This window comes from Macrotis lagotis, chromosome 1 (genome assembly GCF_037893015.1).
Source record: "Macrotis lagotis isolate mMagLag1 chromosome 1, bilby.v1.9.chrom.fasta, whole genome shotgun sequence".
In the NCBI taxonomy this organism is placed as follows: Eukaryota; Metazoa; Chordata; class Mammalia; order Peramelemorphia; family Peramelidae; genus Macrotis; species Macrotis lagotis.
Genome location: NC_133658.1, coordinates 785,654,579 through 785,798,757, shown reverse-complemented (window position 1 = coordinate 785,798,757; position 144,179 = coordinate 785,654,579). Strand labels below are relative to the sequence as shown.

Below are 144,179 nucleotides of genomic sequence, written 5' to 3'. Positions count from 1 at the left end.
CCCCCATTTTACAGTTGAGCAAAGCAAGGCAAATGGCAGTTTAGTGACTTGTCTAGGATCACACAGCTAGTAAGATAGACATTGAACACCTCTTCACCTGATGAACATTGCTATCAGATCTATTATAATTGTGACACAGGGGCAGCTAGGTGGCACAGTGTGTAGAAGATGGGAATGGGAGTTCAAATCTAGTCTTGGGCACTTAACTAGCTGTGTGATCTTGGGCAAGTCACTTAAACCTGATTGCCTCCCATCCGGGGTTATCTCCAGTCTTCCTGATCCATATCTGGCCAGTGGACCCAGATGGCTCCAGAGGAGCAAGTGAGACTGGTGACTTATCACAGTACCCCCTCACTCAAATCCAATTCATGAGCTTGTCATGATCACCTCTGAAGCCATGGTCTGCTTTGAAAATGAAGGACAGACATCATCATCATCATCATCATCATCATCATTATTTTTATTATTGTGACTCATAACTGTTAAAAGAGTTGCTAATTGATAGAGATTGATAGAGACTAGCAAATCCTTTTTGTGGATTGGAAAAAGATGTGAGTCTATCTACAAACTTGACTTAAAGTTATTACTAATTCCAACCAGCTTCTAATAGTGGAATTTTGAGGACTAGTCAAAGTTAAGGAAGCTAAAGTTTAGGAAAGAGAATGATTTGAAAACCTCATGGACTTTGTCTACTACTAAATATACCTGGCACAAGTGAGGTGCAAGCATTTTTCTGGCATTCCAAATTTCTTTGCCAATTTTGTCTTTCTACAAGAGGAAGAAGTTTGCTCTCTTTTGGACTACTAAGGTGGCACAGTGGATAGCAATGCCCGACCTAGACTCAGAAAACTTCCTGATTTCAAATGTGGCCTTAGTCACTAACTGTTGGACCCTGAACAAGTCACTTAACCCTGTTTACCTTAGTTTTCTCAACTATAAAATGAGCAGGAGAAGTAAATGACAAACCACTCCAGTATACTTTTCATCAGTATGACTCCATTCTGTTGACATGCATACTGAGCACAAGACTAAGATGTCATCAGCACTGCTTGACAAGTTAACTGTGTTTTCAAGGGTTACAGCAAGCACACTGACAAATGCAAACATTTCTTGCCTCGTGGTGTCTCAGTCCAACACCACTATGTAATGCTGACTTTCCAAATTTTTCAGTCTGGTGCTGCTTTGGTTTCATAATTTGAGGTTCTGGTGAAAATTCGGTTTATATTCTGTTGAAACATTCAGAATGGTTCCTACCATTTACTTATTAGTACTCAAGAAGCTTTTAAAAATTTAAATGAATACATGAATTTTTCTCATTGTGCAGGGAAAAAAACAGCTAGTAATGTAATTTAAATTGATCTTATATACTACAAGACTATAAAGTTCTGATGTAATTTAGATTGATCTTATATATTAAAAGACTATAAGCTACATGAAGGTAGGGTGATAGAGCTAAACTTGCACCTCTCCTATGACCTAGCAAAGTGTTCTGTACAAAGTAGCATTGAGATTCAGAACTGGATCCACTGTTATATTATGAGCATTTGTTTAGAATTTTACATGTTGCTAGAAGCTGACTAGTTATTTCTAATTTTTCCTTCTGCTGCCATCTTAAATCATGAGTAGACTAGGTAGGGGTTCCTTTCTTCCATTTCATCTGTTTCCTTGAAATGAAGTTTTTGAAAAATTATAGGTGTGTCCCTTAAGGATATTCACATTCTTTTTTTCTTCCAGGAAAGGTTCAGAGAGGATTCTCTGGGCCTGGGTCACTCATATAACTATTGGTAGTTTTCTCAGATACTTGGAATGTCATGAAGCTAGAGGAAAATATTTTATTAATCAAACCTATTCAGGGCCCATGGAACTGTCCTAATTGTCTTAGAGATGGAAATAAGCCTTTTCTGTATGGCATCAGTGGTTATGCTATTTCTAATTCCAGTTTGTGATGGAGCCTTATGAAGGTTTCAAAGTTCATTCTTTATTATCACCCTGTGAAGTAGCCAGTACAAATTATACAGGAAAGAGACATGTACAAGTTCACACTAAGCAAATGAAATGGATTCAAATTCAAGTCTTCTAGTTCCAAGTTCATTGTTCTTTTCATATAGGCACAATGTTTCAAGTTTTTTCTCAAAACAGGTATTTTTAGAGCATCATCTGGTTTTCCAGTATAAGATTATTAGTGATTTCAGTAATATACATCTCATTATGTGATTCTCTTTAAGTTTTATTTCTTAATTGGTGTCATTCCCCAAAGTTACATTTACGTTTTCTGGATACCTTGAAATTGCCTTCTCTCTCACCCCACTCCAACCTTCAATTTTCATTTTTATTTTAAAGTAATTTTTCTTTAGGGGAGAAATTGTTGATAATTCAGTTAACTATATTTGTTGCCCCAAAGTAAGAGTCTTGATTTTCACTAAGATTGTGAAGTCAAGAACAACTGACAGGAAGAAATATTGAATCACCTAAGAATGGATCTATTAAGGGACTAAGGGAATTGACAATTGTCACATCCATCAGTTAAAATGTCACAGGTGACAGCCACAGAGGAGCAGCTGGTCTTTCTCTGTAATGCAGTCTAATGTTCTATACCCAGAATCAGTAGAACATTCACTTTAAATTATTTTAGGATAGTGGGGATGACTTTGCCTTTATAATATATAATACTCTGTTGTTTGCAATTAAGAGAGGGCTATTGTAATGACAGCCATGATCCTGGCCTCCTCAGATCTCTAGCTGGCAGAGCTAACCAAGAAGCCTAAAGCCAAGAAGGGTTCATGATCATGGCTTAGGAATGTTGAATGGCCGATTCTAGCTTAGAATCTGTTACCTGCTTTTTTTTTGCTTTGATATTTCAGAATTCTCCCTTTCTGGAGAGAGAAATGACCTGAGATATATCAAATTGGAATAAATAGGTGCTAGGGTGAGGATTAGTCATTGGAATCAATAATATTCTAGACTTAAAAAATCTTATTTTTTTAAAGTCCTTTTGACTTAAAATAAAGGGACATTGGGGTGATTAGGGCTGACAGTATTGTTTTCTGAGAGGTATTTGATTTTTATAGAGTCAATAGCTAGGCTGGAATGATGACAGTATTTGAAGACATTGGCTTGGGGATGTGTGTGTGTGTTTTTATTCATCTGATTGGATGTTCCCATGCTTTGAAAGAGCTGTGTTTCACAATTGTGAATATTCCCATCACCTATGCAAGTAACAGTTCTACATCTCAGCTTTTTTTCCATATTTCCTTCTGTGATAACCACAGAGATTCTATTCAACATTTCAGACATTTCTTTTGTTCTTTTATTTTCTCAGAGCACTACTCAGTGCATTCATCTGTTTTTCCTCATTCCTCATTCTGCATGGCTGGTCCACCTCATTTTCCATCTGCTTAAGGATTATAATAAGAATTGACACCCTTACAAATGGTTTTGGCACCACTATAATTCTATTTTTGGTTGTTGTAAGATAGAATTATACTACATTGTGTTAAGTAGGCTCTCACTAGAGCCCCAAAATAATACTACCTAGGTTGGGGATAGTAGTAGAACACACAAAATCTTTCTCCATGCCCTCTGTTACAACTCATTTCCCTAAGGAATGGCATTAACTGCCAAGATCATTTGTCTTTAGCAATATTCCATTTCCCTTAGTGTACCTTTAGGAACTCAGATCAACCTCAGCTACGTGTCTGTGAGGCATGTTAACATCAATATTGAAGAAAGTGCCTGCATGGTTAGAGATTTCCAGTGTTGGGTTTTGCTTGACACCATCACAATACTGTTGACATTTTCTTGTTACTGTTTTTTTTTTCTTCTTTCCTAACTTTGCTGCTCAATTTCTCTGTCTTTGTGCAGGTCACTGGAATCTGATCTCTGGCGAGCCTTAGGATAGAGACTTTCTAATGATCAAATGTTTTGAATATTTGGTTTCTATAAGTGGAACCCTTTACAGCTAAAACAATATGGATGAGTCCAGGCTCACAAGCAAGGTTCTCACTGATGCTCTCTCTGCACTTTCTTGTCTGCTGATTTTCCCCCTTCTTGGTCTGCTATGCTTCCCTTGGTCATCTTTGATTGTGTTTTCCTGGATAGACTTTAGGAAGGTGAGCTGTGACTTCTGAACCCTACGTCACACCCAGCAGACTCAATCCAGCATTCCTTTGTTGATAACTGACTTCGTCCCCTTCTCAAAATGGTGCATGAGGTCACCTTGCTATTGTCAGTCTTTCAAGTTCTGCATGACCAACTTGTGGGGAAGAAAATAGTCTGTCTTCCAAAGATCTTTCAGGTTTTGAAGAAAATGTACATAGTTTGTATTTAGGTCTGGATCAGAAGAAGGCAATTGTGTGCAGTTCTGTATGCCTACATGCTTCTGTGTTCTCCTTAATACACTGTGGCCACATTCCCTTTTCTGCAGGCTGTTTGTATATGTGTAAATAAATAGGACAATAAATATATTCTGACATTATAACTGAGTTCTATTTTCATTTGACCGTACCTCAGCATCACATGGCAGGGATGATACAGTTTATTTATGTCAGTTAACATTTGGTGCTTATTTATCTTATCAAGTATTTTTTAAAGTTAGCATAGAGGGCAGCTGGGTTCTGCAGTAGATAGAGCACCAGGAAGACCTGAGTTCATATGCAGCTTCAGACCCTTAATAATTGCCTAACTGTGTGACCTTGAGCAAGTCATTTAACCCAATTGCCTTAAATAAATTTAAAAAAAATTTAATGTTAGCATAGAGGAACTGATTATGTTATCATTTAAAAATTATTTAGAAAAATTGTTTTTACATGTAACTGGGGGGAAAATAAAATGCTAAATGAAAAAAGATTTTCAAAAGTTATTTAGTAACTTGCTTTGTATTTTAGTATTTATTAACTTGCTCATGCTTTGTATTGCTTTCTCACCAAAGGTTAGTTGTTTCCAACATCAATATTGTGATACTGTTTGTATAAATAAAGTATTTATACAAAATAGGAAATTCATGGTTAAAAGGAGGACAGTATCAATCTAAAAGAAGATAGGACATCATGTTGCATAAATAATAGTAGCTAGGTGGTACAGTACAGGGAGCACTGGACCTGGAGTCAGGAAAATTGAGTTCAGACCTAGCCTCAGAAACTTGCTAGGTGTATGTACCTGTGCAACTCATTTATATGCTGTAAACCTCAGTTTCCCCATCTATAAAATGGAGATATTAGTTGCACCTACTTCAGCATTGTTGTAAGGATAAAATGAGGTAACATTTGTTGCAATATGTTGCAAATCTTAAAAGGTTTTAATTCAAAGTACTATGGTACTTTAAAGTTTTATAAAATGATTTCTTTATACCATCGTGTATTGATAGTATAAATAATGCCATTGATATTTTTATATACTTGAAATAATTTTTAAATATGAAAGGAATCAGAATGAGAGGTTAGAAGGAAGTTAAAGGGGCAACTAGGTGGCACAGTGGATAAAGCACTGGCCCTGGAGTCAGGAGTACCTGGGTTCAAATCTGGTCTCAGACACTTAATAATTACCTAGCTGTGTGGCCTTGGACAAGCCACTTAACTTCATTTGACTTGCAAAAACCTAAAAAAAAATAGAAGGAAGTTAAAATCATCCCTTATGCTTTCTAGGAGATAAATCTTCAAATTATTCAGTAAAGATGATCATTTACTCTGTTCTTGGGGATATCATCTCTTATGTTGATTTGGCTTTTGACCTCAGGTTCTTCAAAGATTTTTGAATGGGGTGTTCTAGAAGAATTTGTAACATGTGCCTGCTGCAGTGCGATCATAGATTTTAAAGCAAGATGAGAACCTCAAGTATAATGTAGTCTTACCTCTTCCTCATCTTGAAGATAAGAAATAAGGATACTAAGACCCAGAGAGTTTACATGATTTCCCCAAGGTGAAACAGATTTTATCTAAGCAAAACTGTTAGATCATGGTTACTTTATTCCTTAACTAGATACATGGGGGAGGGGGAGGAGAAAGGACATCATTCCACAGGGTGCAGTGGATAGAGCACTGGTCTTGGATTCAGGAGGATGAGAGTTCCAATGTGGCCTCAGACACTTGCCACTTACTAGCTGGTGGACCTTGAGCAAGTCACTTAATTCTGATTGCCTCATATCCAGGGTCATCTCCAGTTGTCCTGACTCACATTTGGCCACTGGATCCAGATGCTCTGGAGGAGAAAATGAGACTGGTGATCTAGCACAGTGCCCCCTCACTCAAATCCAATTCACAAGTTTGTCATGGCATCACCTTCTTGATGTCAGTTTTCTTCGAAAATGAAGGACAAAAACATTGATTGCTTCCAAGAAGGTCAAATTGGGAAAAAACTCTGAACTGGCTCCACCAATAAGTTAGCTGTGTAACCATAGGCAAAGCATTAAATTTTCCTTCTTACCTAATTCAATAGCATTCAAGCACTGTGCTAAGTGCTGGGGCTATAATGACAAAATGAAAAATAGTTCCTGAATCTGTAAAATAAGGGGATTAGAAGATATCTTAAGTTCCTTTCCAGATCTATACCCCATTTGCAGCAATGATAGATAGCTCTAAAGATAGGATTGGGAGGTAGCATTTGGAGATTCTCAAATACACAAACAGGTCTGCCAGCTCAACTGGTATGCCTGCCCAAGTTTTCTCATAAGTCCTCAGTCCATTGAATACTGGAGTCCTTCCTAGCCTAAGGCTGCCAGGATACCAGTAGACCACATGAGGACAGGTGATGCTAGTCATTGAGCAATGAGTATTCTGTGCATTTTCCATTTGAGTTTTTGATAGCTCAGTTATAACAAAGACAATGGGGGATCTGAACTTGAGGACCATATCATCAAGGATCTCCCTGGGGCTTTTAGGGGGAGAAAGGGAAGAATAGGCTGGTTGTGATGCCACCTTTTCTCTTATGGAAGAGAAATTAGACTTGTGTGGCAGGAGGGGTGAAGTAGCAGTGTGGAAAATGTAATCTTGATATAAAAAAATTCAATAATTGGAGATATTCCTAAGGTGGAAGAAGCTGTTTTAGCACTAATTGGTTCTTTCTGCCTGGAAGATCTGAAGCAAAAGCTGAATGATCTTTTATTGGATACATTAAAATGGAGATTCTTTGGGGAAATAACATTGATGACCACTAAGAGATTCCTTATTACTCTGAAAGTCTAGTTCTGTGTAGGATGGAGTTTGATTTACAATGGAAAATTTTAATACAGATATATACACATATATAAATAGTATACTTTTAGACATTCATAAAAAACTTTTTTCAAAGAATGATAATTCAAAGCCAACAGCATCGAATCCCTTAGTAGACTCACTATTCATTTTTGTCATTTCTATTTTATTTTTTTAAGATTATTTTTTATTTACACATTACTAAAATATTCTTAAGAGTAAACATAATATCCCCCTCCTCCACAAAAATATAAAACTTCATAAGAAATTAAGGAAAAGAAAGAGGACAAAAATGTGTTTCAGTCTGTTCTGATGCCATCAGTTTTGCCTCAGGTGGATCACATTCTTTATCTTAAGTCCACCATAGAAGTTATCTCCATATTTTTCCATAGTTGCTGTTGCTGATTATAATTCCCTCCATCCATTCCTCCCCACTATCATCTATTATATTTTCTCTCTCCTTTCACTCTATCCCTCTTCAAAAATGTGCTGTGGGGCAGCCGAATAGCACAGTGGACAGAGCACTGGCCCTGGGGCCAAGAGGCCCCGAGCCCACATACCACCCCTGAGACCCAGTGACCATCCAGCCCCATGGCCCTGGACAGGCCACCCAATCCCAGTATCTTGCAAAAAGTGAAAAAGAAAACATGTCATATCTGACTATGCTCTCCTATGATCTACCCTATCACCCACATCCCCTCCCCTTCCCCCATCCCCCTTCTCGCCTTTTCCCTCTAGATATCTATACTCTATTGAGTGTGTATACCGTTTCCTCTCTGAATCATTTCTGATGAGAATGAAGGTTCCCGCATTCCCCCTCGCCTTCCCTACTTCCTTACCATTGCAAAAGCTACATGAAATTTATTTTATATGAAATCTTAGCCTATTCTACTTCTCCTTTCTCTTACTCCCAGTACATTTCCCTTTCACCCATTGACTCCATTTTTATAATATATTATACCTTCAAATTCAGCTATTTCTTGTGCTTCAACAAAAGCTCCTTCTACCTGATCTATTAAATGAGAAGGTTCATATGAACATTATCAGTATCATCTTTCCATGCAGGAATACATACAGTCCATCATCATTAAGTACTTCGTAATTTACCTTTCTTGTCCATCCTGTCTATGCTTCCCCTGAGTCCTGTACTTGAAGGTCAAACTTTCTGTTCAGCTCTAGTCATTTGAAATTCCCCTGTTTCACTGAAAGTCCATCTTTTCCCCTGGAAGAGGATGTTCAGTTTTGCTGGGTAGTTGATTCTTGGTTGCATTCCAAGCTTTTGCTTTCCAGAATATTATATTTCAAGCCCTACGAGCCCTTAATGTAGTTGCTGCTAAGTCCTGTGTTATCCTGACTGCAGTTCCATGAATTAGGGCCTTCTGGCTTCTTGTAATTTCTCTTTGACTTGGGAGTTCTAGAACTTGGCTATAATATTTCTGGGGGTTGTTTTTTTTTTGGACCTCTTTCCGGGGGAGATTGGTGGATTCTCTCAATTTCTGTTTTACCCTTTGCTTCTAGGCAATTTTCCTGTAGGAATTCTTTAAAAATGAGGTCAAGCTCTTTTCCTGATCATGACTTTCAGGAAGCCCAATAATTTTTAAATTATCTTTCCTGAATCTGTTTTCCAGATCAGTTGTTTTTTCAGTGAGATATTTCACATTTTCTTCTAATTTTTCATTCTTTTGATGTTGAACTATTGTGTCTTGATTTCTCACAAAGTCATCAGCTTCCTTTAGCTCCATTCTATTCTATCTCCATTCTGAAGGATTTGTTTTCCTCGGAGAGTTTTCTTATCTCCTTTTCCATCTGACCAATTCAGCTTTTTAAAGCATTCTTCTCAATAACTTTTCAAACTGTTTTATCTAATTGACCTAAGCTGGTTTTTAACATGTTATTTTCTTCAGCATTTTTTTTGATCCCCTTGACTAAGCTGCTGACTTTATTTTCATGTTTTTCCTGCATCTCTCCCATTTCTTTTCTCAATCTTTCTTCTTTCTCCCTTACTTGATTTTCAAAACCTTTTTTTTTTTTAGCTCTGTCATAGCCTGAGCCCAACTTCCATATTTCTTGGAGTCTTTAGATGCAGAAGCTTGGATTTTCTCATCTTCAGATTGAGTATTTTGGTCCTCTGTGGGACCAAAGTAATTGTCTATGGTCAGGTTCCTTTTTTTCCTGTTACTCATTTCCCCAGCCTGTTCCTGAGCTTTTGAGTATTATTGGGACACCCCCACAAGGACTTGTGTGTGAGGCTCTGACTACTCTCCTGGTTTGTGAATGGCCACAAGCTCACCCCTCTGCCAAGGGGCTGTGGGGAGGGGTTCCCTGCTCTATGGGGGGTCCTAGACTGCGACCAGCATCTGAATGTGGTCAGAGACCCAGAGTCCTGTTCTAGGGACAGAGGACAGACCTCCGCAGTCTCCCTCCACTCCTACCTTTGGTGGGCTGAGCACTTAGGGCACAGCTGCCCAGAAGCTCCTGCCAGGCAATTCCAGTGAGCCTGCTTCTGTTTCCTGGATCTGGGCTGCTGGTCAGTGCCACTGCTGTGCTGAGGTCGCTCTGACAGACATCTCCCTGCTGATCTTCTAAGTTGTGCTTGGTGCTTCCTGGAAACTCCCAGGGACCCTGGGGCTTTTCCCAGGAGGCTGAAGTTCCCTTGCTTTGGTGTGGCCCTCTCTCCAACCCTGTGAAACAGAGTTTTTCTGCTATTTTCCAGGTTACCTTGGGCTAGAGAATTGCCTGTCTGGATCTTTCTGTGGGTTCTGTCTCGAAAATTTAGTTAGTCATAATTTTAAGGTTTTTGAAATATTTTGGAGAGAGAACCTAATAGAGGCTCTTCTTCTGCCGCAATCTTGGCTCCCCCCCCCCCATCATTTCTATTTTCATTTAAAATGTTCTTTTATTTTGAATTTGACAAACAGGAACATTGCCAAATACAAAAAACAACTATGAACTTCTTTTTCATAGTTTGAAGTATATTAAATTAAACATGGTAGTAACAAAACTATCCTATTTAACCTTCTTTACACTAAACATTAGTGATAGGCAAAAGACAATCCCAACCTATAGGAAGAAGATAACAGTAGATATATACAAATAAGATGTTTATAGGATAATTGGAGATAATCAACAGAGAAAAAGTCCTATCACTAAAGGGGGGGCGGGGTTCAAGAAAGCTTTAGGATTTACTTGAGACCTGAAGGAATCAAGAGGGTGGAGATGAGGAGTAAGGACATTCCAGGATTGAGGGTGGCTAATGCAGATGTCAAAAAATCAGAAGATGATGTTTGTCTCATTCTGGACTTTCAACTCTTATATGTCTTTTTCATTGCTACTTTTATTCTCTCTCTCTCTCTCTCTCTCTCTCTCTCTCTCTCTCTCTCTCTCCCCTAATTTCTGTCCTCTCTTATTACAAATAAGTGCTATCATTTTATTTCACACCTGCTGGATTTCCCCCTCAGGTTCTCATCAGCTTAGAGTAAAGACCATTTTTTTCTTTTAATCATTTAACAGGGAAATTTGTTCTCCAAATCAAAACTCACTCTATTGAGCAAACCACCTGTGTCTTGAAGTGTTAGTGGTGTGGCTATTCATGGATATCCTTGGGAGGTCGAGGTGCTCCAAAGTAGTTGAGGAGACTCTCAGAGATCAAATTTAGATTTAGTGGCCAAAGTTAACAATACTTACCAGTCATTGTTAGATTGTTTTTTTGCTACCTCATGATTACGCAAATAGAGACTGCCCACCATTGTTTGCCTTATCAGTCTGAAGACTGAAGCAATATTGATCGGCAAGGTCACATAGATATTTATAGTTTTAAACATCAATTTAATAGCATTAGATTATGAAAACTAGTATGGAAACTCCCTTCACTGATGCAGTTTGGCAATTCATTTGTAATAGTTTCCTGGACTTGCCCATGCTCACATAGCTAATAAATATTGGAGTCAAGACTTGAACTGAGAACTCTGACTGACTCCACAGCTAGTCATTTCCTTATGCTATACAACTTCTCATAAGGGAAGATTACAGGAAATATTCCCATTTTATGGATGAGGAAACTGACTTTGGAAGAGGTTATTATTCAATATCAGTAGTCACACATCAGTATTTTAAAGATCTGTGACTTTTTTCATTTTTGTCATTGCAATTGCTTCCAACACTAATTCAACCTAATTTGTGCTTTAGTCAAACTGCTGTAGCCGAAAACAGTCTTCATTTGATTATGAATCTCCCTGAATTTTGCTTAACTGCTAATCAGAAAAGACATATCACCTGCACTTGAGACTTTTCTGGTTTGTAGAAAGGTTTTTCATTCTGCTTTGCAGATATGTGGTCAAATAGCTAGGCAATATTAGAGGCAGAATTTGAACCTGGGTGCTTTCTGAATCCCATGTCAGCACTCCTTCCTCATCATGCTGTCTCTATATATCCCATAGGTTTGGTGCCAAAGGGTAGCTAAAAGGAAGTAGATAATCAGCTGCAGTACCCAGAAGTTCCCAGAAGACAAAAATCCAATAGAGAAAAATCCATGGCCACAAATGACACTCAAAGTTTAGGCAACAATCAAGAATTTGAGGAACTAATACAAAGAATCAAATTTGACGTCACACATATCGTTGATACTTGATGAGAAGATACTCTTGACTGGAATATCACTCTGGATGAATATACCTTATTCAAAAGAAACAGGCTAAATAAAAGGAGTGTGGAAATGGGGTAGTATTTTATTTTATTTTTTTAGGATTTTGCAAGGCAAATGGGGTTAAGTGGCTTGCCCAAGGCCACACAGCTAGGGCAATTATTAAGTGTCTGAGACCAGATTTGAACTCCTGACTCCAGGGGCTGGTGCTCTATCCACTGTGACACCTAGCCGCTCCTGGGGTAGTATTTTATAATAAGCTATATTCCTACATATCCTATGGGAAATCTAGGAACCAGAAGCATTCAGTTTCTCCAATTGAATTCAAGTGTTAAATTCATTGTTGGACAAATAATTCACACAAAAGTACCAAAATTAGGTGAATGCTTTTAGATAGCCTTTGATTTGTACTATTCTTGGTAGCCTTGTCTGCTATTCTGCTATTGTCATTGGAGGATTGAAGACTAATTTTCTATTTTAATTTTTTTTTAATCATGGGCTGCCATGGATTAGAATTCATTACTCAGGAAGTAAAGGTGGAATTTAATGGAGCTGAGGAGTTGAATTGAGAGATCAGCTGTTAGCAGTCATTAATGGGAGTATATTCGATCCCTCAGAAAGACAGAGCAAAGGAGAATGTTAAAGGAGAGATCATGAGGCTACAACAAAAACCAATAAGATAGATGAGAGGGTTACCTCAAAGGTGTTAGGTTAAGGACAAGAATTTAATGGACTGCCAACTATAGAAGGGATGAGGATCAGTTAAATATCTGGAAACTTCTCAAACTCTTACATCCTTATGTGTGAGCAAGTAATGGGGATCAGGGAATAAACCAGATGAATGATCAAACTCAAAGTAGATACTGATGGTTTGATATCAGTTTGGCACAGATGGCACGCTTATCAAATCTGTGGATCATATTAATTAAAAGTGGGGGTTAATTATGCCCAAAGGGCAACAAAATGAGCATACTCTTTGATCCAGCAATACCACTACTGGGTCTATACCCTGAAGAAATGATGAAAAAGGGTAAAAACATCACTTGTACAAAAATATTCATAGCAGCCCTGTTTGTGGTGGCAAAGAATTGGAAATCAAGTAAATGTTCTTCAGTTGGTGAATGGCTTAACAAATTGTGATATATGTATGTCATGGAACACTAATTGTTCTGTTAGAAACCAGGAAGGATGGGAATTCAGGGAAGCCTAGAAGGATTTGCATGAACTGATGCTGAGTGAGATGAGCAGAACCAGAAAAACACTGTACACCCTAACAGCAACATGGGGGCGATGATCAACCTTGATGGACATGCTCATAACATCAGGGCAACAATCAGGGACAATTTGGGGCTCTCTGCAATGGAGAATACCATCTGTATATCCAGTTAAAGAACCGTGGAGTTTGAACAAAGTTCAAAGACTGTTCCCTTTAATTTAGGGAAAAAAAAACATATCTTATTGTCTGATCTTGTTAGCTCTTATACTTCTTGTCTCTTCCTTAAGGATATGATTTCTCTCTCATCATACTCAATTTGGATCAATGTACAACATGGAAACAATGTAAAGACTGACAAATTGCTTTCTGTGGGGGTGGGGTGGGGGGAGGGAAGTGAGATTGAGGGAAAATTGTAAAACTCAAAATCTTTAATAAGAAAAAAAGTGGGGGTTAATGCTGAATGGTGAAACTGATAGCAGTTTGTCTAAAGAATGAAGGAAAAAAAGAGATGAGTTCTTATTAAAGTGGCTAACTGGAGAAAATACTGGTTGAAAAGTTAAATGGCCTAGGGCAGTTTGTGGACTGGAGAGCACAAATTTCAAAGGGCATTGTGGATGTGGATTAGATGACTTTGTTAGGAATGTGTCTAAAGAGGAGGAGGAGGACTACTTAGAATAGTGGCAGGAGTTTGGAAGGAGGCAGCTAGGTGGCTCAGTGGATAGAGCTCTGGGCCCAGAGTCAAGAAAACTAGAGTTTAATCTTGTTTGAAACATTTACTGCGTGTGACAAATATCTGTGTGCCTCAGTTTACTCATGATGGTGATAAGAATAACAACTACTCCTGGGGGTTTTTGTGGGGATCAGATGGGATGATTGTAAAGTATTTAAGGCAATCCAATGCCTATAAATGCTTGCTATTGATATTTGTAGAATAATCATATAGCTTATTAAGAAAGTGGAGGGATTGGAAGACCAGACCCTGAAAAGAGGTATAGACTAATATGGCATGCTCCATAGACAGGAATTAATCATTAAAGGTCTTGAAGAACTGATCCTTCCTAGGATGACAGCTGTGTGACCTTGGGCAAGTCACTTAACCCTGATTGCCTGGCATTCAGGGCCTTCTCCAGTCATCCTGATTCATATCTGGCCACTGGACCCAGATGGCTCTGGAAGAGAAAATGAAGCTGATATCTTAGCACAGCACCCCCCTCACTCAAATCCAGTTCATGTGCTTGGCATGGTATCACCTCCCCGATGTCTTGGTCTTCTTTGAGAATGAAGGACAAAACATTAGGAGGTGAGATAGTAAGTAGTCAATGTTGACACCTAAGCTGTTGACCTAGGTAACTGGGAGGATGTTGGTATCTTCCACAATGATGGGAGAGTAAGGAAGAAGGGACAGTTTGGGAGGAAGAAAATGAATTTGGCTATGGACATTCTGACTTTAAGATAATCAGAGGTTTCCAAATCAGGAAAGAGGTTAGTTAGACCTGGATTAAAAAAAAAAAACAACCTGAGAATCATTAGCACTGAGATAATAATTAAATCCATGGAACTGCAGAGATCGCCAATAAAAGACTATAGAGGAGAGGACAAGGTCTGTGTAGATACCCATAGTTAGCAGGCATTTCCTAATTAAAAGTCCAGCAAAGGAGAAAGGAGTGGTCAGAAGAACCAAGAAAGATCAGTGCCCAAAAACCTAGAGAAAAGAGAGTGGGTTTTTTTTTTGTTTTTTTTTTTTTAGGTTTTTTGCAAGGCAAATAGGGTTAAGGCTCGCCCAAGGCAGCTAGGTAATTATTAAGTGTCTGAAGACAATTTTGAACCCAGGTATTCCTGACCCCAGGGCCAGTGCCCTATCCACTGTGCCACCTAGCTGCCCCGAGAAAAGAGAATGTTAAAAAGAAGAGGGTGATCAAGTAAAAGTTGGAGTGATCAAGAAGAATGAGGATGAAAAAGAGATCCTTGGTAACTTTGAAGAAAGTCATTTCAGATGAAGATGAGGTCAGAAGCCAGACTGCAGGGCATTCAGAAGAAAGTGAAAAGAAAGGAACTTAAACACACTTTCCCATGGAACTTCTAATTAATCTTGGACTGGGAAAATGTATCACTCAGTCTTTCTGTGGATTCTGGCCCTCTAAATTTTGCCTAGAGTCATAATTTTGGCTTTTGGAGTTGGCGGGGGGGGGGGGGGGGGGGGGGGTGTGCTGCCTTCATACTGCTGTCTTGGCTCTGCCCGAAGAAAGGAAGTTAACACACATTTCACAGAAGGCCTTCTCAAGGAATTTAGGAAGGAAGAGATATGGGATGTTAGCTATTGGATGTCCAGATATCTAAAAAAGGTATACTCTTTGTAACAGAATCCCTTCCCCCAAAATACAAATGGTATTACAGCCTCGGTCCCATAGCCCACTCATTAGTCACAGATTGAGTCTGAATTTGTAGATTTTTCAAATCGGCTTCCCTCAAAATTTAAATTATGTTTTTAAAAATCAAAATTAGACAACAAGAAAAGTCTGGATTTTAAATGTCAAAAGTTGTAAGGTTGGAGAGACTCTTTGAAGGTTGATCAAAGTGTAACCCATAGGTAGAGAGCCAGGATAGCAGAGTAAAAGCTGGGATTCATCTGAGCTATCCCAAATTTTCCTTCAAACAACTTTAAAATAATACCTCAAAGCAATTCTGAAGTGGCAGAATCAACAAAAGAAGATGAAATAATTTTTCAGCCCATGTCAACTTAGATGAACAGAGAAGATCTGGAGCACAGTTCAGCACAGGCCACACCAGCAGTTTCCCAGAAGCCTATCATCATTCCTTGGGGGTGACTGAATGGGCATTGGTGCCTTCCAGAGCTCTGAACTGATAGAAGATAGGGGGGTTGCAAGGTTTGGTACTGGGTTGCAGGAGTTGCACTGTTCATCTGAAGTTTTTGTCCCAGGGAGCACTAACATACTGTAGTATATGACTGGAGGGGGAACAGGAGCTCTGATTACAGTTCCTGGACAGAAGAGAGTACTTGTGGTTTCTCACAGGCCAGAGCAAAGGCTAATTAGAGTAGTGACTATACCTCATCTTAGATCATACCACACTGGAAGAATTAAAAACTTACAGATGCTCAAAAGTTCTGAAAACAACAGCATGAAATTTGAGGTTTGGAAATAGTAACCTCTACACCGGAGAAGCAAGAGCCCAATTTAAATATAAAATTAAATGTCAGGGAAAGTAAACAAGCAAACAAAAAAAAATTGATCCCAGAAAGTTACTATGATAACAAGGAAGATCAAAACAAAATCAGAAGACAATGTCAAAATATCTATATACAAAGCCTCAAAAAATGTGAATTATCTTACCAAAAAAGAATTCCTAGAAGAGCTCAAAAACAATCTTAAAAAAAATCAAAAGAGGTAGAAGAAAAGTTGAGGAAATGAATGACTGATACAAGAAAATTATTTTAAGGCTCAATATTGCTAAAGGAGGTTTAAAAAATAATGAATTTAACATCTTAAAATACTGAATAGGTCAAACTAAAAGAAGTACAAAAATGCATTGAAGGGGCAGCTAGGTGGCACAGTGGATAGAGTACCGGCCCTGGAGTCCAGAGTACCTGAGTTCAAATCCAGCCTCACCTAGCTGTGTGGCCTTGGGCAAGCCACTTAACCCCATTGCCTTGCCAAAAAAATGCATTGAAGAAAATAACTTTAAAAAAATAGAATTGACCAAATGGAAAAAAGACATGCAAAAATTCACTGAAGAGAAGTCCTTAAAAAGTGGAATTGTCAAATGAAAAAGGAGTTACAAAATCTCCTGAAGAAAATAATTCCTTAAAAATTGGAATTGGGCAAATGGAAGCCATTATCTGCATGATAGTCATCAAGAAACAATGAAACTAAATAAAAATAGTAATAGAAGAAAAATATGAAATATCACATTGGATAAACAACAGATCTGGATCAAGGAGAGATAATTTAAGAATTATTGAACTACTGGAAAGTTATGATTAAAAAAACCAGGCATCATATTTCAGAAAATTATCAAGAAAATGTCCTCATATCCCAGAACCAGAGAGCAAGATAGAAATGGAAACAATTCATTGAACACCTTCTAAAAGAGATACTAAAATAAAATAAAAACTCCCAATAATACTATATCAAAATCCAGAGCTCCTGGGTCAAGGAGAAAATATTGCAAGGAGTAAGAAAGGAATAATTTAAAAATCCTGGAATCACAGTAAAGGTAACACAAAATTTAACAGCTTCTACATTATAGGACTGGAGGGCATGGAATATGATATTCCAGAGTTAAACAATGGAGTTAAGATTACAATCAAGAATCAACTATCAAGGATCTTATTAGAAGGACTTTTAGGAGGTGGAGCCCAGATGACTGCAGGAAAACTAGGAAACTTCTGGAGCTTTTGCCTAACCAACTTTAAATGAAGTCTCAAAACAGATCTTAAAGCTATAGAACTCCTGCCCCAAATGAGTAAAATAAGTCCTCAACAAGATATCCTAGAGGAGTAAAGGTATGTATCATGTGGGTAAAAGGGGAAGTGTAGGTGGGAGAGATGAAAAGCTAGAGGGAAACTTAGTCACAGCACAGCTCAGACTCAGCAAACCAGCAGAAGACAAAGTTAGAACATCAGGGACACTGGTGTAACTGGTGGTGGAACTGGGGTTAGGCTACCATAATGCAGGGAACAAGTGGGAAAACCAGGGCTACCCTAAAGAAGGAAACTCATCAATACAAAGGCAATGCTATAAGCAAGTAGAAAGTAAGGGACCAGATCCCAGCTCCAGTACAAAAAGCTTGGTAATATATTCTTTGTGCCCCAAGGGTAGAGCTCAACTATCAAAATGTGCAAAAACCCCCATCCCAACAATGATACATAACTTCTATTCTGTTAGGAATGATAAAAATGATATCTCAGAAGAGGGAAAGCAGTGACAAAATGCCCACATGTGAAGCTTCAAAGGAGTTCATGAATTAACTTGAAGTCCAAAAAGACTTCTTAGAAGAGTTAAAAAAAGGATTTTTAAAACCAAAGAAGAGAAGAAAAATGGAAAAAATGAGAGCCATGCAGGAGAATTATGAAAAATTGACTAAAGAATCAACTCCTTTAAAAGTAAAAATGGCGAACTGGAAAAGGAAAACTACTGCTCTAAAAGTTAAAATGACCAACTGGAAAAAAGAATGTAAAGCATCAAAAAGTAAGATTAACTAATTAGAAAAGGAAAACAACTCTTCAAAAAAGTAAAACCAATTGGAAGAAGAAACAAAAAAGCTAACTGAAGACAATAAAACTAAAAATTAGAATAGGACAAATGGAAACTAATGAATCTATGAGACCCCAAGACTCCATCAAACAAAACCAAAAGACTGATAAAATAGAAGAAAATGTGAAACTAGCTCTTAGAATAATAGACAAATCTGGAAAATAGATCCAGGAGAGATAGTCTATGAATTATTGGTCTATCTGAAAGTCATGATCAGAAAATGAACATGGATAATATCATGCAAAAAGTCATTATGGAAAAGTGCCTTAATAGAATAGAATAAAAAAACAAAAAAGGCCTTGAAAGTATTTACTGATCACCTCCAGAAAGAGATTTCAGAATTAACACTTTAAAAAAATAATGTAGCCAAATTTTAGAATTCTTAGCTAAAGGAGAAAATACTGCAAGCAGCCAAAACGAAGCAATTTAAATACCTAGAAACCACAGGAAGGATTATGCAGGACTTACTTAGCAGCTTCATCATTAAAGGATTGGAGGGCTGGAATAAGTTATTCTGAAAGACAAAGGAGCTTGAATTACAACTAAGAGCCAATTACCTGTAAATTGCAGTACATATTTTCAAGGGAAAAGATGAACTTTCAGTGAAATAGAGTAACTTCAGCTTATCTATTAAAAAAAACAACTGAACAGAAAATTTGATTTTCAAATACAAGATTAAAGAAGTGTGATAGATGTATGTATGCATGCATACATACATACATACACATATATTACATCTTAAAAGGTACAATAGACAGTGAAGTATCAATATCAAACATATATATATATATATATATATATATATGTATATATATGGATGTATATATATCCCTAAATGGGAACAATGCTTGTAACTCATGAGAATAGCACTTCTCTTAGAGAGGGGGTATTGGTCTAGATTCCAGATTGATGTGATGATACTTTAGCTCATAAGGATTGAGTGATTTTGCTTTACATGGTACTTTAGTTCACAAGGATTGTATTTCTATTGGAACAATTAGAGGGAGTTACTTAGAGTGGGTATTAAAAATATATTGAAGTGATTTTGTTTTACATGATACTTTAACTCATGAGGGTTGTATTTCTATAGAGGGTACTTAGAGGGTGTAGTATAAATTGATTATAATTTGATGACGTTTATGATGTTTGAGAAGTGTATTTCTAATGAAACAGTTGAGGGGAGAGTATTTGTATAGTGAGTGACATATGAAGTAAGGTAATGATACTCATAAATCAATCAACTCCTGAGAATTATACTTCTGTCAGGGCAGATAAAAGAAATATATCTGGAAGAAAGTATGGGTATAAGAGATTTAAAACAAGTCATGAATAGAAGAATTATACTAGAGAAATCAAGGCATCAGAAGATAACACTACATGAAGAGGCACAAGCAACATTATAGTTATTATAGTAACACCTATAGTATTATATAAAAACAGGAGAATATGAGGATTGAGTAAATATTACTCTCAAGAGATTTGACCCAAAGAAGGAACAACATACATTCCCCAAAAATTTATCCTACCCTATAGTGAAGTAGGTGGCAGAAGGATAAAGAAAAGGAGAAGAAGGAATTGATAAAAGGGAGGACAAAAGTAAAAAGAAAGGTAAAGGTAAAGGTAAAGTAAAAAATAAAAAGAAAAGTAAAGGGGGAAAGGAAGAAGGAAAGGCTGATAGAAAGAAGGGCTGCTTGAAAGATGGCAGTCAGAAGCAAAACAGTGATGATAAGGAATAAGGGGAAAGGAAAGAGAAAATGGGGGAATATAGCATGGAGGGAAATAAGTTAGTAATCATAACTGTAAATGTAAATGGGATGAACTCTCCTGTAAAATGGAAGTTGAGAACAGAGCAGATTAAAAAATCAGAACCCTACAATATGTTATTAACAAGAAACCCATTTGAAGGAGTGACTAGGTGGCACAGTGGATAGAGAACCAGCCCTGGAGTCAGGAGTACCTGAGTTCAAATCTGGTCTCAGACACTTAATAATTGCCTAGCTGTGTGGCCTTGGGCAAGCCACTTAACCCCATGTGCCTTGCAAAAAACCTAAAAAAAAGACATTTGAAGCAGAGAGATATACACAAGGTAAAGGTAAAAAGCTGGAGCAGAATATATTATACTTTATATTATATTATATAATATACTGAAGTTAAAAAAAAAGCAGGGGTAGCAATCCTGATCTCAGACAAAGCAAAAGCAAAAATAGATCTCATTTAAAGGGATAAAGAAGAAAATTACATCTTAAAAGGTACCATAGACAATGAAGTAGTATCAGTATTAAACATAGATGCACCAAGTGGTAAAGCATCCAGATTCTTTGAGGAGATACTAAATAAATTTCAGGGAGACATAGCAACAAAACTATCCCTGATCTCTCTAAGTTTTAACTAAATCTATCCATAAAATAACCAAGAAGGCAGTTAAGAAGGTAAATAGAGAAAACTTAGATATGATAGACTTCTGGAGAAAACTGAATGGGGATAGAAATATATTTTTTTCTCTGCAGTACAAAAAATTGACCATGTACTGCAACATAAAAACACACTATGAAATACAAAAAGGCAGAAATATTAAATGCCTTCTTTTCAGATCATGATGCGATAAAAATTACATGTAATTAAGGGTCATGGAAATATTAAACTAAAAATTGGAAACTAACCTAATTTTAAAGAATGAGTGGATCAAACAACAAATCATAGGAAAATCAATTTCATTCAAGGCAAGGGCAACAATGAGATATCATACTAAAACCTGGATGTAGCCAAAGCATTTCTTAGGGAAAATTTTACAGCCCTAAATGCTTATGTGAATTAAATAAAGAAAGAGGAGATCAATGAATTGGACATTAAATTTAAAAAGCTAGAAAAAGAGCAAATTAAAAATTAATTAAAAGCCAAATTAGGAATTATGAAAATCAAAGGAGAAATTAATGAAATTGAAAATAAGAAAATTCTTGAACTAATAAAACTGAGTTGTTTTAAGGAAAAAAATAAAATAGAGAAATTGTTTAGTATGATTTAAAAAAGAAGAAAACAAAATTACCAGCATTAAAAATGAAAAGGGTGAACTCAACACCAATGAGGAATAAATTAAAGCAATAATCCAGAGCTATGTTTTCCTAATTGTATACAAACAAATCTGTCTATAAGTGAAATGGATGAATATTTACAAAGATTAACAGAAGAGGAAATAAAATACTTAATTCCATTTCAGGAAAAGAAATTGAAGAAAGCATCTATAAACTTCCTAAGGAAAATACCTTCAGGGCCATAATGGATTTATAAGTGAATTCAACCAAAAATTTAAGAACAATTAATTCCAAATCTAAATAAACTATTTTAAAAAATAGGTGAAGTAGATGTTCTGTTGAATTCCTTCTATGACACCAATATGGTCCTGATACCTAAACTAGGAAGAGCCAAAGCACAAAAATTTTCCCCAAGCAACTTTGAATGAAGCCTCTGAACAGATTCTAAAGTAACAGAACTCACCAAAAAACAGCAAAACAGATTTTTAGGAAGATATCTTGAAGGAACTTAGGGAAAAAGGTCTGTCAGGTGGGTAAGAGGGGAGTGTATCTCAGTGTAAGTAGTAGAGCTGTGAAGCCAGTGAGAAACTTTTGGTCTCAGAGCAGCTCTGCCCACTCTGAGATTCCCAACCCCAGCTTAGAGAGCAAGGTTTTGAGCCCTGGGAAGCTGGTGAGGCATTGGGCTACCTTAGCATGAGGAGCAAACCAGTAATACTGAAAACATTAGAGCAGAAAGACAGGGACCAGAACCCTGACCCCCAGGAAAAAAGCTTGAGACTATATATCCAAAACACAGGAACAGAGATCAACTGACAAAAATGAACAAAAAAGCCAAAGTTTTATCCATTAACAACTACTATTCTGATGGAGTAATTAAAAACACCATCTCAGGAGATAAAAGAAGCCACACAGTGCCCATATGTAAAGCCTCTAAGGGATTGATGAACTGGTTTTAATTTCAAAAAGACCTCTTGGAAGAGCTCAAAAAGTATTTTAAAAATGAGAGGAAGAAGAAAAAGGATGGAAAAATGAGAGTAATGCAAGAGAATAATTAATAATTACATGAAGAAAACAATTTAAAAAGTAAAATTGACCAGCTGGAAAATAAAATCAACTGGAAAAGGAATCAAAAAAAGCAAACTGAAGAAAATAAAACCTTAAAAATTATAATTGGACAAAGGGAAATGAATGACTGTAAGACACTAAGACTCCATTAAACAAAACCAAAATAGAAAAAAATAGAAGAAAATGTAAAGTACTTTTTTTTAGGGTTTTGCTAGGCAATGGGGTTAAGTGGCTTGCCCAAGGCCACACAGCTAGGTAATTATTAAGTGTCTGAGACCAGATTTGAACCCAGGTACTCATGACTCCAGGGCCGATGCTTTATCCACTGTGCCACCTAGCTGCCCACATAAAGTACTTTATTACAAAAAATGACTGACCAGGAAAATAGATCCAGGAGAGGAAGCCATGATCAGAAAAAAAGCCTGGACAATATCATGCAAGAAATGGAAAATTTCTCTAATATCCTAGGACAAGAAGATAAAGTTGTTCTTGAAAGAATTCATCAATCACCCCCAGAAAGAGATCCCAAAATAAAAACTCCAAGGAATATTTTGGCCAAATTTCAGAATTCTTAATTAAAGAAGAAAACACTACAAAAAGAAGCAATTAATCTACCAGGGAATTACAATCAGGATTACAGCTGCAAAAGCCCTCAAAAGCTTGGGAAGTGTGTCTTCCACCCTGGAAACAGAGCTCCACCCTAAGAAAGAATTAAAATCAAATTATAGGCTGGGAAAATGAGCAAGCAACAGAAGAAAAAGAATCTGACCACAGACAATTACTTTGGTTCCATGGAAGATCCAAACACACACTCAGAAGATGACAAGGTCAAAGCTTCTGTATCCAAAGCCTCCAAGAAAAATATGATTTGGTCTCAGGCTATGTAGAAGAGCTCAAAAAATATTTTGACAATCAAATAAGAGAGGTAGAGGGAAAATTCAGAAAAGAAATGAGAGTGATGTAGGAAAATCATGAAAACTAAGTAAGTTGGTGGAAATAAAAAATGCTGAGAAGAAAAGAAGAAAAGAACATTTTTAAAACCAGTTTAGGTCAAATGGAAAAAGCTGTCCAAAAAAGGTCATTGAGGAGAAGAATGCCTTAAAAAGCAGAATTGGCAAGATGGAAAAGCTCTCTGAAGAAAATAATTCCTTCAAATGTAGAATGGAGCTAAGGGAAGCTGATGACTTTATGAGAAATCAAGACAATAAAACAATCAAAAGAATGAAAAACTAGAAGAAAATGTGAACTTCTATTGAAAGACAACTCATCTGGAGAACAGATCCTGAAGAGATAATTTAAAAATCATTGGGCTACCTGAAAGTCATGACCAGGAAAAGAACCTAGCCTTCATTTTTCAAGAAATAATCCAGGAAAATTGCCCTGATTTCCCTGAAGCAGAGGGTTAAATAGAAATTTAGAGTCCACCAATCACCTCCTGAAATAGATCCCAAAATAAATACTCCCAGAAATATTATAGCCAAATTCCAGAACTTCCTAGACATGGAGAAAATATTGCAAGCAGCCAGAAAGAAGCAATTCAAATATTGTGGAGCTACAGTCAGGCTAACACATGATTTAACAGCATCTACATTAAAGGATTTTATGGCTTGGAATATTATATTCCAGAAGGCAAAAGAGCTTGGATTACAACCAAGAATCAACTCCCCAGAGAAATTGAAAATAGGAAAAGACATTCAATGAAATAGGGGACTTTGAAACTTTCCTGTTGAAATGACCAGAGCTGAACATTTGATTTGCAAGTACAGGACTCAGGTGAAGCATAGAGAGGGAGGACAGAAAGGGCAAATTCTGAGGCATTTAATGATGTTGAACTGTTTGTATTCCTGCATGGGAAGATGATACTGGTAACTCCTATGAAACTACTCATTTATTAGGGCAGTTAAAAGAAGTATATATAGCCAAGGTACAAGAGAGTTGAATATGAAAGTAAGTTAACAGGTTAGAAAGGAATGTACTGGGAGAAAGGGAAAGGAGAGGTAGAATAGGCTAAGATATTTTATGTAAAAGAGGCAAGAAAAAAGATTTTGCATTGGAGAGGAAGGGGGGAAGTTGAGGGAGAATGAGTGAACCTTCATTATCATCATAAATGACCCAAAGAAGAAAAAAACATACACACTCAATAGTATACAGAAATCTGTCTTACCCTGGAGGAAAATAGGAGAGGAAAGGGTTTGGGAGAAAGGGGATGGGGGAGGGGAGGGGAGGAGGGTGTAGGTGATAATAGAGAGGGAAAATCATGGGAGAGGGTAGGCAGGAAAAACACTTGAGGGACAGGTTGGAAGGACAGAGAGAATAGAATAAATGGGGAAGGGGAGGAATAGGATGTAGGGAAATAGAGATAGCAATAGCAACTGTGAGAAAAATATTGAAGTAACTTCTCTGGTGGATTTATGATAAAGAATGCTATTCATACCAAAGACAGAGCTGATGCTATCTGAATACAGACTGAAACACACTTTTTCCCCTCTCTCACTTTATTTTTCTTGAGGTTTCTGTATCTTTGTGGGGGGAGGGGGATTATGTTTACTTTTAAATGATTGTAGTATTTTGTGTGTGTGTGTGTGTGTGTGTGTGTGTGTGTGTGTGTGTGAGAGAGAGAGAGAGAGAGAGAGAGAGAGAGAGAGAGAGAGAGAAATGAAAGAAAGAAAAGGTAAGTGGAAATGGGGAAATGTAAGCTAACTCTGTAGAACTGTTTTTCTCTAAGGAATATATTTAGGCAGAGGGCATGGGTGTAAACTGATTGTGATGTGATCATACTTTTTGTGTTGTATTCCCACTGGGGTCAGTAGAAGGGAGGATACATGAAAAGGGCGTTTGGTATAAATTTATTGTGATATCAAACTCTTAGCTCTTGAGGATTGTATTTATATTGGGACAGTTGGAGAGACTGTTCTTGAAAAGGTGTGAGTTTAAATTGGTGATGTAAGGATGCTTTTGGCTCTTGATATATGTGCTTATATCAGGACAATTGAAAGGAGTATACTTTGACAGAGGGTATGGGTTCAAGACAGGTATAAAGGCATGACAAAAAAAGATTATACTATGGGAAGAAGGCATTAGAAGATGAATAATGCCACATGATGAGGCACAAAGGACCTATTTTAGTAAATAGAAGGGAGGGTGAGAGCACTGAGTAAATCTTTCAATAAATTTAGCTCAAAGAGGGATTAACATATTCCAAAATGGGTTTAGAAATCTATCATACCCTACAAGGAATTAGGGGAGGAAGGGGAAAGAAAGGAGAAGATGAAGCTGATAAAAGAGAAGGGATAAATAAAAGTAAAGGTAAAGTAAAAGTAAAAAAAGGCAAAGTAAAAGGAGAAAGGGAAAAGAAAAGGGAATAGGGCTGGTAGAAGGGAGAGCAGATTTTGAGAGGCAGTAATTAGAAGCAAAACATTGGTGAGAAAATATGGGAAAAGTAAAGAGAAAAGTATAAAGAGAGGAAAGATGGTATGAAAGGAAATATAAAATAAATAATCTTAACTGTGAATGTGAATGGGATGAACCCTCTCATAAAGCAGAAGTTTATATCAGAATGGATTAACAGTCAGAATCCTACAATATGTTGTTTACAAACACATTTGAAGTAGATACACATAGGGTAAAGGTAAAATGCTAGAGTAGAATATATTATAATTCAGATGAAGTAAAAAATAGCAGGGGTTAGTAATTCTTATCTTAGACAAAGCAAAAGCAAAAAGATATCTAATTAAAATGGATAAGGAAAGAGAAAGACATTGAAAATCTCAGGCTAACTAATAGATGTATTTGTGAAATTTTTTGTGAAATACTCCTTATAATGCCCATCAATTGGGAAATGGCTCAACAAGCTATGGTATATGAATATGAAAGAGCACCGCTCTGTAAGAAATCATGAGTAGCCTGATGCTCAAAGGGCAACAAAAATGTGCATACCCTTTGATCCAGCAATACCACTACTGGGTACTGAAGAAATGATGAAAAAAGGGTAAAAATATCAGTTGTACAAAAATATTCATAGCAGCCCTGTTTGTGGTGGCAAAGAATTGGAAATCAAGTGAATGTCCTTCAGGAATTCAGGGAAACCTGGAAGTATTTGCATGAACTGATGCTGAGTGAGATGAGCAGAATCAGAAAAACACTATACATCCTAACAACAACATGGGGATGATGATCAACCCTGATGGACATGCTCATTTCATCAGGGCAACAATCAGGGACAATTTGGGGCTGTCTGCAATGGAGAATACCATCTATATCCAGATAAAGAACCGTGGAGTTTGAACAAAGTTCAAGGACTATTCCCTTTAATTTAGAAAAAAAACTAATATCTTATTGTCTAATATTATCTCTTATACTTTATGTTTCTTCCTTAAGGATATGATTTCTCTCTCATCACACTCAATTTGGATCAATGTACAACATGGAAACAATGTAAAGACTGACAAATTGCTTTCTGTGGGGGGGGGGGGGAAGTAAGATTGGGGGAAAAATTGTAAAACTCAAAACAATCTTTACTAAAAAAAAAATCATGAGTGGCCTGACTTCAGAAAAGCCTGGAAAGACTTGCATGAACTGATGCTGATTGAAGTGAGCAGAACCAGGAGAACTGTGTAGATATTAGCAGCAATATTACGAGATGATCAAACAAGATGGAAGCACCTTCTCTCAGCAGATCAGTGATCAAGAAAAAATTCTGAGAGATATTTTAAGGAAAATACCATCCACATCCAAAGAAGAAACTATGGATTCTGAATGTAGACTAAAACATACTATGTTGTTCACTTTTAACTTCTTTCATGTTTTTTTCTTTCTTTCTCATGATTTTTCTTAGTTCTTATTCTTCTTTTACAACATGAGTAATATGGAAATATGTTAAAAACAATTGTAAATGTACAACCTATATCAAATTGTTTGCTGCCATAGGGAGGGAAGAGAGAGGGGAGGGTGGTAGAAAATGTGGAATTCCAATGCTTGCAAAAGGATGAATGTTGGAAACTATCTTTGCATGTAATTGGAAAATAAATGAATTAAAAAGAGAAAAATATCGAGATTGATGCAGAATTTTATCAATGTAACTGTGCAAAGACTGGATATTCAGCTAGCATCACTTTTGATACTAAGCCGTTCTATGGAGGTAAACTGCACCAGGTTACAGCTGAAGTAAAACATAATACTTCTAATACTGTGGTAAGCAGAGTGCAAGGGGAATGGAATAGCGTCCTTGAGTTCACTTACAGCAATGGAGAGACAAAATATGTGGACTTGACTAAATTATCTGTGACCAAAAGAAGAGTCCGGCCCTTGGGAAAGCAGGGTCCTTTTGAATCCAGACGACTGTGCAAAAATGTCACAGAGTCACTGAGGAATTCCGAAATTGATAAGGCAATGGGACATAAACGAGCCCTAGGAGAGCATCAGAGGAGTGAAGAAAGACATCGTGTTGAGACAGGCACACCATGGCAAACCAAATACTTTATTAAAGAGGGAGAAGGCTGGGTTTATTATGGCCCACTTTGGGAAAAAATCCCAGTGACACAGCCTACTGAGTGACACAAGCTAGGTAAGACTTTACAGGATTTGGTTTCTTCTGCTTGCTTTACCCCTCTGTCAGGATGGAATCACTGCAATGAATGTCTTGTTTTATGATGGCACAGTTTAAAAAGGACACACACATCTACCACTTTAATACTACCAAATACTACCAAAAATCCAAGGTATTGAAGAACAGTAGTGGACCTTTTCACCACCTTCTTTCATATAATGCAAACAATGCCATCTACAAGCTTTCACATGAATTATTAGATGATTTATTTTTATCTGGTTCCTGCTACTAAGGCTAATCAATTTTCAGATCACTTGACTTTGCAAGTAGCAGCCAGACCCAATGGCATGGGCACAGTGTCTCTTGACCCAGGAAACAGCCTCTTTTAAGGTCTATACTTTGCTTTCTGTCAGGGACTGGCTATTCTTTGCACAAATAAGCAAAAACAGGAGCTAAAATTTCATGGCTTGGCTTCAAAATAGAAATTCATAAAAAAAAAGACCTCGACTGAAGTGGATTCAGTCACTGGACCCTGGAATCAGTGTTAGAAACCAGCCAGACTTCTCTTCTGCAGTAAAGACTGTGCCTGTGTCTGAGAAAAGTATCAATCTCTGTTGGAACTCCCTTTTTAAAAAAATTTATAAATTGATTAGAATTATAACCTTGAAGAATTTTTTCTCCTCTGAACCATTTTAATATACTTGAAAACAAAATTGACTTGAATGGAAAAAAGTCCTTCAGAATGCTTTTCAGCAAATTTTAATAAATAATCATATGTGAAAGACTGTTTTTAACAAATGTACTTGTCAGTGTGGTAAGGTTTGGGGACTTCCTTGAACTAAGACAGTGAAAGGAATAGCATACATTAAAAAATGTATTAACCTTAAAAAAAGATTGATGCAGAATTTTAAATAAAATTTTAGCAAAGAGATTATTATCACTAAGATCATATGCCATGAACATATAGAATTTATACCAGATTTCAGAGATAGTTCAATATTAGGAAAACAATCAACATAATTGACCATATTGATAACAAAATTAATAGAAATCACATGATTATCTCAAGAGATGCTGAAAAAAAGCCTTCGACAAAATAGCATCCATTTCTATTAAAAACATTAGAGCAGAGGAATAAGGGAGTTTTCCTTAAAATGATAAGCAGTATTAATCTAAAACCATCAGCAAGCATTATATATAATGGGGATAAACTAGCAGCATTTCCAGTAGGATCAGGGAGTGAAAAAAAGGATACAAATTATCATCTCTATTATTCAATGTTGAATTAGAAGTGTTAACTTTAGCAATAAGAAAAGAAAAAGAAATTGAAGGAATTAGAATAAGCAATGAGGAAACAAAACTTTTACTTTTTGTAGATGATTTGGTATACTTAGAGAACCTAGCCAATTAACTAAAATACTACTTGAAATAATTAACAACTTTAGCAAAGTAGCAGGATATAAAATAAATATCAACATTTCTATATGTGACCAATAAAGCCCAAGAGCAAGAGATAGAAAAAAGAAATTCAATTTAAAGTAACTAAAGACAACATAAAATATTTGGTGATCTGCCTCCCAGAAAACTCAGAAACTATATGAACACAATTCCAAATCACTTCACAAATAAAGTCAGATAGACGTTAATATAATAAAAATAACAATTCTATGCAAATTAAATTATTTTTATTCAGTGCCTAACCAATCAAACTACCAAAAAGACTATTTACAGAGCTAGAAAAAATAGTAACAAAATTCATCTGGAGCAACAAAATATCAAGGGAATTAATGAAAAAAATGCAAAGGAAGGTAGCCTGGTTATACCAGATCTAAACCTATATTATAAAGCAACTGCCATCAAAACTGTCTGGTATTGGCTAAGAGATAGAGAAGTGGATCAGTGGATTAGATTAGGTACAAAAGAAACAGCAGTAAATGACTATACTACTCTATTGTTTAATCCAAAGACACTAGCTTCTGGGATAAGAACTCACTATTTCACCAAAACTGCGAGGGAAAACTGGAAAATAGTATGGCAAAACCTGGCATAGGCATGCATCTTAGACCCTATACCAAGATAAGGTTGAAATGGGGACAGGATTTAGACATAATAGGTAATACTGTAGACCAATTAGGAGAACATGGAATATTCTGTCTGTTGGATCTATGGGGAATAGAAAGGTTTGTGACCAAACAAGAGATAAAGAACATTATAAATTACAAAATAGATGATTTTGACTATATTAAATTTAAAAAGTTTTATCACAAATAAAATCAATGCAGTCAAGATTAGAAAGAATGCAGAAAACTGGGAAACAATTTTCACAGCTAGTGCTTCTGATAAAAGACTCATGTCTAATACATACACACACACACACACACACACACACACATAAGAGAGAGAGAGACATGACTCAAACTTAGGAGATTACAAGTCTCCAATTGATAAATGGTCAAAGTATATGAACAGGCAGGTTTCAAATGAATAAATTAAAATTACTTAAAGTCATATGAAAAAATACTCCAAATCATTATTAATTAGAGAAATGCAAATTTTAAAAAATCCTGAGGTACTACCTCACATCTATCAGATTGGGTAAGATGACAAAAAAAAGGAAAAGGATGATTGTTGGAGAGAATGTGGGAAATTAATGCACTGTGGTGGAGTTGTGAATTAATCTAACCATTGTAGAGAGAACTATGCCCAAAGAGTAACAAAAACTGATCATACCCTTCGACTCAGTAAAACCAATACTAGGCCTATATCCAAAAGAAATCATAAAAAAACAGGGAAAGTATTACATGTTCAAAATATTTATGGCAGTTCTTTTTGTAGTGGCAAAGAATTGGAAATTGATGGGATGCCCAGCAAGTGAGGAATGACTGAACATGTTATGGTATATAAATGTTATGGAGTCCTATTCTATAAGAAATCATGAATGGTTGAACTTTGGAGAAGTTTGGAAGAAATTACATGACTTGGTGCTGAGTGAAGTGAGCAGAACCAAGAGAACATTGTATTAACAACAATGTGAGAAGATCAACTATGATGGATGCAGTTCTCAGCAATTCAGTGATGAAGGACAATCCTGAGAGACCAGACCTGTTATGGAAAATGCCATCCACATCCAAAGGAAAAAACTGGTTTCTGAATGTAGAACAAAGCATATTGTGTTCACTTTTAAAAAACTTCTTTTATGTTTATTCTTTCTTTCTCATGATTTTACCCCCTTAGTTTTAATTCCATTTTCAAAACAAGACTAATATTGGAAATATGTTAAACATTATTGTATATATACAACAACTCTTACCAGATTATTTACTGCCATGGGGAGGAGGAAGGAAAGGTAGAGTGGTAGAAAAATCCTGGAACTCAAAAACTTGCAAATTTATGAATGCTGAAAACTACCTTTGCATGTAATTTGAAAAATAAAATAATATAAAAACAAAAAGAAGAGGAAAACAGTGACAAAATGCCTACATGTGAAGTCTCAAAAGGATTTATAAATTGTTCCCAAATCCAAAAAAGATGTCTTGAAAGAGCTCAAAAAAAGGATTTTCAAACAAATAAGAAGAAAAATGGGAAAGGATGAGAAAAGAAATGAGAGTCTTGTAGGGGGATTATGAATAATTGCCTGAAGAAATCAACTCCTTAAAAAATAAATATGGTCAAATAGAAAAGGAATATAACTCATCAAAAAGTGAAATTAACCAACAGGATGGACAGCTAGGTGGCACAGTGGATAAAGCACTGGCCCTGGAGTCAGGAGTACCTGGGTTCAAATCTAGTCTCAGACACTTAATAATTACCTAGCTGTGTGGCCTTGGGCAAGCCACTTAACCCCATTTGCCTTGCAAAAAAACCCCTAAAAAAATAGCCAACTGGAAAAAGAAAGACAAAAACTAACTGAAGAAAATTACACCCTAAAAATTAGAATTGGACAAATGGAAACTAATGATTATGGGACACTAAGACTCCATCAAAAAATCAAAAGGCTTAAAAATAGAAGAAAATGTAAAGTACCCTTAAGAAAAATGACTAATCCAGAAAATAGATTCAGGAGTATTATTGCTCTACCTAAAAGCCACAATAAGAAAGACACCCTGGTCAATATCATGCAGAAATTATCATGGAAAATTGCCCCAGTATCCTAGAAGCAGAAGAAGCTAAAAACAGTACTTGTAAGGCTACATTGATAATTCCCAGAAAGAGACCCCAAAATAAAAACTCCAAGGAATATTGTAGTTAAATTTCAGAATTCCTAGTAAAGGAGAAAATACAAGAAGCAATTTAAATACCAGTGAGACACAGTCAGGATTATACAGGATTTATCAGCTTCCACCTTAAAGGATCAGAGAGCTTGGAATATGTTATTCTGGAGGTCTAAGGAGTTTGGATTACAACCAAGAATCAATTATTCTATAAAATTCAGCATATTATTTCAAGGAAAAGATGAATTTTTCAACAAACTAGTGGACTTTCAAACTTAACTGATAAAAATGATTGAACAGAAAATAGTCAAATACAAGACTCAAGATTGTAAAAAGATAAACAGAAAGGGGAAGCATATTAGTCTTTGAGATTGAATTGTCTACATCCCTACATGGGAAGACAATACTTGTAACTCTTGAGAATTGTATTTAGGACAGTTGAAAGGAGCATACTAGGATAGAGGGTGTGAGTAGAAACTGATTGTGATGTGATCAAATATTTAACTCTTGAGGTTTCTATTTCTATTGGTACAGTTACAGGGAGGGTACTTGGAAAGAGGTGTGGAATATAAATTGATTATAATTTTGATGAACCTTGTGGGACTTGAGATTGTATTTCTTTTGTTTTGGTTTTTGCAAGGCAATGGAGGTTAAGTGACTTGCCCAAAGTCACACAGCTAAGTAATTATTAAGAGTCTGAGGCTGGATTTGAATTCAGGTCCTCCTGACTCCAGGGCTGGTGCTCTATTCACTACACTGCCTATTCTAATGGGATAGTTGGGGGGAGAGTACTTGAACAAAAGGTTTTATATGAAGTGATTATGATGTGACCAATCTTATATATCAGTCAATCAACTGTTAAGAACTGTAGTTCTATCAGGACAGATAAAAGGAGTATATTTTGACAAAGGATGTGGATACAAGATAGATATAAAACAAAACATAAAAAAAGAGAATATATTTTGAGAGTTGGTTGTAAAATGTGTTTCTCATATATTTTTCACATTTGTTCTATCATAATTATCAGATTGTTTCTACTCTCCAAGAGTTTATAGCATCTTTTTTTTTAACCTCCTCCCTAACAGGTTTGAAAGGCAATTAGTGACTGCTCAAGCTGGATGTGATTTGAGCAAGATCCTTCCTTGGGTGTAAGATGGAATTGGGATCTTTGAGGGAATTGACCAACTCTTTTCAGGTTGCAAGGCACATTCATATCTGAATATTTTAAAACATTATATCTTATTTCCATGATATAGAAGAATTAATATGGCTCCTTAACAGGCTTCTCTTCCTATGAGTCATTTACGAATAGAAAATCTGACTTCAGCTGGCTCTTTTTATGTTTTCTTACTCTGAATTTTCAAAATGGAGGCACAGCAACCAGGCATGGGACTCTCAGTATATGGCTCTGGTCAAGAAAGAAGATTCCAGGTTGTTGCCATCATCTTTCCTTTTATATCTACATTTGCAATTTAGGTGAGGGTGGGGAGAGCTTTTACCTGTGGAAAGAACATTTCCCCCAACAATACTCCCCTCACAGTCCTAGCTTCTTGCTTATTTTGATTTTTGAAATGATGGCTTTTTTCTGCCATTGGCTCAAGGCTTCATCATAGTTTAAGCCCATAGGAAAAATGAACTGACACTAAACCATGCCATCCCACAAATCAGCAATTGGAGCAGGTTGTATGTGGTCTGAGAGACTATGTCATTTATGGAGCATCTGAAGTGTAAGAGGCCACTTTGTAAGGAAACTAACTCTTGAAGCATTTTTTTTATCATTTTATAGTGATTAGGCTTCTATTTGATGGCTATATGGTCAGAAAGATTTAATACTACTAAAATTGCTCCAGTTTTATCTAGTTAAGTGCAGACCACTGGGGGGATCCTAGAGGCAAATATTTCTGGACGGAATCCTATAAAATAAAAATCTAATTACTGACCATAGGCTAATCTAAGCAAAGAGAGAGAGCCATATTAGGGAGGTTGAGGGAATTTCTTAAGCTAAGTTGAAGGGTGCAAGAAAACTAGTCCAGTGATTTGCCTTCAAGGTTGATTATATTTACAAATGTACCAGGAAAATTCAGGGAATATAAGTCAACAAATTAGAACTTGCCTCTGTTCTTCTTGTCTGAAGAGCCAGAGTGAGACTGGCTCTCTCTTTGATCTTCCTGAAATTTCACTGGGCCCTTATAAGAGGCTATTGCCCAACATATGTAAACTATTTTTCTTAGCAACATAGTCAAAGCTTGTGGCTACATATATTTCTTACACTATATTCCATCAACTCTGTGAGAGTAAATTTATAATATATGAGTTATCACCTGGCTATTAATTTAGGATGTTCCTATCAGGCAAAATGTTAAATTGAATTGAGTTAAACATCAAGATCCTAAGAGCTCCTTTGGTTCCTTCTTAGAACCTGCACCAATTTAGAATATTTACTACCAATGCCTTGCACAGCCTCAGGCTGCAAATGAATGAGCACACAGGGAATCCTTGCCTTTCCTGATAATCAGGAAGTGATGTTGGGACTGATGAAGGCATGAGACAGAGCTGGCATTTCCTGGACTGTGTTTCTTACCCACCTTTCCCAATTATGTCCTTTGGTCAGGGCAACACCTACCTTTAAGACATCTTCATTAAACATGTGATATAATAGAGTTGTACTGTTTGATGAAATATGATTTTGCTCTGCTTTGCTTGTGTCTGAATTCATACAGGTTTGATACCAGTTTGTCCTTGCCTTATTAAATAATTTGATAAATACGACAAGTCTATGAAACCTTGTTGGAGTTTATGGAATATAACTGTTGAGCTACTAAATTTTTTGTTCCCATCTCTCTTGTCCCTCTGCTGAAGGCAGCTGGTGGCATAGTTGGGTCTAGGGTCAGGAACATCTGACACCAGACACTTGTTAGCTGCATGAACCTGTCATTGTACAGGGATAATAATAGGACCTATCTCCTAGGGTTATTGTGAGGATCAAATGAGATAATTTTTTAAGCACTTATTGGTACCTCTCACATAATAAATATTTATTCCCTCTCTCCTTTTTTCCTTAAAGCTTTTCAAATACACATGTGAAACCATATACAAAAGAGGGAGTTTGAAAAGTCTCAGATTTTTGAGACAAGATAAAATCACCATCTGCTCAGAGAGAGATCCTTTATTCCACAGAACTGACTCCAGGTCAATAGTGAGGGTGGTAAGATGGTGGTGGGGGTAAACTGGTGACTCTGTACATATTCCTTTTTAATACTAACTCATTTTAGGGAAGACAGAAAGTTGATGAGCAATCAGTGAGTGGGAACCTTTGATCCTATTCTTTTACACTTCTGGTGGCTCTTGAAGTTTAATTCCCCCAGGGCAACTGAGGGTGTTTTGTGTTGTGTGTGTGTGTGTGTGTGTGTGTGTGTGTGTGTATACAATATACATACATATTTGGTGATCTAATTAAACGTTTCCATTTTTAATCTCATGTTGAATTTGTGCAAATAAGGAAGCATTATGAATATAAATAACAACTGCTTTCAACACAGTAGGGTTGTTGCATCAGGAGCATTAGGAAGAGCTAAAAAACTCTTCAAAATCAGAAAAGGTCCCAGAGGAAGACACTGGCAATGACTACAGATGGATGAAAATTGTCTTGTTGTCTTTCACTCCCTAGGGTCACATAGAATGTTTCTTAAATTTCTCTCTGGAACAGGGTTGACAGCCAAATGTAAGATATGAAATATATAAAATATAAAATACAAAAAATATGAAAAGGACTAGTAGAAGGGGAAATAGGCAATACCCTGCAACATGTTCAAACCACAACTCATTTTCTCCCCCAAATCCCCTATCTAAGCTTTCCAGGGCACTATCATCCTCCAAGTTACACAAGCTCACCTCTCTATCATCTTCCACTCATTTCTCATTCATTTTCACATACCTAGTGTCTTGTCAAGTCTTGTTTCTCTTGTCACAAAATCTCTTCAAGGGTCCTCTTCTTTCGATTCATATATACCTGCCATCTTAGTGGAAGCCCTCATCACCTTATGCCTAGACTATTTTAATAGCCTCCTGGTTGGGATCCGTACCTTGTTTCCCTCATTTCCAGTTCGTCTTCTGAACTGTTCCAAAGAGATCTTCCTAGAGCTCAAGTATGGTCATGTCACACATTCCTCCCTCCCCTCCCCATACTGTTATTGTTGTTCAGTAATACCTGATTCATGATCCTATTTGGATATAAGAACAAAGTAAAAATAATCCCCTTGTGATACATTCTGTCAGGGGTAACTTGTACATATTACACAAACTAAATCCAAACTAATTTTCACAGGGTGGGGAGGGGGGAGTAGGGCTATTAGCAAAGATCTCACATAGGAGGCCATTGTCAATTCACCGTTGGAGAAAATATTTAAGAGTGGATGAATCAAGCAATGTGCTTTTGGATAAAAGTTTCCATGCTCATACTGATGATATTGATCTGCTTTCAAGTGATCAAATATTAATTGTGGACAAGACATTATTCACTCTAGATTATCTATTACTCTGGCCTATTCCCCCTCCCCCCCTTAATCTAATTTGTCAGACTCTGTGGAACTTTGTAATAGGTACTGCAAAGTTCAACAGAATCTCAAAGCTGAAAAGGATCTGAAAAAATTTTTATCATTCAATATACAATTTTCCCCTTTATAATTTATACATAAATGAAATCCATGAACTCATGTTCACCCTTCCATTGGTGATTTTATTTTATCCAATCCATGCTTATTATTGGTATTCTCTCAAAGTTTTTCCACAAAGATTCCCCCTTCCTACCCCTGCTCCAGAGTATTTAAGGAGCTGGTAGCCCTCCTTTAGGTTTTATTATAGTTCACACATAACAATATGGTACTTGATCTGCCCACCTATTTTCCCTTTCTCCTTTTCAAATGATAGAATTGTCTCTTCTGATCAAAATTACCCTATCATCTTTTACTTCTGATATATGTCAATCTCCTTAACATATCATAAGTTTCTTCATTGTCTTTTTGGTCATATGCAACTTTAGAGATTATGTAGTGTCACAAATTACAATCTTTTGGTATCCCAGAGCACTGGTAGTAAAGTTTGTGAGATCAGGAGCAACATGAACTCTAGTAGGAACAATACCTCATTTCCCAAATGAAATCTAATACTCCATTATCCTTGTCAATAATGGGTGTAGCTCACAGTCCATGTGCAACTAAATAACCGGGTTTGGACAAAATGTATTTTGCATCCAAGTTCTTCCTAGGGTTCCTAGATTTTGAAGCTGGAAAGGAATTCTGATCACCTAGCCCAGGTGCACCAAACCCACTGCCCCTATTTTGGCTTCCTTGAATAATTTCAGCTACCACTTCTTTACTTTATGAATAATTACAGTTCACTGGGGCGGCTAGGTGGCGCAGTGGATAAAGCACAGGCCCTGGAATCAGGAGTACCTGGGTTCAAATTCGGTCTCAGACACTTAATAATTACCTAACTGTGAGGCCTTGGGCAAGCCACTTAACCCTGTTTGCCTTGCAAAAAAAACCCCCAAAAAACCCCCAATAATGACAGTTCATAATTTACAAACAGAACCTGCAAATCAGTGCAAGTATGCTCACTTTACAAATGATTAAATGGACTCCCAGAAAAATTTAAGTAGATAGCCTAGTCACAAAACTAGTTAAAAAAACCCCCAAACATTATGACCTACTTGGTCTGGATTCTTCTATTCTACTATTTACTACAGTATCTTGGCAGGATGTGTTAAGTCTATTAAGCCTCTCTAGGGCTCCTTTTTCACAACTGTTTAAAAAAAGGACAGAGGAGGTTGAGTTGGTTTCTAAGGTCTTTTGTATTTTAAATCCTAGAATCTTAAGCAGCAAAGCCAGATCTTCTGCTTCCAAAGTGTAATACTCTTTACACTACTGTAATTAATATGCTTATTAAATCCAAATGTTACCTGTAATTCCTTCAGACTGCTCTTAGATGAGTACTCAAACTTCTGTCCTCTTCCACATGCTTGCTCTTTATGTTATCATTTCCCATTTCTCGTCTTCTATCCAACTTAAATATCTTGATTGCCCCTAAGTGATGTTTGTCCTTCATTTTTGAGTTTTTGCAAGGCAATAGGCTTAAGTGGCTTGCCCCAAGGCCTCACAGCTAGGTAATTATTAAGTGTCTGAGGCTGGATTTGAACTCAGGTCCTCCTGACTCCAGGGCCAGTACTTTATTCACTGCACCACCTGTCCTTCATTTTTGAAGACCATGACATTGGGGAGATGATGTCATGACAAGCATGTGAATTGAATTTGAGTGAGGGGGTGCTGCATTAAAGTCATCAGACCTAGGCATCTGGGTCTAGTGGCCATTTTTGAATCAGGATGACTGGAGACAGTCCAGTCAGGGTTAAGTGCCTTGCCTAAGGTCACACAGCTAGTCAGAGCCAAGAGCCTGAAGCTGGATTCAAACTGTAGTCCTCTGAATCCAAGACGAGTGCTCTAGCCACTATTTCTCATTTGATCAAAGCTTCCCAAAACCATCCTCATCCTAATTACCCTGGACTGAACAGCTGCCATATGTCTATGGTGGCTTAAAGTATCATGTCAAGAATAGGATCTTTTGTGTAACCAAAGAGGGACATTACATTTCTATTAGTTCTATTATTAAGGAATAGAACTTCTGCCAGGGAACCAGCAAAAAAAAAAGTACTCTAAAATACTGGGAAAAGAAATACCTTTATAATTATTTTAAAAATATAGTTGGGAAAAATGGGCACAAAGAATGAAAGAGGAAAGGACCAAAAAAACCAGATAATGAGATGAGAAATTATGAACATACATTTGTGGAGATATGGAAGGTCTAAACAAACTGACAGAAAGGTAAATAAGATGAACTAGGAAAGTAATATATACAATGGTTATAACAATGTAAATGGAAAGAACAATAAATTATTTGAAACTGAATGTTGCACAACTCTAATGCCAAGACTTGGCCCTAAAAAAATGATATGAGAACATAACTCCCCTGTTTCTTGGAAGGGCTAAAGGTAGAACACTGCATGTTATTTCAGATTTTTTTCAATAGGCTGTTAAGTTTTTGTGCAACTTTTTTTTTATTAGAAATGTCCTGGTGGGAAGAGTTGGGGTGAGTTGTACAATGGGAAATTTGTTTATTTTCAAAAATTACCACTACCACCTCAAACAAAACAAAACCCAGTAATAAAGATTATGAAAAAGGAAAAGCATATTTAGAAAGATATCAGAGATGGTAGAGGATTGTAGGTTTGGATGAGAAACATTTCTAAAAACAATCTTCATTTCCATCTCAGAATGGAGCTACATTACCTAACTCATTAATTTTTAATTTAGGATCAACATTAATTTTTTTTATTACTTCCAAGTTCAATGAAGGTATAAAGGAAAAAGGGTAACATCCCTTTCTTTCAAGAACCTTACATTCTAATGGGAAGCAATATACTTGTCATATATGAATATATGAAATATAGAGAGAAGGTAATCTTAGAGAGGAATGCACTAGCAACTAAGAGTGGAGGTAGGGTGAGAACAGGTTGGAAAAAGCCTCCTTTGAAAGGTACAATTTTAAGTGATTCTTGAAGAAAAACAAAAACCAGGTTGAATTGAGGGAGAACTTCCTAGAGATGTTGGACATTACATTGTAATGGATTACAAAAATAAGTCTAGAAAAGGGATGTGTTTGGTGGGGGCAGGCCATTAAGAGGACTTCTTTCAAATGCTTTATTTGAGATGCCCACATTCGGTTTACAATATCCATTTGGCACTTTGTAATATGGGTGATGATGTTGTCTGTCCTTCGTTTTGGGGGACCATGACAGCAGGGAGGTGCTGTCATGACAAGCACGTGAATTGGATTGGGTGGGGTTGTGCTAAATCACCAGCCTCACTTTCTTCTCCAGAGTCATCTGGGTCCAGTGGCCAGATATGAAGCAGGACATCTGGAGCTAGTCCTGGATATGAAGCAGTCAGGAATAAGTGACTTGCCTAAGGTTACACAGTTAGTGTCAAGTATCTGAGGCTAGATTTGAAACTGGGTTCTCCTAACTCCAGGGTCAGTGCTCTATCCATATGAGACTGCAGTTCACCAGGGCTGGACTTTGTATATTTATATAAGAAAGAACATTATATTACTTATGAAGGTCATGCTAAGGAGAATGTACCTTTTTTTCGATTTTGAACTTTTAGAATCTTGAACCTTTACTTAAAAATGTTTTCTTTAGGGGGTGGAGCCAAGATGGCGACAAGAAGGAATCTAATTTTAGGCACTCTCTGATAAAACTTATAAACTAAGGACTCTAACTAAACTTTCGAGAGACAGAACCCACAAAGGGACCCAGTGAGGCAGTTCTCCTACTCAAGGTAACCTGGAAAAGAGCAGAAAGGCTCTGCTCCCCGGGGTCGGAGGGGTGGCCTGCCAGAAATAACTTCAGCCTCCCGGAGGCAGCCCCAGGGTGCTGGGAGCCCCAGCTCACAGCAGTGGGGGAGTCTCTGGAGCTACACCCCGGGGGAGCACCAGGCACAAAGTGGGGGAACAGCAGGGGACCTCTGCCAGAGCCAGCACCTGGAGTGCAGCCCTCAGGGCACACAGCCAGCAGCATGGTCTTTCCGCAGCCCAGACCTGGAAACAAGCAGGTGGAGCTGGTAAGCAGGAGCCCCCAGGGCACGAGCCCATTGAGCTGAGGGAAGGGAGTGAAGAGGGAGAGGCTGCTCTATCCTCTGCCCCGGAACAGGACTCTGGGGCTCTGACCACATTCAGATCCTGATCGCAGTCTAGGCCCCCCATAGAACAGCAGGCCCCCCCCACCTCAGCCCCATGGCAGAGGGGGGGCACATATGGTCATTCACAGACCAGGAGGGAGGACAGAACCTCACACACTGAGACCCTTGTGGGAGTGTCCCAAAATCTCAGGAAGCACCCCAAATCCAGGCCCAGGCTGGGAAAATGAGCAAGCAGAGAAATAAGAGGAACACTATTGAGAAATATTTTGCAAATGAGCCCAAGAAGGATCAAAATACTCAGTCTGAAGATGAGGAAACACAAGCTCCTGCATCTAAAGACTCGGAAGAAAAACAGAAATTGGGCTCAGGCTATGACAGAGCTCAAAAAAGACTTTGAAAATCAAATGAGGGAGTTGGAAGAAAAACTGGGAAAAGAAATGAGAGAGATGCAGGAAAAACATGAAAATGGAAGTCAGCAGCTTAGTCAAGGAAATCCAAAAAAATGCTGAAGAAAATAGCATGCTAAAAACCAGCTTAGGTCAAATGGATAAAACAGTTCAAAAAGTTATTGAGAAGAATGCTTTAAAAAGCACAATTGGCCAGATGGAAAAAGAGATAAGAAAACTCTCTGAGGAGAATAAATCCTTTAGACAAAGAATAGAATTCAGGGAGATGAATTTAACAGAAATCAGGAATCAATACTTCAAAACCAAAAGAATGAAAAATTAGAAGAAAACGTGAATTATCTCTTTGAAAAAAACAACTGATATGGAAAACAGATTTAGGAAAGATTACTTAAAAATTATTGGAATACCTGAAAGTTATGGATCAGGAAAAGAGCCTTGACATCATTTTCAAAGAATTACTACAGGAAAATTGCCCTGATATTCTAGAAGCAGAGGGCAAGATAGAAATGGAGAGAATCCACCGATCCCCCCGAGAAAGATCCCCCCCAAAAAACCCTAGGAATATTATAGCCAAGTTCCAGAACTCCCAAGTCAAAGAGAAAAATATTACAAGCAGCCAGAAGGACAGTTGAAATACCATGGAGCTGCAGTCAGGATCACACAGGACTTAGCAGCAACTACATTCGAAGCTCGTAGGGCTTGGAATACAATATACCGGAAGGCAAAAGAGCTTAGAATGCAGCCAAGAATGAACTACCCAGCAAGGCTAAATGTCCTCTTCCAGGGAAAAAGATGGACTTTCAATGAACCAGGGGAATTTCAAATGTTCCTTTTGGAATGGCCAGAGCTGAACAGAAGGTTTGATCTTCAGATACAGGACTCAGGTGAAGCATAGAGTGGAGAAGGTGAAAATACGAGGGACTTAATGATGATGAACTGCATGTATTCCTGCATAGAAAAATGACAATGATAATACACATATGAACCTTCTCAGTTAATAGAGCAGGTAGAGGGAGCTTTTATAGTTGAAGCACAGGAGAAGGCTGAATTTGAAGATAAAATATGGTGTAAAAATGGAGTCAATAGAAAAAAAGGAAATGTAATGGGGAGAAAGAAAAAGGAGAGGGGGAATAGGCCAAGATATTTCATATATTAAGATTTTTCTTTATTACAATGAACTATTGCAATTATATGGAAGTGGGGAGGCAAGGGGGGATGAGGGAACCTTTGCTCTCATCAGAGGTGGCTAGGAGAGGAAACAGCATGTATACTCAATGGGGTATAGACATCTGGAGTAAGAAGGAGAGAAGGGGGACAGGGGGAAGGGGGGATGTGAGTGATGGAGGAGAGAATGGACCATGGGGGGACAGTGGTCAGATATAATACATTTTCTTTTTTTACTTCTTGCAAGGGCTGGGATTGGAAGGCCTGTCCAGGACCATAGGGCCAGGTGGATGCTAGGCCTAAGGGGTGGTATGGGGGTTCAGGGCCTCTTGGCCCCAGGACCAGGGATCTGTCTGCTGTGCCACTCAGCTACCCTACAGCAGAGTCAGAGTGAAAGGAGAGAGAAAATATAGTACATGGTAGTGGAGAAATAAGAAAGGAGGGAGTTGTGATCAGCAATGGCAACGTTGGAAAAATATGGAAGTAACTTTTGCGATGGACTTACCATAAAGAATGTGATCCTCCCATGACAGAGTTGTTGGTGTTGGAAGAAAGACTGAAGCACATTTTTTATTATCATTTGGGGGAGGGTGCAGGGCAAATGGGGCTGGGTGGCCTGCCTGGGGCCACATAGCAGGGTGATTATTGGTTGTCTGAGGCCGGATTTGGACCCAGGTGCTCTTGGCTCAAGGGCCAGTGCTCTGTTTGCCACCCAGCCACCCCTACTATTATTACTTTTATTTTATTTTGGGTCTTTTTTTCCCCTTCTTTTTGGTTATTTCAGGGCAGTGGGCATCGGGTGGCTTGCATGTCACGTGACTGGGTGATTGTTGGTTCTATGGGGCTGGATGTGGGCTTGGGTGCTCCTGGCTCCAGGGCTGGTGCTTCGTCCATTGCGCCACATGGCCATACCTACAATCGTTATTATTTCTTTTCATTTTAATTTTTTTCTCTCCCCTTTACTTTATTGCTCAGGCAAGTCTATATTTATGGGGGGAGGGGGTATTTCATTTACTCTTAAACAAGAATATTTTATTAATGTAAAATAATTGCACAAAATGAGAATAAAAAATTAAATAAAAAATGTTCTTTAAAAAAAACACATATATTTCAAACTTTTAACAAAATGTCAGGACTTGTATTCTATTCTCCTTTCTTCATTTCTTACCCAATGTATGTCATTCCTCAATACAGCTTATTTTAAAAAGAAAAAATAAATATGAATGGTAGTTAGGGGTCCACTTAGTGACTTATCTCAATTTCTTTCCCATCTAAGCTGTCAATCCATTGAAGGCAGGGGCCCATATCTGCTCTGTACTTTTATTGTTTTTTTTTTATTTTTTGGTTTTTTTTTTGTTTTTGCAAGGCAATGGGGTTAAGTGACTTGCCCAAAGTCACTCAGCTAGATAATTATTAAGTGTCTAAGGCTGGATTTGAACTCCAGAGCACTGTGCCACTGAGTTGCCCACAGTATTTTATATTGACATGACATGGTGTCAACAAAGTTATCCCCAAAAAGTGTTGAAATGATACTTAAATGAAAACATTTAAGTAACAAACTGTCTAGATCAGAAACAATTGAAAATATAACAAGGTATGCATTAACTAACAAGTCATGAAAACTTGAAAATTCCATCTAGTGAAACTCTAGAAATTCCTTCTAGTCACCTAGAAAAGTTTATTCCACCGGAATCATAAAGGATATTTAAAAAGTAGCTATATGAAACCTGCTATCTCTACCTTCTCCAGGTACTTAAAAGTTCAGTGCTGTGTATAAGGTCCCTAAACAGAAATACAAGAAAATCCATTGCCTGAATGACAATCTTTGAAATACCTTCAAAAAATAAATGGAAGTGTTGTGTTGCAAACTATGTACTTGTCTAGGTATCTCAAAATTTAATTAATTTGCATTATAATCATGATATCCTAATAATAAACCATTTCCTTTTTGGAAGGAGTTTATATTAATTATATGGGAGGCAAAGTTACCATACACAACTGTAGATTTCTTTATTAAAAATAAATTGTTACGGGCAAGCCACTTAACCCCATTTGCCTTGCAAAAAAAAACCTAAAAAAAATTGTTAGACATCTGTTTTCTAAGGATGTTTTTGTATTTTGTTTTTCCTCTCCTTGCATTTGGAAATTTAAGCACAGTCAGGAGACACCCAGGTAGGATATGCATAGTTAGTGATATCACTAGATTATCAATCTAAATCACAATCTGTGATTTATTTTTGTGAATGAGCTCAAGCCTAATCTACTCTTTTTTACTGGGTATGCAAAAAGTTCAGATTGCTTCATATTTATATAGCATTTTATTGTTTATAAAAGCATGGAATTAACCCCTCATTCTAACCTGACAGATTAATAAGAGAAAAAAGGAAGTACTTTGACAGATTTTCATTCAATTATGTGAGGGATTTTAACTAGATCTAAAGTTGGGACTAAAAAAAATCAATTCCCACATTTATTTTTTATGAATGAGAAAACTGAGTTTCAGGTGGATAAAGTGATTTGTTTAGTGATATAAAGTAAGACCAAAACAAGATTTTTATCTCAGGCTATGAGGTTCTAAAACCTGTCCTTTTATTATCATGTAGTATCATCTATGTCAATCACAGACACTTTAAAATCCCTAAAATCATAAAAAGGGAATAAGAGCATGTGGTACAATGTTTGCTATCTACAAGAGGTATAGGAAACTTTTTTTTAAAGGAAGGCTACAAGAACCATAGTTCAGTTTTTACGTTCTAATATAAAGCAAAGAATTAGGTTATGCAGTGGTAGTAGGTTAAAGAAAGACCTGGTGATATCATTCTAAAGACAAAGTATTTTAAAGTGTTTAGGTCAAACATTAGAAAAGAATTCTTCGTGTGAATGGGGAGGAAGGGAAATATTCCTAGGGACAGCAGCTAAAAAAAGATAAATTTCTTGTTTTACTTGAGAAGGAATGGCAGTAGCTCAGGAGCTTAATACAGATTTTATTTGTGGCTTTTCCTTTACCTGCTCACTCCTACTCTTACTCCTAGAACACTTGTGAAAAGTTTTTCTACCTTAATATAATCAAGTTGATGGCTTTCTCCTCTATAGATATGAATTAAAGACAAATACTTAAATACAATCATTGCCTTATATTTCAGAATTCTAATGGAAGATATTCACAATCTAAGGATATGCCAAGATCTCAATAGAATAACAGCAGCTTATTTGAAGGAAATGCTAATAGGTAGGATGATGGCCCAAATCAGAAGAAGTGGGTAAAAAAAAAATACAGACTACCAGATGACCAGTCTTGGAGTAGCATGAAGGTTGATGACTTTCAGAAATTGTGAATTCTAACCTAAATCAGTCCTAAGTGTCAAAGGGTTAAATATTGCTTTCTATTTCTGCAACTGAAGGTCTGCTCAGATAATCTTCAAATACCATTTATTCCATGTTTATTTTGAGCAGGGTACTTCTCTCAAATTTATTTATTGCTACAACCAGACAAATCTTAAAAGGATCATAACCTGGTTCAACATCCCTTACATTTCATATGGCATATCCTACATAGATGGGAACTCATGTTGAAGTTCATCAAATCTGATGAGACTCAAAACATTGGACAAAACTTTCAACAGATTGGAAAAGAAACAATTTTGTCCTATCTTCTGATATGGCTGGTTCTTAATATGCCTCACTTGTGGTAACAATGACTGTAAGAAACAGTCCATTAAGTGAATACAATCCTCTAAAAGGAAACTTTTTAACATCACAAATTATACAAAGTTGAGGCTTGCTATATGCTGATTTTATAAAGAATAACTTCATTAAGTACTTTTATAAAAATGGACAATTTTTTTTTTTAGGTTTTTGCAAGGCAAATGCGGTTAAGTGGATTGCCCAAGGCCACATGGCTAGGTAATTATTAAGTGTCTGAGACCAGATTTGAACCCAGGTACTCCTGACTCCAGGGCTGATGCTTTATCCACTGCGCCACCTAGCTGCCCCTAAATGGACAATTTTTTAAAAGGAAAAAAATAAATCAACAATAAGGAAAATGTATGTTTTTTTAATTTTTTTTTTTGTCAATGTCAGAATCACATACATGTTTGGTAAAGATTTTCATTAAATCTAAATACTGCTTTTTGGAGATATCCCATCACAGAAAGAGCACAGAACATCTTAAATAAAATAATTAATAACACCAGTTTTATCAGGCAGTTTATCTCAATACCTTCAACTCACTTTTCCATTTAGAGAAATCTGAATGAAAACTTAATTTCTATCTGTAAGCACACAATTATGTCTAGGAAAGGGAAAGAAAGAGAAAGAAGGAATAAAATGAAATTAACCTGAAACATTTCATTTTATACCTTCTGCAGGCATTTGTTAATGGTGTTTTGCCATTTGGTGGTTGACATATAATTTGTACATTTTAAAGACTTGAGTTAAATCCAAAACAGACACTGTAAAAATAAACAAAAACCACTCTCCCAAGAGATACAACCTGCTTTATGAAGGATGGCACAGGTTTAACTGAACAACATTTTGTTATTCATTTGAAATACTGGGACAGAATATGAGAAAATTTGGTACACTGTCTTAGGAAGTAAAAACTTTAAAAATCATGTTTACCTAAATGAAAATATATAGATTTTCTGATCCCAAACAATGAGGTGTTTAGGGAAAAAAAGTCTTTTACACTTTAAACAAGCAAGAACATTGGTTTATAACAAGTAGCAAACATTAAGAGTAACAGACATATTGGAGGAAAAGTGATCATTGTACAAATAATCAACAGCAATGCTTAAAGGCTAAAGTTCTGTACCAGAACACACTTGTAACTATTAACTTAGGCGATTTTAATATTTGTATGAAAATAATGTCACATAGTGTAGTACAATTTATAAAGCACTGTGAATAAGAATATTTTCTAATATATGTCTAGTGCTAATGTACTCAAAATTACTCATGACCATATTGGAGCACCACTCACCACAAGCACAGTCTCTATTAAAGACCTAGACTGAGACAAGTCTAGGTATACTTTGTTTCCTAGGAAAAAATATACATGTAACCAATACACTCATATTTTAGCCACAGTTATACTAGTCACAATTTTCACATCTTAAAAGATCTAACATGTGCAATTTCAACAATGGATTTGTTTTCCTCAAAAATGTTTTTTAAAGATCTGTTTATGCAAAGCACAAAACAGGACATGAGTGTGACTTATTAACATAGTCCCCACAATAATAGTGATAATAATAATAATAATAATACTATACAAAAACAAACAATAAATGTTTTGTTAAAGCTGGATTTTGAGTCCATATGGCCTATTAAAAAATCAAAGGAGGAAAAAAAAGCTACTCCCACTCATCATTATTAAAGCTAGCATGCTTATCAAGCTGTCTTAACCAAAATATTTTTTAGTCTTTTTTAGGAAATCTCTACACAGAGCACTTTTAAGTGGTGAAACTTCTGCTAGTTAAAAACACACACACACACACACACACACACGCACTAAAAACAAGCTTGAAATCTATATGATAATTTAGTATGACCAGCTGAAGAAAGCAAATCAATTGAGATGATTTAAACTGCATTAAAATCTTCTTGTTGAAATTAAAGTCATCATCTGTAATAGGTTTGAGTACTTTGTAGTGGCACTGGAAATATTATAATTATTTCTTATTAACAACACATCCAGAGTTCTACCTAAACTGCTTATTATTTGTTTCCTATTTGATGCAGAATTTGGTATTTTCACCAATATCTTCCTTTTTTCCATATATTATTTCTTCCAATTTATGCACTGGCACTTGCCTTGAAGAATTAATTAAAAATGACATTCTCTGTTGGCTTTGTCTGGTATATAAATACTCTATTGTGGCTCATTTCATTCAGAAATTCTCATAGGGTCAGATCTCAAGGCAACAAAATGGAATGACTAGAAAAATACATTTACTTGTATTTAACATTTTTTATCTTGGAGAGGGAAACTGACCAGAAATTATGATAAAGCATTATAAAATGATGAAAGTCAAATGCGCATTAGAAAAAACTTCACAAAATAGCCTTGTATGTTTTCCTCCATTCAGGAAAACTGTCGGAAGTCTTAAAAAAAAAAGCAATAACTATCACAAAACTCTGAGGTGTGTTTGTTAGTTTAGAGACATATATATATATATATTTATTACTGTATATGTACATATAGATACACACAAGCCATGTTAAATATTTTTTATAATTGATAAAATTTTAAGCATTCTTTGTTTTAAAATTACAATTTCTGCTAAAATTATCAAAATAATTCTCTAAAAATACTGGGAACAAAATCAGAAGTGTTGTTCTCCTTTCAACTGTGGCCACAAATCTCATCATCAAGCTTGGTCACCTGAAGCCACATAGCTCAATCAGAGCGAATTTTGGCAATCAATAGTAAATTTTCCCTCTTTTAATTTTAGAATATATATATATCTCTTTATATATATTATCTGTACTCACACTTCTTTTAGTTATATTATAATTTTTCATTAATGAATTTACATAAAACACACAGCTCGAGATCCTACAAGTACTGAACATTTTGTACAGGTGCGTCTCTTCTTCAAATGTTTGAGATCTACAATGAACTCCATCAGGATTTCGAGATCATAAAAATGATACTGCACACAGCATACACTAAAAATAAGAAAACACTCAGGAGCCAATCTATGTGGTCTGGGCACTTCATCCATACTAAAACAAAAACTATGAACTAGCACATCATTGCACAATATAGTCAATTCTCAATTATTCAGGGGATGACTAACCAGTATAGACTTCTCCTTTCCCCTCATGGTTAACATTCCAGAAATCATAGTTAATAAAGTTTGAAACTGCACAAGGTATTTCTGGGAAGCCCTAGTTATGACAGGGAAAGTGAGAGAATGTGAAATATCTCACAACACTTCAGTTTGCTACTAATTAATTCACTTGAAAATTTGGTGGGGGAAATCTTTGAGTTAGGTGTGAATTTTATTTATTCATGAACTACCCCCACCTCCCATTTTAGATAATTAAGAACTGATAATAACTAAATATTGCCAAATAACCCTTGTTCTTACACCCTGCAAAGTAACTCTGATGCTTCAATACAAAAGGAATGCTCTACTTGACAGGAGAATACTGCAACTTATCCACAATCAGTTATTCTTGAAGAATTCAGCACAGGTAGTCCAGATCTGTTCATTTCAGGACATTGTTGAAGGCTATACTACTGCTTTCTTATAGTTTCAACCATGAGGCCAAACTAAAGTAGCCATTAATTTGCAATCAATCTGTTAAAACATCAGAAAACCACAATGAAAATGTGATTGATATATGTCTATATCTTTCACCTCATATGATATTCAAAGCAATCTGGGAAAGTTTGGCAGACAGACAGATAATTAAAATAAAGAATAAAGGAAACAGAAAACAAAATTACTGCTACACTAAACTAACCATGCCTACATTATAAGGCAGTACTTAAAAAGTGTGGTTCCATTAAAAAAAAAAAAGAAGCATACAACTAAGCTCAATGCCATCTACATCCATAACCCTGTTACTGGCACTGAATCGGCCTCTATATTAAAACATGTTCTACAGATAGTGACCAACAAATTCATGGATAAACATTTCCACAAGTGCAGAAGGCGCCTCCTAGACACCGCTCAGGAGAGTTCATGTAGCATTCCCTATATTATCACTGAGTACAGATGAATGCAGATCCCACCCTCAAAAACAACAGTAACAGCTGTATAGAAGAACACGTTCCTGAATTAGGTTTGCTGAACACGGTTCAGATTATTGGCTATGTCAATAAGCACAATGCCTTGGAGAAGCATTTACAGTATACCCAAATCCTACTCTATGCAACACACAGTGTCGCACCAGTAGGGAAAATGTCGTCCTAGTCAAAGGTGCTTGGGCTTTATTTTCAGGCAGCATTTTACCTTTATTTTTCATTACGTTCACACTATATAAGTTTTAGGAGAAAGAAAAATGCCAATAGAGTGATTTTAATAGATACTTATATATTATATAAAATTGAAACAGACATTTTAAATTACCTAAACAAATTGTTATTTTTATTTTTCTACTCTATTCTAGATCTCAATTCTACTTTTCTTTAAAAAAAAAATTAAATAAGGGATAAAATGTTGCCCAAAAGTCTAATCATAGTTACGCATTTGTGTTTTAACTACGTCTATAAATAAAAATGGTTCTTATAGTTAAAAAGATACAATTTGTATCAACAGTAAAAGGTACTTTCTGGTTTTTCAGGGTTTTGCTCTATATTGCAGCAAGTAGCAATCAATAGCAAATCACATACTGTGGTACTGTCTCAAAACCCACTGACCCAAATAATCCTGTTATACTATGCAGAATTCTACAATTCTAGGCAGCAGCCCAAGGTATGTCAATCAGCTTTCTACTGCAAAGTGTAAAATCTACCTTCTAACCCATGAAAACAGAGCTAGCAAAACCCATGACTTTGAAACCAGAAATATCCCTTACTAATACTAGAACAGACTTTAGTCTGCTTCTAAAACTACTCTATTGTGGCAAGAGTCAGGCCCTAATAATATAACAGGCCAAAAAACTACCTTCAAGAAAATATACAGTATCTTACAAAAAACTTAAGTTACCATTTACATTTCCTCTACCACCATCCCCATAGTGCAGTATCAATAAATGTTGCATATTCTCAATGCATAAAACCATCTCAGGTCAGCCTTGATAAATAGCAAGAAAACTGAACAGTACATTAAATATAAAAGTTGCATTGAGAATAATTAGATTCATTTTAAAATAGGTCAATATTATGAAAGGGTGTTTTATCCAGTATTCCTGTGTGCCAGTACAAAGAGACAGATACACAAAAAACAATAGCTTAATAGAAATCTAGGATTTCAATTCCACTGCTATTGTCTCTAGAAGCACAAAGAGCTGGATAATGACACAGATCTAAATTTCAGGCATTTGCCTTATCCATATGGAATGGAAACTAATTTGTTTTCCATTGATTGCATCTGCTGTCCTTTAAATCAACCATATTAAATCAACTAACTAATAGAAAACAAAACAAAATAAAACCAAAACCAAACTATAAAAAGTGCCATATTTTGTAAATCATTTTAGTATACTGTTACCCATTTCAATAAAAACTGGTAACTCACATTTTGTTTAAAAAGATAAAGTCAGTGCTGTATTATATCTTTGTTTTCTATAAATAATGATTCTAGCACAAAAAAACCCACTTCCCCAAATAAAAATAATTTAAAAAGCTGTAAAAGACTCAAATTAAGCTTGACTGGACAAAAAGTTTGTTAGTCTAGTCAAAGGCTTTCAACTCTCTGAAGATATTGTAATTTCTTGCAAATGATAACCAAATACCCAGTTAATAAAACACAAAACAAGGATTAAAAAGTGCTGCATATAAACCCCTGATGCACCAAAAATTATTATCAAAGATCACAGATACATCTATCAAACCAACCTGGAAAAATTTCCGGTTGTGAATATAGTTTTTAAAAAAGGAAACATTAAAAAAAAAAGTCAAGTTTTAAGGTAAAAGAATCCCGTGATACTTCCAAAGCATGGGGCTATACATACAGATACCATGATACAGGATTTCACATAAAGGGATTACTAGAGAACCTCCTTGCTGAGAAGGAGATCACAAATGCTACTGTAGCAAACCTCCCTCAGCATCTGAGCTGAACCAACAGCAACCGAACACCATGATGATGTGTCTGCTCAATAACCCAGCTGTGATTTCTCCACTAAAATCGCTGCAGCAAGCTGCTGAGCATCGGTCATGTGTGGGTTTCTTTTCATGACAACTCTCACAAGGTCAGATGGGAAAATGTTGCACAGGTTAATATACACCTTTTCTCGGTTGTCCTGGTATCTTGGAGCGTCTTGTGGCAGGCCACAGAAAGGGAGCCGCCACGTCTGGTCCTGCTGCTCGGGTAAGCTTTGGAAGGTGAAGGGCTCATAACATGGCTGGGAGGTGTTATCAGGCAGTGAGTATGTCTGGCGGTAGCCATACGCATCGAGGCCGTAATTCTGCCTCTCCCAGCTTCCAAGCCCCTCCTGACGGGAATAAGGCTTTCTTTGTCTGGAAGGAGAATTGTCATAGAGCCGAGAGTCTGAAATGCTGTCGATCCTCGTGGACACTAAGGATCTACCCAGGTGCAGGGTCTTTGAGTGTGCCGAGTTCTGTGGAGAGGGATAATCGCCAGGGCAGCTGGACCGAGCCCCCACAGCGGGATGCTGCAGATGTACAGCCATGTATGGAATTGGAGGCTTGGGATGATGCTTTGGTTCTTCATGACTGTAACTTTGCACTCTGGTTAAGGGATCATGGAAACTTTGTAGAAAGGGTTGGGAATTAAGGCGGCTGTGTGGGTGCATGTGCTGACACTTTAGGTTTTCCTCCAGTTGTGGGTCAGGAGAACTAACATATGACCTGTCATTGTACCCTACATAGGAATCGCTGCTCCCACAACTCATGCTCCCTTCGCTACTGCAGTCAGAGGCTACAGAACTGATTCTATAATCCGTGTCTAAGGAGAAACGCCTTTCAGGACTCCTGGGGCCAGAGACACTGAGATTTGAATATGCATTCAGCATGGAATAATATCCAATGTCAACAGGTGAATCACATTTTGGATACTGTTCATAAGGCATTGGCGTTCCATGATTTTTGGTTGCCATCATCATTGGAGGATACTGACCCTGGGGTCTTTGATCCTGAGGTGGGAAATGAACTCCAGATGGAAGGCCATTGCTTAAAGGTGTAGTACTTTGGGGTTTTGCAGAAGGTGGTATACTAACTAATGAAGGAACAGACCTGGTTTCCAATTTGTTTTTGGTGGGAAGCTTTTCTTCCAAGTCTTGATAGACTTGAGTTCTTATGCTAGGATCTGATTGCCTCTTTGGAGTAGCACGTTTGACATCAGAAGTGCTATCAGTTTTAGTGCTACAAGGAACACTGTTGCTTTTTACTAATCCTCCTTCATTTGCAGTTTTGGCTGCTGTATTTCTAGACATAGCTCGAAGTTCATCAGCTACTGATCGCTGGGGCTGACTTCCCCTCTCAGGATGGTAGTATTTGCACTTGTGTCCATAGGTACATTTCTTTCCTAAGAAAAGAAAAACAAGTGAACTAGGAAAGATAAAATACAAATGAGTATTCTAATATGAGATAAATAAAGGAAATTTGACACAAATTTAAGGAAGTATCCTCTTTTCTCTGGGAGAGAGAGACTGCCTTTCAATTCACACATCATTCTTCTCTGTCCATTGTAAGAAATGTGGGGTGTTTGGTTTCCACAGAATGTAAGAGGAAATTGTTAGTTTAAATATATACAGATTAGGGTCTGCCTGTGTTAGTACCTACATGCAGGTATTTAAGTGTAAGACAAAAGAAATGACTCTAACTAATCATTGGGATGAATAAGGTCCCCTCACCCAACATTACCTCCTGGGGGAGGTAAAAAAAAACTAGCTTCAACTGGTCAGAGGTTGACCCAGTGACTATGTCCTTGTCCTTTGCCCCTGCTCAATGAAGTTTATATACATTACAGTACACTCGTCTGTGCTTGTTAGTATAATGACCAGGGTGGGAAAAATATTATTAATGAATAGTATGGGGTGAGGGTTATTAATTAGATTGTAACCCTGACCAAAGATTGGCATGAAGGGGAGGAACGAGCCTTTCAAATTGCATATCTTAGTTCACTGCCTTTTCTTGTGAGGAGGGAGATAGCCCTTGTTTGCAGAGAAATTAATTAATAAAAGCTGTTTTAATAATTCTGTATTTATAATTATGAGCCACTGATAATATCCATGAAACCTTGGTCTGAGTGTTCTAAACACTTCTACAGCATTTGGCTATGATACTACAATCTTGTCTCATACGAAATTGTTTCTTTTTTTGGTAAGGTTTTACATCATCAGTAAGAAGCTGTCACTTTATAATGTGATAATCATGTTTATCTGAGTTACACTTTGGCATAAGAAATAAAATGCACGTTTTTAAGGCGGGGGGAAGAAATTTACTTGGTCAAAATTTATCTCATATGGAACATATCTTTGACTTTTGGAACCCCATCAAGCAAATTTCTTCATGACTGACTGACTCTAACCATGTTAATAAACAAGTAGCTGGCAAGTATAAACAAACCTCTTTCTCTGCTAGAGATCAACTCATTGCTAAACCAAGAAACCAAAATATTTTAAAATTTCATTACAACTAAGAAGATCATTTAAGTTATACTGCTTAGTTTTATAATAAATCAATGATAATAAATAAAAAATAATGATCAATAATTAAATAGTCAACTAAATGCAAGTCTATATAATGTAAGTTACCATAGGGACATGGCTGTTTCTTATGTTCCGGAACAATAGGTTTTTTCCTTAGAAAATTGTCTAAGCTTGGACCATGCCGACCAAGAGGATCATCAGGAGGCATGAACCTAGAACATACAGGATGAAGAATTTTAAATTAATAAAGAAGTGGATGTACTAATTCCAGTGCAGCTATTTCATATAATATCCCAGTCATTTCATGGTATTTTAATTAAAGGATTATGTTTAAAATTTTGCAAAGCAACTAACTGAGTAGCCCGGTTTTCATATGCAGAACAAATTTAAGTCATTAAGATATACTTAAGTTTGTTTGGCTTCAAATATTATTTAAGATAAGAAGTTTCTGATTACTCATTCTCTCCTCCCTCTTAGTTCCTCTAACATTTTGTAAACATACAACTGAAAAAATATCTTGGCTCAGAGTAATATGACTTGGCAAAAGCTTAATTTCATAAGAATACTCCTATAATGAGTAAACTTATATTCCCATCTGTTTACAGAATAATAGCACATGTGCATATTTTTTTAAATCTTTATAAACATTAACATTGTGAAATACATAACTGGCATGTATAAACTCCTTTTTCCAGAAAAGAAAATGATACAGAGTCCAATTCAATTAATTGCTGACCCACAAGGAGAGTTTAGGATTACAAAATTACAGTCAAGGTACTAGCACAATGAGTAGGATATTTAACTGAGGGAAATTCCTGAAAATATTGGGAGGACTGTGGATAAAATCAAAAAATGCTGAATATATTAAAATATTTGGTCTAAATTGATTAACAACAAAAAATTAAAACATGGGTCCTAAATTAGATTGTTTCTATTCTCTTGTTCTTTGAATTTTCTGCTATCCCAATTCAAGGTCAAGCTAAGATGGGGGAAATGTTTTAATGCCTCTTTTGAGTAAGCTCTCAAAACAGGGGGCAGGAAGGATATAGTGTATATGATTCTTTAACCTGCATAATCAAAAGAAAATTAGGACTTAGTCCTAATTCTAACGCTGTTACTGTTTAATTTTAGGACAAGGTAAACCATTTAACTGTGTTTCAATTTCTTCAGCTCAAAAATGGGAAAATGTTAAAAGCAGATCTTACTGGAGTGTTTACCTAACTTAATGATTATAAAATTTAGTAAGTACAATGTTAACTGAAATGTTTTTTAGGACTGCTTTGAAATATTTCAAAAAACAATTCAAATCTCTAATAAGTTAGCAATGTTCCAGCATGACTTTCATTTTTGTTTGTAAAGTTCAAAATCCAATTACTTACTTGTCATTAACAAAGGAATACATCAACAATCGCTCATCTATAAACTTCTTCCATTCGGGCTTTTCATTAGCCAGATCCCTGTAGTTATCATTGGATACAATGATACCATCAGATTCAAAAGCCAATTTTACAATGAATCTGTCATCATAACATACTACTCTTCTTCCCTGAACACGTCGGGATGGAGTAAACACCAGAATTTTCTCCTTCTCCAGCTTACGCAAAATTTCTTGATCTGAAAGCAAAAAGTAATCAAAATTTCAGGAATAAAAAGGAAGGATATACATATATACATCCACACAAACATATATACATATTATATACATATATAAGCACATATTATATATGCATGTGTATTTAAAGACATATGGTTGTAATGCATGTAAATGTTTTTCTCTAATATGTACATTAACCATAGGATCTTTTAAAACAGTCTCTTCTGATTAACAAATATTTATCAAACCATACTTTAAAAAAAAACATTCTCTTCTTCAAGGTTAATACAATTTAAACTGTATGTAAAATTAAATAAAAACACAATTTTGTATTTTTATTCCTGCACTCCTCTAAACAAATGGTAGAATAATTTGAAAGTGTGACTTGAAAAAAATCTAAGCTGAGAGAGAAAAAACATTACTGCTTTGGAAGAATTACTGCTATATGTTCTATGAGAACAAGAAGGCGGGATTATTTTTCTTACATGAATTTGCCCATTCTCTAACTGATAAGAGAATCAGAGAAAAAAAAGAAGTGAGAGGAAAGAAACACCTCAAAGGACAATGGAAGACTGGCTTCCTCATAACTATCTTAGCAGTGAAATAACTAAGCTAAAGGAAAGAGGCAGAAGTAGAGTTGCAGTTACACTGGTATACAGGCTTTCTTACTCTTAAAAGAGTATAACAGGCAATATTATTTTACTTCATAATCTTCCTCTTGTTTGTGACTGAGTGAATGTAGGTCAAGAGGTGACAATTACAAGTGAACCGAGTAAGTGGGGAGGGGAGAAAAAGGAAAAGACTAGATTAAGAAGAATTTATAGTGCACTTGGGGATTTTCATTTTTTTCATTATTACTTCTGTGCTACCTATAATCAATTGTTCCTGAAACTATTTTAACTCTGGATTGCCTTTAAACAAATAGAAAATCTTTTTTGACATTTAAGAACCCTTCACAATGTGATCTCTTCTCACCTTTACAGTACATTTACATTTTATTCCCCTCCACTCAATTTATGATCACAATATACTGGACATCTCCCATGTCCAGAATTTTCTCTCTCCTCTTTTCTACCTCCTAGTTTTCCAGGTCAAATCACTCTTTCTGCAAAAGGCCTTTCTTATCTACACTATTCCTATTGCCTATTTTTTGAGATCACCTTCCATTTATCTGCTCTCAATCTTATACCTACATCACTGTATCATTGTAATTTGTGTCTCATCTCCTTATTAGAATGTGAACTCCTTTATATTGCCTGGTATTTAATAAATGTTCATTTACTGAATTGATGGTAATCCGTAATGGTGTATGGGGGTATTATCTGTATATGTTCTGCTTATACAATGAATAATGTACAGTGTACATCTGAGAGATGGATCCAAAAAGCCAGTCAGTAGCAAAAGAACCAGGTTTCGTAACTTTCAGACTAGTGCTCAGGTACTGGGAACCATGTATTATCTACCTCTTTTACATTAAAGGTTGAAAGGGAATCTTATGGGATTAAGTCAAAACGTTCTACAATCCATGTTTACTTCTCTACTTCTCTAGGTAATAGAGAAAAGAGGTTCTGAACCAAGGTTTTCTTGACTCCAAGACTGACCCTCTAACTATTATGCCATGTTGCCTCTAGAGCTGTTATTTCTGCATTTTCACTTAAAAAAAAAAAGAGTAGAAGAATGTATGCATTTTTTCTTGGTCTGAGGTGGTTAAGTTACTGGTCTGGTTACTATTTTGTGTTTGCTGAAAAAAAATCAGTCTGTACTTGAAAGGTGTAATGGCAAGTTACTTAACCTCTCAGTGGTTCAAGCATTGCCAAAATGACCACCCCCCAACCCCCCAAACACCAACCCCCCCCCCCAACCCCCCAACAACCCACCACCAAACACACCCCCCAACACCCCCCCAACCCACCCCCCAAACCCCCACCCCCCACCCACACCCCCCCCCCCCCACCCAAACCAAACCCCAACACAACAACCCCCCAACCAACCCACCCAACCCCCCCCCCACCACCCCCAAACACCCCACAACCCAACCAACCCCCCCCCAACCCCAAGGCTGAAAGAGATTATTTCAAAATACTTGAAACATTAAAGTCAACAAATATTTCAAATCCCTTCTAAATGAAGGCCATTTTGTTTGAGGGCTATGCAGCGATAAATAAAATAGCCTCTGAAAATAAGGATCACAGAATCTAACAAGAGAATAATAAATGTACAAAAATGAAGTACATTAATGGTTACGAGTAAGCTGCAACAAGTGTCCACCCAAGGAAGGATTACTTCTAGACTGGCATGGGGAACCTTTTTCCTGCCAAGGGTCATTTGGATATTTATAAAAACATTCAAAGGCCAGACAAAATTATCAATTTAAAAATTAGCAATATTTGATCAAATTTTTAATTAATTCACCCCTAAGAAACTTGTGGATTTACTGAATTTCAAGTCAGGACTCATGCCTTATATGACTAGCAGGTCTGATGTTCCCCACACCTGTTCTAGATGAAGGAAAGAGAGAGATGGCTAATTGGAAGAATATTTGTCTGGTCTTCAAGGAAGAACAAGATTTTCTGGAGAAAAGCTCTTCCAAGGACAGGGAATTTTCTTTTTCTTTATATTTCTAGTACCTAACACAATATATTGCCAATTAAAAGCTGAATTTCAGTTGGTAGTTATGAAGGTGGGAATTGGTATAAAAATACATGAATGAACCAAGTATATTAGAATGGCAAATAATCAAATTAAGTTGAAATGCTGGGCTCAGGAAAGAAAGCAATTTCTTGCCTGGCTCCAGCCCAACTCTTCTGTCCAATTCCTTGTTTAACTCTGCCCAGCAGGCTTTATCACCCTGAACGTGACTCTGTTCCTTTGTCTCTCTCTTTGGATTGGTGAGTTTTTGCCAAAACTGTCATTTAAAGAAGTATCCAGGACAGTTATACTTCTCTCCCACCTCTGCTCCACAATCTCCAAACTTTGCCCCTTGAGGGCACCCCCCTAAACAGTTGTGCTCCTCCAAAAGAATATTAGTTCCTTGAGGGCAGAAACTCCTTGAATAATAAATGTAGATTTTAATTCCCAGAGATTTTAATAGGGTCTGCTGCATTATGCTTAAATATCAGTAGAGACCTAGATGGGAGGCATATTTTCCTTGCCTTTAGTAGTATGCCTCTCATTCCAAGACTAGCAACATATAATATGACTTCTGGAGTTAAATATTAACTTACCCAAACTCTTAACAACCAGACCATGAGTAGAAAACACTGAAATCTAGCTTGGTGCACAGGGATAGTCAATTATTTAACTGGGATTTTGTTGGCGAGAAGGAGTTTGGATATGTGATTGCATTACTGTGGGGAATTCCCCAGGTTGAAATTTTGATAGAACAAGTCTTCTGGTTTGGAGGCAGGAAGACCTGAGTTTAAATCTAGTCTTGGATGCTTCGCTCAGATGTTCACTGTGTGACCTGGGTAAGTCACTTAACTTCTATTTGTCTTAGTTTCTCAACTCTAAAATAGTGAGGTGATAAATGAGATATCTGTTTAAAAAAAGACAGCATAGTATCTGGCACATGGTAGTCACTTTATCTTCTACTAATAGCTATTTAGTAATGTGAATGTTGTAACTTGGAAAACTTGTTGTCTGGGGCTCCAGGTGACTTGCTAATGGTCACACAACTATAATATATAAGAGGAAGAAGATCTGAATGTAGGCTTTTCTGATTCTTACCCTACTGCCTCAACTTTTATGATTTTTCTTACAAATTAACTGCCATCAATATTTTATTCCTGCAAATACTACTGAATAAGAAAGTTTTCATGTTTTCTTTTCTTTCTTCAAAATCCCTAGGGTTGAACATGCTGAAGAATTAAAAATGAAGCTTTCATAGACACTTCTTCAGACTTTGTCTGGAACCCTCATTCTTCATGATGTTTGCCAGGGAGTAAATGAATGAATGAATTTTGTGGCTGTAAATACAACTACTTTCTCCCTCTACTCTGCTTTGTCAACAGAGCACAGTAACAACAGTCATCATTTAGTGAGTATATAGTTATTGGGCACTGTAAACTATAAATAACTTAAATGAAGTGTCAAGATTCTCCTTGGGAGGGGAGGGCTGGTGGTGATTGTCAGGAATGATTTAAGTCAGAAAGGATATGAAATAATTTACATAAATAATGACTAATGGCCAATAGCCTTTGACTATAGGCTACCTGGTATCACCTATAGTATATAAAGATCTGAACCCTAGGTTGTATTTTCTATTTGGAATTAGGGGAGCAGGGATTTGAATCTTAGTCCTGTCACTTTATGACTAGGGTCATTATCAAACAGCTCTATCTTTCTGGGTCACATTTTACCAGTTATAAAAAGAAGGGTTGATGATTTATGAATATTCTTTCATTCCTTACCTGGTTCATTTAATGGGTGGGGAGAAGCAGCAGGAGAGGAGGGGCAAAGAGGAGAAAAGAAAGAAGAGAGACTGAACCTCATCTGATGAACAAGTTATTATACTTCAAATCAGCAAAGACAGGGATTCAAATCCCATCTCTGATATTCATTAGGTATTTTATCAAAGAGGAGCTACTGAATCACACTGAGATTTGGTATTTTCATCTGTGAAATAGGGACAATAAAACCTGCAGTATTTACTTCTAAGTATTCATGTCAAAGCACAATATTAATAACTGACATTCACATCACTTCTAAAGATTATAAAATATTATTGCTCTAGACTGTTTGGTTTATATATGACTATGAATTTTTGGATAGCTTAGCATTATGCCTCAAAATGATAATGTCAGGAATGGTAAACACATTCCTATAGAATCTAATGAATACAGTTCTACTGCCTTTTTTTTAAAGGTTTTTTTGCAAGGCAAATGGGATTAAGTGGCTTGCCCAAGGCCACACAGCTAGGTAATCATTAAGTGTCTGAGGTCGGAGTTGAACTCAGGTACTCCTGAGTCCAGGGCCGGTGCTCTATCCACTGCACCACCTAGCTGCCCCTGACTGTCTTTCAACAAACTTAAATTATACTAAAAATTCATTCTGACTCAAGTGAAGTAGACAAAATTATCTTAACTCAAATTACTACAGCTGCAGTTACCATTCTATCTTACTCTGTAGTTAGAAATGTTAGATGTACATGAAATTTAGAGTTTTATTAGTAACTTCTGAGAGCCAATTGTGGAAACAGCTGATAATTATATGAGTAATTATACTATATCCATAGATGTTATGCTATCTCTTAAGATGCATCAGTAAATGGAGAATAAAAGTAATTTTATAATTAAAAACTGTTTAGTTTATTAATTTACTATTAAAGGTTCTATGAAGAGCATAGGATAGAACTCACATTTTAGTATCATTTAAAAAAAACATAATAGGACCACGCTTTATCTCATAATGAAGAGGCCACATTCCCAGTATGATTAATTTCAAGAAAAAAAATGCCATGCAGTAACACAGATGAGCCTTCCTTTCAGTTATACAGTCTCATTGCCCCATAATAGGAAGCAATATTTCAAAATTATCATCTATTCACTTCACTGTGGTAGTTAAAGATTACTGACTGAAAAGAAATTTGAGAAACCCAGGCAAAAAATTTAATAAAGGCATACTTACACAAGACTATTACAGAGAATGAAAGAATCTGTTTATGAGAATGGTATCAAAGTTTCTAATATTGCTCTCTCTGTATTTTTTACAACTTGATTTTGCCACAGGTACTGAAGTGCCTGCTCCAAATTTAGATGATGCTTGTGGTATTTTAAGAGAGTTCTGCTGAAATTCAATTACAAATATTGTACATGATTTTGGAAACCAACTCAAGCCAATAAGCATCTACTGACTGCCTACTATGTGCCTCAAAGAACTGTGCTAGAAATTTCCCAACAAAGAAAAAATGAAAAATATTTCTTGACCTCAAAGGGGTTACATTTTATTAGAGGATTTCAACACGGGAGAAGTCTAAACATGATAATTTGAGATGGAAAAAGAACTGAATGATAAAGAATAGGCTTCAACAAGAAAGTGGAGGTGAGGAAGCTCATCTGAGACACTGGCAACAGCCAAGGCAAAAAGCAAAGAGGTGGGAGATGGAATATCAAGTTCAGGTAACCGCACATAAGCCAGTCTAGTTGAAAAGTACATAATGGGAAGGAAATGAATATGAAATAAGTCTTGGAAATAGAAGAAAGAAATATATCATTTATAGCTTTGAATGCTGAGCTGAGGAGTAGCTATTTATCCAAGAAGGGTTGGGGAAATTGCTGACAATTATTGAGCAAGTAGGCATGATGCTGGAGTGCAGTCTGCTGCAATAGTCTCTAAGGAAAACCTTGAGATCATAAAAAAGGGTAAAAGACCCACATGCACAAAAAGTACTTTTTGGGGAGGCAAAGAATTGGAAATTGAGGGATGCTACCAATTGGGGAATGTCTGAACAGGCTATGGTGTAAGAATGTGATAAAGTTCTATTATTTTTTAAGAAAATATGAGTGTCTTCAGAAAAGCCTGGAAAGACTAGCATGAACTGAACCAGAAGAACATTGTACAAATTAACAACACTGTGACATGATCAGCTATAATGGAGGGAGCTCTTCTAAGCAGTTCAGAGATCAAGGACAATCCTGAAAGACCTGCTATAGATAATGCCATCCCCATCCAGAGAAAAAAACTATGGGTCTGAATGCAGAGCAAAGCATGCAATGTTCATTTTTAAAAATGTTTTTTGTTTTCTTCTTTATTTCTCATGGTTGTTTCTCTTCCCCCTCCCCCCTCCATTCTAATTCTTCTTTCACAACATGCCTACTATGTAAACATGATTGTACATATACAACCTATATCAATTTATTTTTCACTATGGGGAGGGGTGAGCCAGGGAGAGTGGTACAAAAATGTGGAATTCAAAAACTTGAAAAGGAGGATTATTGAAAATTATCTTTGCATGTAACTAGAAAACCAATAACTATTTAAAAAAAAAAAGTAGTACAAGGTAAAGAAAATGAGTGCCTGAACTATAAATGGTGTCCGCCTAAGTAAAGGGAAGGGACAAAAACAAGATACCTCATGAAAATAGATACTTCATGAAAATATAACAGAAAAGTTTAGACAACTTGAATAGATATGGGAGCTGATGGAGTAACATGGGTAACTAGAAGAATGGTAGTCCGAAACAGGACATTTGGTAGAGGAATTGGTATTGAATATGAAGGATGAAAGGCATTAAATTAGAGATACCTATTAGACATCTGACTGGTAATGTCCAATAATCAGTAATATAGGACTCAAGCTGTACTGAGATGATAATTTAACCAAAAAAATAAATGACACACACACACAGTAGTCTTTTGAATTATTAAAATAAGAAATTCAAAATCAACAACTTTTCAAGATCATTGGCTACATGACATTCTAAAAAATTCAGATTTAGTAATGATAATTATTTTGTAAGATACAAAGAAAGACAAATAAAACTTTATTTAAATATATTATGCTCCATGGTAAAATATGAATTTTTAAAAGATTTCATACTAAGAGATCACTCACTAGCACAAATATAATTTCTGTATAAAAATGTTTTTGATTTTTAGACTTTTTGCAAGGCAATGGGGTTAAGTGGCTTGCCCAAGGCCACACAGCTAGGTATTTATTAAGTGTCTGAGGCCGGATTTGAACTCAGGTACCTCCTGACTCTAGGGCCAGTGCTCTATCCACTGTGCCACCTAGTCACCCCTCTGTACAAAAACAAAAGTAAGTTCAAGAAAACTGAGAGATTCTAAATAATGAGACAAATTCTCTTTTTTTTGGGTAGAAGGACAATAGTGTAGAATAAGAAACATTTAACTATTTAATAAGATGTATAGGAAGATTTTAAAATGGTTTTATGCAATGAAAAAAGTCACTAGGACCCCTAGAAAGAGTCAACTTAGTCACGCTGCAGCTAATAAAATGAACTGAATTCTTGGATATGTAAGGAAACTTTTTATATGTATTGTATGTATTTATATGTATTATATGTATTTTACATGTATATGTATTGGTATATGTATGTATTGCTTATATATGGATATGTATAGAAATGTATATAGATTTACATAGGTTTCTTTTTAAAAAGGCAGTGGCCTTTTTTAAAAATCAAAATAAGTGTTATAATTTATCTTTAAAAAGTGACTGACCTTAAAATGAAACATTCATACAATCTGATTCACTTTTAAAAGCCATATGTTTAAATTATGATTTTTAAACTTTTTAAAAAACCAATGTTTTATTGCAATCAAAGTGAATATGCCATTTTATGCAGTCTCATAGGGGGGCAGGATATAAGTATTTGTTATAAAATCCCTATTAAATATAGCACTTCTATGTTTAGAAAATGAACCAAAACTTTTCAGATATGACTGAAAGAAATACTGATGCAATGAAAATTTCTGACGGCCCAACATATAAATCATATTGGAAGAATTAAATCATGTCAATACTGACTTTATATTTTTGGGTTTTTTGCAAGGCAATAGGGTTAAGTGTCTTGTCCAAAATCACACAGGTAGATAATTATTAAGTGTCTGAGGTCGAATTTGAACTCAGGTCCTCATGACTCCAGGGCCAGTGCTCTATCCACTGCACCACCAATCTACCCCAATCCTGACATTTTTAATAGAAACAAAAGGTAAAAGAAAATTATAGTTAAATGGAATGATAGCACACAATATATCACTGAAAGAGCAAAATAAGGGGAAGCTGAAAGGTGGTTTTGTCAAGTACCCAAAGTATTAGGAAACATCATTTATGAAATATTTGACCATCTCATATAATTGTATACAATGTATACAAGCAAAAAGACCACCATCCAGACAATTAAAAGAGAATGAAGAAGCAGAGAAAATTATACTATTTGATAAGATCTTTCCAAATATAGTCAACAAATACTTTGATATTCTGGGGTGTCACTGAGGAAGGGGACATAGGAAAAAACAATAAGAAATAATAAATATTCAGGGGTATTTGAGAATGGAAAAACTTACAGAAATTTAAACAAAATGAAGTAAGCCAACAATACACTTGACAAACATCTAAACAGCAAAAACTATATAACAAAACTGAAGACTGCAATTATGAAGACTGCAATTATGAAGAATGACCTAGCTTGGTTCAGTATAAAAGATTAAAAAGGCATCTTTCTCCTTTCACTGGAGATGCAGAAGATTATGAGTGGAATGATGTATACATAAAGGCCAAATTAGGTGATTTTGCTGCATTTTTTTATTTATTTTAAATTTTTTATTTTATTTTTTCCCCAATCACATGCAAAGATAGTTTTCAACATTTAACCATTTGCACACTTCTGTTCCACATTTTTCTTATCACCTTTCCTTCTCTCCCCCCTCTCCCTGACAGCACACAATCTAGTAAGTTGTGTATGTACAATTGTGTTTAACATTTCCATTTTAGTCACGTTATGAAAGAGGAATTAGAAGGGGGGGGAAACATGAGAATGAAAGAAAAAACAAAGAAATTTTAAAAACTGAATATAGCATTTTTTGCTCTGCATTTAGAAGATCCATAGGTTCTTTTCTAAATGTGGCTGTGATTTTTCCATAATAGGTCCCTCAGAGATGTCTGATTACTGAACTGTTGAGAGGAGCTGCATCCATTCATCATGGCTAATTCATCTCACAATGTTGCTGCTACAATGTTCTCCTGGTTCTGCTCACTTCACTCTTTGCTTATATTTTTAAAAAAGTCTTTTTTTTTCCAGGCTCAAAGTTTGGAATGGAGATGGTATATAAAACAAAAGCATCAATAAAACCTTTTTTTTTTTAATACAAAGTATTGGCTCTTACAAGAAAATGCTGTATTTCTCTAGGTATTGAAGGTAAATGATTTGAAAACAGTAGCATGAAAAACCTGCCCCCTAAACCCCAGAAGCAGAATCCAACTTTAACATAAATTAAAAGTCAAGAAATAGGCTTAAAAAATGAGCAACAATATCAAAAGAGAACTTGACTATAAAAAGTTTCTAGGGTGATAGGGAAGATCAGAAGTTGACAATTTCAAAATAGCCACATGCAAAAGCTCATAGAAGTATATGAATTGGTCTCAGGCCCCAAAAGAATTCTTGGAAGAGTTCAGAAATGATTTTTAAAATCAAATAAGAGAAGAGGAAAATTGGGAAAATAAATGAGAGTGATTGCAAGAAAATCATGAAAAAAAGAATGGTTTGCAAACAAGGCCCCCTAAAATATTGAAGAATAGAATAAACCACTTAAAAATTAGAAAAGATCAAATGCTAATAACAGAAATATACATTTAAAAGTCCTTAAAAAACAGAATTGGTCAAATAGAAAAGGATGTACAGAGACTTATGAAGAAAATAATTCCTTAAAACTGGAACTGAGCAAGTGGAAATTAATGACACGAAGAAACACTAAAACAAAATCAAAAGAATAAAAAATATGAAAATACAAATTTTTTTTTTCTGGGGGAAAAAACAACTGCCCTATCTAACAGTTCAAAGAGAGATAATTTTAGAATTTTTGGATACTGGAAACCATGATCAAAAAAGAGCCAAGGCAGTATATTTCAGGAAATTATCAAGGAAAAATGTCCTGATATCCTAGAATAGAGAAAATAGAAACTGAAGGAATTCACTGATTACTTTCTGAAAGACAGCCCAAGATGAAAGCTCCCAGGAATGAATTTCAGAGCTTTCAGGTCAAGGTGAAAATATTGCAAGCAGTTAGAAAGAAACAATTCAAATATTGTAGAGTCACAGTCAAAATGAAACAAGATTTAGTAGCTTCTACATTAAAGGATTAGAAAACTTGCAATATTGTATTCCAGACAGCAAAGGAGCTAGAATTACAACAACAAAAAAAACACCTATCAAGCAAAATTAATTCTGATTTTTCACAGGAAAAATGGATTTTTAAAGAAAAAGAAAACTTTTAAGCATTGCTGATGAAAAGAAAATTTGACTTTCAAATATAAAACTCAAGAGAAGTTAAAAATAAATAAAGGAAAGAAAGATCATAAAGGATTCAATAAAGTTAAAACTGTTTATTCCTACATTTGCAATTTCTAGGAACTTTATCATTATTAGGGCAGTTAGGAGTATACATAAACAGGGAATATGTATATGAACTGACTTATGATGGAATGAAAAAGACCGATGTATTGGGAAAAGGGGACAAGAAGTTAGAATGGGGGAAATTATCTCACATAAAAAGCACAAAAGAGCTTATGCAGTGGAAGGGAAGATCAGAGATGGGTAGGTAAGAAATGAATCTTTTTCTTATTGGAAATGGCTCAAAACACACCCCTAGTTGAATATAAAAATCTATCTAACCCTACATGGAAGTCAAGAAGGGAAGGGGATATGAAAAGGAGATAGGGCCAAAGGGAGGGAGGATTTGGGAAGCAAAACATTTCTGAGAAGGGATAGGGTAAAAAGAGAAAGAGAAATATGAACAGGGAGAAAAACAGGATGGAGGGAATTTCATAATTATAATTGAGAATATGAATGGGATGAACTTACTCTAAGGGAGGCAGATAATATAATAGATTATATGATTTAGACATAAAAGGTGACAGTATAAGAAAATTTGAGAACCATGGAATAGTTTACATGTCAGATCTATGGATATGGGTTTATGAACAAGTAACTGCTAGAGTGCATTACAGTATATAGCATGGATAATTTTGATTATAGTAAATGATTTTCACACAATTAAAACCAATGCTGCCAAGATTAGAAGGAAAGGAAAGTAGAAAACAAGGAAAAAACCTTTTATTACAAGTCTCTCAGATAAAGGCCTCATTTCTCAAATATACAGAATCAAATATATAAGAATATATTGTAAGAGCATATTTATACATATACAAGAGAATATTAGTACTCTAATCACAATCATATCAGAACTTTTCACTCAATGGATAAATTGGCAAGGGATAACATCTTCAGTTGAAGAAAATCAAAGCTATCCATGGTCATATAAAAATGTTCTAAATCATTACTGATTAGAGAATTACAAATTAAGAAAAAAATCAGAGGTAACATCTCGTACCTATCAGATTGGCTAATACTACAGAAAAATAAAATGGCAAATGTTGGAGGGGATGTGAAAACTAACACTAATACACTTTTGGTGGGGTTCTGAACTAATCCAAACATTCTGGAAAACAATTTGAAACGATACCTAAAGAATTATAAAATTGTACATACCCTTTGACCCAACAATACTACTATTAAGTCTATATCCCAGAGATTTAAAAAAAGAGGAAAAGGACCTATTTGCATAAAAATACTTATAGCAGCTCTTTCTGTGGTGGTAAAGAATTAGAAATTGAGGGGATAGCCATTACTTGGAGAATAGCTTAACAAGTTCTTGTATGATTGTGATGAAGTACTAATGTACCATTTGGATGCTTTCAGAAAAACCTGCAAAGCTTACATGAACTGAAGCAAAGTGAAACAAGCAGAACCAGAATATACGAATATGCTGTACACAATAACAGCAACTGTGATTACCTGTGAAAACTTAACTATTCTAAGAAATGCAATGATTTAAGATGATTTCAAAGAATTTATGATGAAAAATACTATTGATCCGCAAAGAAAGAATTGAAGGGATCTGAATGCAGATTGATGCATTTTTTCCTTCATTTTCTTATTTGATAGTAGTGGTGGGGTTGGGTGGTCTGTGTTTTTTTTTTTTACACAACATAATTAATATGGCATTATGTTTTACATGACTGCCCAAGTATAACCTATATTAAATTGCTTACCAGCTCAATGAGGGAAGAAGGAAAGAAGCAAGAGAATTTGGAACTCAAAATTTTTTAAAAATTGTTTTTACATGTAATTGGAAAGAAATGAAAAGCAAAAACTTCCAAGAGGTCATAAACTTATAATAAGACTTCTCAGAAACCATTTGCCCAAATATCATGAATATTTTTTTCAAAGAAGAGAACTTGAGGGTGCCGGACATGGCAAATACTGTAAAAAACACAAGACATAATTAGACTATTCCAACAGAAAACAAATGACTAATTACTAATGTGGGAGTTCTAGTAGAATGAATTAATTAGAATAAAGGCCCAAATCAACATTAAATTAAAAAAAAGATAATTATACTGGACAACTATTTGCATGACTTATTCAAATAAATTGCTAACCCTGTAATGTGGAAACAGAAAAGAAAAAGATATGACCTCAATTATAATCATTTTCTATGAGCTTAATCCACGAAAAGTAGTCGTCATAATATAAAAAGATAACTACAAACATTCCATTTTTTTCTGCCAAGTGGAGATAGATGGCAGTCAAGGACGATACTAGTTCAAAATACAAACTTATTTGCAAAAACACAAAGAAGGTTAGTGAAAGATTGTAAACAGTTTTACTACATAAAGCAACAAAAATCAGAAACAGAAACAAATCTCCAGAAATCTTAGTGTAAGACCCAACTGGGCTACACTATCACCAAAACAATCACAAAAGATTGTTAATAGGACAACAAATTTCATAAAAAAATTTATTTTATCAAAAAGCAACTAATTCACTAACTAACTAGTAATGTAACATTGAGACTAACACACTCACTCTTAATGTAGAAGCTGAAATCAAGGAAGACTAGTATTACAGATCAAACATACACCAAGGAAATCTGCTAAAGGCAACACAGTCACTTGGGAATCATTTTACAAAATATCTCATGGAGAAGTAAAATACAAAATATCCCAGAGAATTTCTCCATACAAAAAGACAATGAAAAGAATATCAGAAAATACAGATACATATATTTATTTCTTCATCTTTTATAAGCATTACCTACCCATGTATGTATGTATGTATCCTTAATGAAGATTTGAAGAGAAGAGACAGATTCACCTATGATTCTTTAGAGCTAAGTGTACATTTGATAGAAAGGTGCAAGGGGACTCAAGACACTTTATTTTTTGTCATTATCAGAAAGAAGATGGATTCCATTGAATACAGTCTAAAAGGAATCTCTTGAATTTATTAACCCACCTATAAGATTCCTTGAGAGATATACATGTAGGTATTTTTGTCAGTAATGTAAAGTACAAGAAAAAAAGGAAGGATGGCTTCCTTATGTAAGGGGAGGTCCTCTATATGCAAATGCTAGTGGGTTGATTACATCAATCTTAGATTATTTTGGGGCTTTATATTATAATATTTATGATTAATCATCATAAGATTCCATAGAGGAAAAAAGTAAATGGATGAAAAATGACAATTATTTAGACATGCATATCCAACATGCAGCTGAATAGTCAATCAATTGAATTAATCCATCTGGGACAAGTACTGCAGATGATTTGGACAGAGAACTGAATGGGAAGAAGAGAGTTAGCTACATTGCATTAGGTAAATTGTGTAGTGTTTTTAACTATTTCAAGCTGCTCCCCAGCACAAAAACTTTCTTCTGGTAATGATGCATGGCTATAAATAGTGGAATACTATTTTCCAATAAATCAAAAGGCAATAAATACAGTGACTGACATTGTATAAAATGAGTGAAAGTAAGCTTCAGCACATTTTCAATGAGGATCTACAAGCAAGAGATACTATACAAAGGACCTCTTCAAAAGAGGTTTGATTGTCTATAGAGACTGGTCAGTCATATGCAAGATCATGTGAAAATAGATGGACTTATTTGTTAAAAATAAAAGTAAAGCATGTAGGTTGCGACCTTGAAGGATGAGAGAAGATCCTGGACAGAGTTGCATAGGATGAGATTATATTGATGGGTTGTGATCTATACAAGTGAAAGGAAAATCCATGTTCCTACAATACCCAAAGCTATGTTGAGTATTACAGTTTTGACAAAATATATTTTCTGGTGGTAGAGGGGAAAAACAAATTCATATTTCCTACCTTCTTGGATGTTAAAAATTAGATCAGCTTCCTCTATTAGTTGATGGAGGAGAAAGCATGTTTCTCTTTTACAGTTATTTGAGACGATGTTATTGGATGCAATGTCTATTATTGTGCATCTAATCTTTTTTTCCCTAAACTATCCAAGTCTATTGCTACATCAGAAAAACTGCTATGGATAGTATACACAATTGTTTTGCATCACAATATATGAGCACACGCTGTGGTATGTGCACTTTCAATAATCCAAATAATTACTAAATTGATATAGAATTGGGGTGACCAGTGGCATATGGATGATAGCTAACTCCGAAAATGCATTTCTAATTTAGAATTCCCCAACTAATAGTAGTTCACTGGCTACTAAGCTTCTGCCCATCAGTAACCTTAGGTCAATAAATTTCTTAACTTTTCCTGTCCATTTAAATAAAAATTATATGACAAAATATTTTCACATATGTATGACACTTCTCAATTAACTAGGAACATTTGAACAACTTTACTGTGAAAAGCAAAATCATCTAAAATTAACAATTTGATGAATTAATAAAAATTAAGCCATCAAAATTTTAACAAGCTTTTTCATTGGTGGGTTACCCAGTTAATTTCCCTAGCATAGAATCACTTTTTCCAGTTCCCAAAGATGCTGTTCCTTAACTATAGTTCTTAAAGTTTAGTAAACTAAAAAATAGTTACAACTTTTTCTCACAAAAGGACATATATTTATTTTCCAAGAATTAAGGTTTCCCCAATGGTTATTAACTCTCATACAAAAAAATAGGTAGCTGATTTCATATATTGTATAGCCTCACAAAATTTTCATTTCTAGCATATCAGTGATTAAAACTGCTTTTTTTTTTGGCCAGGCAATGGGGTTAAGTGACTTGTCCAAGGCCACAGAGCTAGGTAATTATTAAGTATCTGAGGCCAGATTTGAACTCAGGTATTACTGACTCCAGGGCTGGTGCTCTATCCACTGCGCCACCTAGCCGTCCCTTTAAAACTGATTCTTAAAAATACACACTAATCTAGGAAAATACGTAAAAAAAAATACGTAAAAACAAATACGTAAAAACAAGTGATAAATTTGATTTGATGTTAGGAACAAAGAAAGGAAAAAGTTCAAATGCTTGTTCTGGATCATGAGGAATAAAGAGAGAATTTAAATCATTTTGCTAGGATTATGATAACATAAGCAGTCACAAAACAAGAAACCATTTTGACAAAATTAGCCAAGAAAGATTTCCTACGTACCTCATTGCCACATTACTGCCATCAATAACTATTGGTCTCAGATTCTCACCATCATCCGTCACAATCTCTTGAAGTGGGGAATCAGACCTCTGAGATTCTAGGGAAGATGTTTCTCTAATTATGCCACTACTAATTGTACTAACAGTTGGATCAGTTTCACTTTTATTTCCAAGTTTGACAAGTTCTCCTAAGATATCATTGATTAAAGCATCAGTACCAAGTTTATTTAGCACAAGCTGAACTTGTTCTTCCGAATAACCTAACTTGAGTGCAAACTCCAGTTTGGCTTGGTATTCCTTCACTACATCAGGGGGCTTCTTTACTTCCTTAGGTGTTATTTGGGTTATCTGTCTCTCCTCTGTTTTTAGATCTTGCAAGATTTCGTTGCATTTAAATATGTGAGGCTCTAAACAGGGAGACCTACATAGTTGTCTATGAGTCTTGGTTAACAAGCATGGCTCTACTGCAACACTACCCAATTGTTCTGAATCATTATCAGAATTCGTGTTTTCTTCTGAGTCACAACTAGAGCTTCCAGTATCTTCAGATATCAATTTTTCTGCATCTTCTTTCCTAGAATTAACTTTATCCATTGTTGGTTTCTCCACCATTGACCAAGGCACAATAGCACTTATGTGTGTGTCAGTACTCTCCACGTAAAGGTGGCCTAGGTCATGCCCCAAGTGATCCTTCAAGCCCATGAAGCTGCTGCATGTATTTGACTCCACTTTGCTATTTTTTCTGTGTTCCTGGAGATAACCTGTCCCGTATTCCTAGGGAAAAAACACAAACAAAACAAATTGAGATTCATATACATAAAAATGCAGTTTAACTTCTATTGAGATAACTGAAAGGTCATTCATATATGTAAAATTTTGTTTTGGGGTAACATTTAGAATATTAGAATAAAAAAAAGTCTTAGGCAACATATTTATTGTGCTTTGGAATTAAGAGAGGGGAAAAATACCTCCCACTTTAATAAAAAGCATTCAGTACAGAAAAGACTAAACACTTTTATTCCTGTCAACTGAAAAAGCATAAATTAAAAGCTGACGATGTACTAGATGCCAGAAAGACAGAGACAAAATAAAATAGTCCCTGCTCTCAGGGAGATTACAGTCTATCAGAACACGAACACACACACACACACACACACACACACACACACACACACACACACACACACAGAGCCTGATGAAGGAAGTCGAATTTCAGTTGAGCCTGGATGGAATCTTTAAGTTTGGAGCAGCTGAGGCAAAGAAGGAGTTTAATTCAGGTATGTCACACAATATACAAAATCACTAAGATGGGAATGCTATGAGTAAAAATAGTAAGGTCCATTTAGCTGAATCGTACAGTGAATGAAGAAGCAATATATGTTAAGGTTGGAAACATAATCTGTGAAAGGTTTTAAAAGTCAAAGGGTTATATTTTATCTTAGAGGTAATAAATTTCTTTGACTTTAAGAAAGAATCACCTGGTGTAAAATGTTCTCCAAATTTAGCTTGGGAGATATATAAAGTCTTTAAGCACCTTTTAATTTTACTAGAATTCAAAGTACATCCTTCACTGGCATGTACTTCGAGGACCAGAACTACTTATAAACCCAGAAGCCCAGGCACACTTAGATATGTGAGTTAACAAAATAGGATTTAATGAAGAAACTATTTATTGACATTGGTAGAGGGAGTATATACACATGACCAGATCCTTAAACTGTAAGGAATAATAATTCATTTAAGATTTACAACCTAGGGGCGGCTAGGTGGTGCAGTGGATAGAGCACTGGCCCTGGAGTCAGGAGTACCTGAGTTCAAATCTGGTCTCAGATACTTAATTGCCTAGCTATGTGGCCTTAGGCAAGCCACTTAACCCCATTGCTTTGCAAAAAACCCAACAAATAAATAAATAAATAAATAAATAAATAAATAAATAGAGAGAGAGATGAGAGAGAGAGAGAGAGAGAGAGAGAGAGAGAGAGAGAGAGAGAGATTGAGATTGAGATTGAGATTGATTTACAACCTAAACAATACCCCAAACCTTGTTTAAGAAGGAAGGGTTGGGCAGCTTGGTGGCAAAGTGGATAGAGCACCAGCCCTGGAGTCAGGAGGACCTGAGTTCAAATTTGGCCTCAGACACTTAATAACTGCCTAGCTGTGTGACCTTGGGCAAGTCACTTAACCCCATTGCCTTAACTAAATAAATTATTTAAAAAAGAAGGAAGGTTAAATTCAACCAACAAAAACAAAATAATCAATGGTTGACCCTATTTGCATTGTTTTTAAGCTCATGAATTTTCCTGATCATTCCCTGACACAAAACGTTAAAGTTTAAACTTTACAGATGAGGAAACTGAGACTCATGAAGATTAAATAATCCATTTTCTCAAAAATTCTAAGTGACAGAGATGAGGTAGAAACTTACATCTTTCCTGACTCCAAATGCACATTTTCTCTATAACAGTGCTCACTCTACTACAGAAAGAATTTAAATATTCCTGCAAAAAACCACATGTTTAGAAATAAATGACCAGAAATTACTTCCTAGATAAATTATATTAGTTGAATATCAACTCCCCATTAGTATTTCATGAAAACTGCAACACAGAAACAAGACAGAATTTAAAATGCTTCACAACACAAAACTATGAAATCTTTTTATCTATTAGTCAGTCAGTCCAGGGAGAAGGAAGGACATGGACAGGAAGACATGGAAAGGTTTCCTGAAGAAAGTAGGATTTGACACAAGTCTTGAAAGAAGAGCATCTGAAACTAATCATGGTCTAAGTTTTAAGATATTTGTATAAATCCATACTACTACTATCTACTTTTCTTCCCAGACCTTAAAGTCTTTGTGTTTACTGAACTCAAGACTATGTTTAATTGCCTCTTTATGCCATATGTTGAAGGTTGAAATCATTAATTGATCTATTTTTTAAAATCTGTATCAAATTGTTTTGAGAATTACTCTTTGAAGTAGTTGAGAGTATTGCTCAGCTCCCTTTCTTCCAACTTTCCCCCCATAATTTTCCTTAAGACTCTTTTTTTTTAGATTTTTCAAGGCAAATGGGGTTAAATTGGCTTGCCCAAGGCCACACAGCTAGTTAATTATTAAGTGTCTGAGGTTGGATTTGAAGCCAGGTACTCCTGACTTCAAGATTGGTGCTCTATCCATTGTGCAACCTGGCCGCTCCTCCTTAAGACTCTTAATCTTGGATTTTATGATTTCCTTCTAATTTTACAAAGTAATCCTTTATTACTTTGACACTGAAAAAGTAAATGAATATATGTAGTATTGTAATTTTTATTATGTTGGTTCAGCCTACCCAAATGAACAAGGAATATTCCCCAATTAAAATGTTCTGTAAGTGATTTTATGTTGCTTCTGTTTAGATCTTGGTAAGTTCCCAAGTATTTTTTAAATTCTGTAATTATTTTAAATGGAATTTCTAATTCCATTTCTTCCTGCTGTTTTTTTTTAAACAGACATAACACATAAATGCGAGTATAATATGGCTCTATGGGTAGGGAAAGAATTTATGAACAAACAGGTTAACACAGGGGGTCATAGAAGACAAAAGGACAATTTGATACATGAAATTCACAAGTTTCTGTACAAACAAAAAAAAACTAAATCAGAAAAATTTTACCCAGCAAATTTATCTGATAAAGGTCTCATTTCCAAGACATATAAGTAACAAATTTACAAAAACAAGAGTCATTCCCCAACTGATAAATGATTTAAATATATGAATAGGTAGCCTTAAGGAAAGAAACTCAAGCTACCTACAGTCACATGAAAAAATGTTTCAAATCACTGATAACTGAAGTAATACAAATTAAAGCAATTCTGAAATTCTTACCTCACATTTATTAGACTGGCAAAGGTGATAAAAAAACGATAAATGCTGGAGGGGCTGTGGGCAAAAAAAAAGATCTGTGTGTGCTGCTAGCTGCTAGTAGAGATTTGAACTGGTCTAACCATATTGGAAAATCATTTGGAATTATTCACAAAAAGTTAAACAGTGCATGCCCCTTGGATTCATACTGCTACTGAGTCAACACCCCAAAGATAAGAAAGAAAAAGAAATGGTCTTAAGTGTACAAAAATACGCATAATGATTGTTTTCACTGGGGAGAACACCCTAGAAACTAAGAAGGTAACCCTTACCCAGAGAATGAGTTAATAAATTATGGCATATAAAGGAATACTATTGTATTCTATATAAGGCATGAGGGATAAAATGGTTTTAAAAATCTATGTAAAGACTTGTAGGAATTGATGTACGATCAATTATGATTTCAGAGGACTGAGAATACTGCCCATGACATAAAAGAAAGATGATAGACAAATATGCAAAAAATGCATTTTTGTATATGACTAATGATGGAATTTGTTTTTCTTGAACTGTGCTTATGTGATTAACAGTGAACAGAGCGGGGAAAATGAATGCTTGGTAAGTGTTTTTTTTTTTTTTTAAAGAAGGAAGAGTCTTTCAGACATTGGAATGGCCGTTAGAAGGCAAGGGTGGGGAAAGAGGTCAGTACAAAAGCATTTTAGTTTCATGTGTGAGAAAGAGTGAGTGAGCCTGTGCAGTTGGATTGCTGAGTACACGAAAAGAATCAAGACTGGAAAGGAGTCAGATTGTGAATAGCTTTAAATGTGAGAGGATTTTATACTTGATTCTGGAGCAAGAAGTCATTGATATTTATTGAGTCTGACATGGTCAGACCTGCTCTTTAGGATAATATTGGTAAATTTAGAGTTCAAGGGCCTGGGTTCAAACCCAGGTCAGGGGATATGAGACCTTGGGCAAATCTCTTACTTTTTGGGGGCTTCAGGCTTCCCAACTATAAAACAAAAAGTGTTACAACTAGATGTTCTTTGAAGTCCCTTCTAGTTTGAACCTTATGATCCTATGATTGAGCCTATGGGCAAGATAAATACCATGTATTCTCTACTTAATTGAATTTTGTAGCAGAAAGATATTGCTCTTTATTGTACTGGAGAAAATTAACCCTTGCAATATTCTCTTATTCTTTCCCCAGGGAATATCTTTTTTGCCTTAAAAGTCAGATGTTTTGTTCTTTTTTTTTTCTTCTGCCTCTTGGAAATTCTATTTCTTCCAATAATCTGTTTTTGAAGTGAAATTACTTTCTTAAGCTTCTCATTGTAGAGCAAGGGGTTCTAGTTCTGCTATTAAGGTAATTATTGTGTGTATATCAGAAGGAAATGAGTGAAACAGTGGGTTTAGATGAAAAATGTCAGCCAAATATGTGTAGGATTTTACAAGATTACAGCTTCATTTGAGATAGTCATAGGATAGTGACTCAAATATTCTCTTAAAGAAAAGCATAGTGTAAAAAATTTTAACATCTCTCATTTAAATAAATTATGTATCATCTTTGCAATTGCCAAATAAATTGATACCTTAATTTTTTTAAAAATCGGTTATCTATGACATCTTTGTGAAGCTTCTGTTTACAAAATATGGGTAAGAGATTATTTGTAAATGTAATGGCTCACACTAACACACAAATGTGGATAAAAAAATGCAATTGTTAGTTTAATGTTAAAATACTTAAATTTGTTTAAGCACAGTTTTTCTATGGTTTTATATAGTTTTGGACTGGAATCTTGTTTTACATGATAACTTGCCATTCTTTAGTTCAAAAGTAATAGTAAACTGTTCCTGATACTTGTTCTGTGTTTAAAATTAATTAGAAGGTGCTCTGTGTGTGTGTGTGTGTGTGTGTGTGTATTCCTATACACACACACACACATGTATATATATATATGTATATATATATATACACACACACATACAGATATCTGACTATGAACATTCATCCACTCAATTTCCTTAATTTAATAGGGAAACATATAAAATAATTTAGATTTGCTGCAAAGAAATTTAAAAGGCAAATCTTTATACTCAGTGATTTATTAACTACTGTAATATACTGATAGCACAGCGCCAGTAACAATTCACAACAGCATCCTAATAAAGGGTTACAGTTAAAAAGGAAAACCTGCCCTGTGGCCTTCACAGAGCTCCCACCACCAAAAGTATCTTAAACAAGAAAAACCCATTGGAAGCTAGGCTGCCTAGCAACTGGTCTCTTGTTGCTAGGATGCACTCCTTTAACATGCCATCATGAATGCTAGCACAGTGAAAGTATAATTTGGTATGAACAAAAGCCTATGAAAGAGACTGGGACTTAAGTGCGTCTGGTTTACCCTCTGAGAACAATGCAGCTGCCAAACCAATCTGGAAGCTCCGACATCATTGTTCTGTAAACCCCACAATCTGCTCTGACTGGAGGAAGTATATTTAATAGGCAACATTTTTTGATCTCCCCAGAAAAGTCTGGGTTGGTACAAGCAGTACTATAGCAGGATACTTCAAGATAAAGTATCTCTGTCCCAATCCATGTGTTATACTGTGAAATGTCCTTGTTGTATTAAACTGGAGTGTTATGTTATGTCAGAGTATGAAAAAAAGTATCAACAAGGCTATTGCAGAGAATACATTTGGTGGCAAGATAATTGTATTATATTAAATTTGTACATTTAAATCAATATATTCCTAAAATTTGCCCAGAGAAAATAACATATTTACCAGTTACTTTAAAAACAATATTTATGAAGAATATCAATAGTGAAATTACAAAATCTGATACAACAAATTAATTCTCCATCTTAAAGATGAAATATTAAGAAATTTAGAATTCTTTTTTCTGAAACATATATTCCTAATATAGAATTTACAATATAATCAAACCCATAGTAATGCATTAATTGTAATATGTGTACTACTACATATGACTTGGGATTTTAATGTAAATATTGTTTAACAAAGTCTGTTAAATCACATTTTTATATAAACATCTCTTCTAAGATAAAATTTCTGGATTTTTATAACTTATTTTATGAACAGAACTTTGTAATCAACAAAATTAAATTTATCTAAAATAATATATAATTTGGAAAACTCACTAATTTTATAGGTCTCCTTTTTCTGTATTCCAAATTATTTAAGCATTATAGAGTAACTCTCAGAGTGCTGCTCAAAGAACAGCATCATAATTTATTAACCTGACCTTGTAATTCTTGTGAGTTTTTAGAGATAGGAAAGAAAAGATAAGTCATTACAATGAACAGGTCATGGATGGAAAATTAGGCCAAATTATTAGGAAAAGGCATTACATATATGTTTTACATCAACTTAAAAAAATTTAATCTAGTTTTTCAGGAAACAGTACTTAAGACAAATGGCAAGAGACTTTTGTTTTCAGGGTCTCCAAACTTTGCTTCCCAGCACTCCATAACGCTTATTGATGTAAACAGTTTCCTCCAAAAAATAGATGCTTTTGAGGAGAATACATTTCTTGAAATCATTCAGAAAGGTGATGTGTAAGTCACTTAAAGTTTACCACCAAACTAAATTTTTATAATCCTAAAGAACCTGTTGCTAATAAAGACTTATAAGCAACACAGTTTTAAAAATAACTAATCATTAGAGACTTTAAGAAGTTTGTTTGATCATGATTCATACTTAAACAATTCATACTTAAACAACTAAAATGAGATATCAATTTAGAAGGGACAAAAGCAGACTAGAAAGAAAGCTGATCAGAAAATAACGAAATTCTTGGTTCTCACAGTGGGGATAAGATAAAGCTTGCAAAATTCTGAAATGGAATACATTTTAGATCTATACAAAATCACTTTATACACTATTAATTACCTTTAAAATAAAGACTAAACAATCATTTTTGTTTGGTAATGTAGAAATATCACCTCCAGCACAATTCCTTTGAGAAGCGTTCATTTTTCAGTTCTCAAATATAAAGCAGGTCTGTGCTTAAATACTGTGTTGGAAACAAACTACACACTTATATATATATATATGTGTGTGCATATGTACATACATGTATCTCAAAAATATATTTTTAACTTAATTTCTAGGGCTCATTTTGACTTTGGTATACTATTGTTCATTAACACCAGAAATGGCTTCTCTATTATCTCTACTACCTCAAGTTAAAAATGTTTAATGAGTTTTTTAAAGTAATTATATTTATATATATGTATTTACATATATGTTAGTAATCACTCTTTTTGTAGAATTCCAATTCTGTCTCAGACATTTACTAGCTGTGTGATTCTAAGTAAATGATTTAACTGCTGTCTCACTCAGTTTCTTAATCTGCTAAATGGTACCTATCTCCCAGGATTATTGTGACAATTCGATGAGTAACACGTATAAAGTGATTTGCAAACATTAATATGCTATATAAATGACAGCTATTATTGGAGGTGTTGTTATTGATTAAATGGTTGAATTAAAGGGGAGAAAGCTATCTTTATAAATTGACCTTTACTAAGAAACTTTTGAAATGTTAACTGAGTGCTTCTGACATATTCAATAGAAGAAAATTTCTTGTATAGCTCTAAAAATCCTTATCAATGAATAAACTACTTTCTAGAAATTGCTCATTAAAATATAATCTGTATAATGACAAATAAAACTACAGTCAAATGATTTTTTGCAAATTTTTCATATTTTAAGTAAAATATGAAACTCCTATATAGACTTGTTAAAACAATAGATTTATTCTAACATAAAGCTTTGCTATAATATTGGGCATTGGTTAGTGACCCAAATGTAATGGTAAAAGGACAATACAAAAAAAAATAATGAATATGTAATAAATACCTACTGCTGTAGTTTCTATGTATTTAATTACCATTGTGTTTCAGTGAGTGCTGTTGTCTGCATCCTTCTACCTAACAAAGGGAGGATGTCCCATTGAACAGATTGGTTAATGCTCTGGGGCAACAGATGTCTACTGGAACTGCAGGAGACCAGCAACTGGTGGCCTGCCCATCTTCTGAAAACTTTCAATAGACTTATGCATATGTTCACACAATAGGGCATGTGGTATAAATGAAACCCCCCTTTTAACCCTTTATGTCCTCTCCCTCCCAAATGATATATGAAAGTCATTTTCCACCCTAGAGAAGGTTCTTGAAGAAATTGGTTCATGGAGAATTACTTTGGAAATTCTTCAATTTTAATAGTTGAACTAATGAAGGGCCCCCCCCTCCAATACACATATGAATACACACTAGAATGATAATGACAAAGTAGTTTTCAAAGTCACCAGAAGTGCTAGAAGACATTTTGTTATCCTGACATTATTTAAAGTCCACTAATTGAACCACCACATCAAATTAACAGCCTTTCCTAAAGCAATTCAGGTTCCCCAACTTGAAGGGAAAGAATAATCTGAGCAATCTTCTCAGAATCAGTATGACACTCATGGATAACATAGACACTTAAAAGAGTTATCAAAGTCTGTGCAAGATGGTTGCTTATCATCAAAATATAAAAAAGATCTTCTGTAAAGTTTTCAAATTTAGACCATTTCTATTGACCACCCGCTACTTCTAAAGCACTGCAGAATATCTCATTATAAAGTGTAATATCATGCTAGAAAACATAATCCAAAAGATAGACCCTTGACATTTGAAGGCACACAGCAGTTTGGGGCATTTTCGAGCGTGTGTATGTATGTTTATGTATATATGTATACATATACATGTTTGTATACACACATATCACACACTCCAAAAAAATGTAAACACTGGTATGAAAAATCCTTAGATTCTTCATTATTAGTGCTTACCATCCTATCCAGACTTCAAAATGATATTCTAAAGAGTTAGTAAAGTTTAATTTAAAGGACTGTCGGTAGTTCAAATACTCACGTTAGCAGGGAAACACAAAGACATTGGTTTCTGTATCAGCTTCAACAGTAACTCCTTAACCCAATTTTAGCTGCAGACTTCCAGGCAGGCAAGAAGAACAATGAATGGTAGAACAGATGGAATGGCAATGTCTTTGCTTAACCTATTACTGAGCGGAATAGCAGCCAATGGTAGGGCAGAAAGCTCACAATTAGTTGGCTAGGCAGATGCAAGGCAACCTCAGCACCCTGCGTCAGGTTTGCAAGTTGATGTCATTCTCAGGGTCTGCCCCCGGCAGCATGTGTATTAACGAGGGGTGTGGAGCAACAATAGGCCATACAAAGAGGACTAGCAGGCAGCTGCTATATGAGAGCCCGAGTCATTAGGGAGCAGGCTGCCAACAAGAAACACCTGGCTTGGGCAGACTTCAGCTTTCCCTCATTGTTTCTAATTCACGAAACAAAGAAAAGGAATTATTTTTTATAATAGCAAAAGTTGCTTGTTTAAAAAAAGGTTAGCCTATACTCTTATTAAAAACTTTTCACATTTACTGCAAGAAATAAAGGAAATTGTGCATCACAAAAGCAATTAGCTGCACTTACTTTGCTTTAAAGATAAATAAATCACTGATACAATGAGACAGGTTGCTACCATAAAAATGAGGTACCTTTCACAATAAAAATGTTTATTTTAGAAAAATGCTAAAAAAAATCTAAAATGTCTTTAAGTTGGAAATGCTAACTATATTTTCTTGACCTTCAAAAATTGGCTGTCTTCTTAACACATTAAATAAATCTGATGAACAAAATATTTGATTCCATAAAATTAAGAATGTCAGAAAGAAAAAAATTAGCCTGTTAGCAACCTCACTATAGTGTAGCCCTTGATATATGAAAACTAAATTTAGAAATGACAAAACTATTTTAAAAGAAAACAGTTTTCTCTAAAGAAAAAACAAAAAACAATCTATTCCCCTTGCTACTAGTTCTAGTAGAATGAATGTTCCTTGAAGGCAGGTGCTATTTTTTGTTTGTCTATCTTCGGTGGCTTGATAAAATGCTCTCATCAATGTCAAAATAAAAAAGAATGAAATGAATAGAAACAAGCATTCTAATGTAGATTAAAAAGAGGAAAATAGAGAAGCCCTAAAATATAATGTCCTGAAAAGGGTTGGTTTATGACCCAAATCTTACTGATTTAAAAAAATTTTTTTTTGCATTACAAAATGAGGAAGCAATTTAAAAAAAGGTCAATCCTAACTGAAAAAAGGAAAATCAGTTCACTACTAGGTTCATTTGAACTAGTACAAAAAAATGCAGGCTAGTATGGCTATATTTTTGTTGCAGTGTGGAAATAAATGCAATAAATTTTCCTTTCTTTTATAAAAGGAGCTTCAATGCTGTTCCAAAATTTTCAGTTACCTGAAAGCATTCATGTTTTTTCATTTCCTAAACTACACTTGACACCAATCACAATTTCCAAAGAGAAGACAAAAAGCAAATCAGAATTTTGAGTTAAATTTAAGTATTATATTAGCTCAATTTATATGTGTGAATGCATGTATGTATATATTTAGAGAGAGAGAGAGAGAGAGAGAGAGAGAACGAGAACTAAGCCCTATGCCTCAAGGGCATGTTATAACACATTATTATAAAATAGTTTACATAGTTAAAAAGCAGTCCAAAAAATCTCCTAAAATGCTTTATTTCTCTAAGTAGTTCTTATGCTCTCTCAAAATAAAGTCAACTTATTTCTATAAACATTAAACTTTTAATGACATAAAAAGCATTAACTTCAAAGCACTGTGCTAAGGAGCAACTGGGGTGAAGTGGATAGAGTGCCAGGCTTCCTGGAGTCTGGATCATCTTCCTGAGTTCAAATCCACTCAGAGACTTACTAGCTGGATGGCCCTGGGCAGGTCACTTAACCCAGTGTCCTTCAGTTTCCTCACTTGTAAATTGAGGTGGGAAAATGGCAAACCTCTCCAGCATCTTTTCAAAAAGATCCCAAATGGGGTCATAAAGAGTTGGATATCACTGAACCCTGTGCTAAGAACTAGGTACATAAATAGAAAAGACAATCCCTGCTCTCAAGAAGCTCACATTCTCATGAGGGAGAAATATAGATGAGGATTCCATAGCAAGTCACATGGAAAATTCTTCTAGTCCTGATGAACTTATGAGAAAAATGGAAATATCTGAGAGTTATGAAACTATTAAATTAATTCCAAATCTATCTTGGTAGAAATTTAAGAGTCACAAAATTTATATGATATTCAATTTCTTAAATTTTTAAAAATTTTAATTTAGCTAAAGCAGTTTTCAATTCATGTTTTGGAAAGGCATAGAAAGGAGTTTTGGAAGAAGACAGCCTTTTTTTGAAGGTCAAGATATTATAGTTAGCATTTTCAACTTAAAGATATGAAGCAATGAAGGGACAATTTTTAGGGCTGGCAAATTTGATTATACTAAAATGCACGTTCCATTGATGAAAGAGACTATGTCTGATTTAAACCTTTTGTGATCTCAGGAACTTGGCAACAATATGCCATGTATACAAAAGATGTTCAATCCAAGTTTACTGAATTAATTAATCTTACATATCAATGAGAATTTAAAGAGTTAAAATGAACAAATAAATCTATTTATGGTAGTTAGGTTTAGCGATATCTATTATTAGCACAAGACAAATTATAAGTGAGGTTAATATTTTGAATTGTTTACCTATGCACTTTTTTGATAATCTAAAGTTTTGTAGTGTGTATGTGTATCATTTAAAACACACAAAAGTTGTTCTTTCTCTACTTTCTCATTCAAGTTTTTTTTTCTTTTATGTGTAGCTACTAAAGTTACTACTTTAAAACTTTTAATTCAGAAGGAGGAGGAATCTTCTCACTAATTCCAGCTACTGTGAATACAAAGAATGAGAGAAAGCTACCCAAGAGCCCAGCAGGAAGCCTGATCTTCAGCAGTGGATTAAGCTTCTTTGCAAAGAGCAAATAAAGGCAGTGATCTGAAAAAGCTAATCAGAACCTGCTGTGGTATTTAGACTACCTCAGTTGCTAGTATTGGATAATGTTAAGCATATTAAAGCATCTGGAGAAGAAACAGGGCAGTAGATTGGTATACTGAGCCACATAGTCCTTGACCTTTTCTCATTGCAACTTGAATGACAATATACATTCATGATGATCTCCAATTTTAACAGTATTGCAAGGAAGTGCAGATATAATATATATATATGTGTGTGTATATATGTATATATCATTAAAATTTTCATTATTTTTACAAAGTAGAACATTTCCCTAATACATTTGGAATATGTAAGGAAGAGTAGAGAAAAACCATGAAACATTCTTAATAACAATTTTTATTATACATACTTAATAAGGCAAGATGGGTACCAGAATAATTATTATAAGTGACTACTGCTCCTTGATACAAAATTATTTGAAAAATTGATTGGACTAATTTGTAAACTACTTTCCAGTGATATGAAAGGATACAAGATTCAACAGATTCCACCACTGTATAAATAGGGTAGGAACTAAGAAAAAGAAGTGTTTCCCTGATCCTTTCCCCAACTAAGCAGAACCTGTCAAATCCCATATAGAAAGTGCTGATCTCTATCTCACATATTGCCCATTTTGCTTCTTCTCTCCCATTCAAAGCACTTTCATCCTCCAGTTATGGTGGATGTACAGGGCCTAAGAGAAAACTGAAAATTCAGCAGCATAGTACTATACATGTACAGCCCATCTTAAATAGATATTATCTTTGAAAATGTACATTAGATAAAAACAACATATATTAAAAATGAAAAATGTTGCATCCATTATAATTATGTATAAGTTATGTTAATAACTTAGTATTAACTTGAGTTATATTTTTAAATGAGTCATCAACATTTTATTATATGATGCTCATGTGGAGAGAAAAGTTATTCACGTTAAAGTTTTAACAAGTTCTTTAGATTTCCTATTTCGGAACAAGGACAACAAAAACCTCAGAAACAATGTGAAAGGCTATAATAGCAAGGACAGACTAGCACACATCTACAAAGCTCTGGACACTTTTGCTACTAAACCTTCCTCCAACAATATGACTAGCATAGTTATCTTTATTACTCACAGTACTTAAATACAAATAGGGAAATGCCAACAAACTAGCTATAAGGAAATGGCTTCTAAAAGATAGAGAAATAATGCCATTTTGATATAGAAGTGACAAAAGAAATGACACAGAAGGGAAATAAAGTCATTTCTTGTTCCCCGTAAGAGGATTTTGAAATTTTATCTTATATTGTATTGCTGAATATTAAATTTCCAGTATAATTTTGGCTGTCAAATTGAATGAGCATAGAGCTGAGACATAACAAGACTATGTCAAGGTTCAAAAACAAAAAGGATTTTCAATAGAACACAATGATGAGAACTAGAGTACACTAGAATGAATGTAGAATTAATATTAAACAATCAGAATAACTGAGAAAGAAAAAGAATAAATAAAAAGCCTGAGCAAATATAAAAAATAAAGGACAATACTCATCACAATATGAAAATAACTAATTATTTTTCCATGTTTATGAAAAAGGCCTCAATGTTGCTATTTTCCTCCTAAACAAAGGTAAGAAGCAAATCCTATGTAATCACCATTTCTATTTTTATAAATATTATCTTCTTTCTTCCTAAACAGGTATTAGTTCTAGAAAAGCTTTAACCTTTCTATTTTACAGTCATCACAAATAACCATCAGACAGATCCTTATCTCCAAATGTTTTCTCTAGCATCCTTAACTTTCTATATGCTTGATTGTTTTCAGGTTTGTAGATCCTATGCATGTGCTAAATAAATATGTTCATGTGGAGTTCTACCATGAAGAAACATTTTTTGGGGGGGTCTGTTTAGTTACATTTAAAAAAAAAGTATTAAATTTATAAAAATGTTCATTTATTTCTAGGCAAATAGAATATTAAATTGTGTGTGAGTAAGAGTGACCATGAGCATAAGAGCGAGAGTAAGAGCACAGGCTCAATTAGGAGCTCCAATGTTCAAATAATAGAATTACAGTATGTCACAGAACTGGGTGGGATTTTGAAAATTATTTAATTACACTCCCATTTTTTATGAATGGGGTAAACAGTCTAAAGTCACTTGCTTAAGATCACGACTAGAATACTGTGATCCTGGCTCCACTTTATCCAGGGCTATTTCCAAGTTGACAGCTACTCTTAAATATAACATAAATGATAAAAGTTGTACAAAAATTTCACAATTATACATAACTATCTGAAATTTTTTACCTGAATTATAAAACAAATCCATAATAAATTATGATATGATGTTGGCGTTAACACATCTAGTAATGTTATCTATCACTAGATATGTTATTCAAACATCTTTATCAGTGATCTACAGGAGAATAGAAATAACATTAATGACATAGTCAACAAATTCAAAATGTAATATATTCTAATAATATATTTATTACACTAATATAATTAGTATAGCTACAAAAATATTTCTGGTAACACAAAAATCCTCATAGAGTTTTTACTTTTTACCTCAAGAGAGAGGTAAATAAGAAAAGATTCCATGTAGAAAAATCAATACATATTATAGATATACATATACTTCCACACATGGCATATATTTGACAGGAAGAAATATGATAAAAGAACCCAGAAAATACAGAAAGAAATTTTTTAAATTCGTTTGCCATTCTCCTCAAATCTGACACAATTTCTGAATGGAAAGAAATTAAGCAGAGCATATGTAATTAAATTATAATTATATTAAATTCTTATAAGAAAAAATAATGAAATATTTTGGCTACCAACCTCACTATTGCTCATTTTAGATAACTTAGGAAAGTGTTATGTTATGAGATCAGGATCAAGAAGATAAACATTTACATAAATTTATTTTAGAACCATAGCTGGGACTCTAGAGAACCATGGAATGAGTTACAGAATCTGATGCCGAGAGAAGGGGGAGCAGAACCAAGAGAGCAATATATATGCATTAACAACACATTTGAGATAATCAACCTGGCTGGAAGTAGTTCCTCTCAGCAGTTCAGAGAGCTAGGACAACCACTATGGACAATTCTATCCCTATTCAGAGGAAGAAAAACAAAACAAAACAAAAAAAAGCCCTTCATAATCTGATGAACACTTTATAAAAATTATCTCTTTTCCTTAATCCTAATATCTCATACTGAAAATGACTAATCTGTAAACATATTTATCAAAAATACTTCGGTTCATATTGTTCAAAGCCTTCCTGGATAACCAACTGAAGTGATCCTCCCCTGAAATCCATGAGAACATCTATACCATTCTTTTGGCAACATAAATACACATTCCTTTTTGACATTTCAATTATCATTTTGGGTTGTCATTTTGAAGGTAGTAAACCAAATTATATTGCCATTATTATTATTATTATTATTATTTTTTAGGGGTTTTTTGCAAGGCAAATGGGGTTAAATGGCTTGCCCAAGGCCACACAGCTACGTAATCATTAAGTGTCTGAGATCGGATTTGAACCCAGGTACTCCTGACTCCAGGGCCGGTGCTTTATCCACTACGCCACCTAGCCGCCTCCCCATTATTATTTTAAACAACACCAGAAACCAAAAAGAACTGGCAGCTAAATGGAGGGGATGGCTTTCAAGTTCTACTTGGAAAGAGGAAAAAATGGGTTTAGTAATATAACCAAAGACAAGAAAAATATCATTTTATAAGACACTTGATTATCTTGTTTTTATAGGACACCTGATTATCTTGCTTTGTAGTCCTCAAAATTAAAAGGGAATAATAAAAGCTCAGTAGGATTTTCTACTTAATATTTGGTGACTGAATCAAGTGAAAAAGTAGGCTTAGGAAAGGAAAGTGAAAAATATGTTACAAAATATGGTTAGGGATGAAGAAATTAAAGAAGACAAAGGCATGGAGAAGATTACATAGAAGCCTCATGCCTAAATGCTAGGCATACTTTCTTCAAAAAAGATATGGCAATCATTAAACAATGTCACAAAAAAATGAAACTGACTATATTTTAATAGACCAGAAAAGCAATTAGTTCTAAAATAGGAGTCATTTTACAATGTTTTGGGTATACTTAGAACATCAATTTCTTAACACTAAGGGGCAGCTAGGTGGCGTAGTGGATAAAGCACCGGCCCTGGAGTCAGGAGTACCTGGGTTCAAATCCGGTCTCAGACACTTAATGATTACCTAGCTGTGTGGCCTTGGGCAAGCCACTTAACCCCATTTGCCTTGCAAAAAAAAAAATCAACACTAAATCAGAAGGATAAAGGTGAAAAATATGGTGTGCAATTTTAACAGCTCTAACAGTCTTATTCAAATAAGCATCTGATGAAAATAAGAGATAGGAAAAGATATCAAACATCATTTCCTACAAAAATTAATCTAAGTAAAGCAAATGCCAAAATGAGGATGCCCAAAACACTTAGATATGGAACAAGGAAAAGAAAAGATTCATCCCACTGTGCTTTGTTTTTTGTGTTTTAATCAGCAAATACTTTCTCTCCTTGCTAAACAAACAGATAGTCATGGTAGAGGACAATATAGATTTAGGATATAAATTATTTTCCTAAATTCTATATACCTCATTGATGGCCAAGGTCTCCAGATGTTTACAAATTTCATCAAGCCAGAGGACACTATATTCAAATATTCAAATGACTCATAACGCACAATTTCACCAACATCAGAGAATTTGCAGCATGTCCTTGGATAATTGATATCATTCTCAAAGACAAAATATCACATAATAACTTTAAAGTAATGGATTATTCTTTAATGGTAACATAAACAGTACTTCATTCTAAATATCCCAGACAGCCAAATGATTTTAGACATTAAGTGTACTGTGTACATATGTTTATCTATTAATTTATTTTCCCAAGATAAAAATTTCTAACATGTTTTTCAAAATTTTGAGTTCTCTCTTACTCCCTTCTTGAGAAGGCAAGCAATTTGATAGATTGGTTTTTAACTGAATTGTTGATGCTTTTTCTCTTATTCCTTCTTTTTTTTTATCCATTATCCTAACAGAATTTTATCCATCTTAATTTGTTCTTAGTGGAAGAAATAATAATCTGTTATCAATTCCTTATCAAATAGAATAATAACGATTTTTAATAGGTACCTGCTACATGTAAAGTTAGCACTATCTAAGCTTTTTTAACTAACAGTAATATGGATGGAATAGTGACTGTGTAAGCTATACACAGTCAAGTGTCAACTTTTTGATCTAGTAACTTTTTCATGACTATCAGTAAATCATAAATCATACCACAACTCTCCTTATTCTTCAATTCTCCTAATGCAAGGGGTTATAGCAGTAGGGCCAAACTTCACCTAACCTGAAATGTATACTCCCCAAAATGTGGTGGGGAAATCCAGTATCAAGATATAGTTAAGGGGGAGGCTAGGTGGCATAGTGGATAAAGCACCGGCCCTGGAGTCAGGAGTATCTGGGTTCAAATGCAGTCTCAGACACTTAATAATTACCTAGCTGTTGTGGCTTTCTGCAAGCCACTTAACTCCATTTGCCTTGCAAAAATCTAAAAAAAGAAAAAAAGATATAGTTAAAATAATAGTTCTTCAAAGACAAATGGTAAACTAGTGATGTCAACAATGATTCTGAGTAGCTACTGAAAATGATTGAAAATCATGAGACTATCCTTCAAATAATTTTTCATTTAATATTAATCAAAAGGAAGAAATAAGGCACTCCCTCAGGTAGTATATACTTCAATTCCCCTTTTAATCACAACCTTTAAGAAAAAAACCACCCAACTTGCACTTAAAAAACATCTATTTTATTTAAAGAAAAACAAAATTTGTCACAAAACTGAGAGGGATAGCTGATATGCTAAAGGTCAAAATGAGAATCTCAAAGATTCAAAGGTTCAGAGACTAAAGCTAAGAATTTATTGATAGAAAAAAATCTTGTATGAGTAAACCCCTTGAACAATGCAGGAGGGTACCTTTTAAACAATTTAGTCTTAGAAAGGTTAAAAGACTTGCTCCCTAGTTCTTTCTAGTCTCTATCATGATCCCTAAAGAAAAGATCACAATAGGCTAGGAAAGGACTAAATTTATATTATAGGGGAAACTGTAAAGTCCCATAGTTGGATTAAAAAAAATAAATTCAATGAATTTAGGATAGAAAAGACAGAGCTGGACAAAGAATCAGTGTAAATGGCCTTCAAGTTTTAGGAGCCTGCAAGTGAAGTCAATTAGGCAGTCAAAAACAACTTAATGTGATAATAAAGGTAAAGTGTCTAGAAGAAAGAGCACAACTGCCTGACTGTAATTCTCTCTGGTAACAAAACATTTGTGTACTATTTAACTCTGGTGATACTTGGGGTCAGGCATTGCTGGATTGCAAAGGGAGACAACCAGGATAAAAGAAGACTTGAATTAACACCATGTGAAGAACTGGCTTAATAAACTACGGCTATATCACCCAAAGAGAAGACTTGGGGAGATATGTACACCCTCTTAAAATATTGAGAAGTCTTTATATGGATAAGAGATTTTCCTTGATAGAAGACTGGGCCCCTTGGTGCTAAGATTAGAGATCTTTCCAAGCAGTCTACAATTTTTTTTAAAAAATTATAGTGTTAAATTTTTGTAACCATTTCAACACTTCTTTTAAAAATGAGAAATTTATTATTCCCATAACATTAATGGACTACAGTCACAGAAATAGAACTTTCCATGTCAAAAGATAGGAAAAAAATAACTTTTCATAATTCCAAATTGTTTTCCAGAACAGCTGAATCAATGTAATGGTGGTAAATTAGTATGTCCATATTCCCTATTTAAATATCATCTCTATGCTGCTGATTCTAAAAATTATCTATCCTGCACCAATAATAGCAATTAAAAATATACATTTTATTGGTGAAGGGTTTAAAATTAACAAAAATATCTCATAGGGAGAATAAACATTCTTCTTTCACTTGGTTTTTTTTCCCCTTTGCACATAATTAAACCAAACTCTAAGTGATTACAGAACTCATTTAGAAGCCTCAGAAATATTCTAGGGCTTGATCCAATCAGAGCAATTCTTCAAATCATCATTCCTTATTGCACAGAAATATTCCATTTATTCAAACATCATAATTTGCTTGGTCATTCCTCCATTTTTCCTATATCTTTTTTGTTATTATAAATAATGCTATGAATAATTTTATATGTATTAAGTATTTTCCAACTATCAATAACATCACTGGACTGTAGCCACAGAAGTGGAAATTTCCAAGTCAAAAGATATGAAAACTTAACTTTTTTGCATAGTTCCAAATTGTTTTCCAATTGAGACATTTCACAGTTGTGATGGTGATGGACTAACATGTCCATATTCACTATTTATATCATCTTTATGCTGCTGATTCTAAAATTTACATCTCCTGCACCCAACTCTTTGCTGAATTATAATTTTGCATCTCCAAATGACTCAGATATCTTCAACTGGATGTTCAATCGACATTTTAAATTCAATACACCCAAAATAGAACTCATTTTCCTCCTAAGTCTTCCCTATTCCTACTTTCTGTGTGTTATAGAGGGCAACACTCCCCTCCTAGACCTCAGGTTCAAAACCTAAGGATCACCCTTGATTCCTTACCATCTTTTACCCCTACTCCCTCCAATCTGTGACCAAAGCCTGCCAATTTTATCTTTGTAATATCTTTCAAATATGCTCCAGACCTTTTCTGTGCTGTCCCAAATGCCTAGAATGCTGTCTCTTCCTCTCCATATACTAGTTTCCCCTGGCTTTAAGTTCTAACTAAAATTCCATTTTTCTACAGAAGTCTTTCCCAACCCCTTTTAATTTGAGTTATCATATATATATATATATATATATATATATATATATATATATATATATATATATAGAGAGAGAGAGAGAGAGAGAGAGAGAGAGAGAGCTTGTTGTCTCCTGTCTCCTCTATCATTAGGTCCTTGAGAGATATTGATGGACCACTTCTATGATCTGTTCATATAACTATGTACATCACAGTCTAGAGAATGAGCATTCTGATTGAGCAGGAGAGGGGCGGAGCCAAGATGGCGACAAGAAGGGAGTCTTAGGTGCTCTCTGATAAAACGTGAAACTAAGGACTCTAACTAAATTTTCGAGAGACAGAACCCACAAAGGGACCCAGAGAGGCAGTTCTCCTACTCAAGGTAACTTGGAAAAGTGCAGAAAGGCTCTGCTCCCCGGGATCGGAGGCAGCCCACCAGAGCGCTGGGAGTCGCAGCTCACAGTAGCAGGGGAGTCTCCTAAGCTGCACCCCAAGGAGCACCGGGCACAAAGTGGGGGAACAGCAGGGGACCTCTGCCAGAGCGAGCACGTGGAGCCCAGCCCTCAGGGCACACAGGGAGCAGCTTTGTCTTTCTGCAGCCCAGAACCAGAAACAGAAGCAGGTGGAGCTGGTAAGCAGGAGCCTCCAGGGCATGAGCCCATTGAACCTAGGGAAGGGAGTGAAGAGAGAGAGACTGCTGAGCTCTGCCCCTGGAACAGGACTCTGGGGCTCTGACCACATTCAGATCCTGATCCCAGTCTAGGCCCCCCCATAGAACAGCAGCCCCCCCCCCCACCTCAGGCCTGTGGCAGAGGGGGGTGCATATGGTCATCCACAGACCAGGAGGGAGGACAGAACCTCACACACTGAGACCCTTGTGGGTCCCAAAAACTCAGGAAGCACCCCAAAACCAGGCCCAGGCTGGGAAAATGAGCAAGCAGAGAAATAAGAGGAAGACCATTGAGAAATATTTTGCATATGAGCCCAAGAAGGATCAAAATACTCAGTCTGAAGATGAGCAAGCACAAGCTCCTGCATCTAAAGACTCCAAGAAAAACAGAAATTGGGCTCAGGCTATGACAGAGCTCAAAAAAGACTTTGAAAATCAAATGAGGGAGCTGGAAGAAAAACTGGGAAAAGAAAGGAGAGATGCAGGAAAAACATGAAAATGAAATCAGCAGCTTAGTCAAGGAGATCCAAAAAAATGCTTAAGAAAACAGCATGCTAAAAACCAGCTTAGGTCAAATGGATAAAACAGATCAAAAAGTTATTGAGAAGAATGCTTTAAAAAGCAAAATTGGCCAGATGGAAAAAGAGATAAGAAAACTCTCTGAGGAGAACAAATCCTTCAGACAAAGAAAAGAATTCAGGGAGATTGATGAATTTACCAGAAATCAGGAATCAATACTTCAAAACCAAAAAAAAAAAAGAAAAAGAGAATGAGCATTCTTCATCCACTTATTTTTTTGTCTCAATACCTCAGACCTTAGCACAGTGCCTGAACATATTATATGTGCTTAATAAGTCTTTATTGACTTACTGACTTTAGGTATTTTCAATAATGAGTGTTTACCATTATCTCTGCTAACTTTCAGAGTGAGAAGTGACATTTCTGAATCATCTAAATTTGCATTTTTCTTATCAGAGTAACTGTGATCTTTTATTCAAATGGTTATTAAGTTGATATTTCTTTTCATTGTTTATAGAACAAAATACAGAATTCTTAATCAACCTGACTTTTTAGGGTTTTTTTTATGTTACTCTCCTTTCATTTATGTTATAGCTAAGATGGTCTTGCAGTTATTTGCCAACTCAGAATTCTCATTACCATCTTTTTCCCCCCCTCCACATCTGTAAAAGTCTATCTTTACCACTGATTTTTAACACTCTTAAGGTCCTTTCAAGGTTTACATAACAGGGCTAGTAAAATATAAGCACCAGGAGAGAGGAAATTGTTACATTTTAGTATCTGTAGCAATTCATGACTCAGAAAACACAAAATCACCTTCAGTCTTACATGGATCATCCTCTTTTGCTTCTGTAGTAGTGGGAAAAGAGTGATGAGAGTTTTAATTTGTAGATACAAATATCAATTTGGTTGATTGTACTCAAAGAAATTCTGATCTAGTAACCAATAGGTAAACATTACCGAAGGAATGGAATACTATAAACCTTGACATTCTCTTGACACTAGGTACTTAAATAGGTACATATAGAATACCCTCCTAAATAACTTTTAGACTGTCAAAACTAGAAATTCATCTAGTTTACCATATACCTAAATATCTTCATTCTAAAGTATTACTAAAAGTAAAGCAAATGTGGTTCTATTTTCTGTTTTAAAGCCCATAAGACTTAGTTCTCATAATCTCATATTTCAAAACAGACAATGAATATGAAATGTTTTCACCCTAAATTTCATGAATGCTGCAAAAGCAAATTCAAGAAAGGGAGCAGAAGTTGAAGTAGAGCCCAGAATAACAGCATGGAACAAACCATTGAGATGATCAAAAGACAATATCTGGAGCAGGAAGGGTTATCAGAACTGTTGAGTAACATGTCAAAATAAATGGTCAATATGCAGGATATTTTGAATTTGAACATTCAAAAAAATCATTCAAAACAGAAGATACAATGGTAAGCAGATTCCAAAGCTATTTGGACCAGTACCACAAATACGCAAATCTAAGAAACTCTATCACCCCCCCCATACAATTTTTAAAGAACTAATTACTCCTCATGGAATAATTCCAAAACAATGAATTAAAACATACAAAGTATATTTACTGAATAGTGAGAATGAAACAAGAAGTAAATTCTTTCACTAACTTACATGACAAAGAAAAGCTATTAAGATCATCTATACAAATGGCTTTAGGTCAATGATTTTGAGTTTCATTTTTTTCCTTAGGACATTTTATAGTACCTTTCTATTAAATAATCAGATTATCCAAATGATAATGTTGTTTAAAAACTTGGAAGAGGGTGGCTAGGTGGTGTAGTGGATAAAGCACTGGCCTTGGAGTATGGAGTACCTGGGTTCAAATCCGGTCTCACTTAATAATTACCTAGCTGTGTGACCTTGGGCAAGCCACTTAACTCCATTTGCCTTGCAAGAAAAACAAACTTTGGAAGGACAAAAGGGGGTAAAACCCTCTACTTGATCAAGCAATCCCACTCCATCCAGTTTTTTTTTCCAACAGATTACCTCCTCTGTCATACCCAATCTTTCAATTGTTTTCAATCTCATCCTCTCTACTGGTTTCTTTCCTATTGCCCACAAACAAGTCTGTGTTTTGCCCACCCTGAAAAGCCCTCAACTTGATCCTTTCATGTGTGCTATTGCCTTAAATTTCTTCTGTTCATTGTAACTAACCTCCTTAAAAAAGGCTATCTGCAATAGATGACTCCACTCAGTTTTCTACTGTATTTCACCAAAACATCTCTCTCCAAAGTACCATCTCTCAGCTGCCAAATTCAATGGCCTTTTCTCAATTCTAATCCTAATTCAATCCTCTCTGCAGCCTCTGACATTCTTGATTACCTTCTCTTTGATTTCTCCTGGTTCTCCTCCTATCTATCTGACTACTTATTCCCTGTCTCCTTTGCGAAACTCCTCTAGATCATATTCCTCCATTCATAGGTATTCCTCAAGATTCTATCCCCCAATATCCAATCTGTTGGCAAGATCTGATTTTATCCCTGTAATATCTCCCATGTATGTGCCCTGATCTCTCCTCTAACACTACTGGTACAGACCCTTATCCACTTCACACCTGGATTATTACAGTAGCCTGCTGTTGGATCTGTCTGTCTCAAGTCTCTCCTCACACCAACTCCAAAACATCCTCTATTCAGTCACTAAAGTGATTTTCTTAAAGCACAGGTCTGATCAGAGTAGTCTTTACTCAATTAACTCCAGTGGCTTCTTATCAGGAGATACCAGGATCAAATACAAAATGTTTTGTCTGAGCAGTATGTCCTTCATAAACTAGTCCTCTGCCACCTTTCCAGGCTTCTTATATCTTACTCCCCCATACATATTCTTAGATACAATGACACTGGCTCTAAGCTGTTTTATAAATAAGATATTCCATTTCTAAGCTCCAGGTGTTTTCTCTGGCTGTCCTCAATGTCTGCAATGCTCTCTACTCTTCTGCTCCAATTACTGACCTCCCTACTTCCTCAACTAAAAATCTTAGCTTCTGAATCCCAGTGCCTTCCATCTGTTAATAATTTCTCATTTATCCTGTATATAGCCTGCTTTGTATAATTTGATTGTATGTTGTTTCCCATTTAGTCTTTAAGAACCTTAGGGCAGGAAATGTCTTCTATCTTTTTTTTTAATATTACCAGAGATTAACCCAGCGAGACACAGAGTAGGTACTTAATTGTTGCTATTTGTCCTTCATTATTGAAGAGGAACATGACGTTGGATTTGAATGAGGAGTCTGCTAGACCACCAGCTTCACTTTGTCTGGAGTCATCTGGGTACACAGTAACCAGTCATAACTGGATCAGGATGACTGGAGATGGCCCTAGATGCAGTGGGAGACCCTGACCTTTTAAAAGCTAGGACTTTCCCAGATCAGTTTGACTGAGGGAACACCCATTTAGTCATTAAGGTTAGGTGAGAGAGAAAAGAGAGAGAGAAAAAGAATGCCTACTTCCCCCCCAAAAATTAAGCTGGAAGGGCAAGACCCTCAGGTCACTCTCAGTGACCCAGAAGGCTCCAAATGGTCAGATATGAATCAGGATGACTGGAGATGGTCCTGGAAGCGAGGCAATGAGGATTCAGTGACGTGCCCAAAGTCACATATCTAAGAAGTGGCAATGTCTCAGTTCAGATTTGAACTTAGGTTTTCTTGACTCTAGGTGCACTATTCATTGTGCCACCTAACATCTAGTTTATTGAATGATCTTCAAAGCAATCTGTGAAAAGGTTGGGAAATAAGTTTTGTGAACTGTCATGAATACTATGATTATGCATTCAGAACTTGAAGGAACCTTAACTGCCATCTTATTTTACAGTTGAGAAAACTGTGGTCAAGAGAAGTAAAGTGACTTTTCGAAGGTCATACTAAATTAAGTACTAGAGTCAAAATCTGAACCCTGGTTCTCTGACTACAAAGCTGTAGTGAGAAAAAAATAAGATCCAAATATATGAAACCAAATCAACATTAGACGGTGAACTTAAGTGTATAATTAAGCTACATAAAAACTAGCTCTCCATAGAAATGTTTCCTTTGACCTAATGAAACTAATTGGTTTTCTACCCCGCATTAATTCATAGAGTAACTACTTTCTGCTTCATTCTTTCCTAAAGAAACATTTATTCAAGACTTATTATGTGAAACAAACTACTAGGTATTAAGAAAAAAAAGTTAGAAGCCCTAATTTAGTCAACATAGTAAAGGAGAAATAGAGAATCGAGTGCTAGTAACAGAAGTACATCTTCTCCCTCATGTCTCTCAGACCAATTATTTACAATTTTATGTCTGTTATAAAAAGAACTGATCTGTGATTAAAACGTATATGTAATTCCATTCATATATTTTTTTTGCTATTGGATTGGGAGTCAGGCAGTCCTGGCTCTAACACTAACTTTGTGAGCTTGGACAAGTTACTGAAAAACCAATGGCTCTTTATTTCATCATCTATTAAAATAAACAGATTAGCCTACATGATTTTTAAGATATCTTCCAGCTTGAAATCATATTACCACCTTTTATTCACTTTACATGCTTAATAAACATATTCCTTCTATGCAAATATGTCTGGGTCCAATTCCATCTGTCCAGGATAAATCTTACAAATGTAATTCAAAAAAATGCAGATTTTCCTGCAATCTCCACAGTGCCATCTTTCGGTTATGAGAATTATTACATAACCAAGCCATAATTAGTATGTCATTTATGTGTTTCTTTGAAAAACTGAAGTATAAGCATTCTACAAAAATAAGTTTAAAATTAGTCAGCATTTCTTTATATGCTCAAAATAGTATTATGTATTGTAATAATGAAAACAGGGGAGACCCTAGGTTAATTTGGTTAAAAACTGAATTATCATTCCCCCTTCACCATCTTATCCTGATTATCATCATCAGTTCCCCATTATTTCCTATTTCTTTCAGTATTCAATTGTATAACTCCCCAAAACTTTAGAGAGGCAAGAAGGGAAGAAAACTGTTACCAATAGCAGAAATAGTAGCATACAAGTTACCAATGGAACATGAGCAAAAATGCTTATCAGGAAGCTTTAATCATTCATCTCCGTTTTGAAATTCCTCTGGGTGCAGAAGAACAATGACTAGCTCTAGAATAAAATGACCTGTTTTTAAATCCACTCAGCCAGACATCTTATTACATGTGTACATGAATGAGGTCATGATCAGTTTGCTCCCCTGGACCTCAGTTTTCCTATCTGTAAAATGGAGAAAATGGACTAGTTAGCCTCTGAGATTTCTTATGGGTCTTAATTATGACCCTATGATACTTTCTTAATTCTCTAGAAACTCAATATTCTCCCAGTGTTCTGGTTGTCTATTATCACACTATATACAACTGTACAAATCCAAAACTTTTTCTCTATCGTCTCAGTTCCAATCAAAACACCTATTCTAGTTAATTAGGCAATGATTTTATTAAATAAATCTACACTGAGATATATCCTACATGGCAAAGTGGATAGAATGTGGCCCCAAAGATAAGAGAACATGATTTTGAATCCAACCTCATTTACTAGCTGTGTGACCCTGGGCAATTCACTTAACTCTATATCAATTCCTCATCTGTCATATAAGCTGGAAAAGGAAATGGCAAACCATTCTAGTACCTTTGCCAAGAAAATTCCAAATGGGATCACATCAGAGTCAGATATGAATGAAATGACTCAACAAAATTTCAAAAGAACCTGTGAACCCAAATCAATGTCTTATTTTAAGAATTACAGTCTTTAGATTGAAAGCAAATTTTAAAAATTATCTAGTCCAATTTCCTTACTTTGTAAGATGCAACTGAAGTCCAGATTAAGTGTGATTTTTGACTAAGAGCAGGTTTTAAATAGTCTTTGCCATCTGTAATATGAGTCTAGCTGTGAAGAGTTTGCAGAATCAGCAGTGTAGATGAGTGCCATCCACCTGATTCCATCATGCCAACTTACCAAGTTTTACCACCTAAACTATACAAAAATATTTATATATCAGTTCTTTTTGTTGTAGCAAAGAATTCAATTAGGAAAGAACTGAACAAATTATGGTAATGAATTGTGAAGAAATTATGAAAGAAATGGTTTTAGAGAAAACTAGGAAGATGTGCTTGAATCAATGGAATGAAGTAAATAGAACCAGGAGAACAATTTATCCAGTTTAAAACAAACAAGAACAACAATTAAAAAAAAAACCTTAGTAAGACTTAAGGATTATGATCAAAGGAATAGTCAACCATAATTACTGAGGATGTTGAAGGATATTACCCACATCCTAACAAGACTGAAGAATTCAAGGTAGAGCTAATGAAGAAATGAAAGAAGAGGAGGATCATTTAAGCATTTTTTTTTAAAAAGCATATAAGACAAAATGAAAATGATAAAGATAAGAAGGAAAACTCTTTAAGGCATTGAATTTATCATAACTCAAAATATCAAGTTCTATGTAAAAGATATTCAAGATTTCACATATAGTCTTTTTCCATTATTATTTCTTAGTATTCAATAAATTAAGTATTAAAAATACATTTTTAAGTGAAGATTTAATTCTCCATACACCCATCCATAACCCTTTTTAGTGATAAACTGACAAAACTAATCATTGCAATGGGAGACAGCCTTGCTTGGTAAAATCAACTATTATAAATGACATAAAAAGATGATTACAAACTGAATTCCTATATTAATCAATCTAAAAAATAAAATGTTTCTTGGGAAGAAATATAGGATCCTCCTATTCATGTTATATTTATTGAGAAATCGCAACAAAAAACAAAATTACAGAGAAATGATAAATGTTATGTAGTCTGAAAAAAAATTGTACCTATTAGTATAACGTAAAACTACTATATAATTCTTTTTTATGCAAAGCAATAAATATACTTTTGTATATTTGTCTTGGCATGATTAGAAGGCTCTTTACTTCTAATGAGTACAGTACATTAAATAGATAACTTACAAAAACATACTAAACAAAGATTTAACACTTATGCTAGCACGGCAGTAGATATATAATTATAGCTTTGGAATCATTATAATTAAATAAACCTTTGCTGTGTTTGATATGAGGGACCACCTTCTCCTTTTTCATTTTTTTCCCCTCTTACTAGGCTAGGTCTCCCTATCTTGGCCAGGTTGGAATTGCAGGAGACCACTCATAGTCAATCCCACTCGGCTCAGAATAAGAAATTTGACTTGATCTATTTCTGATCTGGGCCAATTCACTTCTTAGCTAACCTGGTGGTCCACCCCATATAAATGCTGAGCTTAAGTACCTGACATCCTTGGCTTTGGCCCATTGCTACTCTCCCAAGCTCCAGAGATATATACCAGCTTCTGCCTCCCAAGTTTCTAGGTGAGAACACTATTCCCAGCTACCCCCTCCTTTTTGAAACATCCTTTCCTGCTCTATATTTTTTTAAAGAATTCCTATAGGAAAATTGCCCAGATATCCTAGAAGCAGAGGGCAAAATAGAAATTGAGAGAATCCACTGATCTCCCCTGGAAAGAGATAAAAAAAAAGAAAAAACAACCCCTCAGGAATATTATAGCTAAGTTCTAGAACTCCCAAGTCAAAGAGAAAATATTACAAGCAGCCAGAAGGACACAATTCAAATATTGTGGAGCTGTGGTCAGGATCACACAGGACTTAACAGCAACTACATTAAGGGCTTGTAGGGGTTGGAATATAATATTCCAGAAGGCAAAAGACCTTGGAATGCAACTGAGAATCAACTACCCAGAAAAACTGAACATCCTCTTCCAGGGGAAAAGATGGGACTTTCAGTGAACCAGGGGAATTTCAAATGTTCCTGTTGAAATGACTAGAGCTAGGGGCGGCTAGGTGGCACAATGGATAGAGCACCGGTCCTGGAGTCAGGAGGACCTGAGTTCAAATGCAGCCTCAAACACTTAATAATTACCTAGCTTTGTGGCCTTGGGCAAGCCACTTAACCCCATTGCCTTGCAAAAAAAAAATGACTAGAGCTGAACAGAAAGTTTGACCTTCAAATACAGGATTCAGGTGAAACAAAGAGAGCCGAGAAGGGTAAAATATGAGGGACTTGAAGATGTTGAACTGCATGTATTCCTGCATGGAAAGATGATACTGATACTACTCATATGAAACTTCTCATTTAATAGAGCAGGTAGAAGGAAGTTTTATAGATGAAGCACAGGAAAGAGCTGAATTTGGAGATATATTGTAAAAAATAGAGTCAATGGCTAAAAGGGAAATGTACTGGGAGTAAGAGAAAGGAGAGGTGCAATAGGCTAAGACATTTCATATAAAAGATTTTTTTTTTGTAATGAGCTATTGCAATGATATGGCAGGGGGAAAGACAAGGGGGAATGAGGGAACATTCACTCTCATCAGAAATGGCTCAGAGAGGAAACAGCATACACACTCAATAGGGTATAGACAGCTAGAAGAAAAAGAAGAGAAGGGGGAAAGGGGGAAGGGGGGAAGGGGCGATGTGGGTGATAAAGGAGAGGGTAGATCATAGGAGAAAATAGTCAGATATAACACATTTTCTCTTTTATTTCTTTCAAGGGGCTGGGATTGGGTGGCCTGTACAAGACCATAGTGGGGGCCAGGTGGTTGCTGGGTCTCAGGGGTGGTATGTGGGCTCGGGGCCTCTTGGCCCCAGGGCTGGTGATCAGTCGGTTGTGCCACTCAGCTACCCTACAGCACATTTTAGAAGAGGGACAGAGCGAAAGGAGAGAGAAAATATAATATATGGTAGTGGGGAAGTATGGATGGATGGAATTTTAATCAGCAACAGCAGAAAAATATGGAAGTAAATTTTGTGATGGACTTATTTATTTATTTGCAAGGCAAGTGGGGTTAAGTGGCCACACAGCTAGGTAATTATTAAGTGTCTGAGACTGGATTTGAACCCAAGTATTCCTGACCTCAGGGCCAGTGCTTTATCCACTGCGCCACCTAGCCTCCCCCTGTGATGGACTTAAAAAGAATGTGATCCACCTGAGACAAGAGCTGATGGTATCAGAACACAGACTGAAACACATGTTTTTTCTCTTTCTTTTACTTTATTTCTCATGAGGGTCTATATATTTTGGGGGGAGAAGGTATTATGTTTACTCTTAAGAGTATTTTAGCAATGTATAAAAACATTACTTGTACAAAACAAAATAAAAAAATATTATTCTAAGATACTGTCACTGACAAAGGAGTCAGTGACAAAAAGGGAAGGGGAATAAGAAACCCTGCTCTGAAACCCTATTGTAGCTTCATATGTGCCTTCAAAACCACGTTTTTTAAAGGAATAAACAAATCCTGGCAAGGAAAGGGAAGAGATTAAGTATTTATACTGCACCTACTGTATACCAGGTACTATGCAAGCAAGCACTTTTACAAATATTAACTTATTCAACTCTTCACAACAACCCTGCAAGGTAGGGAATTATTCCTACTTTGCAGTTGAGGAAACTAAGACAAATGGTGGTTAAATGACTTGTCCATAGTCAGATCTTCCCAATCTTGACCCAGTTCTCTATTGCACCACCAGCTGCCTCTATGACCATCTATGCTGCTAAATTATTTTAAAATATAATATATAATATACAGTTTATATTGAACATCTTGAAATAGTTATGCTATTATTTTGTAAGGTTTTCTTAGAACATCTGCCAGGTCCATTATTTCTATCTTGTAAACTAGCTAAAATAAAACTTTCAAGATGTTTAAAAAAAAAAAGAAAGGAGGAGGGATATAGGATATCTAGGGGAGAGATATTGGCCACTTCATCTTTAGAGACTGAAATGAAGCAGGGGATGAGGAAGAAGAAATCAAAGAAATGTGAAATGAGGAGAGAGCTTTTTATTTTTATTTTTTTGCAAGTCAATGGGGTTTTAAGTGATTTGCCCAAGATCTTACAGCTAGGTAATTATTAAGTGTCTGAGGCTAGATTTGAACAAGTCCTCCTGACTCCAGGGCAGTGCTCTATCCACTGCGCCATTGAGAGCTCTTTTTTAAATAAAATTTGAGGCAAGATCTTCAGCTGAGAAGATAGAACAAGAGTTCAGGTGAGAGGTTTGAACAATCAATGCAGCAAGTGAGCTAAGAAATCAATTCATAGGAATAATATGATTCTTGGTGGCTGTGAAGGCCCAAATGAACTTAGTATACTATTTCATTTGACCCAATAAGCAAGTTTTTTTGTGATTTCCTTCAGTTCAGTTCTATTCAGCAGCATGAAGAGGTATAAAGAAGGCAGATGGGGGTGAGGGGTGGGGGAAGAGATTTTTATAATGGCACTGTGCTTCAATACAAATGACAAGAACCCTTACATAGTAGAATGATGCCTAAGAGCTGCTTTGTAAAGAGTTTTCTAAAATCATTTGGTCTGTAAAAATTTTGTTTAGGCTTTAATGATTGTAAATTGTAATCTCTTATTGTCTCTTCCCCTCCTGCCTTCCACCCATTTCAATAAATCAATCTGTCTAAATTCATTTGGGAACCTTTATTGAGTGCAAAAGGGAAGAGAAAGAAGGCAATACGTAACCCACCAAACTCAAGGGCACTCTATCACACCCCAAACCAATAGACAAAAGAGGCAAATCAAGAAGCCAAGTGGTTCAATGGAAAGAACTCTAGCTCTGGAGTCATTAAATCTGAATTCAAAGCCCACCCCCCTTCCACTTTACTTACCTGTATGATCTTTGGCAAGTTGCTGAACCCCATGTACCTCAGTTTTGTCATCTATTAAATGGTAAGGGAATGGATTTGATGGTATCTGAGATCCCTGCTTCTATGAGAGCACCACATCCACGTACCCATGTCAGTATTTCTCGATTCTAAACTGTCAGGTAAAGGAAATTTTTCTCCGTTCTGCTAGCTGCTCTGGCTTTGACCTCACCTAATTTCCTATATAACAGAAGTCAACTCTAGGTCTTGCTTGATATAGTTCGTTACTTCACATCCACTGTGGGAGACCAATGGAGTATATCCAGTTTGAAAATATTTTGAATGAGTAATGATTACCCATGCTATGGGGTTAAGATCACTATCCTTTGTTTTGGGGAGGTGGGGAGAGGATTGTCACATCTTTTAAAAGAATAAATAATTAAATATTTCAATTATGTGTAAAAATAGTTTTCAATATTCATTTTTTTGTAAACTCTTCTCCCTCCCACCCTAAGATAGCAAGTGATCTGATATAGGTTATACATGTACAAATGTGTAACACGTATTTCCATGTTAGTCTTATTGTGAAAGAAGAATCAGAACAAAAGAGAAAAAACACAAGAAAAAACAAAAAAAAAGAAAATTTAACAAGTGAAAATAGTATGCTTTGATTTGTAGTCAAGACCCCCAAGTTCCTTCTCTGGATGTGGATTGATAGCTTTTTCCATCGCAAGTCTTTTTGAATTGTCTTTGATCACTGTATTGCTGAGAAGAGCTAAGTCTATCATAGTTGATCATCACACAATGTTGCTCTTACTGTGCACAATGTTCTCCTGGTTCTGTTCACTTCACTATGCATTAATTCAGGTAAGTCTTTCCAGTTTTTCTGAAAAATCTATTTACTCATCATTTCTTATCAATCAATATATACCATTACATTTATATACCATAATTTGTACAGCCTTTCCCAAGCTGATGGGTATCCCCCTCAATTTCCCACTTTCAATCATCACAAAAAGAATTGCTATTAATATTTGTAACATGGGGGACTTTTTCCTTTTTTAATGATCTCTTTAGGCTAGAGATCCACTTGAAGTATTGCTGGATCAAAGGGTATGCACAGTTTTATAGCCTTTGGGGTATAATTGCTCTTCAGAATGGGTTGGATAAGTTCACAGCTCCACCAACAGTGCATAATGCCTCAATTTGCCCACATCTAACATCTATTATTTCTGTCATATTAGTCAATCTGAGGAGGTACCTCATAGTTTTTTTATTTGAATTTCTATAAATAGCTATTTAGAGCATTTTTTTCATGACTATAGATAGCAATTTCTTTATCTGAAAACTAGTAATATTCTTTGATATTTATCAATTGAGGAATGACTTATATTCTTATAAATTTGATTCCATTCTCTACATATTTTAGAAATAAGGCCTTGATCAGAAACACTGCAGGAAAAAATTGTTTCTCAGTTTTCTGCTTTCCTCCTAAAGCCTGGTTGCATTGGTTTTGTTTCTGTAAAAAGTTTTCAATTTAATGTAATCAAAACTATCCATTTTACATTTCATAATGTTTTTCTATGTCTTGTTTGGCCATGAATCCTTTTCTCCATAGATCTGACAAGTAAACAATTCCTAATTGGTTTATGATATTCTTTCTGTCTAAATCTGGTGCCCATTTCAATTATACAGGGTAGGACTATCCAAAATGCAGCCCACGGACTTGAAGGGCGATTTTATGAGGCCACCTGTGGGTTTACTAAATGCTTTTAGAACCCAAAGCCAAGCTACCAGAATTCTCACTAAAATGGCAAATCAAAAAATATTGTCTATTGTTTCGATTAAAAACTTTTAAAAGTAAGGTTGGACAGACCTAGTATAAGGGTATGAGATGCTAGTCTATGTCTAGTTTCTGCCATACTAGCTTACAGTTTTCCCAATAGCTTTTGTCAAATAGTGAGATTTTATCCTGTAAGCCAGAGTCTTTGGATTTCTCCAACAGTAGATTATTGTAGCTATTTATTACTGTGTCTTATGAACCTAAATTATTCCACGGATCCACCAGTCTATTTATTTTTTTATTTTGAAAAAATTCCCCCCCCCCCAGCTACATACAAAAGCAAGTTTCAACATTTACTTCCAAAACCCTGAGATTCATATTCTCTCCGTTCCTCCCACCCTATTCCCCCCTCAATGAGAAAGCAAGTTACTTGGTATAAATTAAAAATGAGTAGTCATGAAAAACATCAATACAGTAGTCATACTGTAAAAATAAACATACCCCCCTCACACATAAAGAGAAACCTCAAGAAAAATAAAGTTGGAAGAAAAAAAGTAAACTTTAGTCTATATTCCAACACCATCGGCTCTTTGAGACGGATAGTATTCTTTATCGTAAGTACATCATAGAAATTGCTTCTCCCACAGTTGCTATTGCTAGTTGTATTTCCCTCCATCCAATTCCCCCACCTCCATTTATTCTACCCCCCCCTTTCATTCTGCCCCTCCTCAAAAGTATGTTTTATCTGACAACCCTCTCCCAGGATCTTCCCTCTCTTCTATCACTTAGATCCCCCTCCACTTCCCCGTCCCCTTTCTTCCCTCCCTTTCTCTTTTCTTTTCCTTTAGGGTAAGATAGATTTCTATACCCAATTGAGCGTATATGTTTACTCCCTCTCTGAGTCACTTCTGATGTAAACCAAGGCTCAATCGTTCCCTCTCAACTTCCCATCCTGCCTTCCACTCCATTGTAAAAGTTTTATCTTGCCTTTTTGATGTGAAAATAACTTACACCATTCTATTTCTCCTTTCCCTTTCTCCCAGGACATTTCTTTCTTCCCCACTAACTCCATCTTTTAAATATATTTCAAATTCAACTCCCTCCTATAGAGTCTCCTTCTAACTAATAAATGAGAAGGTTCATCATTCATCCATCAATTCAACAACATTAAATCTCTCAGAATTTGCCCTTCCCATCCATCCTCTCTATGCTTCCCCTGAGTCCTGTATATGGAGATCAAACTTTCTGTTTAGCTCTGGTCATTTCATCAGAAAACAAAAGAGTTCACAATTTCATTGAATATTCATCTTTTTTCCCCGAAAGATGTTCAGTTTTGCTGGAAAGTTGATTCTTGGTTGTGATCCAAGCTCTTTTTCCTTCCAGAGTATTCTATTCCAAGTCCTATGAGCCCTTAATGTAGAAGCTGCTAAATCCTGTGTTATCCTGACAATAGTTTCACAATATTTGAATTGTTTCATTTTGGGATCTCTTTCAGGAGGTGATTAGATTCTTTTAATTTTTGTTTTACCCTCTGCTTCTAGGATGTCAGGATAGTTTTCCTGGATAATTTCTTGAAAAATGACATCTAGGCTCTTTTTTTTTCGGTCATGACTTTCAGGTAGTTCCATAATTTTAAAATTATCTCTCCTGAATCTATTTTCCAGGTCAGTTGTTTTTCCAATGGGATATTTCACATTTTCTTCTAGTTCTTCATTATTTTGGTTTTGTTTTACTGTTTCTTGATTTCTCTCAAAGTCATCAGCTTCCCTTAACTCCATTCTACTTTTGAAGGAACTATTTTCTTCAGAGAGCCTTTTAATCTCCTTTTCCAAATGGCCAATTCTGCTTCTTAAGGCATTCTTCTCCTCACTGGCCTTTTGGATTATTTTTTCCATTTGACCCAAACTGTTTTTTAAGATGTTATTTTTCTTCAGTATTTTTAATATCTCTTTCACCAAGCATCTCTCATTTCTCTTCCTGATTTTTTCTCTACCTCCCTTATGATTTTCATAACCTTTTTTGGAGCTATTCCATAGCCTAAGACCAATTCATATTTTCTTGGAGTCTGGATACAGAAGTTTGGACTCTGTCATCATCTGAATGTGATTTTCATCCTCTATAGGGCCAAAGTAATTGTCTACAGTTGGATTCCCCCCCCCCCCCTGTTGTTTGCTCATTTCCCCAGTCTATGACTTGATGTTAACTGTTTCTTAAGGTGGAACTCTGCATCCAGGGTGGAGGATGCATTCCCAGTTTTTGCAGCTGTTTTCAGGGATACCTCCCAGAGACCTGCAAGTTCTCAATTTCTCATGAGGTCTTGAGGCTACAACTGCTCCCCTGGCCTGTGCTCTGGTCTGTGGGTGACCATAAGAACTACTTTTGGCCCTGGAACTGTAAGAAGAGTCCCTGCTCTGCTGTATATAGTGAACTCTGTTGTGCTTCTGCTCCCTTTCCTGAGAGTGGGGGCCCTAGACTGCAACCTGGATATGAGCAAAGTAACAGGTTCTACCTCAGGGTTAGCAAAGAGACCTCTGTAATGTACCTGATCCCCTTTCTGTCCTTGGGCTGAGCACTCTGGAAGCTGCTTCTGAGTGGCTCCCTGCTGGGTGGCTCTCCAAGTCTGCTCCTGGTCCCCTGGGGCAGTGTCTGTGCTGAGACCTATGCTGGATGGACTCCACTCTCTGGTGTGGCAGTTTTCTTACTGACCTTCCCAATGGTTCCTGGCAATCCCTGGGCAGGGAGGTCTGGAAACCTCCACCACTACCATGTACCCAAGAGCTCCAGGGTCTGTTCCTGGGTGGCTGGAGCCAACTTGCTCCAGCACAATCCAGGTTGCACTATGGGGTCTTTCTAACCCCAGTGTACAGACATTTCCCTCAGATCCTCCAAGTTGGAAAATTGTTTCAGTTTTTTTGTGGGTTTTGCCACTCTAGAATATTTAAAGGTATTTTTTAACAGTTTGGGGAGAGTTTATGGGAGTCCCTGCCTTTATTCCACTATCTTGGTTCCACCCCAAGCCACCACTCTATTTGTACCATATAATTTTAATATCTGCTGCTTTGTAATATCGTTTTAAATCTGGTACAGCTAAGTCACCTTCCTTTGCATTTTTTTCATTAATTCTCTAGATATTCTTGATCTTTAATTCTTTTGAATAAATTTGTTATTATTTTTTCTAGTCCTATAAAATAATTTTTCATAGTTTGATTGCCATGGCACTGAATAAGTAGTTTAATTTAGGTAAAACTGTCATTTTTATTATATTAGGCCAGTCTATCCATGAGCAATTGATATTTTTCCAGTTGTTTAGATCTGACTTTATTTGTGTGAAAAGTGTTTTGTAATTGAATTCATAATAGTTTCTGGGTTTATCTTGGAAAATAGTATCCCAAATATCTTATATTGTCTATGGTTAATTTGAATGAAACTTTTCCTTCTATCACTTGTTGCTGTGGTAATATTTAGAAATGCTGATGATTTATGTGGGCTTTTTTATATCCTGCAACTTTACTAAGTTGCCAACTGTTTCAAGTAGTTTAGTTTTTTTTAGGTCAAGTAGTTTTTAGTTGATTCTCTAAGTATGCCATTATACTCGTTGGCAAAAAGTGATAGCTTTGTTACTTTACTGCCTATTCTAATTCCTTTAATTTCATTTTCTTCTCTTATTCCTAAACTAACATATCTAATACAATATTGAATAATAGTGGTAGTAACAGGCATCCTTTTTATATCCCTGACCTTACTGGAAAGGTTTCTGGTTTATCCCCATTACAAATAATCACTATCCTTTCAAATATGAATTTAGTTTTTACCTTTGTACTCTTCTTAAAATGTTAAAATTCAATTATACTCACATAATTTTATGAATCTTTATGTTAACAGAAATAAGTATCTGAGACTTAAGATATAAAGTATAGGAAAAGTTTGGATAACTTGGAACCCCAAAGTGGCAACATGCTATAGTCTAAAGAGCAAATGACGGCCAGGGTCAGCAAACTACAGCCCATGGCCAAATCTCTCCCACTGTCTTTTTTCTGAACAGAGTAGGAGCTAAGAATTTTTAAATGTAAAAACCATTCTTTGCTCACCATTCAAAACAAGTGGGCAAGGACCTGCTTTCCTGATCTCTGGAACAAAGTGAAGATGCCTGCCCTAAAATCTGGGCTCTGATGTTTATTATCTATGTAACGATGGGTAAAGTAAATCTTCTAGGATTCAGTTTCCTCATCTGTAAAATGGAAATACTATTTGCATGACCTACCTCACAAAAATTTGTGATAAGGACTAAGTGAGATAATGTATTGGTACCTTTAAAGTGTTATCACTATTATTATTAATTCTTTTGCTGAGCTTAGCAATTACATAACTAAGAAAACTCGCAATCCTAAAATTCTGCATTTGAAAGTTACTCCTCTGAAATCTTCAAACAAGAAAGTTCCAAAAATTGCCATACAAAAACCACTAGGATGTTTCAATCTTGCAATCATGAACATTCATGCAAAGTTGACCAAAAAAAATCTAGTGTACATTTCTGTGTCCTCTATTGCTATGACTGTGTGTGTGTGTGTGTGTGTGTGTATAATTTTAACAGTGAACTCAATGCAAACTATGCTGCATGATCAATGGACACAAAAAAAGTTCATTCAGCTTTAGCTGGGAAAAAAGTAATGTCCTTGGTGTCCTTCTCTAATCTCCTTCCTCCCATAAAAATCTAGTCTTAGACCTCCTCATATCTGTTGAAAAAAAAATGCAACTTTTTCAATTTTTAAAGGATAAAACAATACAGTTGTTCTCTCTACTCATTTTCAAATAAAAAAAGTCTACAAATTACTATTCTAGAAAGCACTTATGAAGGTTTTCATTTTATAGCTAGGCTAACAAGTCTAATTTCATGCAGAAAACAATCAGTTTCCTGGACTTTTAAGATTTTATTACAAATGACCAATTTTACCATAATGTACTTGGGCAAATATAAGAACAAATTATAACTTCCCACTGAATATCGATTTAGTACTCATTTTTTTAATAAGGTGACTATATAAGTAAATACATTTGGAAAGTGTTAATTATGCTTAGATTGTTACAATTAAAATTTTAAAGTACATTTTTATATAAATTATAATGAATTAAATTTTTACTTAATCCCGATGGGTAATTTCTCTCTTGGAGGTAGGGTACCTTAGGGATGTGTATGTATACAGCTTAAAAATAAATTTGTATACATATATAATTTTAAATTTGTACTATCTAAAGATGGTAAAGCATGAAAATATACTGAAATATTTTTTCTAGTCCTATAATAATCTGCTAGCAATATATTTTAATTAATATTATTGGTACACTTAGAATACTCTTCAATCCAATCAAAAATTTCAAAATTAGCCACTGTTATAAACACATTACCTTTTTGTTATTTCACAATTTTATGTACTCCTTATGGCAGCTAGGTGGTACTATATTCATATAAGCTCCAAAACAGTTAATTAAATAGGTCTAGGAACTGTTGTCAAACTGTATTAAACTTAAATTGAAACTACAGAAGAGGTTTCCATCTCAATGAACTTGTGTAATTTTTATTTCACAACAGAAAAACAAGCAAATGCTTAAATGTATAGCTAATATAAACTACCACTAATAGAAATTAGTTAACATTAGAAAAGAGCTTCTTTTTATATTACCCCAGACAAAAAAAAGACTAAATAAATATATATATCTGTATATGGCTCAAATTCAGGATAAGTCAATTAGTATTCTGTTATTATATTCCTTGAGAAATGTCCAGTTCCCATTTTTTCCTAAGTGTAAATCTGAAAAATAGTAAGAAAAAAAATACCCCAGAAGATTTCAGCAGTTAAAAGAAGAAAAAAGTTCTTTAGTTTAAAGACCAAGAGTAATTCAGTTTGATTATGTCTGAGTTTCATTCTTATATGGAAAAATAGAAACACCAATTTCAACATATCATAGGACTACAGATTGTGATTGAGAAAAAATATTACATTAATTAGTTCATTTTATCATTGTGGAAAACAAAGTGACCTTCAATCACATAACTTACAAGTAATAGAACATGATTTGCCCCAGTCATACAGTGTCAGAGGTGAGATCTAAATCAAAGATTTTCTGGCTAAAAGTACAATAATCTTTTCATGATACTTCATTGCCAAAAACTTATTATCTAGCATTTTGTTTCAAGAGGGCAGAATAAACTACCAATTGACCCTAAAGTATATCTTACACATTTGTAATGGATCAAATATTATCAAAACATGCTTTTATTTTAAAGGGGCGATAAAAAACTCAACAAATCTAAAATGTAAAGTTAAATAGTGTGGGGGGGGAAACTTCATTTAGTAAATTACAGTTGTATCAGGGTTCTGTGGACATCTATGTGTATTCCCTGAAAATGCTTGCTTACAATGACTTACAAAATCAAAGATTTAAATTGTATATAAGATCCTTTCTAGCCTTATGATTTATTAACATTCTATTATTTATCTGGGAAATAAAAAGTAAAATTACTTGAGTTGAAAAAGACTGTAAAGCACTTCAAGGGCAAGGTCTGCTAAGTTTTTGTCTTTGTATCTTTAGAGCCTAGTACAGGGCATTGTACATAGGTGAAATATAACATTTGCTGACTTGAAACCAGTTTTATTATTTGTGTTTTAGTGAAAATAATAGATCTTCATGTTAAAAAAATATATTTTTCCTTTCTCTATTTCAGTTAAATTAATTTCAATAAAATCCATGTCCATGATCCTTATATTATGTAAGCACTTTTTCATCTAAGTAAAAATTTATCATACATTTGAAATCTTTTAAACATACTAAACTCACAAACAATTGAAAAAATTATTAATAGGTAGTCATAAAAGTAACTTGGGGTCACGACTGGTTTCAAAGTAAATGGATGAATTCCTTGTCAAGTGGGAGGCTGGGGATATATAGAACAAAACAGGAATGGAGGCTCTCAGAAAGCCAGAGTAATCACAGGTACTCACTCTCAGCTTTTGAAGCCTCGAGACATAATTTTAAAAAGGCTTTTTTTTAAATATCCTAAATAAAGATAGGCATAATATTGAGTGAGAGATTTCTAATTCTGATGGAACTTAGATAGTTGGTGTTCCTGGGAAGACTACAGCTATAAGTGACATGCTGCTCAAATAGACTCAGACCACCACTTACTACAAATAGAATTCAGCCTCACATCTGCTCCTTCTGGGTTTAAGGGCTTAAAGAGAAGAGGAGTATCCATATTGACATGAGAAGCCCACCCATCCTGATGATTCTCTTGCTGATCAGAATATCAAAGATCACTACACTATGGTATTAATGATCCTGTGGCAGATAACCTTCTAAAATGGGCTTCAACAATGCCTCACCCATACCCTCCAGATGATAAGACCATTACCACTTTATATGTTTGCAGCCTGAGAGGTACAATTAGTGAGATGGATCTCAGAAATCACTTATATCAATTTAGTGAGATATGAACAATAACAATAGTCCAGAGGCAGCAATGTGCTTTCATCCAGTTTTCTACAAGGCAAGCTGTAGAGAAGATGACTGCCAAGAAATCCTTCAACAAACTGTAAATGGTCTCAGAGTTAATGTGAAAGATGGGGAAGGTGTTAGATAGCCAGAGGAAAAGAAAAGGAAAAAGAAGGAACCAGACTTTGGAATTAAGCTGGAGCCTGTCCTAGGACTTCTGGGAGCTCTTCCTTCTCTTCCAGCAGCTGAAGAAGCCTTTGCCTATTATTTTAATCTCTCTCTCCCAGTGGCCCTCCAGTAGTGGTTAATAATGTCCTGCCTAATTAATTATTAATTGCACCTCCTCCCCCACCAGGATTTGGACCACACATGTTCCACCCAATGGCACCACCACCTCCCTTCATGTGAGCTCCAGGAGCCATCCACTATCCTTCACAGGATCCCCAAAGGATGGGGCTCATGTATGAAAGTACAGCAGTCCCTAACATTTTGCTTCAGTAGTTGGGCTCTGAGGAGGAAAAGCTCTTTAGAAATGTAATAAATAAATCTTGGAGTACAAAAAAAATGGAGTATCAGAAATGAGAACTTAATACTGTTCTTTATTTAACTGTGTATTTTGCCTTTCAGAAAATGTTCTCATTAGTAAAATCTAGTTTTTAGATTATGCCATAGTTGATTTTACAGTCAGATCATTCAAATGGTGATAAAATTTTTAACTGCTAAATTTTAGTGCCTTTTGAACTTGAAGAGAGACAAAAGTCTCTCTCACAATTCTGGGCATTTTTAATGGCTATTCCCAAACCTACAATGTTTTCTTTTCTCCAGACTTCTATGGATTCCCTCAAGTCTCAGCAAAATTCTACCTTCTAAAGGAAGTCTTTCTCTATTCCTCTTAATTCTATGGCCTCCCCCCCATGATTATTTCCAATGTATCCTCCACCTAGCTTTTCTTCAGTCTCCCTCATTGGATTGAGTTTCCTAGGAACAGACTGCTCAGGGCAGACACAGGGTAGGTGCTTCATAAATGTTTCCTGACTGACAAAATGCCTCTCCTATACAGCTCCTACTTGTTTAGAAGACAGGATATTCCTCACACTCAAGTCCAAAAGCACAGAATAATTTAAGGAATAAAAATGAAAATCAAGATATGACACAGATTGATAGTCATAGAATAAAGATAGAATCAGCCCACATTATTGTGAAGAGGAAATTAGTGAGATTAACTGAGGACAAGGAACACAAAGTAATTTTATCATCTACCTCAGCAAACAAGACATAAGGGAGGTGAAAGCCTTTGGAAAAAACTAAAAAGGCTATAAAACCCCAAGGTATTAGTGACAGGAAAAAAAATGCTATCTCATTTAACTGGAGGTCATACATCTAGAAATCTCTATTCAATAAAACACTAGAAAGAAACAAAAAAGGACTCTCAGTTGTCAAAAATCGATGTGACAGAATGCATTCCATAAAGACTTGGGTATCATATTTTGTAGGAGTCTCACAGACCCTTAACACGGGAGCCTACTCTTATCTTAGACAGTGCTAATATATTAAGCTGTTAACCCGGCCTCCATGAGACCCAGTTGAAAGAAACCACACAGGTATGTACATACATACTTACATAAATACACATATTTGACAACAATGAAAAGAAAGAAAAATGATTTTTAAAAAATACAGTAGTATGGGACCATTTCATTTAGGGGCAAACACATATCAAAATTTCCCAGCAATCTAACAATTAATGCTGGGATAGACAGTGCCATAAAGAAATTGAGGGCAAAACTGGATGAATGGTTGTTCACTGTTCTTAAATATTTAAGGTGTTGTCAACTGAAAGTTAGATTTAGATTTGTTCTTGCTTGAGTCCAGAGAACTGAACAAGGACCAACACTGGGAAGGAAGGAGGGTGAGAAGGAGGGAAGGAGAGAGAGAAAGAGGAAAGGGAAAAAGAAGGGAAGAGATTGATTTGGTTCAATAGAAACAAAGAGTATGTGTGTGTGAGAGAAAAACACACACACATATGTATATACACAAATATTTTTGAGTATCTCTCTCTCTAGATACATACTCTCCATAAATATAGTTGTCAAAAATGGAATGGGATGCTTTGTAAGATGAGTTCCTCATTAATGGAGGTATTCAAGCAGAGGCTGAACAGTAACTTACTGAAAAATGCTGCAGAGAAAATTTATGCTTCAGGCAGGCCAGAGTTGAATCAAATGACCTTTAAGGTACATTCTAATTCTTAAGAACTGATTCTAATAATTCAGGAAAGGTCAAATTATAATGCAATATTATTTAAGAAGGGAAGTCTATGCCCAATTATCAGGGAATAAAGTATTCAACATATTTGATTTTTACAAGTAACTAAAAAGATATCTTTTTTTAGTACCAAAATTTTTTTTAGAAAGAATTCAATTATACAGGTTTTAAAAAAATTTTTGGTACTAAAAGAAGATGTCTTTTAGTTACTTGTAAAAATCAAATATATCGAATACTTTATTCCCTGATAAATGCTGAATAAGGTGTTATCATACTCTCATCACCAGAAAAGAAAAGGTATGGCCCCTCAAAAATCATTACTATAATCACAATACATTCTAAGACAAATATGTAAAAGATTTGGAAAACATTTTACTCATTGTCTCGATGACACAATGTCTTTTAAACCATGTTCCTCCTGTAAACCATTTTACATCACAAAATTTTTCTAAAATTTATAATTATGGGGGCAGCTAGGTGGCACAGTGGATAGATTACTGGCCCTAGAGTTAGGAGTACCTGAGTTCAAATCTGGCCTCAGACACTTAATAATTACCTAGCTGTGTGGCCTTGGGCAAGCCACTTAACCCCATTGCCTTGCAAAAACCTAAAAAAAAATAGCAAAAAATTTATAATTATGACACTAGTATTAACATTTGTAGCAATGCAAAATATAAAATGACACTATATATTGCTTCAGTGATGGTAGTGGCTAAATGGAACAAAAGGAGGCAGAAAGTACAACGAATCACATTTTTTAAATAATTAATTTAGTTATTTGATATTCTAAATGTGAGATTATTGTTCAATGACCAGTGAGATAAAAGGAACTTAACCATATCAAGCCTTATTGATAGTCACAGAATTGATAGTCATAGAATAAAGATAGAATCAGCCCATATAAATGAAATGGGAAAATAAAGAGAAAATTCAATTAAACAAAAGATTGGCTGACAGATTCTCTTCTTGGAGAGGGAACAAAAGAACTCATGAATTTGGTTTTATCATGCGTCCAAAAGCAACAAGAAACATTGTATGGAACACTTGGTCAATTAATTAGCAATATTTTATTAACACCTGCTACTACCTATACTTTCTATTTGGTGTTGAAGCCTCATACAAAATGGAGCTTACATTCTATTAATCAGATACAATAATTAAGAGGTTAGATACAAAACACATGCACAGTGATGGGGAGTGGGGCACTAATGGCTGGGAGAAATCAGGAAAAGGTCTCTTGAAGGAAGTATTACTTAAGTTAACCTTTTAAGGAAGCTAGGATACTAAGAAGAGAGTGCACAATCAAAACAGGAGACTGTACAAAGGATAGTTAAAAGTTGACAGATTGGTGAGAAGGTAGCAGAAACAGCAAAAAGACTTGTACTGCATTCAGAGTGTAAAAAGAAGAGTAATAAGTAATAAACTTGGAAACACAAGCTATGTTACCTGATTATAAAGGTTTTAAAATCAAATAGGAGTTTACCTATAGGGCAATAGAGAGCAATCGAAGCTTAATGATCAAGGTATTGTTAAGATCAGATCTAGGCTTCAGGAATATCACTTAAGCAGTCATTTGGAAATGGACAACAGAGGAGAGAGACTTGAGACAGAAAGGCAATTAGGAAGTTACATTAATATCTGTGAATTGAGGCAAGAAAATATCAAATATAAGAGCTGTTCAAAATGAGCTGACATTAGACATGAATAGCATCCATTATCACAAAAAAACAGAAGTCACTGCCAAAATATGAGACTCAGACCATTGACTTGTTACAGAATACCTCAAAATCAATACTGAGAACAAAAAAAAAAGAGAACATATGATATTGAGGCAGTGCCAACTCAACCTCAACAACTTACTGAAAAAACAAAACCAAATAGGGAAAAACAAAAGGCACTAAAGACAGTTATCACAATATCCTATTGAAATGTAACCTATGTAAATTACTCCCCAAAGAGAACAAAAAAAAGCCTAGAAACTACCTCAGCTAACAATTTCAAAGCTCAGAGACAGAGCAGCTAAGATTAACACTAGTATAAAATATAAATGTTTGCAAAACTTATAAAGATGAGGAACCACCTTTGATGAAAGTTTAGCATGCAACCCAAATAAGATTATTCTGAGAGCATTTACAAATAAAAATGGAAGGAGGATGACAAAGAAAGAACTCTGCAACTTGTTCTTCTATCAATGACTATACTTAAACCACATTTGGATTCTAATAAAATTTCCAATGTGCTGCATCAAGACTCTAAAATAGCACTTTCTGGGGTGGCTAGGTGGCACAGTGGATAGAGCACCAGCCCTGGAGTCAGGAGTACCTGAGTTCAAATCTGACCTCAGACACTTAATAATTACCTAGCTGTGTGGCCTTGGGCAAGCCACTTAACCCCATTGCCTAATGAAAAACTAAAATAATAATAATAATAATAATAATAAAATAGTAAATAGCACTTCCTTATATGTTTATTGTTTGACTAAAAAAAAGACTCGGTAAAGCAAAATAAAGATTTATAGGCTCTTCTCAAATAAGAATAATATATCACATAATAAGGCCATACAAAAAATCCCCAAACTAGTGGAACTAGAGATATAATTTTCTTTTAAAAGATCTATTAAGTATCAACATTGGACAATAAAGAATGGAGAGATTTAAGTTCACCAAGGATCCACTAATATTGTAGAAGAAATCCTCTTCAAAATCCACAGAAAATGATATCCAGCTGATGGAAAAGTTCTACTAATGTTCATATTTGCAGTTTCCATTATTCCAATGACTTTAAGCCCTAGTATAATAAAGGGCCATTTGAATAAAGATCCACTGCACTCCAGAGGCCAGGCTAGCTTTCCACATATAAAAATACAAAGTGGTTAGGACATACGCATTGGTCAGATATAGCACATCACAATTCCTCTCTAGGCCCCGTTCTCAATTTCCTATATAGCTTAAATGCAAAGCTGAAGGCAAGGACTGATCTCAATAGGAATTACCAAAAGTTAGGCAAAGAGCTAAATCAATTATCAGTCTACTGATATAAATGGGTCATGTACCTGTTCAGTCTGTGATATCTGAATTCCTGATTCTATAATTCACTTATTATCAACTTCATTTGTTGAAATTCTGACCTCTAGAATTAAGAATTTCTGATCCCTAATGGCCATTCTGTTTCCTTGGAGCTGAAAAAGCTATTTTGTCACCTGACCTTACCATCAGACCTCTGACCTTCTCTATTTAGCCTTCAGACTCACTGATAATTAATAACCATACAAACATCCCACTCTTGGCTCCTAATCTGATATCCAGTCTTGCCTTCACCTTTACCATCAGCTTTAATCCCCAGCATTACACTGTTAGTCTGGGGGTGGCACTGTGTCCCAGTTTATCTTGTGTCTGTGGCACTCATCTGACAACTTATTGATTCTCCACATCCCTGCTCCCTTCCATTACAATGATAATCTAGAGGGACCATGTGGGGCAGTCAGGTGGCACAGTGAACAGAGCTCTGAGCTTGGAGTCAGGAAGACAGGAGTTCAAATTTGAGTTGTTTGACCCTGGACAAGTCACTTAACCCTGACTGCCTCGCATTCAGCGTCGTCTCCAATTGTCCTGATTCATATCTAGCCACAGATGGCTCTAAGAGGAGAAAGTGAGGCTGGTGACTCAAATCCAATTCACATGCTTTGTCATGGCATTACCTCCCTTGAAAATGAAGGACAAACATTATTAGGGGACCATGTTCACAAAGCTCCTCCTCTGTGTCAGGCACTGTGCTATACCCTCGTACAAACATTATTTTATTTAATCTTCACAAGAATTCTGTGAACACTTACAATGGAGAAACTTGAAGCAAGCAGAGGTTAGGTGACTTTCTTAGGGTCATACCACCAGTAAGTGTCTGGAGTGATATTTGCTGAAGATCTTCCTGACTCCAATGAGTCCAAGATTTAAATCAACATTTTAAAATATTCTTATCATTTCTATTGCTTAGTACATAAAGAAAGCATATCTAAAACTATTTTTAAAAATCACAAAACTGACAAATTTTTTTCAGTTACACTTGAAACTTTCAAATCAAACCCAACTAGAATTAGTGACTTAAACTGTGTTCCTGAAGAACTCTTAGGCAGTGGTCTTCTCTATGCAAGTCAGCTCCTAGAACTGCCTACTTCTTATCAAGCAGTTAGTTATGTATTTTTTTTTATTGTGATGTCAACTGAATATTCAGCAAGTTAGTACAGAACTTATTTGTTTAAAATATGGTATAATGTTTTAAAAGGAACAAATTCTATTTTTAATATTATTATTAATGAATTACGATTAAAAATGTAATGTTTCCTCAATCTCAAGTCGTTTGATCATGGAACACACAAAGCAAGAAAGCGAATGTTTTAATTACACTTATTACATGAAAATATCCAACTCATTTAAACGTTCCTCTATTTCAAATACTATAAAATTGTCTTGGTTTAACAGGGTGGAAAGCAGGTCTCGTTTAAAGTTTGAGTTATATAACCTTTTAAGAGAAAATACTATTTCCATATTGTTAATGGAATATAGGACTTAAGCTACTTTTTATAAAGTCCTAGATGAACTTTAAAATGAAATCTTAAGATAAATAAGAAACTTAAAAATGAAATTAATGGCCATCTTATCCAAACTTCTATACTACGTATCCAAACTCATATCCCTTTATAATGTCCCCAAGAAGTTCTAAAATAATAACCTCTGGAAATTTAAAGTAAGAAATTCACTACTTCATAAAGCAGCTCATTCCATTTCAGGATAGCTCAGCTTGCTCAAGTTTTTCCGCATATAAAAGTAACATCTGTGTCCATGTCAAGCATACTCCCTGGTCCTCAGTTAAAACATTAAGTCATTCTGGTTCCCATTTTAGATTAGAGTAAAAGTCTTCTTAAAATGGTGCCTAGGATAAACATAATATTCCAAATATAGTCTGATCAAACAGAATAGAGTTTAGCACTAGCCTGATTCAAGACCCTTTATTTCTACTGATATAATTTAATATGTCAAGGTCTTTTTCACATGTACTAGTGTCAAACCAAGTTTGTTTCCATCCTGTAATTACACAGGTAAGCTTTAAAAAATTTTTTTTAATTTTTTGCAAGACAATGGGGTTAAATGACTTGCCCAAGGTCACACAGCTAGGTAATTATTGTCTCAGGCTGGATTTGAACTGAGGTCCTCCTGACTCCAGGGTTGGTGCTCTATTCACCACACCACCTAGCTGCCCCCAGTAAGTTTTTTGAACCTAAAATATACCATGTTACATATATTCCCATTACATTTTCTAAAACTACATTTACAATTTCTATTTAGACTGTCGTATTTTGGGGAGAACACCTTCATCCCTCTTTCATAATAAACCCTCCCATCTGACCAAAAAAAAAATCAACAAAAACATCCAATACAAAGATCCCACTCATGTATTCTACATTCTCTTTTCATAGTCTTCCATCTCTGTTGAGAGAAAGAATGTTTTATTCTTTGTTTTTCATAATCGTCACTATTTTCAGTTCACTTCCTTTAAGTCAACACTCAACCAATAAGCAGATATTAAGTGTCCTCTATGTACCAGGTCTTGCTGTACATATCAATTCCTTTGGACAGCATAGTTCCCTTTGCCTCAGGTCATACAAAAGTTCCCAAGAATTTCTGAATTGGGGGCAGCTAGGTGGTGTAGTAGATAGAGCACCAGTCCTGGAGTCAGGAGGACCTGAGTTCAAATTTGACCTCAGACACTTAATAATTACCTAGCTGTCTGACCTTGGGCAAGTCACTTAACCCCATTGCCCCCAAACACCCAAAAAAATAAATTAAAAAAAGAATTTCTGAATTGCTTGTGTTCTGCCATTTCTTATTGAACAATAATTTATCAGGATTTTTAAGCCATTCCTTAATGGTCATCTAACTTTTTGTTTTTTAGATTTTTAATACCACAAAGAATGTTGCTATGATTATTTTGGTATACATGTAACCTTTTCATCTTTTTTTAAATTCCCCTTAGGACATATGATCAATAATGTGACCACTGAATCAATGGATAAGGAAAGTTTCATCATTTTTCAAGCATAATATTCAAATTGGTTGGACCAATTAATAGCTTAAACTAAAAGTTCCCATAATTCTCCACCAATGAATGTTCGTATTTGCCAATTTTTTGGGGGGGGGGTACAATAAAAATCTCAGAATTTGTTTAATTTTCATTTTCTCTAAACATTAGTGATTTGGAACATTTATAGTTTGGAATTTTTCTTTTGAAAACTATTCTTATCTTCTGAACCTGTGCTACTGGGTTGCTTTTGTCAACCTACTATATATCTTAGATATTAGACTTTTTTTCCATGTTTCAGTTCATTGGCATATTGAAACTTTTTTGAATTATGGTTCTGGAATATTAGCAAAACCTAGACAGTTTAGTGTCATCATAACATTTTAATCTTGGATCTCTTAATCTAAATTTCTAATAAAAAAACTGATAAAAAAATGATGTGAAACAAAGGGCTTATCTTGAGTTATTTCCACCTTCCCAACTCCATTATTTTGTATATTTATGCTTATCCATTAATCAAGATGTAAGATATTCATTCTATCAGTTACAAATCCTTCTTACTTTACAGTATTACTCTCCAGCCTACATATTTGTCTGTCTTATTCACAAAGATATCATGAGAGATTTTTACCAAATTTTTTTTTCTGAAATATTGATACAATATTCTCCTAATATACAAAAGTGAAAATTCCATCAAAAAAGTTAGTGGAAATTAGTTTAGTATTACTTATTTTAGTGTACTCATTAGCTAGCTCCTAGTACTCCCTGTTTTCCCTAACTATTCTCAAATAATCATTTGTAACTTTACATTTAGTATTTAAATGAAAGTTGCTGTTAAAATAGTGCTTAACAGTACCTTCACTTTTAAGTGAACTAGAGTATATTCTTGATTTATACTACAATAATGGAAATTTATTTAACAAAATCCAACTTATTTAAAGGTCAAGTTCAGCATAACATTAGGGCACCTTCATAGAGTTGGTCTTGAATTAAGTATAGTCTGAATTAATTTTTCCCTTGACTTTATTGTTCAAATCTTGAACCCTTCCACAGTCAAACTTGAAGAACAAGTATATTACATTTATTCATCTCCCATTCATTTCTTAACTATCTATAATCCAGTTCCTGGCCCTACCATTCAAGCTGTTCTTTCTCCTGGGTTCCTGTCATTCTCTATCCTCCCTCACTTCACCAAGTCCCACAGATTCAATTCATAGATCTATGCTGATGACTGAAACCTGAATATCAAGTCCTCTTCTTTCTCCGAGATGCATACGTGTGACCAGTTCCTAGGCAGACATCTCTACATGATACCCCAAAGCTGTCTCAAACGCAATCTAACCAAAATGGAATTCATTACCTTTCCTTTAAACCTATCCCTCTTTCTAATGTCTTTATGTCTACCTTGGGCACCATTTTCCTTGCAGTCAGCCAGGTTTACAATTTTGGCTTTGTCCTTGACTCTTCATTCCCCCACAATCTGCTCCCTCACATCCCATCAGTTGCCAAGACCTGTTGAGGAGAAAGAACTGACATCCCCCATTTCCCTCCCTATTCCCTTAACCTAACCACCACAGGCCCTCTCCTGGACTCTTACAATAGTCTCCTAATTGGCAACTAAGTGAAAAAAACGTATTGGAAAAGGGAGAGATTGGAGACTAGGGAGGCCAAACTGATCATTCTTAGCACAGGCTGATGCTCCTCTCCTGCTGAGGAAGCTTCACTATCATTCAAAACCCTTCAGGCTGTCTTTGGCCCAGCCTTCTAGGATTTTTTAGCCCCATCTCAGGCCCAACCCCACTACTACAGTTCAGTCAAAATAGCATCTCATCCCCATTCCTTGCAGAACTTGTCCCTCTTCCTAGAATGTTCTCAGAATGCCTGGCTCCCTCGACCTTTTTCATGAGATCCTTGTTGATCCCCAGAGGTGAGAGAGCTCTCCCATATCCATCGTGTCCCTGGCATCTCCCACTGGAATGTATGCTTCTTGAGGGCAGACATTTTTGTTTTTGTCTCTTCATACAGAAGAGGTACTCAATACATGTGGAATTGAATTAGTATATTAAAAAAAGAGACTTAATTTCATCTCTATTCTCCCAGTCCCACCCCCTCACCTCCCCATGACTTATTTACAGCCTTCAAAAAAGAATCTAGTATCATTTCCCAAAATGTACATGTGTCATATACCCATCTATCCACATGATGTGCACCATTTGTGCAGGAAGGCATACTTTGGGAAAGAAGAGAATTTTTTTTTTAAAGTAAACAACAGCATAGCCTAATAAGAGTATTGAACTTGGGAATCAAGAACATCGGAATTCACAATCCATATCTCACACCAGCTGAGTGATCATTGTCCACCTAATAGCGCTAAATCTCAGTTTCCTATTCTATAAAACTGGAAGCAAAAAAAGACCTGGAAAGTTTTGGTAAAATAAAGTACATAAACTCCTTTACAAACTTTAAAGTGCTTTGTCACTATCATTTCGAGAATTGTTGCTTTTGAAAATAAGCATCTGATACTTGAAAATCAGTTGGCCAAAGAAACCAAATTTCTATAATAACCAGCTTAAGAGATAGCACATCCATATCTCATTCTTAACCACTGGTGGATCATCATACTGTTTTACCCAAAGGTGTGGTCTTTGGAGCCTATTCAAAACCTATTTTATTTCTGCCATAATAAGAAATCATCTAATAAACATTATTCCTGGATGTTAGGAGAGTTATTTCCCCCTCTTGCTTAGTTTGCCAACTACTAGAAACTGCATTTTTATGCCCAGAATACACTCTGGAAATAGGAGGTTGGATACTTGGCACCATTATTACAAATTACTGAGAAAATGTGTCCTGGGATGCAATAGGGGCTAAGGGAGGAAAAAAATGCAGTCCTAAATATACTAATTTTCCCTGTTAACAGAGATAAATTTTGTGAATGTTCAAATTCTGGTACATCTAAAGATCTGAGATATAAGAAATGAAATACAATTATTAGAAACCCATTGATTTGTCTCCCCCTCAAAAAATACACCAAAAAAAAAAAAAAGAATTTTTTAAAAAGTCCTAGAATTACTACTAAATTTTTTTCATTTAAAAACCCTGAGTAATAACTTTTTTCTGTTCTAAACATCATGGCTTTTAGGAATACTTATGGCTCATCAGGTAATTTCTGATCTAGATGGATCTTAAGAAAACTTCTAGTTCAATTTCTTTGCTTTTACAGATGAGGAAAAAAAGGCCTGGAAAGATGAATTCTTTGTCCACAGATATGAACTCAGTGAATTCTACAGATACCCAGCCCAAGCCCAGCATTCCTTCTTTATACCACTTGGTATAAACATATTCATCCCCCAACGTATTACATAGTTCTCCAGGAATAACCTCTTATGTGGAACAGCTGACCAAAGTACTTTATAGTGAGGTTATGCTATAAGGAATATTTATGACATTATTGCAAAATAACATTAGTTGGGGCAATGCCATGTAGGCCCCACTTGTATTTTTTCAATTATTAATAACTTCATACCAGACTACTGCTTTCCCGTTTTATGTTTTACTATACCCACACATGTAACCTTCATTTCAGCTAACCCAAAAAGCAAACCAATAATTTATAACCAAGTTCTTTATGTATATCCCTACTTTTGTGTCTCTTTCCATCAGGTAATTAACAATGAGGAACTTGAACTCAGGGATGAAATAATGGCTGGAAATAGAGACCCGAATCATCTGCAAAGATGGAATCATTAAAACCATGGGAATGAATGGGATTAAGGGAGAGTTATAGAAAAGTTAAAGAAGAAAAGACCATCTAAGTCACTGGGGTGATCAGACCACAATAGTAGAAAATGGGAATTCCTCTTCTTGGAAAGTAGGTAAAGAAAGGTAAATGGGAAAAATTGTGGAATTCTGAACATAAGTGTAGACAGAAGGAGACAGAGTAGTTCAGGAAGATTTCAATAAGAGCAAGAAAAGGACGGAACAATGCCCTAGAGGATACCAGAGGGGATTCAATTATTAAGGTGAGTCTATACTAGAGGGGAAAACAAGAAAGGACCTCACCCTCTGATTCTGGAGGAGAGAAGAGGGAGGAAGACAGAGATATAAGGCAGGAGTTCCTGGACACCTGACATTATAATTGTGTGCTCAATTTGTATGTTCTTCCTTCTTTTCTATTAGATCATGAGCTACTTGAGAATTCATATATTCTATGAATCTTTGGCAGTCCCTTGTTATAACTTGTACAGTGCTTTAGAAATAAACATATGGTCAATGAATAATTTAGAAGTAGTAGTAGAATTTATTCAAATAATGACAGCAAACAAATCAATACTCACTCTAATATTCTATACCTTTGAAAAAAGGACAAGGAATTTCCAGAGAGGGAAAAAACCCCCAGAATAACCAATTCTTTATGCTCAATTAATTTTACTGTAGAGGAAGAGTCTCTCAAAAATCAATAACAATAGTATAGTAGCCTTTTGAATTTGAATAAAAACAAATGAAGAATTGAAATACTCAGACAAGAATTTAAAAAGAACTATTTATCACTGTAGTCCTCTGGAATAAAGATAACCAAGAAGAGAAAAATACCTTAGAAATTCATTTTCTATCCAACAAACGCTTTTGTATCAAATTTGGCATTTCCCCCCCAATGAATTCTCTACCCTAAAAGAAGCCAACGATCTAATTAATCTGAACATTTAAAAATCTGGATACACCTGTAAGCACAAAGTTCATAATAGAAATGTTACAAATTTTTCTTTTTTCTCAATCTAAATTAATAGCACATAATAGTATAAGTCATAGAGAGTAAAAAAAAAAACCCAAACTAGCAACTAGGCATTATTTTAGTAATAGTATTTAAATATCTTTGTGGGTTACCAATTGCTAAATCACCTGGCTAGTCTGATTTTAAAATTATTTCGAAAGAAAAAAAAATCTATCTTCGATATATACATGGCAAACACAACAAAGGAAGTTTCTTCAGTGTTATCTGAAAAATAATTTCCACCATGAACTAGGTGTTGAAAACACTATTTTCCCCCTGTAAACTCAGACGAGACAAAAAGAAGACAAAACCCTTTAGCCAGTCCCACAGCATGCATTTCACTAGGTATTACTACGTCTCTTATAAAACTACAGCTTTCTAATCTTGGCTGAGACTTTCTCTCCATTCTCATTTCAGAAAACAACAGACATGATTTACCTGCCAAAAAAAATGCAACCTGGAGAAAGAGGTGAAGTGTATTGAGTCCAAAGATGTCGACGTTTTGGGTCTCTTAGAGCCCCGACCTTTCCAGCCCTGCTCGGAAATCCTAGACGCTCCTCGCCCGCCCCCGCCCGCCCCCGCCCGCCCCTCGCCCTGGCACTGGGCACTAACACAAGGGCTGGGCGCCGCCGGAGGACGACCCCGCGAGGCGGCTCTCCCGGCTCCGCACCCCGGGGCCCGGAGCCTCTGTCCTCTGGCCGTCTGGGAGTGGACGTGAGGCAGGAGCTGGGGCGGGGGCGCACCCCCAAACCCCAAGCGGTCCCGGGACCCGTAAGGATAGCGCCCCCACCCCCCATGCCCGGGGCGCTGACCTGCCCCGAGGGGGAGAAGAGCCCTCGCCGCGGGAGGAGGGAGCGGCTGCGGGCGGGACTTTTAAAGGGGCCGGCGGGCCTGCCCGGCTCGGGGCCGCTGCCCGGCCCCGGCCGCGGGGGCTCGGGGGCCGCTGCCCGGCCCCGGCCGCGGGGGCTCGGGGGCCGCTGCCCGGCCCCGGCCGCGGGGGCCCGACCGTTTGGGGGCGGAGGGCCGGGCCGGAGGCCGCGCGGATGCGGAGGCCCGGGGGGCGGGGGCGGCGGGTGTGGCCCGCCCCGCAGCGGCCCGGGGCAGAGATGCGGGGCTCGCCGCCGCCTCGGGCCCCGCCGCCGCCCCGGGCCCCCGCGCCCGGCCAGGCCCCGGCCGCCTCCATGTTGGCCGCCCCGCCCCTCCCCTCCCCGGACCGGGCCGGCCGGCGCCTCACCTTCCTCGGGCTCTCCGCGGGTGGGGGGCGCCGGGGCTCTCCGCGGCCTCCCGTCTCGGGGGCTCGCCGACTCGGCCTCCGGGGCCTGGCCCGGGCGGCCGCTTCCTCCTCCGGGAACCCCCCGGGCGCGCCGCCGCCGCCGCTCCCGCTCGGGCTCCGGGCCGGGCCCCGGCCGCGGCGTGCTCCGGGCCCGGCGTGCTCCCGGCCGCGGCGTGCTCCCGGCCCCGGCGTGCTCCCGGCGCGCACGCCCGCCCCGGCCTCCCGGGGAGCCGCCCCGCCCAGCTCGGCTCCGGCCCCTTCCCGAGGGGAGGGCGATGCCCGGCGGCGGCGGCCCAGGCTGGGCTCCTGCACACCCGCTCCCTCCCGCGCGGACACTCACCGGCGCGGAGGCGAGGCTCGGTCCGGTCCGGCCGCCCGCCCGAGCGCTGCCCGCCTCGCCTCAGCCCCGGCTCTGCGGGCTCCCGGGGCCCGGCCGGGCGCGGAGCGGCGCGAGGGTCCCTGCCCGCCGCGCTCCCTCCCTCCTCGCTCTCCCCGCCGCCGCTCTTCCCTCCTCCTCTTCCCTGCTCTCCTCTCCTCCTCCTCCTCCTCGGGGGGGGGGGGGGGCGGACTTGGCAAATCAGCACCTGCTTCTGGAGCTCACCCAGGACTGAAGCAGGAAACCCGGAGCCCGGGGGAAAACCTGGGAGGCGTGGAGAGCGGGCCGGGCGGGGGGCGGCGGGGGGCGGCGGCCCGCGCATCGCCTCGCCCCCCGCCCGGCGCTCCCCGCTCCTCCCCGAGTCCTAGAGCGGCTGCTTCCCGGGCCGGCTCCGCGCCTGCCGGGAGCGCGTGAGGCCGAGGGAGCCCGGAGCCCGGGGGGGCCGGAGCCCGGGGGGCCCGGGGAGCCCGGGGGGGCCCCGAGCCCGGCCCGGGCCGGCCGCCGCTGCCGAAGCCCGCGGGGCCGAGCCTCCCGGGCTGTGCAGGAGACTCTGGAAGACCCACCGGGCGCCTTAATGTTGGCCTGAGACACTGCAGGGACCCTCCGACACGCGTACAGTGTGCGCGACCCCAGGGCACTAGTTACTGGAAATAGCACCGTGCTAAGAGTTCAACCGGACAGTCCACAGGGGCAGACATGCTGTATGTGCTCCATGATATGGGAGCGGTGTGCTGCTTTATGGCATATGCTGTACTATAGATCACATAGTATATATGGTGTTTTTGTAGTCTACGCTATACTATACATTCTATAGTATATAGATGGTGCTTTAAAGTATGTGCTATACTATATATTCTATAGTATAGATATGTGTGGTGTTTTATAGTCTATGCTATACTATAGAATATATAGTACATATATGTGGTGTTTTATAGTCTACTATACTATATATTCTATAGTATATAGATATGTGGTGCTTTAAAGTATGTGCTATACTATATATTCTATAGTATAGATATGTGTGGTGTTTTATAGTCTATGCTATACTATAGAATATATAGTACATATATGTGGTGTTTTATAGTCTACTATACTATATATTCTATAGTATATAGATATGTGGTGCTTTAAAGTATGTGCTATACTATATATTCTATAGTATAGATATGTGTGGTGTTTTATAGTCTATGCTATACTATAGAATATATAGTACATATATGTGGTGTTTTATAGTCTACTATACTATATATTCTATAGTATATAGATATGTGGTGCTTTAAAGTATGTGCTATACTATATAGTATATAGTATATATTTGTGCTATATTATATATTCTATAGTACATATATATGGTGTTTTATAGCCTATAATATAGTATATATTCTATAGTATATATATATATACAGATATATGGTGCTTTAAAGTATGTGCTATACTATATAGTATATATTTGTGCTATATTATACTATATATTCTATAGTATATGTATATATGGTGTTTTATAGCCTATAATATAGTATATATTCTATAGTATATATACATATACAGATATATGGTGCTTTATAGTATGTGCTATACTTTATATTCTATAGTATGTGCAGTATTTTATAGTCTATACTATATATTCTATATATGGTGTTTTATAGTATAATACTGTATATTTTATTATATATAGATATATGGTGCTTTATAGTATGTACTATACTAAATATTCTATAGTATATGGTGTTTTATAGTATATATACTATATAGTATATATGGTGTTTTACAGTGTATACTATATGTTATATAGTATATAATGCTGTTTGATAGTATATACTATGCTATGTATTATATAGCATATATGTGTTGTTTTATAGTATAGACTATATTATATAATATAGATAGATATGTCAGTAATCTGTCCCTGCTAGAGTCGGAGGACCTGAATTCAGATTTGGTCTCAGATAGCTGTGTGACCTTGGACAAGTCACTTAACTCTGATTGTCTCACTTCCAGTCACCCTGATCCATATCTGGCCACTGGACCTGCATGGCTCTGGAGGAGAAAGGAAGGCTGGTGATTTAGCACAGCCCCCCCCCCCCCCCCACTCAAATCCTCCTGCTTGTCATGACATCACCTCCCCAGTGTTTTCTTCAAAAATCATGGACAAACATCACCATGTACATGTGCATCTTTAGTCATAAATACTTTACAGAATGACATTCATCAGTTATTTAGTAATAAGGAAAGAATAAGCATTAGCAAGGTTATTAACAGAATGTAGCACAAGGGAAGAAAAATTTTTCACTCTGGGTTTTAAAGGAAGTAAGCCATAATATTAGAATTTAGGTCAAGTTCTAGGTGAATCTGGTATCTTTTCTTGGTTAACTCCTAGTTAAAATAACTGAACTAAGGTTTGGCACCAAAGGTTCCCACAGTGAAAGGCACTCAGAGCAGCCTTTCTATTTTTGTGTATTGTACAACACCCAACACAATCTAGGTCAACCTTGCAGAATGCTTCATATCGTCCTATCTGTCCAACAAAGTCTTTGCCTGGCTGCAGATTTTCACACGGTTTTCCTATCCTTTCCAAAGTTCTAGGCATGTGACATCCAGGATCAGAAATTCTTGGAGAATAAAGATGTACTTCAGGACCAATGCTATGAACCAAGCTTTTCATTTTCATTAAAAATCATTGCTTACCTTGAGCCCAGATGCCTTTTCATTTGGACCAAATTTAGTTCAGACCTGGATCTGTTTGTCCCCTTTTAATTTACTTGACTTAATATACTAAATACATTTTTTAGGTGTTTTTTTGTTTTTTTTGGTTTTTTTGCAAGGCAATGGGGTTAAGTGATTGGCCCAAGGCTGCACAGCTAGGTAATTATTAAGTGTCTGAGACTAGATTTGAACTCAGATACTCCTGACTCCAGGGTCAGTGCTCTATCCACTGCACCACCTAGCCACCCCCCCAAATATATTTTAATTATTGATAATATTTATGAAAATGATAGAGTTGAGGATTTAGTTTCCAGTTTCTGGTAGCTACAACAATTTTGACTTTATGACTAATTGTTTGAACACTATAACCTTCCATGTATTCTGTTAGACTTCCAGTCATCTTTGGCCAGTGCCTGTTGCCTGTCAGTTATTACTGATAGACAAGGATGCCATGCTGGGAGCAGCAGCCTGGTGCCCTTGGGCTTGCTGACTCTGCCTACTAGGTGACAGGTGGAGAGTCCTACTGAGAATACAGCCTACTTGCTACTCTAGCACTATTTCTGGATCTGACCAAAATTATACAAGATTTGGTCCACAGTTTTGGTAACAACTTCTAGGTATCCCTACAAAGAAGCAACCAGTATATGATATATAGTAGAGGTAGTCATTTAATAAGTGTGGGGAGGTGAGTAGGGATCTGAAGAACATCACCAGGAACATCAGCAGAACAAGAATTTTTGATAGTTGCCTAGTCCATCAGACAGTCTGTTTTAAACATAGAAATATCACTCTGTATACACATATTGCGAAGACATATCTGTCTCCTGTACCCCCCCCCACCCACCCCAGTACTTTTTCCACTGATTGGCTTATAACTGAAGTTTAAAAATCCCTCCTGAGAAGTAGCACTAAGTTCTAACAGTCACTTACTTCTTGGTGTGAACATGAGGAAAATGTAACACTCAAGGAGAAAAGGGATAAAGGGAGATTGAGTCTCCCAAAGATGTGTGTGTGTGTGTGTGTGTGTGTGTACATATATATACACACATATGTGTATATGTATAACCCAGTGGGGTTAATTGACTTGTCCAAGGTCACACAGCTAGGTAATGATTGTCTGAGGTCGCATTTGAACTCAGATCCTCCTGACTCCAGGGTCGGTGCTCTATTCACCAATCTGCCTCACATCAATTCATTTCTGATAAAAATTTTAGCTTATGTATCTTGATCATTTGAATTGATCATTTGAAGAAATAGCCTTCACTTCCCATATCTAACCAGTTCCCAAATCACAGCATCAGAGCATAATAGGATTTAGAACTGGAATGGACTTTAGAGATTAATCCAAGACCATCATGTTATTTTTAATGATTTTTGAAAATTTTATAAATATATATATATATATATAAAGATATATGTGTAAATAATAACTATATATGATGCATATATATTTAAAGTAATATATAAATAGCAAAAATGTGTTATAAGCAGTAGAGAAAAATTATTTGGAATTGAAACAGTTTGGGAAGGAAGAAGAGTTTTTAAGTTGACTCTTAAAATATGTAACTAGATTTTGATAGACAAAAGGGAAAGGGGACATTGAAGATTAGGAGATGGTGTAGACAAAAAGAGGAACTAGGGCAGGAAAACGCAGTGCCTGTTCAGATAATACTCATTCTTCCCAGTCTGAAGCAGAGTCAAGTATATGAGTAGAAAGGAGGGGGGAAGATTAGGATTGGGACCAGATTATAGAAGACTTTGGAGATCAGACTGATGGTACTTGATGTGGTAGAATTTTGAACAAGGAAGATGAAATAGGGAAAGAGGTACTTTAGGGGAAATCTGCAGAGATAAGAAGTAGAAGACACCAAAAGTAGAGAGACTTCTCAGTTAAGGAATCTACTTCCATAGGCTAAGCATGAAGTGATGGCCTTGGGAAAGGGAAGGAAAGATTTGAGAAATATTGAGGTACAGGTCAAAGATTATTTGACAAGATCATAGAATTTTGATTTAGAAGGGAATTTAGAGAGATTATCTCATCCCATTCTCTCTTTTTTACAGATGATGAAGCAGAAACTAAGAGGTAAAATGATTTGCCCAGGGAGCGTACAGCTAGCAAGTAACATAGCCAAACTCCAAACTCAAATCTTGTGTCTTCTAGTCAAATACTCTTTCTGATGCATCATTTTGAGCCTAGGTGATTGACTGAAATATGGAAATTGTGCATAGAGAAGGTCAATTAAGGAGGAATGGGAAATGATTAGTTTGGTTTCATATGTTAAGTTTGAAGAATAGCCACACAGAAATGTTCAACAGCATTGTCTAAAAATAGCTAAATGTGGGTGGGCCTTATTTGTTACTGAAAAGTAATGGGGCTGGGTAGGAAAAAAAGATGACAAAGATATAACAATTCATCTTAAACTTGATTTGAAAGAAAATATCCAAAAAAATCATGACATCTATATGTTTTATTGTATGCTATAAATGAGTAGTAGTAAATTATAAATACATTCTCTTTCCTTTTCTCCAAACACTATTTGACATAAAAGAAAATAGATTATTTAGGGAAAGGATTTTTATAGTATCATATTTTAAGACTAGAAAGAACTAAATCCTACATTGTACTGATACAATTAAAGCCAAGATCTTGTCTATAATATAATTGAAGAGCTTTTAAGATAGCATTTAGAGAAGCATAATAATGGCACTATTACCAGTTCATAGTGCATCAATTCATTCTCCCCCCCTTTTTTTTAGGTTTTTGCAAGGCAGTGGGGTTAAGTGACTTGTCCAAGGTCACACAGCTAGGTAATGATTAAGTGTCTGAGGTCAAATTTGAACTCAGGTCCTCCTGACTCCAGGGTCAGTGCTCTATTCACCTAGCTGCCCTACATCAATTCATTTCTGATAAAAAATTTTAGACTTATGCTTCTTGATCATTTGAATTGATCATTTGAAGAAATTAGCCTTCACTTCCCATATCTAACCAGTTCCCAAATCACAGAATCAGAGCATAATAGGATTTAGAACTGGAATGGACTTTAGAGATTAATCCAAGAACATCGTTTTATTTTTAATGATTTTTAAAAATTTTATAAAATGTTTCAGGGGGCAGCTAGGTGGCGCAGTGGATAGAGCACCGGCCTTGGAGTCTGGAGTACCTGGGTTCAAATCCGACCTCAGACACTTAATCATTACCTAGCTGTGTGGCCTTGGGCAAGCCACTTAACCCCATTGCCTTGAAAAACCTTAAAAAAAAAAGTTTCCCAATTTCATAGAAATATGTTTATACTATCATTTTAAAAAAAATTTTGAGTTCCAAATTCTCTCCCTCCCTTCTATGCTCCCAGCAATTTGATTTCAATTATACATGTGAAGTCATGCAAACCATGTTGGAAAATAATAAAATAACAATTAAAATAAAGTTAAAGATTATGCTTCAATCTGCCTTCAGAGTTCATCACTGCTGTCTATGGAAATGGAAAACAATTTTCATCAAGAATCCTCTGGAATTATTTTAGATCATTGTCTTGATCAGAGTAGCCATGTGTTTGAAAATTGATCATCCTTGCAATATTGCCGTTACTGTTTATGGTGTTCTTCTGGTTCTTTCTACTTCACTTTTCATCAGTTCATATGTCTTCCCAGGTTTTAATGAAACCAACTTACTCATCATTTCTAATAGCACAGTAGTATTCCATCACAAACATATGCCATAACTTGTTCTGCCATTTCCCAATTGATAGACAACCCCTCATTTTCCAATTCTTTGCCATTGTAAAAAGAGCTGCCATTGATATTTTTGTACAAAAAGGTCTTTTTTCTTTTTCTTTGATCTCTTTGGGATCGAGAAGTAGTAGTGGTATATTGCTGCATCAAAGAGTAGATGCACAATTTTATAGCCCTTAAGTTGTAATTCCACATTGTTCTCCAGACTCCAGAATGGTTGAACCAGTTAACAACTCTCCAGCCGTGCATTTGTGTTCTAGTTTTTTATATCCCCTCCAGCATTTGTCATTTTGCTTTTTCTTTCATGTTTTTCAGTCTGACAGGTGTGAGGTGGTATCTCAGAGTTATTTTAATTTGTTTTTTCTAATCCGTATTGGGAACAATTTTTTTATGACTATATATAGCTTTGATTTCTTCTCCTAAAAAACATCCTTTGATCATTCATCAATTGAAGAATGGCTCATTTTTATAAATTCTGACTCAATTTTCTATATATATTTAAGAAATGAGGTCTTTATCCAAGAAACTCCCCACAAACTCCTACCCCCGCCCCCGCTTTCCTGTAATCAAAAGTATCTAGTTTACTTCCTGTAACCCTCTCCATCTCTTATTTGGTCATAAAATCTTCCTTTATCTATAGATATGACAGGTACAGTTTTCAGTGATTTACTTATGATAGCACCTTTTCTTTCTAAATCATTTATTAATTTTGACCTGATCTTGACATACAGTGTGAGGTATTGGTCTGTACCTATATTCTTTCAAACTGCTTTCCAGTTTTCCCAAGAAATTTCTATCGGATACTGAGTTCTTACCCTAAAGGTTTGGATCTTTGAGTTTTTCAATTCTAGATTACTAGAGTTTACTATTTATTATTCTGTATTGTATTGCATTGTATTGTATCCCTAAATTATTCCACTTATCTACCACACTATTGGAAGACTGATATTTAACATTAATCAGTACATAATCATTTTTCAAAACTGCTAATTAATCAAATTACTGTTCCTCTCGATTTTTTATTTACTCCTGGAATGTGTTTCCTGGTAAAATGGCCAGATGGGTTAACCATGTTTTCAGAAGCTATTTCAAGAGCACTAGAATATTCCTTGCTGGGGTCTCCTTAAAGGTCTCTATTCATCTCCGACCTCATATGAATCAGGACTATCATGGCTCTAAAACTAATAAGACTGCCTTCCTGTCTGGACATATTCATCTTGGGATGTCTATCTTGTTCACCAAGATCAAGAAAAATAAACACAAAATTTTCATTGCAAATTCATGTTCAGGTTTACCCTGGGAACACATGTGCTTTAGATATCATGTCATTACAAACAAATAGAAGCCAAGGTATGACTAGAACAAACTGCCCCTTTACCTTCTCTTAGGAAGTAACTCAAAAACAGTTTATATATAAATTCACAGGTTAGGGGCAGTCAAGGTGGTAAAATGAATTGAGTGGGGTTGGGGGGAAGAGGGACTGGATTCAGGAAGACGCCTGTTCTTTCCTAAGATATTTACTAGCTGTCTGACCCTGGACAAGTCACAACCCTATTTGCCTCAGTTTCCTCATCTATCAAATGAATTGGAGAAGGAAATGTGAACCACTCCAGTATCTTTGCCAAGAAATGGGATCACAGATACAAAACAGGAGGATCCCTAAAAGGGTAAAGATGACGCTAATAGGATTATGGGTTCATAGAACTAGAGCATGAAGTGACTTTTAGAAGTTATCTAGTCTAACATCATTTTAAAGATGAGGAAACAGAGTCTTTTGAGAAATTGAGAAATGATGATAAAGGAAGTTAATTTAGTCTGGAGAATTAAAGGGATTGCAAATGGAATGTATATTTACCAGATAATTTGCTGAGTGCTATTATTACTGAGACAAAGGTTAAGTGACTTGCCAAGGTCACAGGGTTATTCACGTTTTTGAGGATGAATTTGAACTCAGACCTTTCTAACTCCATATTAATCCCACAGGGCAATAGATAGAAGATCAAAAGAGGCAAATTTAGGTTTTAGTTGAAGAAAAATTCCTTTATAATTAAAAATTATTCAGCAATGTAATGGGTTGCTTCTGAAACTGGTAGGCTCCCCTTCAATGGAGGTCTTTAAGAATAGATTATGCAAAAGATGAGATTCTCGTTGAGGTAAAGGTTGCACTAGAAAGTCCCACAAATTATTCAGTCCCCAAAATCTATGATTCTTGTTATTGCTCTTAGGAAAAGTCTTCCCATTCATAGCACTTTGTACTTATATTTTTGTAATATTCTGTGGCACCCCCTCAGTAGCATTCTACCAACTCCTATTCCCTCAGCAAAGCTGAATACTTAGAGAGTAGTTCGTTTTTAATCTGCTCACGCTTTTAGAGAAAATCCTGAGTGGAAGCAGTTTCTTTTGCTGTTGTTCATTAGCTTCCATTTGATCATCAATTACTCAGTCTGAGTTAAATAGTTTTTACTTAATATTGAAAGAAAAATTGGCACAAAAACATCCCTCCTAAAAGTCTGGGACATATACAAAGTCCCTGGGGATAATGGATGTAAGCTTAGAGAGAATATGTAACCAAAGTGCAACTCATGGCTCCTGTTTCCTAGAAATCTTTCTCCTTCTTTGGAGACCTCATGAAGCTCTACTTTGGTATCTGTAGCTTTCTATTGGGTCCAAGAATCAGAGTCCTAAAGTTGCCTTTCTGCTCTGGATCTAGGTTGTCCTGAGCTCAAGATGTAGATGCTGCCTTTGAAGTCAGGAGAATGAATGCTAGTGGGAGGGGGCCTATGGTTCTATGTGGGTTCATTTTGGGTGAAGAAATCACTAGGCTCTTTGACTCAGGAAGATAAGCAAAGGTATTGACTTCAATTCACAAGTTACTATAAAAGTTCACAGATTACTACAAAAAGTTCACAGGTTAAGTTATTTAACAAGGAACAAATGATGAGTTTTTAAGATCGTAGGTTTAAGCAAAGAAAAGACAGTTACAAGCTGGACTGGGGGGAAGAATAGCAAAGACAGTTAAGAAAAGGAAACAAGACAAACAACCTTAAGATGGTGACTGGGATTAGAACATAATGGATCCAGCTACATAGAACTGGGCCTACATGGATCCAAGCAGCATGGAAAAGAGGGTGGGGGAGTTTGGGGGATCACACTCCCCAGAGCAGGCTGCCCTCCAAAGGAAGGCAAGCCATCAGGGTATTAGCAATAAAGAAAGGCAGAGGGGCAGGAGAAGTTGGGGTATCACCCCACACAGAGCAAGCTGCCTTCCAAAGGAAGGCAAGCCATCAAGGGACAAGTAGTAAAGAAGGGCAAAAGGGCAGGGTTAGTGTTATGGGAAGACAAGCAACTCAACTGAGGAATGAGTTGAGTTTTTAAAGGGGCAGGAAGATGAAGTAATTTAGGTATATATTATGGAGGCAGTAACTCAGAGATCAGAGATGTGGTAATTATGGATATATAGATGAGGAGTAGTAGGGAGATCCTTTTTATTGATAAAGGCTTGCTTTGTTTTGGGGATAGGGATGTATGGAAGTCCTTGCCAGGGAAGGGTCAATGGGATGGGTGTGTGTGTGTGTGTGAGTATTAATGTAAGATGAATGTGTAATGTAAGGTCAATGCAGAGGGAACTGATTAATAACTATAAAAAAATTTCTCTGTCTAATATTTCCCTTACTTCACCTTCAGACTTCTCTTTCCAGGGATACCACGATCAACACTGATGGAAGTATCCTATTGTTTGAAGTTCATAAGATCATCTGTAGATCAAGAGGTGGGATAGGAGATGGAGACTCTCTTCTTCTCTCTTCCCAAGTCATTCTCTCTCAGGGGGCTGACTAGAGCTGCTCTACCATTAGGTTGTCCTACTGTTGAAATGCAGGATTCCTATCTGACTTGCTGTTTTAAGGGCTCACTGAACATGATATTTCCCAATGTGGCTGTCCAATTACTGGTACCTAATTTACTATCTTTTTTCCTTTTTTTTTTTTTTTTTGCTCTTTGCAAGGTAATGGGGTTAAGTGACTTGCCCAAGGCCAGACAGCTAGGTAATTATTAAATATCTGAGGCTGGATTTGAACTCAGGTACTCCTGACTCCAAGGTCAGTGCTCTATCCACTGCACCACCTAGCTTTCCCCCTCTAGATTACAATTTTTTTTAGGTTTGCAAGGCAAATGGGGTTAAGTGGCTTGCCCAAGGCCACACAGCTAGGTAATTATTAAGTTTCTGAGACCGGATTTGAACCCAGATACTCCTGACTCCAGGGCTGTTGCGTTGCTTTATCCACTGTGCCCCAGATTACAATTTGATGGATTTGAATTGCTCAGATCTGGTTTATAACTCTGTTTGCTCTTTCTCCAACTCAGTCAAAGAGATTTTCTCATCAGACAAAGGTATCAAGGAATAGAGTATCTTGCTAATTACAATAATTGCGGTTAAAGGGTATGTTTTGTCCCTTTTAATTCTCTGCTGCACTATATTTTTTTACATTAGATATTATTGTCTATCTGCATATGTTATCTCCCCTGACAAGACTCTGTAGGCTCTGTAAAAATTGGGAGTGTGTCTTAATTATCTTTAAATCTCTCTTAATGTCTTGCACAGTCCTTTACACCTAGTAGTTGTTTAATGAATCATTTTTGAAGAATGAAGGAAGTTATCTATTACTAAGAAGCAGATAAAGATGTAGATGAGTATCACTGTATCATAATGTAAATGCTTTGAAAAGAACAGGACTAGAAGGTCTATAGATTTTGAAGGACATTTCTTTTTTTACTGCTAAACTTGCACCAATTCTAGATTTTCACGCATAGGCTTTCTCCAAAAGCCATTCATTCATTTAGCAAATATCTATGGAGTGTAGAGTATGTATAGGAGCACTGAGACTAGACAGGAGTAAGATATAAATTAGATTATAAATTTCTTGAGGTGAAGGACTGTCTTATACCCCTTTTTGTACCTTAGCACAGTTCTAATCATAGTACACAAAATATATGCTTAAAATGTTGATTAATTGATACAAAATTATAAAGTTATAAAATTTAAAATATGTGAAGATCCTTGATCTCATGGAGTTCATGATTTAGTTGACAATACTGGCCCTCACCTGAAATCCTGCAATGGTTGGGCTCCATTGGGAGAAGCCTTCCAATGACATCTTCATTGGAAGAATTCATCTAGGATTTCTTTAGGTATAAATCAAAATCAATTACCACCAGTAGCTACTATATCTTCTTTTGAGAGATTTCTCAGTTATTCCCTCAGGATCCTTGAAGGAACATATTTTAAAGGCATTTATCATTAGATTTATCATTGCCTCTTGTTTTTGCATCAGTAATTTCCTGATACCCTTCCTGCTTCCAGTCCCTGTCTAGAAACCTTACTTCAAATAAAAAGTTAAGTAAAACAATGAATAAGGTGACTGAATTTGACATTATATGCACCATTTTTGCCATTTTTCTCTCCCTCCTGACCCTCTCACTTCCATCTCTACTGAAAGAAGGAAGGTAGGCTTACTATTTTTTTTCTCCTAGAGCAAACTTGGCCTAACTTTCTGAGATATTTTCCTTTCAGTATTATTTTTATTTATATTATTGTAGCCATTGTAAATGTTGTTCTTAATATTTTGCTTATTTCACTCTTTATCAATTCACCTATGTTTTTCTGTATTTTTCATTTCTTTCCAATAAATCACATTCCATTTCATTCATATACCTCAATTTGCTTTATTATTCTCCTGTGAAAGAATCCCTGCTTTGTTTTTAGTTTTTTGATACCACAAATAGTTCTTCTATGGATAGCTGAAGATTTTGGGATCTTAAAAGATAAATCTTGAAAGCAAAGCATAGTGATAGTGGTTTGATGAGCAAAAGAGCCATCTTTTGCATGTACTAAACCAGTCAGTGCACAACCCTATGGTGAGCAGACTCTCAATTGCTATCTAATTCTAGTCAATGAATGATCTTCTGATGGAGATTTTATACTCATAGCTTTCTGGAGACAGAACAGTATTACCTGGAATGACTTTACATGCCCTATCTATCTTAGATTACTTACAGAATAATATTGGATGATTCTAACACTCTAAGAAATGTGAGGAATTTGAGATTTTCCCATCTATAACAAGCATTTTCAAGTCATTTAATGTCATGAATGGAAAACTAGGCTATGGAACACATTAAGTATAAGTAACTAGAAGGAATGAACAGGTTACTCAATTAAAAAGTAAGCTACAGGGATTGGTGGTAAAGGCAAATGCCCTGGGTCTAGTGAATATGGCAAAAACTCTGTTTTAATTTTTGTACACCCTTCACTGCTAATTTTTAATGAGATTCAGATAATTCTGAATTCTTAGGTTCCTTGTGAAATCTTGGAATATCTTTTTGTTTAAAAAGAGATATTTAATAGGAAACTTTCAAAGGTGCCAAAATAGAAAGGAAATTCATTTTTTGGCCTGAAGCCTCAGTAGTATGATGTTTTTTTCTGAGTACAAGATCATGTACTAGAGAACCCTTTACCTCTACTGGTGGAATGTAAATATATCATCCTCTTATTAGATATATAAAACCACTAGTCATGTAAGAATAAGGAAGTTTAGAGAAAGTTTCAGGAACTGTGTATTTCAGGGAATTCCAAAATATAAGAGTAATATCTGTGGTTCTGTCTAAGATTATAGAACCCAGGAATAGAGATCATTTAGTATAGGGCATGTTTTTTTCTTAGTATGTATGTTTTATTCTTAGCATGGGTAGTGAAATAGTATTGGTAGGGAGAGTCTAGGTCTAGAAGTCTGGCTTGGCAGGTATCATGGATTGAGGCAGAAAGGTACTATATTTTCAGGTAGAAAATTATTCAAATTCAGACAAATATAAAGAATTTAAAGTGTTGGGAGAGATCAGAAGTCAGGCAGATAGATTGTTTATCATGAATATCTTCCATCTTCAAACCTTTGTACATATCTAAAATGTATTTTCCTTTATTACCTGTCTCTGAATTGTCAGACCCTAGCTTTCCACTCAACCTTGTGACTTCACTGAAAACAAAAAAAACAAAAAACCTTCTCTGGCCATCCTTCCCTTATATATGGTCTCCTCAGAATGTAATTTTCTTGAAGCTAGGGATTATCTAGTTTTTGTCTTTATATAACCAGTATTCAATGCAGTCAGTGACTGGTGCACTTAATGAATAATATTCATTTATGCATGCATGCAGAAAACAAGTCCACAAACCTGCAACTGTATAACAATCATTAGGGTGAGGATAGGGGGGTCTAGTCAGAGTCCAAAGTCCAAGAAGCCAGTGAGTTAGTGAAATCAATACTTCTCTGATACTAGATCTGAGAATTCACTGGTTTTGGGAACTCACAGGGAGGAAATCCCCTCTAGCAGTGCAGATCAACACATTCTCTGAAAATTAAAATCACAGAAAGTTATCTGAAACATTTAAAGTTTGAGAGATTTTCCCAGAGTCTCTCAGCCAGTATTTGTCAGAGATGGGACCGAGAATGTTGGGGATTGAATATTGCCAATCATAAGGAAATTCAGAGTTTTACCTTGATTCTAGCTAGAGATTCTATCCTTTGTAGTTTATTTTATTCTGCTCCTCTGTGTAGGTGGATTTGTTTGTAGGAAAAAGGAAGGTCAGAGTTTTGAAGACACAACTTGCTTAATAGAATCTGATTAAAGCAGAAAGGTTGATATCGAATTCATCTCTTCTATAAAGAACACAATATTTGTTGTTGGCAATTTCCTTGTGTCAGGGAACCTTTGGTGGAAAATCTGTACATTTGCCACTTCAACTCTGGATTGTTCAGGCAGCATTGTAAAATGACTTACAAGTTCTGGCAAGGAGAGCCTATTTAGTAAAATATACTTTCCCAATGGAACATATTACCTTTGTTCTCTCTGGTTTGTGAGTACATTTTAGGGTGTGGGTTAGTTTTGGTCCATAAAATTGTCCTTATTGTCTTCCAAGCTTGTTCTTTGTGGACCATCATATAATGACCTTTTTACTATTTGTAAGTTCATGAACTATGGAATTGAAGTTCATTACTTAAATTGAATGGGCTTTTGACCAGGGATTAGGTCATTCATTCCTTCATTCATTAATTCTCAAACATCTATTAATAATTTATTTCAGATAGAGGAGGCAGCTAGGTGGCTCAGTGGATAGAGCACTGGTCCTGGAGTCAGGAGGACCTGAGTTCAAATCTAGCCTCAGACACTTAATAATTCCCTTTATGATTTTGGTCAAGTCATTTAACCTCATTGCCTTGCCCCCCCAAAAAAAGAACCCCCCCCCAGAAAAAAAGAATCTATTGCAGACAGTGTGCAAAGTAGATGGTGAAATGGATAGGGCTCTGGGCCTAGAATCAGGAAGACCTTAATTCAGATTTAGCCAGAAACACCTATTATGTGTGTGACTCTGGGCAAGTCACTTAACTTCTGTTTGTTGAAGTTTCTCTAAATGTAAATTGAGAATCAGATGAGATATTTGTAAAGCTTTTAGAATAGCATCAAGAATATAGTGACCATGGGGTGGCTAGGTGGCATAGTGGATAAAGCACCAGCCTTGGAGTCAGGAGTACCTGGGTTCAAATCCGGTCTCAGACACTTAATAATTACCTAGCTGTGTAGCCTTGGGCAAGCCACTTAACCCCATTTGCCTTGCAAAAACCTAAAAGAACCAAAAAGAATATAGTGACCACTATGTAGCAAATTGTACTAGATAACAAACA

The 144,179-nt window shown here is 36.0% G+C and overlaps 1 protein-coding gene across 1 annotated transcript; it reads right to left on the bottom strand.

The window, feature by feature from the left end:
• Positions 1 to 43,454: 43,454 nt before the first annotated feature.
• On the bottom strand, positions 43,455 to 127,914 carry ZC3H12C (zinc finger CCCH-type containing 12C). The gene is made up of 5 exons (XM_074214298.1): positions 127,805 to 127,914; positions 72,489 to 73,300; positions 56,154 to 56,402; positions 54,880 to 54,986; positions 43,455 to 53,648 (listed from the first exon to the last, which is right to left on the bottom strand). The coding sequence occupies exons 2-5, from the start codon at positions 73,226 to 73,228 to the stop codon at positions 52,258 to 52,260; spliced, it is 2,487 nt and encodes an 828-aa protein (XP_074070399.1). The 5' UTR covers positions 73,229 to 73,300; positions 127,805 to 127,914; the 3' UTR covers positions 43,455 to 52,257.
• Positions 127,915 to 144,179: the final 16,265 nt, after the last annotated feature.

What these genes read in the sequence shown, in the direction of transcription:
- ZC3H12C (XM_074214298.1), bottom strand. Translation starts at nt 73,228, where the DNA reads ATGGGCTTGAAGGATCACTTGGGGCATGACCTAGGCCACCTTTACGTG. An exon ending in TGGCTAATTTTGTCAAAATG is followed by an intron (nt 56,403 to 72,488) that starts GTTTCTTGTTTT and finishes AAATTTTGATTA; the next exon opens with CTTTTTGCTTTCAGATCAAG. An exon ending in GAAACAGCCATGTCCCTATG is followed by an intron (nt 53,649 to 54,879) that starts GTAACTTACATT and finishes TTCTTTTCTTAG; the next exon opens with GAAAGAAATGTACCTATGGA.